The sequence below is a fragment of the Engystomops pustulosus genome, chromosome 2 (assembly GCF_040894005.1).
Source record: "Engystomops pustulosus chromosome 2, aEngPut4.maternal, whole genome shotgun sequence".
Classification (NCBI taxonomy): Eukaryota; Metazoa; Chordata; class Amphibia; order Anura; family Leptodactylidae; genus Engystomops; species Engystomops pustulosus.
Window position 1 is genome coordinate 223,035,947 of NC_092412.1, and position 144,179 is coordinate 223,180,125.

General features: G+C 41.1%; 3 protein-coding genes across 5 annotated transcripts in view; 1 reads left to right on the forward strand and 2 right to left on the reverse strand.

Annotated features, from left to right (window-relative positions):
• Positions 1-6,264: 6,264 nt before the first annotated feature.
• Positions 6,265-69,480, forward strand: FOXN1 (forkhead box N1). Of its 2 annotated transcripts, none has more exons than XM_072138247.1 (10): positions 6,265-6,633; positions 15,313-15,435; positions 36,118-36,266; positions 39,356-39,808; positions 46,253-46,378; positions 54,719-54,846; positions 55,922-56,018; positions 60,805-61,012; positions 64,488-64,979; positions 66,952-69,480. In XM_072138247.1, exons 2-10 carry the CDS (start codon positions 15,375-15,377, stop codon positions 67,215-67,217), a joined length of 1,980 nt encoding a protein of 659 aa, XP_071994348.1. In that variant the 5' UTR covers positions 6,265-6,633; positions 15,313-15,374; the 3' UTR covers positions 67,218-69,480. The 2 variants fall into 2 exon arrangements, with proteins under 2 accessions (XP_071994348.1, XP_071994349.1); XM_072138248.1 differs by having other exon boundaries at positions 15,317-15,435.
• Positions 69,481-97,147: 27,667 nt separating this feature from the next.
• Positions 97,148-139,168, reverse strand: UNC119 (unc-119 lipid binding chaperone). Its single transcript, XM_072138249.1, has 5 exons — positions 138,702-139,168; positions 102,814-102,927; positions 102,519-102,621; positions 99,760-99,932; positions 97,148-98,539 (listed from the first exon to the last, which is right to left on the reverse strand). The coding sequence occupies exons 1-5, from the start codon at positions 138,865-138,867 to the stop codon at positions 98,427-98,429; spliced, it is 669 nt and encodes a 222-aa protein (XP_071994350.1). The 5' UTR covers positions 138,868-139,168; the 3' UTR covers positions 97,148-98,426.
• Positions 139,169-141,142: 1,974 nt separating this feature from the next.
• Positions 141,143-144,179, reverse strand: part of PIGS (phosphatidylinositol glycan anchor biosynthesis class S) — a 20,314-nt gene continuing 17,277 nt past the window's right edge. For both annotated transcript variants that reach the window (XM_072138251.1, XM_072138252.1), the window contains one exon: positions 141,143-143,367. In XM_072138251.1, the coding sequence (XP_071994352.1) occupies positions 143,092-143,367 (276 nt within the window). In that variant the 3' untranslated portion in view covers positions 141,143-143,091. The remainder of the gene's footprint in view (positions 143,368-144,179) is intronic.

The following is a 144,179-nucleotide window of genomic DNA, read 5'->3' on the forward strand; positions in this document are numbered from 1 at the left end:
ACAAGAGGGGGGGCACTGCTGGACCTTATCCTTACCAACAGACCTGATAGGGTATCAAAACTACAGGTTGGGGGGAACCTGGGTAATAGTGATCATAATATCATTGATTTTGTATTACGCTTTACTAAGAGCGTTAGCTAAGGGGCAACGAAGACTCTAAACTTCAGGAGGGCAAATTTTCAGCAACTAAGGGAAGACCTTAAAAGCATAGACTGGGATAATGTTCTCAAAGATGAAAGCCCCCCCCCCCCCCAAAAAAAAATGGGACATTTTCTCATATATTCTGAAAAAGTCCTGTGAGAAACACATACCTTATGGGAAAAAGCATAAGAGGAACAAGAAAAAGCCAATGTGGCTAACTAGTCTTAGCGAGAAAGCAATAAGCGAGAAAGATAAGGCGTTTAAGGTGCTAAAACATGAAGGTAGCGATGAGGCATTACAGGATTATAGAGAGAAAAATAAATCCTATAAAAAGCAGATAAAGGCCGCAAAAATAGAGACAGAGAGAAATATTGCCAGGGAGAGCAAAAATAATCCCAAATTATTTTTCAAGTATATAAATGATAAGAAACTAAAAACAGAGAGTGTGGGTCCCCTTAGAAATAACATGGGGGTCATGGTGGAAGGAGATTAGGAAAGGGCCAATCTACTGAATGTCGCCTTCTCAACTGTCTTTACCCAGGAAAATCCCCTGGTGGAAGACACAATGAGGAATAATGTAAATTATTTTTGGAATGTCAACAGTTTAACTCAGGAAGAGGTACGGTGCCGCCTTGCAACCACTAAGATAGATAAATCACCAGGGCCAGATGGCATACACCCCCGGGTTCTGCATGAACTATGTACCGTAATAGACAGACCGTTATTTTTAATATTTGAAGATTCACTGAGGACTGGTTATGTTCCACAGGACTGGTGCATAGCAAATGTGGTACCAATATACAAAAAAGGATCAAAAAGCGAAACCTGGAAACTACAGACCCATGAGTCTAACTGCTGTGGTGGGGAAAATATTTGAGGGGTTTGTTAGAGATGCTATCCTGCAGTATCTCACTGTGCACAACCTTATAACCCAGCGTCAGCATGGGTTTGTGAGAGAGCGGTCCTGTCAGACTAATCTGATTGGTTTCTACGAGGAGGTAAGTTCAAGACTGGATCTTGGGGACGCTGTGGATGTTGTATATCTGGACTTTTCAAAGGCATTTGACATCGTGCCACATAAAAGGTTGGTATATAAAATGAGACTGCTGGGAATAGGGGAAAATCTGTGTATTTGGGTAAGTAATTGGCTTAGTGATAGAAAACAGAGGGTCAAACAAAGAATAGGACAGGCACTACCAATGTATAAGGATTACAAATAAGTCCACGTATCCTAGGAGAGCATGTAACCAACAAAAGAGAGGATATGATGGACTAAGGTAATATCAAAAAAACTTTATTAATACATATACATAAACACAGTAACAACAAAACCACATAATAAAAGCACTTAAAAAGTGCACCATGCAAGGTGTACTTGACCTCCCAGGACCAGTGTGTCCTGGGCTCCCCAGCCCCAAGCCGACCAAGTCAAAACGACAAATGTGTGATGCAGGACAATGAGGGAAGTACTAAATACAGCTGAATAACATCAAATTGCAACAGGCAATATGTGCATACATAAAGTGACCGGTGCAAAAAATAAATGAACAGTCCTGTATGTAGTAGCCTAAATGCCTGAAGTATACGGTACCTAATGTGGATCCATATGGTAAGGTAAGAGAGGCAGAAAGGCAAGGTCGGAGTGGGGAGGAGGAGAGAGGAGCGAACCCCACGCGTATCGTCACCTGCTCCGGTGACTTCCTCAGGGGTGTGTGGCTCAATACCGTCGTGGTCCTGTTTATATGGGGTCCCCCCGCCCATAGGAACAATCCCCGCCCCCACACAAACATATGCTCAAAACCCTATTACCTGCTAATTTGACAGCTGCAGATGGCATGTGGTGGAATGGATCACGCATATGCGGAAGTGATCTAGATCATGTGACCAGTCAGCTGCAGGAAGTGATCTAGATCATGTGACCAGTCACATGATCAGAGTTTACTCAGATGAAAACAAAGACGGATAAATGCGCCTGTGCTGAGAAATGGTGTCACCTGCATCGCCAATTCAAGATAAGTATATGATACAGTGAAGCAAGGATCATGTTTTTGCCACAAAGGACCAAGATGTGTGTGAGATCACATAGTAAGCGTTTGTTCAAATGAACACAAATACGAATAATACCACCTATATTGCAGATTCTAAATATGTATAAAGAATAATGGTGTAATAAAAGAGAACAGAGAAAGTCAGAGTCCTAAAATACGGAAAGTACACTCTTTTTTACGGAAAGAATCGAAAGCGACATATGATCACCAGACACCGGTCACATCTGAGTAGACCCCGATCATGTGACCGGTGTCTGGTGATCATATGTCGCTTTCGATTCTTTCCGTAAAAAAGAGTGTACTTTCCGTATTTTAGGACTCTGACTTTCTCTGTTCTCTTTTATTACACCATTATTCTTTATACATATTTAGAATCTGCAATATAGGTGGTATTATTCGTATTTGTGTTCATTTGAACAAACGCTTACTATGTGATCTCACACACATCTTGGTCCTTTGTGGCAAAAACATGATCCTTGCTTCACTGTATCATATACTTATCTTGAATTGGCGATGCAGGTGACACCATTTCTCAGCGCAGGCGCATTTATCCGTCTTTGTTTTCATCTGAGTAAACTCCGATCATGTGACTGGTCACATGATCTAGATCACTTCCTGCAGCTGACTGGTCACATGATCTAGATCACTTCCGCATATGCGTGATCCATTCCACCACATGCCATCTGCAGCTGTCAAATTAGCAGGTAATAGGGTTTTGAGCATATGTTTGTGTGGGGGCGGGGATTGTTCCTATGGGCAGGGGGACCCCATATAAACAGGACCACGACGGTATTGAGCCACACACCCCTGAGGGTTCGCTCCTCTCTCCTCCTCCCCACTCCGACCTTGCCTTTCTGCCTCTCTTACCTTACCATATGGATCCACATTAGGTACCGTATACTTCAGGCATTTAGGCTACTACATACAGGACTGTTCATTTATTTTTTGCACCGGTCACTTTATGTATGCACATATGGCCTGTTGCAATTTGATGTTATTCAGCTGTATTTAGTACTTCCCTCATTGTCCTGCATCACACATTTGTCATTTTGACTTGGTCGGCTTGGGGCTGGGGAGCCCAGGACACACTGGTCCTGGGAGGTCAAGTACACCTTGCATGGTGCACTTTTTAAGTGTTTTTATTATGTGGTTTTGTTGTTACTGTATTTATGTATATGTATTAATAAAGTTTTTTTGATATTACCTTAGTCCATCATACGTATCCTCTCTTTTGTTCTTTTGTTAGAAAACAGAGGGTCGTCATTAATTGCACATTCTCAGATTGGGTTAACGTTACCAGTGGAGTGCAAAAGGGGTCAGTATTGGGGCCAAATATTTTTAATATTTTTATTTATGACCTTGTAGTGGGTTTACACAGTCAAGTCTCAATATTTGCAGATGATACTAAGCTGTGTAAAGTAATAAATACTGAGGCCGATAGTTTAGCATTACAGAGGGATTTGTGGAAGCTTGAGGAGTGGGCAGAGAAATGCTTTATGAGGTTTGATGTAGATAAATGTAAAGTTATGCACTTGGGCCATGGAAACAAAAAGTATAATCGTGTTCTAAACAGTCAATTACTTCGTAAAACTGGAGCTGAAAAGGACTTGGGGGTATTGGTAGATGGTAAACTTAATTTTAGTGACCAGAGTCAGGCGGCTGCTGCTAAAGCAAATAAAATTATGGGATGTATCAAGAGAGGAATAGATTCTCATGATAAAGACATAGTTTTGCTCTTATACAAATTCCTGGTCAGACCACACATGGAATATTGTGTACAGTTTTGGGCACCAGTGTATAAAAAGGATATAGTAGAGCTGGAACGGGTGCAGAGGAGAGCAACCAGGATTATTAGGGGAAGGGGGGGATTAGAATACACTGACAGATACAAAAATTTGGGATTATTCAGTTTAGAAAAAAGACGACTGAGGGGAGACCTCATTACAATGTACAAATACCTGAACGGACAGTACAAGGATCTCTCCAAAGATCTTTTTATACTTAGGCCTGTGACCAGGACAAGGGGGCATCCTCTACGCCTAGAGGAGAGGCGATTTTACCATCAGCATAGACAAAGGTTCTTTACTGTAAGAGCAGTGAGACTATGGAACTCTCTGCCGCAGGAGGTTGTTATGGCGGACTCTATGTACATGTTCAAGAGAGGCCTGGATGACTTTCTGGAGAGAAAAAATATTGTGGGTTATGGGGATAAAACATTTATTTAATTCTTAAAGGTTGGACTTGATGGACTTGTGTCTTTTTCCAGCCTTATATACTATGATACTATGATAAGGGTTAAACAAGAAAAACTGAAATATCAAACAGGTTTAGGCCTGGGCTCTGGATGGGCCAGTCAGGAATGGTCACAGAGATGTTCTGAAGCCACTGCTTTGTTATCTTAGCTGTGCGCTTAGGGTCATTGTCTTGTTAGAAGGTGAACTTTCAACCCAGTCTGAGGTCCAGAGCACCCTGGAAGAGGTTTCCATCCAGGATATCTCTGTACTTGGTCACATTCATCTTTCCTTCAATTGCAAACAGTTGTCCTGTCCCTGTCCCCATAGCATGATGCTGCCACCACCATGTGTCCCTGTTGGGATTGTATTTGGTAGGTGATGAGCATTGCCTGTTTTTCTATACACATACTGCTTATAGTTCAATCTTTGTCCCATCAGACCAAAGAATCTTATTTCTTACCGTCTGGAAGTCCTCCATGTGGTTTTTTGCACACTGTATGCAGCTTCCAAATGCCTTGCACGAAGGAGGGGCTTCCATCAGCACACTCTGTCATAAAGCCCAGACTGGTGGAGGCTGTGGAACTTTCTCCCATCTCCCTACTGCATCTCTGGAGCTCCACCACAGTGATCTTGGAGTTCTTCTTTACCTCTCTCACCAAGGCTCTTCTTCCATCATTGTTTAGCTTGTCTGGCCCCCAGGTCAAGAAGGAGTTGTGGACATCTAAAACTTCTTCCATTTAAGGATTATGGAGGCCACTGTGCTCTAAGGAACCTTAAGTGCTGTAGAAATTCTTTTGTAACCTTGGCCAGAACTGTGCCTTGCCACAATTATGTCTCTGAGCTCCTTGGTCAGTTCCTTAGACCTCATGATTCTCATGTGCTCTGACATGCACTGTGAGCTGTGAGGTCCTAAATGGTAGTAGAACCATTTCAAGTAGGATCAGAAGGAAATGGTCCACGTGTAAGTTAAATATCAATGTCACAACAAAGGGTCTAGATACTCATGTGATTTCAGTTTCTCCAGTTTAATAAATTAGCAAAACTACTTTTCTCATTTTTTTCTGTCAAGATGTAGTGCAGAGTGTAAATTAATGAGCAAAAAAAGATTTTGTTTGATCTTACCAATTGGCTGCAATGAAACAAAAAGTGACAAATTTAAAGGGGTCTGAATACTTTCCCTACCCACTGTACTCGTTCCACAGCTTCTCTCATCTTCTCTTCTTTCTCTGCTGCAGCTGTGTGCAGTGATGGCCGGCAGACTTGACGACATCATCAGATCGCGCCTGCCGGCATCTAGACAAAGCTGCAGCAGGGGAACACCATCAACTCAATCTGTGTCCAGAAATTGCAGAGAGAATTGAAGTCCCAGCACAGCCGACGGTGGGGGTGGAGTCATCATAGGCAGGGGCAGAGTAAGTGACTGAAGGGGCAGATTTAAAAAGTGTTGGTGCTCACCTATAATCTCCAGCCCTGACTATGCGGAAAGAGGAAAGGTGAGTATCTAAGACCAGGAGCTGCACAGCTCTTGCATCCTCAACTGGGCAACTAAACATATGAGGTCGTTTTTATTGGAAAATAGGTGAATCTAGTAAGTATAAGCATTGCATAACTGTGTATACAAAAAGTTTGTTTTAAGAAAAATGTTTCTTTTTGATGGTGCACACCATATAATCCATAGTTTCTTCTGTTCCCTTGAAGTGCAGCTTGAAGAACCTGTACCTTAGTCACTTTATTCACATTACATGCAGATTTGCCTGAGGCAAGCAAGAGCTGATATAATAATTGGCTCACACAGTCATCTGCCTGCCTTATTTTAACTGATGTAATCACAGATGGATTTCAACATGCTTTTTTTTCCTACCTGAATCCTCTTCACTTCTGACATGACTTCCCAGATCTAATTCCTAGGCTACAGCAGCAGCACGCTGTTGTGCTTCACTAGGAAGGTAAGAGGAGACAACTTACATCTTCCACTCACTTTCTGCAACTCATGCATAGAAGCCAAAGTCACGGAAGAGAATAAGTATAAGGCCTTTTACTCCAGAACTGCTGAGGAAAGATTAGGTGACATTCCCAACTGGAATACAGTATTTATTCAGCCGCTCTCAAGTCAACGGCAACTCGGCTACAACCCAAGTCAAGTGCAAGATCCATCATTATCACCAAGTCACAAGGAGCAAAGTTCTCCAAATACAGAACCACAAAATAAGGTAAGAATTTACGTTTATTTGTGTTTGTCAATATTTTAATTAATAACATATTTTACATTTTTGTAAAATTTTTGCATCCATTTTTAATGTTTTTTTGCTTTCTTTTGCCAAATTTTCCTTTTAATTATCCAAAATGTAATCAAATATCAAAACTTTTCATATAATGATGAATAAACTGCACACAATGGGGCACATTTACTAAGGGCTTTGTGCCACACTTAAGTTGGACTGTGCACGTTCTTCATGGCTAAAACGGCTTGCACAGGTATTTAAGAAGTGTCTGCGCTGCGATTGTAGCGCACACGACCCTTTTGGGGTGCAGCCAGGCTGACCTCCATGTGACACAAGTTAGGGGGCGTGCTGTCAGACGGTTCAACTGATTCGGACCTTGCGCCATATTTAACTTTCAAATTGTGTCGCACACCTTATGTTAAAGGTGCCCCACAAAAAAGATGGTGAACTCTGTCGGGCCAGCGCAGGGAAGCAACAGATTCATGATTTCTGGCGCACGATCTTAGTGAATCGCCGTACCGCGCATAATACACGGACATTGCACTTTTAGTAAACTCTCTGACTTTGTAAGTAAATGTGCCACAATATCTTGAATATGATTTTTCTTCTTTTCAATATGAATTTGCAATTCTTCTACATTTTCCATGTGTTTTTTTGTGTGTACAGGGATAAGTAGACAAGGTGAAGGTCGAGCTAACAACACACCTTGTGGTGCTAAAGAAAGAGGCAAAGTTTTGGTACTGGGGATAAATAATGACAAGATGTCCAAGGTCATAAGTAACAACTCTTGGAATGTAGAATCTGTGCCTCCAGCGATATTGTAACTGAACTTATGAACTGAGAGTCAGTGCAAAGAGATAGAACCCAATGTAAAGTGCATGTTGATTTGAATTTCAAGTTATAGATGCAGTGAATAGATACAAAATTGATAAAATCGCTAGAAATTGATAGAAATGTGAGGCCTTTTTTTAAATTCACAAATTAAGAAATATATAGGACATGTCCTGTACCACATTCTAGTAGATTATAGTATTAGGATACTATAAAACGTTATGAAAAGCTTTTGTAGATGTGATAAGCTGCATATTGACAAAGGAATATCTGGTGATTACTTGATTAATTATCATTTATATGAAAGATACATTATTTTCAGGTGTTTAGGTAATAATACACGGTATACGGTATCTTTATCCATCTTTTTGCTACATTGTAACACAATGGTTTCCCATATGTGGCTCTCTGGCGGATGTGAAACTGCAGTACAACTTTAGCAACATGCTGAGAGTTGTAGTTTCACCAAAGATTGAGAATCACAGCAGTAACAAGTTGGTACATAGCAGTCGTAAGATCATAGACATGATAGTGTTTTGCACAAACAATCAATGATGCTGCTTGGCAACAATTATTCTTCCATCTATTGTACTAGATCCTTTGATGCCTGAAAAATTGATGGGAAAATGTATCCACCATCTCTTAGAATTTACAAATTCTTTGCATTAAATATTTGGTCACTGGTATTTTGTTATGAGTGTTCTATACAAACCTGTTGGATATATTAGATATTTTGGTTAATATTGTAGCACCTTACTAGTTTGACTACATTGATGCCAACAGTTGGCATTCACCATTAGAAAATTATACTGTACTGGATGCTAATTGGCAAATTTCTAGATGTCTTTCCCCACATCCAGGATGAAATATGATAGAGCAAGATCAGAACATTTGGATATATCCATATAGTGCATACAGGAGATTTGTAATAGAAGTAAATGTATAAGAAATGTGAGACAGCAAAAATCTTTTTCGGATATGAATGCAAAACGTCTCTGAATTTGTGGCAAATTTCACCTGATCAATTGCAAGGTCGGAAAATCTGGAGAATAAATTTACTTTGTAATTGTATAAAATTCATACCATTGGCCAATTACTACACATAATCAGCAGGGAATATTTATTGAGAATATTGATAACTTTGGCTAAAATCTCCTCCACTTTTTGCAATTGTAAACACCGTACATTATTCTATGCCAGATAATCCTCACTACATCCAACCTGTCTAGACCGGCCATTAAGGTGATTTTTGGATATTTTTGGAAATTATTGCCATAATTTTCTTTTGCGGTATCTAAATCTACATACATTAGATTTGGTTGTTGTATAAGAATATGGAACTTTTAGTTCCATCGTAGATACAGAATAAAAGTTTATGGTTATTCAGTTCTGAATATATCGCATGCACATATATTGAACATGCTGATATGTCCCACATCCTAAAATCTAAAAGTTGGCCGACAAGTTTAAATAGGAAAAGTTGGAATGTTTGATCTTAAAAGACAATAATGATCTCTAACATTTACAGGTGTCAGTTCAAGAAGAAAGAGACATTTCACTCCTTTGTTATGTAAAGTAGTATCTAAGAAAGCTGATTACATAAGATTCTATTTATTGTCCCTATGATGTAAACCATTGACGCGTAAATAGCATGATGCTGTCTCTGTATATGCTTATTGCAAATCCACAGTACTGTGCAAAAGTTTTAGGCAGGTTTGGAAGAAGTTGCAAAGTAAGAATACTTTGAAATACAGGAGAGTTGATAATTTGTTTATATCCGTTACAAAGTACATGAAGAGGAGGAGACTTCAGGCAGGATTTTGAGCAGTTGTCTATGGGGCACATTTACTTACCCGTCCTGTTGCGATACCCGCTGTGCATTAACTGACGAGGATTCGGGTCTGCCGCGACTCACTAAGGTCGTGCGCCCGATATCCTACATGTGTCGCTTCCCCGCTCATGTCCACTGGAGTTTACCTTCTTCTTCCCAGTGTATGTGAGTGCTGATCTTGTGACACAATTTTGTTTTTAAATTCCGTGGTTTGTCCGAATCAGTCGGGTTGTCCGACGTCCACGCCCCATGATTTGTGTCACATGCAAGCCGGTGCGATGGCCGATGTGCCACAATCTGATCGCGTGCGCCAAAAACCTGGGGCAATTCAGGGCAAAACAGTAAAAAGTCGGGAAACCCAACGAAAATGCGTCTGACGGACCCTTAGTAAATGTGCCCCTACGTGTTAGACTGACAGGTTTCCAACAGTCAGATTTATTGTCCGGTGTATGTGCAGTGATAAATGCCGTCTGATGTGATCAGCTGTGTGTGCTGTGTGCGAATAGACTGCACCAGTCGCACGTATGTTTAACATCTGCTCAATTTCTGCTTTTTTGCGATGCTTTTGCACAGGAAATTCTCAGATACTAAGAAAATTGAGCAAAAACTTCAAAATTGAGCAGTTTGAGATAAATCTCCCCCCTGTAGTAGCAATGGTTCCACATACACCACCTCCTATGTAGTTTTGCGATTAAATTTGAGTTCTTTTGAAAATTCTCAGTAGATAAATGTGGCGTTGCACACTCTGTGGTGTTTTCCGTCATAGCGTGACTTTAGAGTTGCGTTTTTTTCTCGCTAAAAAAATACAAAAACGATGTTTGCGCAAAAATTTGCGACAATTATACGCCAAGAAGCTACATAGGATTAATGATAAATCTCCCCCTATGTCAAAAATAATCCTTGCTGTGACACCCAGTTTCAATTTTTCTAGATACACAGTTTTTGATGGAACTCAGCAGGGAGGTTGTTCCAAGCATCTTGACAAGTTCTATAGATGTGGGCCTGCTCAAATCTACCCGTCTCTTCATGCAATCCAGACTTATTTTACACATTGAATATGTTTGAATTACATGGGGGGCATTCATTATTGGCTGTACAACACTTTTTTGTCTGTCTTTGTTTTGTGGTTTGCGCCTTGTACGCCATACTTCTCATGTGCATGCCCCTGGTTTTATTTTGTCGCTCAATTTGACCTCACTTTTCCCGTACTTCTAGTTTCCCAACACTTCTAAACCCCTTCATGAATGTGGTTTGACATTGCTGATGCTCATTTATTCTTCTTATGGTACGCCAAATTCATTTAGGCTATGAATCCCAATATAACATCACAGTGATCATCATACCACTAAGATAGGGTTCCGAAAAATAACAACTAGTGCCAAAAATAATGAATTTACCCCACAGTCTCCTTTTTGGGGTCTGGCCCCATCCAAAAGACTTTGGTAGTAAACTTCCACTTCAAAGGTTCGGGAGCAGTTTGCTCAATGTCAACAGAAATATGCCGTCATCAGTCTACGAGATGTATCAGAAATCAGTGGGATTTGTGTAAAAAGGATCCATCAGAGCCATGAAATTCATGTGAATAGGACTCAAACAAACATCTACCAGCAAATCTACCAGCATGTCAATCAATCCATTGAATGCTGAAAAAGTTTTACTGAAACACGTTATCTGGATTCCAATCCGAATGTGCCGTCAGAGCCACCTGAAGCATGACATAGAACTCATTATACACTTAATGGAAGTTTTGCAACCAGTAATACTTCATCCAATACTAAAGTACTTTATTAAGGGAAGGTGGCTAATATTTAACATAAAATTAAGAACATAATAACATAAAGTAAGGGAAAGTTGTGCAGCAATTAAAAGCATAATATGGAAATAAACAACATATAGTATATGTAATATGTACATACAGGCGGTCCCCTACTTAAGGACACCCGACTTACAGACAACCCATAGTTACAGACGGACCCCTCTGCCCCCTGTGACCTCTGGTGAAGCTCTCTGGATGCTTTATTATAGTCCCAGACTGCAATAATCAGCTGTAAGGTGTCTGTAATGAAGCCTTATTGATAATCCTTGGTCCAATTACAGCAAAAAATTTTGAAACTCCAATTGTCACTGGGGCAAGAAAAAAATTTGTCTGGAGCTACAATCATAAAATATACAGTTTCGACTTACATACAAATTCAACTTAAGAACAAACCTCCAGACCCTATCTTGTACGTAACCCGGGGACTGCCTGTATAAAGTAATCGAAAGTTGTGCTGCAATGTAAAGAATGATATGGAAATATACAACATGCGGTAATAACATAAAGTAAGTGAAAATTGTGCTGTAATGTAATGAATGATATGGAAATAAAGAACATAAAGTTAGTGAAAGTTGTGGCACAATTTAAAGAATAATATGGAACTATGCACCGTGAAGTTAAGTTACCTTGAAGAATAATATAAAACTGTAAAAATTGATTTAGAAATAATTTTCCCTTCCAACTTCATAAATTAGATTTACAACAGTCCGTTTCGACATCACTACCTTAGTCATACAAGTCACAAGTCAGGCACTGGCTTCCCTTCAAATGGTGCGTTATCATGATGAGAGATTAAGCAATACATTCATTTATTATAGGAAGTCAATGGGGGTCATTTATTATGGCTTTTCAAACAGAAACTGTCAGTGGAATTTTTTTCTGTTTTCCTTTTGCGCCTTAATTTATGAAGTGTTGGCACCACAATATTGTTCTATTTTTGGGTGCAAAATTGTGGTGCTGATTGCGAATCCATCTCATTCTGGGGCGCAATTTGTGGAACACAAAAAGAGAAGCTAAAAGATGGTCTAGGGAGTTCTAAACCTTTTAGTCCGTGCGCCAAATTCATTCATCTCTTGTGCCTCATACTTACATCCCATTGAAAAATAACTAAAAAAAATTAATAAATGCCCCTCAATTGGTATAAGGGACAACTTTAGGTCTTAGCTCTAAAGCAAAATCTGAAGCAAGTGCCCCCCCCCCCCCTACCATGTGTCATATTAATAATATTGTTTTTTAATGATGTTGGAAGGAGGAAACACAGAGATCAAGAGATCAGCTGTTTCCTCTGCTCACCTATAGCTATGCCATGCACAAGACACTCAGAGACACAACGCAAGACAAAAAAGTCCCTTAGCTATTATTACCTTTCATTTTTATACAGCTGAGCTGCAATACCAGCAGAAACCATGGTCAGACGTGGCACTGTTTTTGGAAGAAAGCAACTGTAATTTTCAATCACTTGATGACCCCTTTGAGGAAGTGACATAGCATGGAAGGAAGGTATATGAGCAAGGGTTCATTCACACAAATGTAATGGGAACCCTGGGTCAGCTCCAGGTTGCAGTAGGCCCCTGGGCGACAGAGCCTCAGTGGGCCCCTTTGCAGTGAACATGGAAGCATTACAAATTCAGAAACTAAAACATACTTCTGTTTCCTAAAATATCCTCTAGTTTGTCATCCCAAACAGCCACCTCGTGGTTATTTTATATAAAGCCCCTCTCACCCCCATGTATTCCTTATGCACAGCCTTATGTGGGCCATCCCAGCAGCTCTGGGCCCTGTGGGGACCGATATGGTGTGGCCGGTTATCGGGCCCCGATGACGCCTATGGCCCCTGGGGTCGGTACAGTGAATCCACATTGTCTCAACGCATTGTGACGTGTCCTGTATTTCGCCGTATTACAGTGCCGGGGTGCACCAGGGGTGCTCCTCTATGGAGAGGGGAGGGGTGAGCAGTGCTAATCCCTCCTCCTGTCCAGCGCAGGTGTCTATGTACCCCACCTAAAATAAATGGACCTGGTAGCCATCAGCAATATAAAGATTATTATTATTATTACTACTACGATACAATTTATATAGGTGTAAGTAAAATTATATTAAATGATACTATATCATTGAGAGCCCAAATAATAATGTTATAAGGTGCCCAAAAACGTTCCTTCACCATGATGTTTATTTTATTACTATCCTCCATGTAGCAGATGTAGGAGATACTGGGGCACATTTACTTACCCGGACCAGCGAGTTCACAGAAAGGGGGATAGGGGTCATGTCAGAAGTCCCAATCCCTATCCTAAAAACAAGCATTTTGTGTCATGGCTCTGTGAGATACAGAACAGGACATAGGCAGGAGCTGGATATTTAGCTGCACCTTGAGTTGTTGATATCTCTGGTTCTGTAGCTGTGGATAGGACCTAACTTGATTGGTGGGAAAACCCCTTTATGGTCGCCTTATAGGCATGTGGAAACTTAACGCCATTGATGCTTCACTAGGGGATTCTGGGAAAACTCTCCATAAGGAGAACTCTTTCTTCCCGACCCTTGTCAATATCCTCTCACTCAGCCAAATCAGTTCCCTACACTGTACTGAAGAAATGCAACCAGGTCGAAACATTTCTGTCTACAGTTGGAAGTCTGTTTCTTCTGGAATAGATACTGGCTTGGCTTTAATCCCAAATCATGTTATTAGATTTCTTGTAGGTCATGCTTGGTGTTAAGGGGGCTGCCTTTCATGGTAGCAAAAGGAGGCATTGTTTTCCATTTAACACCTTGGAAAATGTATTTTCATGTTAAAATAAGTGGAAAAGAGTCCTATCTGCCTGACTTGGAGGAACATTTTGTAAAGGTGAACAGGTGACATCTTACATAAAAGAGGAAATACCAGAAAGGACATTTTATATACAACCTAAAGAACTGAAAACTAAAAAAAAGGGGTGTAAAAACCTAAATAAATGTGGTGAACAATAGGTAGACCGTGTGTTTTTATGTGCATAAAGCTAAGATTTCATTCATAAGGCATTAGCATTTTTTGGATAACAAAAAAGGTCCAATACCATCATCTAATCCATAGGATTACAATGAATACAGTTATGATGAAAAATTTGTCTATCGTCATTCATTCTGCCGCTGGACGCCATGCACAGGAAAGCTCAGTATAGAAAGCTATATCCACCCTCTGACACTGAGTTCACTAGGACAATGGATGTGAATAATAGCATCCGCTTTCTCATTCTCATTCATTACAATGTTAAATTTAACTAATAGAAATGATTATACAATTATGCAATTTATGAAACTGCTGACAACTTTTGTTACTAGCACAATTACAATTATTTGCGTTTTTTTCCCATTTGTCGTTCATTTTAATGGAAAATGCTATGTGAATATCTGTGTAAATATTAATTTTATTTTATGATTTTGTTGTTCTCCTCGCTGATCAAAAAAACTATCAATACTATTAATTTCATTAAATGAAAATATATTTATTTATCAATCTTGCTTTATTGAAAGGTTTAAGTCAATTAACAAATACATAACATTTTATGGTTCATTGTAACACATTATATAAAAATATATTTAAATAAAACTTACAATATCAATAACATAAGAGATATATTATGGTCCAAAAATACCTGGTTAAAGGAATACCAAAGTATTGGACAGGAAAGCCACTTACAGTTCATATAAACAGTACAAGAAAATACAAAAACCTGTGAAATATTGTATTGGAGCAAAGTACCTCCTTCTTCGCTTACTTTGGCAGTTTGTCTTTCTAGTTCCCTTCTAATCAGCTATTAACTGCTGAATTCCATCTTGCTAGCAGAAGCCCATAAACAGAGTGACAGTCAACTCGCAGTCTGGGAGCGTAGCAGCAGCCCACACATCAAACATATAAATGTCTGACTGACAGTGTCAGACATGGTCAGCTGGTGGGAGCCCCCTGGGGGGCAAGATGGTGGGGCCCCGGTGGCGCGCGCCTCGGGAGCCCCGCCTTTAATCCGGCCCTAGTTATACTCCTCATGCACATGCACTTGACTACTGATTTTCGCAAAGTTTGTTGAAAGTTGAGATACCTTCTAATAATAAGCACCACGCATGCTTAGAAAGATGCCAGTAAGGTACATCGTACAACCCCTAAAATAATTCATAACTACAGGACCACATTATCTTATATTTTTCTTCTCCTCAGGTAGAAACCTGGCAGGGACCCTGATGGATGTTGACAGAAGAGATTTTTGTTAATGTGATCACATGGAAACTGAAAAGGACAACTTTTCTGAGTTGGAAGAAGAGATGGTGAATACACAATCTGGTAAATAGAGAATCTGTTTATAATAATAACAATAATACTTTATGATAATATTATATATATTTTTATATAAGTTATTAGATTATAGATAACCATAAAATACAATAACAACACACTACTAAACACAACACTAAAAACCACAATAGGACACAAACACACATAATCACTTAATATACATCAACGCAGGTTGCTCAGTGTCTCGGGCCCTTAGTCATCACTTACAGTATAAATGCTTCTTGATGCCCTTCCATTGTTAACTCTGTTAATAGCAGCCGGGAAGAACGACCTCTTATATCACCTGGTCTTAAAGCGAAATTGGGTAGATCTATCACTAATAACACTCTCCTGACCAGCCACAATATCATTCCATACACATAAATAAGAGAAGATACCGTGTAAAAATGAAGTGGGAGGGCAAAACAAAAGAAACTTTCAGGGGTCACAGGACTTGATTTGGCCAATAAGTGGCTTCCTTGGACAGATGTAATATCCAATGGTCTTTGGAGGCTATTAATTGGCCGTTTCAGGTTTCATAAACCCTGGAATTTTAGGTCAGACGCAAGGACAAAAAACAGAACCAGATTGATGCAGGAGCTTGGAAAACCCATTTAAGCTTCACCATTATGTACCATTGTGCATATGTACAGTGCAGGGCAATAAGAAATAATATTTTTGACCACTACTTTGGAAATATATTGTGTGTGTTTTATACATACCTGGTATTTTGATATTTACATGTCTTAAAGGGAAACTGTCACCAGGGGCCTCATTTTCACTAAAGACAGGTTGCAGAAGCCCATCACACCTGCAGTGCAAATCTGCCTCTCTGCGTTTCATAAGCATTTGCATCACAATATAATTGTGTGTTATAACTTACTCTTGCATCCTGACAACATCCTGGGTTAGCCACAGGGGTTGGGCTTTGGTTTGGATGCATTTCAAAAAACAACATGTGCTTGTCTGTGTTACTCACTCTTCAGAGCTTTGTGCTCCTGTACAGCTCCACCTCCTGCTCCTGTTAGAGGTCACAGCCTGGTCTGCCTGACATCAGTGGGGGAGGGACAAGCTGTACAGGAGCACAAAGATGGAGGAAGCCTGCAGCTCAGACAAGTTAAATGTTGTTTTTTGAAATGCATTCAAACCAAAGTCCAGCCCCTGTGATTACCCCAGGATTTTGTCAGGATGCAACAGTAAGTTATAACACACAATTATATTGTAATGCAAATGATTAAAAAGGCTTTTACAATCTGTCTTTAGTGAAAATGAGGTCCGTGGTGACTGGTTCCCTTTAAGTGTATGTATTGCTTAATTTTACCTGTGATATTGCTGTAAGGTACTGTGTAAGTGGTTTTCCCATTATAAAAGTTGTGGCATATCCCAATACCCATAAAATTTTATAAATGAAATCTGTATTACATTTTCCATTGGTTCCAAAGCTCTATGAGTACAGGCATTCCCCGGATTGAATAAAAGATAGGTTCTGTAGGTTTATTCTTAAGTTGAATTTGTATTTAAGTCGGAACTGTATATTTTATAATTGTAACTCCAGACAAATTTTTTTTGGTCTCCGTGACAATCGGTTTAGAAAATTGTTGGATTTTCATAAGAACCAGGATTAATAATAAAGCTTCATTACAGACACCTTTGATAACTGTTATAGCTGTTTATTGTAGCCTAGGACTAAAGTACAATAAATTACCAACATCCAGAGGTCCATTTGTAACTAGAGGTCGTCTGTAAGTCGGGTGTTCTTAAAGGGGTTGTCCGAGTTTAAAAAAATATATATATATGTGGCCGGGAGCGGGCTGCCTAAAATAATAAAGCTGTACTTACCTTCCGGTGCTCTCCCATATCCAGTGCTGCTGTCGCTCCGGTCCGGGCGCCATGTAAACAAACATGGCCACCGGAGCAGCGCTGCATTCAGCTTCCGGCCGGCCGTGGCCGGGTACGCCTATCCGTCCATATACACAGCATTGTGTATGGGGGCCGGAAGGTTGTCGTGATGCAATAGAATTCTGTCAGAGACAGATGAATAAATCTCCCCCAGTGTTTGTTACATATGGATTTAGTGGCATCTTTTGGGTGCAGATATTAACCCCTCAATGATGCGTGGCGTATTGCTACATGTGGGGTTTTGGAAAGGGCTCACAGGCTGAGCCCTCTCTAAAGCCAGTGACCATTTGCTGAATATTGCAGCAAACACCAACCGTTAACACCCACGATTGGTGCTAGCAGTGGCAATCCGTTGCTATGACAGCCTCGGGTCATATGAAGACCCGATGCTGTCTTGTTTTAACACACTCATTACAATGTGCGATTTGCACATTATAATAGATGATGTGGAAAATCCCCATATACTGCCTTACTGTAGCATGGCAGTATATGATAGGATCAATCAGACAGCCTAGGGTTAAAGTACCCTAGGGGGTCTGAAAAATAATAAAGAAAAAATGTAAAAAGTTACAAAAATTACAAAAAATTACACCACACACAGCTCCGTACACTGAAGTATGAAGAATTTATTAGTGCTAGAACGTGGCAAAATGAAGATTTTTTTTTCTTGTACAGGTGGTTTTAATTTTTGTAAATGTATAATAATAACCTTTATTTATATAGCGCCATCAAAGTCTGTATGAAAACATTATAAAACCTATATAAATTTGGTATCCCCATGATTGTACCGACCCAAAGAATAAAAAGTAGACATGTCATACGGGGCGCACAGTGAAAGCTCTAAAATCCAAACCCATAAGAAAATGGCACAAATGCATTTTTTTTACCAATTTCACAGCATTTGGAATTTTTTTCTTGCTTCCCTTTACACGGCATCGAATATTAAATACCATCACTATGAATTGCAATTTGTTGCGCAGAAAACAAACTGTCACACAGCTATTTACATAGAAAATTTACAGTGAAAATTTATACCGCAAAAATAAAACAGGAACTGGTCATTAAAGGGTTAGTGTGAAAAATGATGTGTATGCAGCCATACATATTAAGCTAAGACTGATTCTACAGATGTATTTCGCCAAAATTGTCTATTTAATGTGTTTTTCATGATCGGCCTGGGTTTGCTCTTTGTCCGGAAAGTCTGAGCATATTGGCAACGGCTTGCACCCTTCTCTTACACCCATGTACTGGGGAGTGTTCTGCCAACAGCGAGCGTGTATAGGCACCATTATTCTACTGAACCCTACTGTCCTATATAAAGCCATATACCACACATTATAATATCATCAAGGATTATTTTGCCCTTAAGGATTGTCTCCTTAGATTTACTGGGTGGAATGTATTACGACTGACACATCTTTCACCAGTTTTAATTATCCCCTCACCAGTCTGCGGCACGCCTCTTAGTGAATCCGGCACAAAACTTGTGCACCAGAATGAACTCTTTGCCGGGTCCTCCCTGCCATACATTTCAGTTTCATGTGTAGAATGTGTCGGTATTCTGGCACATGCTAAAGTAAATTTGTCGGGCTAGGGTGTCTCTGCCCCTGTCTGCCGTATGCCCCAAACGGTACACTTAAAAAACTGGCATACAAGGCATGATAAATGCCCTCCACTGACTGAAATGGATCTTTATCCCAGTCATTATTCAATGAGAAGTCTAAACAGAACAGTTGGAATACATCGTCCGTTTCCTATATATGCTGATATATCATTAAGGCATAACTAAAAATGATATAAATGAATAGTGCAGACGATAATAGTAAACTCTCTATAGAAATCTATTCCTTTCCCCTTCTTTTTCCCCTCCATTCTTTTTTATTTAAGTAGTTTGTGGAAATCAGCTTTCTGTCCTGTTTCCACTGACAGCTGAGAGAGCAGGGGCGTAACTTTAGGGGGTGCAGAGGCTGCGGTCGTACCTGGGCCCAAGAGGCTTAGGGGGCCCATAAGGTCTCACTTTCCCATATGAGAAGACTAGTACTATAAACCATACATTATAGTCGGGGGCCTGGCACAGACTTTGCACTGGGGCCCATCAGCTTCTAGTTACACCACTGTGAGAGATAAAGTAACCTGATGAAGTGTATAATGACTGAACTCTTTACTGATAGCCCATGGATAGTCTAATCTCCTCCAAGAGCTGAATTATCAAGGGAAATATTCTCTAACTATACAAAGAGTTACTCATTAGCCTCATTACCTCTCTGAAGTAGACCTAGCTCAGACGTATTTCAGATACACTGCTCACTGCAGGAGAAAGAAGAAGAACAAATTAACTGTTTTACTTAATGAAGTATATGACAAAATGTATTATTGTTACCTGCTCTATTCATTTCTGAAATATGAAAACATTTGCTTCAAAGGTTAGCCCTTAGGATAAATGGCCCTACATCTTGCTAGGCACTTGTTGAGCATACAGCCCATAAGTCTATACTAACAGTATACTTACAGATTTATAAGAGAGTCTCAGACACACTTTAGGATTTACAGGCCGATCTTCAAGCCAACAAACTGCTGCTACAATATTAAAACAATTACACAGAAGTACAAGGCAATAAATCACATAGATCAAAAGGGTGAAATTTGTGGTATCACAGGGCCCCACCTAAGGCCCCTCCTTTACTCATATTAAGGCTTTGGCCCTTTAGGCTCTGATCATTTTCTTAATAGTCATGTATGAGATTTGAATCTTATGAGTTGCAAAACCTAATGAAGGGCGTTCATCTAAGAGTTTACAGAAAAATTGTTTTTATCTCTGTACATAACATTTTAATATAATTTGTCATGTCTGCGGGTTCTATGCTTCCGAAATTCTCAACTTGAAATGTACAACAAGCAGATAACAAAGCGGCATGGTGGCTTAGTGGTTAGCATTACAGCCTTGTAGCACTGGGGACCTGGGTTTAAGTCCCAGGATCAACATCTGCAAAGAGTTTGTATGTTCTTGTTGTGTTTGCGTGGGGGTCCTCCGGGTCCTCTGGTTTCCTCCCACACTCCAAAGCATACTATTAGATTGTGAGCCCCATTGGAGACAGCGACTTATTTGGCAAGCTCTGTGCAGCACTGTATAAATAAAGAATTATTATCATGGGTACAAATGAGCCACATATCCAGACTCCTAACTCCCACTGATCATCCAGAGAAATTCAGCCTAAAGGTATACAATGGGGTAGATTTATCAAGGTGTCTGAAAGTCAGAATATTTCTAGTTGTCCATGGCAGCCAATCACACGTCAGCTTTCATTTAACCAGTGCTCATGAATATTTTAAAGGGGAGCTGTGATTGGTTTCCATGGGCAACTAGAAATATTCTGACTTTGAGAAAGGTTGATAAATCGGCCCCAATATTTCTCATTTGTAACACTATTTAGGGTTTTTGTGGTCATATACAGTGGGTATAGACATAGGGTAATGTTCATCCCTTCCCCAATGATTTTCTTGTTTGGTTCCCTTATACTATGGATCTGTTATTACTGCTTAGAAGCACATATCCCATAAATTCCCATTAGTAACATGAATATAGGTTATTGGACTGTAATTTCCTACTATAGTGTGCAATACTTTAGTCTGCATGTACATACTGGACCCCTTTAACTAGCCTATTACTTTAAAGCTAAAAATAAAGTCTCCATCGGAATGACACTGTCATTGGGTGCACTTAACCACTGAGCCATGCTGCTTGATGTCATTCAGTATTGCTGTTTATCATATATGGGTTGCTGATAAGTATTCCTGGGTCTCCAATATCTGCAAATATTTGTAAGGAAATATGTGAACGTGGGTTAAAATGAATTTCAATATTAAGGGTCAGGTTTAAGCTTGTCAGGACTGGAATTTGGTTAGAAGACAAACTTTTTTTGTTAACTTTGTGCTCCTGTCCTGTCCTGGGATAGGTCTCTGCCATAAAATATATGCAGAATCTTATCACAAATTTTATTATGTATCATAAGATTGAACCGTGTCATAACAATTCCTTGATAGTAAATAATAAAATTAATAAAGAGACCCAGTGCCACAAGGGATCAGTCCAACTTCTACACACGTGTTATGTCATGATAACCCAGTCACTGGGGCCAATTTAATTTTCAATTTAATCATTTTTAATTTAATGGCTCATAACTGGACTTTCCTACCAACACCAGAAGCAAAAGAGTAATCCAAGAAAGACAATGACACTAATTACTTCCTTTCATTGTACTTTCTATGTTCACGTTTTACAACATAATTAGTTGAATAAATAAATAAATTAGATGAAACTGATAAAAACTTGGTACTTTCCAAAATATTTGACCACCTACATGATTATAATTTAATCTGGATACGATTCATCTGTAAAGGGGAAGGCATTGTGAGTATAGACCTACAATCCAGATTCTAGTTCCCAGGTTTAGTGTCCATATAAATGGACCAAATGTTTAAAAAAAAGTCTAAAAGTAAGATGCTTTGGGGGAAATTTATTAAACCTTTTACCACAAAAATGCCCCGTTTCATTAGGGCCTCGTCCCTTTTGCTGTGCTAGTCGTAAAGACCCAATTAAGGCCTTATTGACAGGGCTGTGTGTTTGCACAGGTATAGAACCTGGCCAGGTTAAGAAGAGGGGGGGACTCCTCATCCCGCCCCAATTAAAAGCCAGGTCTATCCTTTGCAGCACGGCCACCCAGTGCGGTGAGACATGGTGTGCTATAGACTTCTATTGTGGCCGGGATCTGGGCACAACTTGTGCTGCCGTGTAAATGGGGCATAAAACCGAATTTTGTTATTTAATTTAATTAATTACCCCAATTTATCTATTGTTAGACATTAAGCATGGTGGCTTAGTGGTTAGCATTACAGCCTTGCAGCACTACGGACCTGGGTTCAAGGCTTCAAGGCCCAGGGTCAACATCTGCAAAGAGTTTGTATGTTGTCTCCATGTAGGTTTTCACCGGGTCCTCTGGTTTCCTCCCACACTCCAAAACATAATGGTCGGTTGATTAGATTGCAAACCCCATTGGGGACAGGGTCTGATTTGGAAAGCGCTGTGTAATCTGTGTGTGCTATATAAATAAAGGAATTATTTCCATAATACATTCCCTCCAATGAATCCAAAAGCCAGCACTGGCATGAACAAACATAGACCCATGTTCTACCGTGTGGCTGTCAGATCTGATTGTTCCAATGTTCTGTTCTGTTTGCAGAAGTATAAAATGGGACATGTATTATGTGAATGAGTTGTATTAGGTCTATTGATATAGAAGCTAAACACGCAGCATAAACACATGAACATTTATTTTCTATGAGTCTGCTGTTTGTCTTTGGGAAACTCTGCACACATATTGTAATGACTTACCGTATGTTACTTGTACAGTATTTCCTCATATTGTTATATCTTGCAACCATAAAAAGATAGTAAAGTCAACAGTAAGGTCAAGTATAGGGGGACCTTTTCCCCCATATGAATGGAGCACCAGGTTATGAATGCATGTTGTAGCTACATTCACTTCTAAAAGAATTTATAAAGCGATATGGAATAAGATGGCTCTATATATATATAAAAAGTATTATTATTATTATTATTATTATTAAAAGAATTGCTAAAAAATACAGCAGAAATATAGTCTGTGAGTCTGATATAGACTAAGCACTAAGCACTAATGTTTAATCTCTGAGCTGAGTGGTTTTGCTGAAAAAACAATTATAAAATTGTAATAATGAAGCTCTGTCGCTTCTGTGCTGGGGCTCAGTGCTTCTCCTCTCTTATTTATTATACACTGCTCCAGAGGATGATGTAATCACTGTGTTGTCCCTGGCAGGCAGAAGTAATTAATAACTGCACCATCCTCCAGCTGTTGTGTATGAGTGATCCAGCTCAGGCTGATTAGTCATGTCTGGACGGTTCAGGAAGCTCCCTGTGTAATGTGTGTAATATGGATCCGGCTTTCCCAAGGTCCTGAATTTTATAATAATTTTTTCAGCTAAACCACTCAGCTCAGGGATGTTTCTGCATCAGTGTAGCTATAGCATTCTCAAGGTATGTTTGGTTCATAATGCATCAAATCAACTGTGATGCCTTGAATTTTGGAGTGCTGCCTTGTTCCTGAAATAGATAGATAGATACTACTTATTTTCACACTCCTAGTTCTTCTTAGAACAAGCAAGGCTTATAAGACTCCCTATGCTTGCAAAGGTGATCATCTCTGTCATAAGTTTTGACCATACAAAACTGCAAACAGCGTTAGGAAGCAGACCTGGAGATCTGTGTAACCAAACCTTTGTGTGTGTTGTTAGTTTTTGCCAGACTGTGAAAAATACCTTTTTATTGCAGCCAGGATTGTAGCTGGACTATGCTGCACTGCACTGTGAGATGCCTTCACTAAATACAACACAGCTTCTCTCCTCAGTCTTCTGGTTAGATATAACAGTAGAGGGGAGGGGCTTTGTAGCAGTTTGAATTCAGAGATGAAAATACACAGCAGAGTAAGGAGACACCCCAAGTGCTCTAAGTCCAGCTACATTCCTGGACCACATATACACTTTTTTTCACAGTCCTGAAAAAGGTATAGTCATGGGGCTGCTACCTAACACTGTCTGCAGCTTTGTCTAATCAAACCTGCTGAAACCTCCTATTAAATGATCAATTTACTTTTGCTACACATGTGATTTGGACAGGCTGGATGCATGAAGCACCAAATATCTTTACAAATAAATCATTCTGTGCCTCAAAAGACAGATAATTACAGAGCTTAGGTTTTAGGCAATTCCCAGCAGGTCGGTGGGAGTGACAGAGGATTGGTCGATAATTGATGTTCTGAGCAGGTACTGTAGTCCCTGTTAGGAATATTGTACTGCGAAAGCTAAACAGGGGAAGATGGGTCTGCAGCACTTTCATGTGGGTTTACACCACACCCAGCATAAAACAAGCTGCCACAGCCAAGAACAGAAACAATTAGGGTGGAACAAGGAACACACCTTCCTGGTAAAGATGGAACACAATCCCTGAGTGAACTGTGAAGTCCTCGCTAATGAGTTAGATGGAAGGAAGATGGAAACAGGAAACAATAGGGACCACTCATCAAAGCCCAACCTCATGACCTATTCAATAATAGCTCCCCTGCGCAGACAGGTCCCAGCATCTCCTGTCTGTCACCGCTCAGGACTACATCTACATCACTCACATTGGGAGTCACTACCTGGAAAGCCGCACTGGTTTCCAACTTTTATAGTTTCAGTCGTGGAGATAATGAGAATATTTCAGAATTGCTGACTAATTAGTTATATACGAGAAAGGCAATTTTCTTAGAATTGTAATTAGTTATTTCTAAAATGTAGTCATGTATATGCATGAGTTGGCAAGGGTGATACTGGATCTATGGTGATTAATAAGTATGATATACAAAGCTGTGCTGGCTCCTTCTCATGGGCTCCGTCAATGGGAACCTTGCTGGCAGCATGTTATAGAGCAGGAGGACCTCAGAAGAGTGTACATAATGTCCTGTCTGCAGGTAGTATGCTATTAAGCAGGATATGTTGAGCAGAATGTACATAGTTTCCTATCTGCTGGCAGCATGTTATAGAGCAGGAGGACCTCAGAAGAGTGTACATAATATCCTGTCTGCAGTTGTATGCTATTGAGCAGGAGGAGCTGAGCAGAATATAGATCTGCTGGCAGCATGTGAGAGAGCATGTTATAGAGCAGGAGTACATTCAGTATCTGTTCTCCCCAATAAAACTCATGGAAATGGCTTAGGGCATTGCTATGTATGGGAATACTGGAAGGAGCAGCTACACAATCATTGAGGGTGGGGGAGGAGGGGTCCAGACCATTCATAATCAATAAGTAATAGCTTATCCTAGCAATGTACCATTATTTATTGTCATGAGAATGAAGACGTCAAAGAATCAGTCAATCAGTCAAAGTACATCAAAGCTGGTACAGCAGATATATATACTATTGTCTTACTGGCCATACAACAATTTGGTTTAACCGTAGCTTGTAGTAGAATCCAGACTATAATCTCAAGATTCACAGGTTTTATAGTCTTTGATGGATAAGATGGCAGAACTCTACATGTCAGTAGGGTCCATTAGTCATGTCATGGAGCTCATCCAACAATTGTGGTTTTCACTGATGTGAGTCTAAAGTTGGATGAACAGTGAACAGTATGAAATTCTCTCGAACCTGTGAATATTATTGCCTATTATTTGTATTATTGTGCTTCCTATGTTGATTTATGTAAGGGAACTTCAATTTAGGATATAAAATTATATATTTGAGTAAGCAAAATTTCTCAACATTGTAATGTTTGACAATATTTGCCTCTGCAATATACAAATATACACGTGCATTTGGGCAGGAGATGACTATACAATGTCAGTTGTTGCCTCGGGTAGCAGGGATACATTTAGGCTTTAACCAAGGGTAAATATTAAGTTTTGTAATCTAAAACACATATTTGCCAACTCTTCTCTGTATGTGTTTAGATAAACTAATGCCACACACTAGCTCTACCCAAGCTGGGAAGTATACAATACTCATAAGTTTCTAATAGTCACAATGGGTTATTTATCATTCGTTTTCCTGGGCTTTTTTGGTGTACAAAAGTCTCAAAAATGTCACATTGAGGTCTTTGGGGAATGTTCACTGTTAAAAAGTGTTACAGAACTATTTACACGTCTTTCTGAATCTGGCGTAAACCAACAACTGCTAGTGCAACACCATACAAAGTCACATTCATGCATTGAAAAAAGTTCCATAAAAAGTCTTATAGTTACTCCAGTCCCCTACTTTTTATGCATTTTGAGACTTTTTTGGGACTTTTTGAAAAGAAAAACCCAGACAGAAAATAGACCATAAGAACATTTATAAAAGGGCCAAAGCCACTTTAATGAATATGATGGGTAGTGGAGATCCAAAAATAGACATAGAACTGTCCCAAGGAGCCACCTAATGATAAATAACCCCCAATGTGTGCCAACATTAGTGCCAACCATGTTAGTGACCTGTAACAGTGAATTCTTCACTGCTTTGAGATATGGTATAAGACAAATGAGCTTGGCAATATAAGAATTGCCATTATGCGGTTTTAACATTTTGCAGTGTTCTGCACCATGATTCTATGTGAATGTATCCTTAATAAGGAGTTCTGTAGGATTTCCCTATCATGGACCGCCTTATAATAGGTAATCAGAGTATTACGGATACTAGGCAGGGGTGCATCTGTCTTGAGCCTATCGCCTCAGGGTGGCATCACCTGCAGAGAGTAGACTGGCCTAGATGTAGAGCAGGTTTGTAGGACGGACTTATGTGTCCGCATGGCATGAAGGGTCTGGGGTCCCTAGGGTCTCTTCACAGCTGATGTCAGCATGGGTGGGATACTCTACATGGACTACCCATTTATTAAAAAAAAAACATAATATATTGCTATTGGATGGAGTGGAGGGGTGCATCTTTCTATAGTTCTCCACATACAGCACAGAGGCTAGATTTACTCCTGAGGGAAGAGGCAATGGCTCTATTGTCCACCATTGTCAATCTGGCATATTTCTATACAAGAATGACTGTGCCTAATGCTGTGGTCCAGCAATGACCAAGTGCCAACATAATTTCTCTGGGCTAATTGAAGAACAGTGGCGTAACTTGAAGCTGATGGGCCCCAGTGCAAAGTCTGTGGCAGCCCTCCGGCTATAATGTATGGTTTATAGTACTAGTCTTCTCATATGGAAAAGTGACACCTTATGGGCCCCCTAAACCTCTTGGGCCCAGGTGCGACCGCACCCTCTGCTCCCCCTCAAGTTACTCCCCTGTTGAAGAGAGTTCCACCAGTAGGACCTCTACCCATCATTAATTTATAGCCTAGTCTTTTAGGACATACAATATTAAAATATTCTTCCTAGTATTCATATGTAACCATAATAATAATCTACATATATCTTAGTTTCTAAGTATTAGTCATAGCAGAACTAGTAATATTCATACTGTCTTCTTACGTAAGAAAAGCAATGGCATCAGAATATCAAACTGCTGAGCAAGAAGCTGTGACGGAATGTTGTAACCAACGGCAACAAAACAGACCGTGTATTTATACTCAAATTGTCACCAGCATCACACATATTGTAAGTTACACTGACTTCTTAAAGCATAATCAAAGATGGAAAGGTATGGCCACAGCAGTTTAGAATACATTAACTTATAGGGTCAAGATGATCCCTGTAGACTTATAGGGGGAATTCCTTAAGAATTAAATTTTTAATGCCAGTATTAAAATCCCTTCCGCTGGTGGTCCTGCACACGTATTGTTATATGTATTGCAAGAGATTGTCCATTTTGGGCAAATGACTGGACAATAATACTATTTATGTAATGAGAAAAGTTATACAGTTTTCAAATATACTTTCTGTATCAATTTCATACACAGGTGTACAGCTCATTATATCCCTGGTCATGTGATGTCACACAGGTGCACGGCTCATTATATCCCTGGTCATGTGATGTCACACTGGTGCACGGCTCATTATATCCCTGGTCATGTGATGTCGCACATGTGCATGGCTTGTTATATCCCTGGTCGTGTGAGGTCACACAGGTTCACAGCTCATTATATCCCTGGTCATGTGATGTCACGCAGGTGTACTGCTCGTTATATCCCTGGTCCTGTAATATCACACAGGTGTACTGCTCGTTATATCCCTGGTCCTGTAATATCACACAGGTGTACTGCTCGTTAAAACACACAGTTCTGATTACTCTCTGTGATATAACAAGTCGTGCACCTCTGGGACATCACATGATGTATGTCCCATCTGACCAAGAGTATTTCTTAGCACCCCAAGAAGTCAAATATTGCTTCCAGATTATATACAATCCACCATACAGTGTCAAGATTCTGCGTTTTTCGCAATACTAAACGTAACTTTTAATAATTATTGAATAAAATAAAATGTCATAGATTCCGGTAAAAATAAAGAGCACCTATCATCTATATAAAAGGCAAAACCCCTTAAGAATACGCCCGGCGGCTTACAGCGCAGTCCTGCATTTTCTAGTGTGCAGCGCGGCAGTGTCTGCTAGCGTTATCAGAGGTTTCCGATAATGCTAGCAGTGTAACACTGCTGTGTCTGTTGTAGCTCTAGGAGCTGCTTACTTCAGTTGTGCCTTTTCTATAGCTGTCAGGTCCTCTTTAAGTATTTGGGTAAAGTACATAACAACCATACTGTCAGCCATTGTTTGCTACTGTATTAAAAAAAAAAACTAAGAAAAATATGTAAATTTATGCAACAGATACCAAAACTCTGCCCAGACATAGACACGTAGCGATTAGCATTAATTTGTGCACAATTAATTCCGTGTCTGTAAATATTATGAGGTTCAGCTTTGTAATTATTGGTGACGCAGAGGGCAAGGATTCAGGACACAACTGGTTTCATTGAATTATTATTAAAATAAACTATAACATGATAGATACAGAAGGGAATATCTTTACACTCTCTTCTACAAATAGAAGTTATTGGGTCGCCCTATGGTAACTTCTCATTGACTTTATATTTGCCATGTATGGTCCTCAGCACAGAGAATAAAGGTCTTATTGCTGGGGGTGGGGGGGCATTTATAAGATTGGAGACCCACAAGTTGTACCAAGTGGTCATACTTGATCCGTGGGAAAACCCCTTTAAGCGCAATGAAACTTATTTTGCAGTTGCTAATTTTATTGAATTATACTTTTATTGAAATTGTGAGCTGCATCTTCGGCTTACATTCCAAACTATGATGTTACCTGCCTGGGTTGATTACCTGCCTGGAATCGAAGGAAAACCCCTTTAATATAGGATCAAAGTTAGGAGCGGGAAAACCTGTTTAATTCTTTTGAATATGACATAAGCAGCCAGTGGTGGAGCATGGAACTGCTGAGCTCCAATAGAAGATCTTTAACAGGATCCCTCAAATATCTGACATTGTAATAGTACTGGTCTACTCATATAGGGAAATGCAAGGGAACTTATAGGCCTTTGTGAAACTGTGACTGGTCCCCTATAGTCAATGTGCGGGGTTTGGGTCATAATTGGGTCCCCTAGAGTTATACCCTTAGTCCCAGCACAGAAAGAAGCCAGAACTGTAAAAAGGTGGGATCTGGCCCATGTGTCAAGTGATGCTTGAAAATGAACCTTCGGGATACTGTACACCCACAAAACATATAGGAATTCATGTAAATCGCTTACAGATTCTTACACAGTGACCTTTCATGTGATATCTTTCTGAAACTTGCATTTTATGAAAACCGCCTCAGGTTGTATCATATTTTCATTATGAGTATGGATGGACAAGGAGAAGAGCTAACACCAATCCCGACATGTCTGCTTTAGAAAATATGTCAATTTACTATGATATAACAATCAAAGAGATTTTCTTAAACCTCTACATTGTACCATTTCTCTGTAATTACTCCTGAATATGCATATATCCATATGATGACCGCTGGGTGCTACCTTCCCCCTGTCAAAGGGGAGTGTCCTTACATAGTGTGACATCTTAAAGGAAACCTACCACTTGAAGTGGCAGGTTTCCGATGGCAATACCGGGCACCAGCTCAGGGTGAGCTGGTGCCGGAGCTTATTTTAGTTAGTGTTTTAAACCGCGGTATCGCGGTTTAAAACACTTTTTAAACGTTATAGCCGGCGCAGGGAGGTATGCGCTCGGCGCTTACCGTGCGCGCGGCTACATAGGAAGTGAATGAGAGCCGCGCGCATGGTAAGCTCCGGCACCAGCTCACCCTGAGCTGGTGCCCGGTATTGCCATCGGAAACCTGCCACTACAAGTGGTAGGTTTCCTTTAAGCACCCATTGGAAAGTGTCATAGTGAACAGTGACACTCCGCCATTTGGTAACTCCCAGTGTTTAATAAGTTAAATATTTTTAAGAGGAATGACCTGAAATGGCACAACATGGATTTCTAATGGAGATCTTCCAGAATGATGATTTCATGAAAATTCCAAATGTAAAGATGTCAGATGTGGTACATCCTCATTAAGGGTCCACAGATTAAGGCAGTACACAGAGAACAGTGCTGTGTGCTTGCTGCTCTTTTCGCTGTGTGTCATTTAAATGAGACAAGCCAAAAGGTGGGGTCAGAAAAAATTCCACTGAAGGAGTCAAATTGACAAAAAAGGGCATTTTCTTGCAAGATCTGTTTTTACAGCTTTCACTGTACAGTCTAAATGAAACATCCCCTTTATTGTTGGGGTCAGACCGATCATGGAGATACCAAATTTAAAAAGTTTTTCTTAAGTTTTGTTTTAATACATTTACTTCCATTTACCACTTTGGAGAAAAAAAACAAAATCGTCATATTCTTATGCTCATAACTTTCATACTTTAGTGTATGGATATGTATATGGTGTTGTTTTTGTGTGACAAGCAGACATTTTCATTGATACCATTTTTGGGACTGTTCAACCTTTCCATCACTATTTGTTAAAATTTTAATGTGTGAAAAAATGTCAATTCAGACATTTGGACTTTTTTTCACTTAATAGAATAATACATTTTATATTTTGATAGATCAGACAACATTTTTGAAATGCAGCAATAACTGATTATTATTGTATTGCAAAATATTGTGAATATAAAGGTTCGGAGTTAGAACTTTTCTCTGACAGTATCTGATTAAGGTTGTTCTATGACAGCCATGGGAATCTCAGAGAGACAATCGGCTGTCATAGCAGTGGATCCCCTCCCTGTGATGTCGCCATGTGGAGGCCACGTTAGAGGCCAATGTGGTTTGTCATTTGTGATGCTCATATGCTCCTCTTAGGCTGGATTCACACTAATGTATGCCTGCTGGGCTGTAAGCAGGCGGGCATTCGCCCAGCGCCATGGAGAGGAGGAGGGTTGACCCTTCCCCTCTCCATAGTGATCCATTGCGCACTGCGCCGTAACAAAGGGGAAAGATAGGACATGTCCTATCATTTCCCCATTTACAGAGCGGTTCAGTGCCGCATCTGTGGGGCACCGTATATCTCTGTGCACCCATTGCCAGCCTATGGGGGACGTATGTACGTCCACAAGCTTGCAGCCATACATACGTCCCCCTACAGTCGTGTGAATGTAGCCTTAGGGCAGTGGTGGCGAACCTATGGCACTGGTGCCAGAGGTGGCACTCTGAGCCATTTCTGTGGTCACTCAGGTCATCAGCCCAGGACAGATTTCACCAAATCCACCAAGTCTGAGGCAACTTAAGAGATGCTGCAATCAGCGCTATTTTAAAGCAACACTTCATTGGCTGTTAGGAACTGCGGGAAAAGTGAGAAGGTGTTGACAGAACTGCAATATCTTTGGAGCTCATCCTGCTGGACCAATCATTTTTCCTCTACAGAGAGACCCTGGAGAGAAGCTACAAGGAGAGTCTGAATTTGCTCTCCTTCTCTCAACTGTATTGGTGGACTCAGGGGGGGGGGCGATACAATTGAAAGATGTGGATGAACAGGTAGCAATAAGTTACTGCTTAAAATGCCATGTTGGCACTTCCCGGTAAATAAGTGGATTTTTGTTGTAGTTTGGGCACTCTGTCTCCAAAAGGTTCGCCATCACTGCCTTAGTGATTAAGGCCGTGCACCACAATATAACATCACAGTGCAAATCAGCACTAAAATCAGGAGGCAGAAAAGACCTTGTGCCACACTATGTAATAAGTATTGTTATCTCACCTATAAGCCAAGTCTACGATTCAGTGCATCTTACGACTGTCCTATACTTTTGAATACTTTTGATAAATTTGCCCCACTATCCATGATGGGACATGTAATGAATGTGCAATGAATGTAAGAGCACATATACAATAGTGCACAGTATGAGAGATTAGAGACAGCCTGGTGCCAGGATGTGGCCATGTGTTACATGCTTAGGACTGCTTCCTATGTGATCCTTAGGGGAAACACAACAAGATATTGTCTACCTATGGCTTCCAGCCAAGGGTTCCCTATCCATGCAAAACTAATAAATCAGCTCCGCTATTATCCAGCATCCCCAAGCTCACGTCTTATCTTTCCTTGTCTCACCTCTTCTTCCTCATTGCTATACTCCAGGAGTAGTGATCTGGTAATCAGAGTAATGGGCTGTCATGCAACATTTACAAAATGCGGTAACCATATAGGCCATTTGTCAAAGACATTTCCAGCTGCTGACATTTAATACTAAAACAGCAGCTTCCTGCCATACAGGGCAGATCCGTCAGTGCCTTGTGAAAAGATCTGGCCACTTCCACTTCCACTATGAGAAATTCATGCAAAAATATGTTACTGTATATGCATATGACACCTTGTCAATGGGATCAGAAAGTTGCCAAATTAGAATTTAGGTTTGTTGTAGCAAAATTATTAAAACTCACTTATTGGGGGAGAACAATAATTAATAATAATAATTCCTTTATTTATATAACACAGCGCTACGTAGAGCTTGCCAAATCAGTCCCTGTCCCCATGGGGCTCACAATCTAATTAACGTACCATTATGTTTTGGAGTGTAGGAGGAAACTGGAGGATCCCCATGCAAACACGGAGAGAACATACAAGCTCTTTACAGATGTTGACCCTGGGACTTAAACCCAGGATCCCAACGCTGCAAGGCTGTAATGCTGCCCACTAAGCCACCGTGCTGCCCTTAACAATGGTGACCTAATTGGTTGCCACTACTAAAGGTGCGAATAGGATGTGGGACCTTAGCCCTTTCCCTCAATGTCAGGAATAGCAGCTTGCCTGGAGTCTTACATCTATCTATGTCGGCACCATTAGGTTAAATGCACAAGGACAAACTAATTCTCGGGCAAGAAAAGCAGATGTTGATGTCTGATTTGTATCCGTTTGGCATCTGGTTTTCATTGATCCTCATGAACTGTAGTTTATCAGTGATCCTTGAAAACAGGTTTTATATTTTGCGCCTGTTATGATGGGGGGATTTATCATTGGGGTTTTTGTCAAGGTTTGCTGTTTTTTTTATGCAGTTGTGCTCCAAATGCTGTTTTGTGACTTTTTATTGCGCCAACTGAACATAGGACAGTGCAACATCATTTTAAAATAGAGCATGTTTGTGCTTAATTTGTTATTCACTTAGACTAGTTTTCGCATAAAGAGAGGACCAATTGCTCCTTAGAGGGACATGTGACAAAAAGAAACTACAAACCTCCTCCTATGTCACACAGTGGTCCAGGATTTTTTAATTTGGAAAAATGTAATGTATAGGTAAATGTGACTGGTAAAAGGGAGACTGTCACCAGATTTTACCCCACTAAACTCCCAGGACCATATAATATCATTTCAAGCATTGCCTCTTTTACGTGAAATCTCATCCATTTACCTATAGACACTCCTCTCGAAAGCCATATGCAAATTTGCAGAGAAGAGTCACTTTTAAAGTGACTGTCACTTTAGACATCCCTATCTTCAGTGTTATAGTACCTGGAAATATACTGTTGGTGTGGTAGATAAAAATATCATCTTTAAGCTTTGTGGATCTTTGAACTACAGAACCGGGACACAGACAGTTAAAGCCATAGGGAGAGATTTATCAGGACTTTGATAAACGCTGGCCTATGAAAAATTTCAGTGAGCTACAGATATAGATCCAGTTCCCGCCTGTTGCTTTAATTGCTTGTAAATCCAGTTCTGTAGCTCAAAGAACCACAATCCTGATGTGACCTAATTCTTATTATTAATATGTTCCCAAAAGCAGGGTAGCCGTAGTGGAGTGGCTGGTTGGCTAGCGTGACTTGTCTCCCTGTCCAAGCATAGGCCTTATCCTCACCCGTCAGGGCCAGCAAGGTGAAGCAAGATGAAGGGAAGGCAGTGTGAAGGTAAAGGTTCCTCCTAGGACACTCCCAGTGTAGGTGACAGATACCCAGAGGTTGGTAGGAGGGAGGCCCATGATGTTAGCAGCAGGCCAGGAATGAACACAGAGAAGGAAAGAAACTCACAGGTCCTTTTAATAGGAGAACTACAGCAGCAGGTAACCGGCTAGTAACAAACTCCTTCCTCTGAAGGCTAGGGCTATCCCTTGGAAGGATAATAGTCCTCTTTGAAGCAGGAATGAAGTAGTATCTCAGGCTGGACTAGTGGTTAGCTATGCTGGAAACGATGAGAGCCGGATTGGCTCTGCTTCAATAGCTTCAATAGCAGTCAGTGTGTTCTGTAGCACAATTTTAAGACAGAGACCAAAAACCCCAGAACGAGCTTCTATTTATAGGTTTGCTCCTTCAAAGCCTTCTAAGCCTCAGAAAATAATACAAATGTTACTTAGATAAATGAATAAAACATTTAACTCTTAGGTTAACAGACATACAGACACAAAATAATGCACCTCGTAAAGGCCGATTCTCACCGCTTTGTGGTGGTGTGGTACCATGCAGCCTAATCAAGGGAAGAAATGCAGTAAAATTGATCCTGATAATAAAACAGGGCCCTATTACCTGGATATCTGAGTTGGAGAAAGCCCAGTGGGGTGATCAGTCACACTGTGCCCATTGGACAAGAACTCCGGGCTAGATTGTGTACTAGCATAACTCCAGGACATTACACATGCCCTAGGTATTATAGAACCAAAGATAAGGGCATCTGAGGTGACAGTCCATATTCAGCCTCCAAAAATGACTCATCTCAGGCAATAAATTATTCTTCACATCTCACTTTTACATGAGTTTCTAATTTCACATAAAAGAGGTAATTCTAGAAAGGTTCTACCTTATGGGGCTGGTAGTTTAATGGGATCAAATCTGGTGACAGAGTCCCCAGATTTCCTGATCATTGTTGCACCCTTTGGTCCCTTTAAATGTGCCCGTACCCTTCTCCTTTTGATTTTTCCTGTTTATCTTTTGACTTCTAGGTACTATTTCTGGCACATATCCCTACAGAGTATCTAACAGCTAGAAGTAGCATCCATTGAGTTACACTCGGTATCTCAATCCTATTGGGATAGACGGGAGAAATTTAGAGTTGAACTCTAGATGACACCTTTTTGTACATACCAAGTCTACATGTAGTAGTCCATGTTTCACCCTCAGGCCCTAAAGTAAAGTCAGTTATGAAGATTTTTTTAATATTTTTTTTTTTTAACCTGAACTTGAACTTTTATTCACCATGTTAGATGTAGATCAGAAGCCTGTGGAAATATTTAACTTATTATAAATGATTCTTAAACATTTTTAATCATCTTAATGTGTTTTCTTAGCCAAAAAAATGGTGTAACGAGCTCTAATTTTGCAATACAAAACAAACTTACAGTACATACATTTTCGTGTCAAGATTAAAATGAGTTTGTTTGGAAGTGATTACTATGGCTAAACCAAGTCAAGATGGTCAAAGACCCAATCAATAAGGCCCAAGACTTGGAACTTCAGGATAAGTTCTCCATTCTGCCACTTTTTACAAGCCCACCAAAGGACCGGGTGGACCTATATGTTCATCAATAATAACTGACCCTATAGGTCCATCATAAGTAAAAAATCTCATGACACTCGGGTCTTATTTTATATTCCTTATTAGATCTTAACTAATGAGCACTGGTCAATCATAGAGACACAGTCGACCTTCAGGATTATCACCCCTGGTGGGCCAAAGGTACCCCAATCCACCACTACATCGGATATTATCTTTTATTCGTTGTGCATTATGTAAATTCCTAGTTATACAATAGGCTATTTATGTATAGTATTAGGACGGCTAATGGATAGAGATATTATATTATATCATTATTAACCCTTTGTTCTCTCAACAGGTTTCATATCCAACCAGAGCTTAATAATGCAAGATCAGCCAAGTATAACTTTTACATCCGGATCACTAGACGGTGAAACGTCTCCCATAAACCATACAGATGATGTCATACAGGATCAAGGGGGTTCAATTACTTCTTGCATTCCCTTGGTAAGTAGAATTTTTTTTTTCGGAACTGAGCCATAGGTGCGGGTTTGGTTTTCTATATGATGATGTGATGTGATGTGATGTGATATAATTGAAAGACGGAATCGGATGTAGATAGAAGAAATTAACTCATTTGCGGGTTTAAAAATGATAAGTTTGCCTTAATACAGATGACAAGGCAGTCATGTTTAACCCCGTTCACTTACATAGATTTTAGATTCAATACTAGACACAACCCATAGTGCTCCTAGAGGAACAATCAGCCATATAACATATCTGCTGCTAACTTTTTAAAAGTTAGCAAAGGACTCTGTGAGTACTTGCAGATAACCACCTTGACGGTCAAACTTTATAATATTCTTTTTATAGATTTTTTATAGATTTTAAAGTGGAGGATCATAATAATTCCCATTAACATACACTAATTTGGACAGTATAAGGTAACCATGTTTGGAGGTTTGTCTGGAAAGCACCAATCTTCACATGGTGAAAGAATTTTTCACAGTTAAAAAGTATTGAGGGAAATCCCAAAAGAGTTATCAGCGAACCTATAGGAGTAAGGAGAGAATATGCACACAAGTTATAGCTTTCAGTCGTACGCACAAGCCACATGTGGCGTATGAGTATTTTTTATAAGCCTCATCTTTTGCTGTGCTACCCTAAGTGGTTATTTGGGTTTAGATTTTTAAATTGACTTCTTATACAGCAAAATAAAAATTTAAAAAATACAATTTTTTTTTAACAAACTGTACTGTATTACTGCATAATAATTAGAGGTGAATGGACCCAAAGTTTAAGTTCAGTGTTTCGGTTGCTTCCCCCCAACCAGGACATAACCCAGACATGATGAGTGGCCAATCCCGCAGATTTACGCCCCTAGCAATTATGCATGGCTGTCCACCTGGCCAATCACAGCCATGCCTAGTTGTTAGGGGCGTACCTTTGCCAATTGGCTGCTCTGCAGCATATCACACAACATGTCTGGGTTAGGTGGAGCAATGTGAATGCCGACTCTGAACTTAAAGTTTGGTTCCGCTCATCTCTTATAATTGGACTACAAGGAATCCTTCATCTTTGCAGTTGGTGCTGCGTAATGTGGACACAACCAGTCTTAAGTTGACAGTATAGAATTAGGAATCTGTATCCTGAACAAATTCATCCATTTCTATATTTGTAACCCAAGTCAACCATAATTATGCCAGAACCATTTCCATCCCAATTGAGCCAATCCTCAAACTTCTTGTTTCCTAACAATGCAGTGAGTGCTGGACTTCTGGAGCCTACACAAATAGTATTTGACCTACTATGATTGGTCCCCTTTTACCAAGGGCCCTATTGTCGCAACAATGTCATCTTCTAGGGTACATCCACTGCTTCTTCTAGGGTACTACATCATGTTGCATGAAAATCAAGCAGTGTAAACTAAATAAATAGACATTGTCCAGAGAGCCCAATGTATAAAAGATAAAGAAAGGAGGCAAGCTACAACAGCATTGGACTGGCCCACCAGAGTACCAGAGTACCAACCTATTTCCCTAATATAGAAGAAGATATTCAGGCTGGTATGATCTTTTAAGCATAGAAGTATTGAAGGTGGGTCCACTAAATATTTTATCTGGTGGGCCCAAGGAATCTCAGTCTGATACTGGGACACAACCAAATAGCCTTTGGCCAGACAAACATTGGATACAATTGGTGCAATCTCCCCCATACCACCTTTTTTCCCCAGTGAGGAATATGTATGGCCAGATTAAGTGAATTGATTTCATGGTTAATGTATGCAGTCTATACCTGCCAAATATAGAACTGTGCTCTATGGTATGCATATATTAAGTCATTTCAAGGTTATAGTACATACACTGCCTTAGGCATCCATTGGCTGGAAGGTGACCCACACATCTAGGAATATTTTTTGGTTTCATTTTGCAGGTGATGTTGGATTAATCAACTATATATTTCCAGTATGATCTGATAATGACCCCAGAGATAGCTGGAATTTAATATTTTGATCTTGATAAAAGATAAGAGGGTTCAGGTTACAATTTAAAGGAATGCAGCATCGCTCTGGGGTATAAACCAAAAGCACTTATTTAACAATTTACAAATATACGTGCAATAAGTTCAAAGACAGTAATATACACCGTATGAACTATAAATAATTCGGAGGTAACCTTCTAGCAAGTGTCAACCATCAGTAATTGCTTGAAGAAAATAAGTTTTTCATTAGTTTATAACTTACATTTGATTTACACAATTTTGGCTGTGCTAGTTTTCAGGCATAGTTTTCTCATAAATACATGTGTAAACTGTTTGCAAAGGTAATAATAAAGTGTTCACGCCAGTTTTGTGACACGCTGTGTCCGCCGCCTCACAGAACTCTGGACCTTTCTGTGTCGATTCGCCAACATTTTTGTCGAAAGTCCGACATAATTGTGGTGCATGCTGAGTGCACCAAAAAAAAATAGGCGCACTCAGTTTAAGCGCGATTGGTGAGTCCCGGGTGCACCAGATTATTCTAGACTGTGCGGCGGTCTTCAATACGTGCAGTTTGCCTCACTATTGATAAATGTGCCCTGTCTGTTTACCATACACTTGCCAAATATGTGTTTTTAGATCTCTTTGATACAAATAAATCTTTAATCTTGAAGAGATTAGGAGAGGGAGAACCTAATTACACTTGCCATATCCAAGAGATCTCATACACTTGCTAGCATCATGCCAGCGATTCTGGGCAGGGGAAAGGATATGCTTCATGGGTTATAGAAGAACCCAGTGCTGATACATGAGAGTTAGTGAAGACAGCAGCACCTCTAGCATTCATAGTCCATAGAATGTCATGTACAAATAAACTACTGTTTCAAAGAGATAAACAGAATAGACAGAGGACACAACAACAGGAACAGGCTAGACTGAGGATGATAGCAAACTCATTGCTGAACATGACTAATGAATGTAATTGGCAAATGAATTGGGAAAAAAATGTTTTATCGTACTGACTCTTCAAACTAAATTTTAATTATTACACCTGAGCAACTGAAATCATGAATCAGGAAATTTTGGTAAAAAAAAACCTTGTTTCTTTGCCATTTTAGGACAGTTATGGTGGTAACACACATGATTCTGACAGCCAAACGGAACGAAAAAGTTCAGATTCATCCATGAGCCCTGACCTTTCCTTGTCACCTCAAGATCACATTCCTATGAGATTCTCAGGAAAATCTTCTCCGCGAGATGAATACAGAAGGTATAGCTGCGATGACCCCACAGAAACCAGTTTTGGTAAATTCATTAAAGAGAAACCCCAGTTTCATCCTTACAAGAGGCAGTACAGTGACGTTTTTCCAGATGCTCTCCATTCTATGACTCTTGGAGAGAAACCCTTTAAAAGCATGGATGGGATAGACAACTTTGACGCTGTCTGCGGTCCCACCTGTCCTGAAGATAATGAGTCATTTACCACACACATCCCTGATATAGCAGTGGAAACAGCTTGGTGTAACTCTATACAGTACAGCGCCAGCCATGATGAAGGCTCGCAGATGATGGTAAGCTTCTCAATGTGTCACTAAAATGGCATTTTTTACATTCATTTTTCTATTCTGTATATGTGTTCAAAATGGCACCAGTGTTCATACAGTAGATTGGCAGTTCCACTTTCTAACGGTCACTAATCAGCTTTTCTGTATAGACTGGAACCGCATAAGCAGAGTCGTCTCATTTTTTATTCACTGATGAAGACCTAGATGTTGTAGGATATTGCATATGAATCTACAATGTACATTTATGCTCGATGCAAGCTGCTTCCACACTTTTCTGAAATTAAAATGAGACACATGATACAATTCCTATTTCAGGGGTAAATATGTTAAAGGAGTTTTTCAGGACTCAACCAAAAAAAAGAAAGAAATGTAAGTAATGGGGGCCCCTTCGACCAATGAGCGGCCTCCACTTGTGATATAAGAGGAAGTGACATATTGTGGTCCAAGGAAAAACCCTTTAATGTGAATCATTATGAGTTGCTAAATAAATTCTTCAATCCGATGTCCATATTGTTCAGGGTTTTCACATATTATTTAGAGGATATAAAATTTACAGGTGTCATCCTCTTTCTGCTATCCAAAAGAGCCAATAGTTCCGGGTACGGACCCACATTAAGTAGACAACCACTGGGGAGCATTTATACACAGTGGCTTTTAGTTTTTTGTTCTTTATGTTTTGCTGTTTCTTGGGCTCCGGTGGTTGGCAACTGCTATAAAAAGGAGCATGTTTAGTGACAAAATTGTTCTAATTTTTCATCTTACTTAAGTTAACCTGTCACCAGGAATGTCATTTTGAGATGATGACAGGTTCCTATAGCCTATGCCAGTGATGGCGAACCTTTTGGAGACAGATTGCCCAAACTACAACCAAAATCCACTTATTTATTGTGAAGTGCCGACATGGAAATTTAAGCAGTAACTTATTGCTACCTGTTCCTCCACATCTTTCAATCATATGGGCCGTCAATACAGTTGAAAGAAGAAGGGAAATTTCAGACTATCATTGTAGCTTCTCTCCAGGTTGTCTCTGTACAGGAAGAATGGTGTGTCCAGTAGGATTACCCTACATATAATGCAGTTCTGTCAAAACCTTCTCACAGTTCATGCAGTTCAAAACAGCCAATGAAGTGTCGCTTTAAAATAGCGCTGCGGACAGAATCTCTTAAGTTGACTGGTACTGCAGGAAGATTCAGTGTTTGGTGATCTCTGAGCGCCCGCAGAAAGGGCTCCGAGTGCCACCTCTGGCACCCATGCCATAGGTTCGCCACCACTGGCCTATGCTATCCTGATTTAAAAAATGCATTTGTCAGTATTCTGAATCATTTCAGTATTTTATAAAACTTTATTTCACATTACCTGGCTCTCTGCTAGCAGCATGTTGTGAATCTTGGAGGGAAGGAAAGCTGCACCAGCCTGTGGGCCTGTATCTCAGTCTCCCTGCATTCTTCCTGTCCTCCACACTAATCCAGCTCCCTTCCCCGCCTGCCTGATACACATGACAAGAAAATGGATCTTGAGTGGTTAGATAAGGAGGGGGTGGAAAAAGTTGGACAAGAGAATGTGGAGGAGAGAAGAGTGCAAGAAAACTGAGACAAAGGCACACACAGGCTGGTGAAGCTGCCCACTCCCTCCCAGGACTCACCACACACTGCTGGCAGGGAGGCAGGTAATGTGAAATAAGGTTTTATAAAGTACTAGTTCACTAGATGGTGGTAAAAAGAGCAAACACATTAAAGGAAACATAAATGTAATCACACATCTTACATATCCTGAATGCATTTGCTGTTGGAGGTGGTCATGGTGGAATGGTGGGGCACTTACGCTCACTTTCCTGTCTTACACTGTCACATAATGTATTTCTTCTCTATGTTTTACTCGTTTTTAAGGTTGCTTTCACTTAAATACGGCTTCATATAATCTATTTGGTGCCCTATTACCACTGGCTTGGGACTCTTCTGGTTGGCAGATGATGATTATCCTCATTGTCTCAGCATCTTTGGGGCAAGTATGAATGGATTGTGCCCTTCCGGGTATTGCACTGCCTTACTTTGTGGCATTTCAATTTCTGTCCCATCTGCATTTCATTATGATTGGTAGCTTGTGTGATTGGTCTGCATGCTTGCTGTGCTGTACAATGAATTCATTGATGTATATATTACCTGAAGTTTTCCAAATGTGTCCTCAGATTATGTCACATCTTAATGCAGAGCACTGAACTGTACTGCATTTTATTGTATATTGGATCAGATACTGTAGTACAGAAGAGGTTATATCCATCATAAAGTCACAATTTGAAGGCTCAGTAAACCTTATTACTTCTAAGTATCGAAAAAGAAAGTCATATTACAGCTAATTTCCGAATATTTGCTTAAAGGGAACCTGTCACCAGGAGACACATTTTTAGCATTCCCCAAGTCCCCACAGAGCATAGTACATACACTGCCAAAGTGTTTTTGTATAAAAAATAGATTTTACAGAAAAAAAGATATGTTATATTGTACCTTTCATTAGCATCTGCTGTGTGACTAGGCAGTTGCCCAATGGGAGGGGCTGGAAAGGAGCAGTTCCCCCCACACCCTTGGGAAACATGTGACCTTTTCAAATATATGAATAACTACCCTCACTCAGGATTGGCTGTAGAGGAGCAGGGGGCGTCGTGAAGCCAAGTGATGGGTGTTTTCATATATTTGAAAAGGTCACATGGAGTAGCTGTTCCCCAAAGGTGGGGGGAACTGCTCCTTTCCAGACCCTCCCATTTGGCAACTGCCAAGTCACATAGAAGATGCTAATGAAAGGTACAATATAACATATCTTTTTTTCTGTAAAACCAATTTTTAATACAAAAACACTTTGGCAGCATATGTACTATGCTCTGTGGGGACTGGGGGAGTGCTAAAAATGGGTCTCCTGGTGACAGGTTCCCTTTAAAGGGTTTTTTTAGAATTAGACAAACACAGTTGTTCTCTATCAAAACTACCATTAATGGATTATTTATGTTAATGTAGCCAAGTTTTTATAACCTTCTGGGGACTTGCCCATAGTACATATATGTCCTCAAGAGATTAAGGCTGTATGGAGAAGGTTCACAGGTTCTCATGTATCTGCTGTATTAGGCCTCATTTACACAAACCTGTGTCGCCATAGCTGGGTGAAAATACAGGAGTGGGTAGGACTTCTCCCAAGGTGCACCAATTCTCTGGCATTTCCTTCCCTGGATTAGACCTAACCTACAAAGTTTCAAATGTGCTCTTAAAACCCATCTCTTTAGGCAGGTCTATCAGACTAGCTAACCCGTCCTATGTCCTCCTCCCAACTCTTATCCGACAAACACCAGATACCAAGCTCCAGGCTTCTCTGTAGTCCCATTGACAGTGTTTTTTTATTTATTAAATTATTTTTATTCTGTTCCATTATAAAGAATGGGAGGACCATTATACAAGCTCTTATACCTCTTGTGTCACCCCCCCCCCTCCCCCATCTTCATAGAATTTGAGCTCTTGTGTCATCCCCTCATCCTCATAGACTGTAAGCTCTTGTGTCACTCCCTCATCCTCTTAGGCTACATTCACACGATGTATGCCCGCCGTACCGTAGTATGGCGGGCATACATCGGCGCTGCGGAGAGGAGCAGGGGATGAGCGCTGCTCACCCCCGCCCCTCTCCATGGGAAGATACAGCGCATGGTGCCGTATCACGGGAAAAGATAGGACATGTCTCCCATATAGAGCCGTGAGCCCATAGAAGTGTATGGGGGACGTATATCAGCCATACATATGTCGGCCGTATATACGTCCCCCATACATGTGTGTGAATGTAGCCTTAGACTGTAAGCTCTGGTGAGCAGGGCCCTCACTCCTAATTTTCCATAGCACTGTTTGTACTGTATTATAGTTGTATATGTCCCCTATAATTTTTAAAGCGCTACGGAATATAATGGCGCTATATAAAGATTATTATTATTAGGGAGAAAGGGTGAGAGCTCTTCACCTATAGCTTAAAATCTGAAGGGCTCGGTCATGGTGCAGTAAAACACTGTATGCTCACCACACGGGTGCCATAGAGGCTGTGATACAGCTGCATATTGTGCGGCCATTTCACTGGCCCCCAATCGGTCATGTGCATGGGAACTAACTGCAACAATATTGACAGTTAACCTGTTAAGGGCCATGGTCACAGACGACCATTTCACCTAAACTACATGTTAAAAAGCACCAGAGACCAAAGTATTAAAACAGGGCTCATTTACTAAGAGCCCCCCGGACCTCACTTTCGTTGGACATCCTGACGATTTCCATTTTGTGCCATTGGGACAGGTATTTAAAAGGGGTTTTTTGTGCACGCGATCGGATTTTGGCGCAATCAAGCCGGCTTTCATGCAACACAAATCATGGGGCGGGCCGTCGGATGATCCAACGGATTCGGACAAACCGTGGGATTTAACTTAAAAATTGTCGCAAGCCAAGCACTTACATACACCGGGAAGAAGAAGGTGAACTACAAAGTTATATAAATTTAGTATCCCTATGATCTTAATGACCTATAAAATAAAGGGGATGTGTTATCTGGACTGCGTAGTTAAAACCGCAAATACAAAGCATGCTGCAAAAAACTGTGGGTTTTTTTTTGTCCTTTCCACTGCCTTTGGAATTATTATCCAGCTTCCCAATAGATTGCAAAGAATAAAGAATAATGCCACTAGTTCAATTGGTCCCACAGATATTAAGTCCTCATACAGCTGCTAAATGGGAAAATAGAACAGTTATGGCTTTTGGAATACAGGAAGTGAAAAATGGAAATGCAAAATCTGAAAATGTCCTGATCCTTAGGGGCTTAACCTATGGAGCTGAGTTGAAATTCCACACAGTTGCAGTTTCCTTCACCAGTACATCCTTATGAAGCAACATCACAAACATTATGACATCCCTCATTGTAATATATCATTGAGAATTTTCTCCCTAAATTAATGTTTACAGCTGCAATGTGGTGTGTATGGGGCCATAAAGGGACAACCTGAAGATTGCATAGCCATTGTACTGTTTAAAGGGGTATTCTGAAATTCTGCATGTCTGATACAAAACCCATGATTCTATAAATAAATGAATACAACAGAACTCAATGTCATTAGTCACAAAAGGGATCTTAAATAGTTTGATTTTACAATTCACAAAATTTTACGTTTTTTTTAGAGTAAGCAGAGTTATCTCCAAGATGGCCGTCAATTACAACTACAAATCCCATGATCCCACAGTTCTCAGTAACAGCTCTGCCCTCTTATGCTTTGCTCCCAATGATGATCTAATAGACTATCCTGCTCTGTTACCATAGTAATGATGCATGTAACTGCCAACACTGCACATTACCTCATTGAGATGTGTCTCACCACAGCACTGGCCATAGTGGATGCACTGCAACCAACCGACTGCAGCCAAACATAGTGCTGATCACATGACCTGCCCTGGCATTGATCATTGTCTCCTCAGGGACAAAATCAATGGACTGATTAACGGGCCAGTAACATTTTATTTCTCCATTACAGGCAGTCCCCGGGTTACATACTGTAGATTTGTTCTTAAGTTGAGTTTGTATGTATCAAAACTGTATACTTTATTATTGAAACCGTTGCCAAATTTTTTTTGGTCTCTGTGACAATTGAATATTAAAAATGTTGGATTCTCATAAGAACCAGGATTAACAATAAAGTTTCATTGTAGATACCAACTGTTTATTGTAGCTGGAAGATAAAGTAGGGGGACCACATATATTGTGTATGACCACAGAATTTTTCTGCTAAGTGGAGCAAAATTTTAAATAACAACTAATTACGTATTATAGAGAAAAAACGATATTGGTAGAGGTTTCACGTACCCAGATGGTGGAAGTTGAATTTTCGGAGTGCACACGACGTTCTGGCTTGAACTTGCAACTGCTTTAGAAAAGAAGGAAATCGCAGCACATCCAACGAGATAAAAGCACTTTATTCTTCATTCTTTAAAAGGCATACATCGGTGTGTCTAGACAAGCTGAAACGCGTAGGTCTCCATTGCCTACTTACACACTGATGTATGCCTTTTAAAGAATGAAGAATAAAGTGTTTTTATCCCGTTGGATGTGCTGCGATTTCCTTCTTTTCTAAAGTAATTACGTATTAGCTTATATTTGAATGACCTATTTGAATATGAATTATGCTTATTCCTTTAATATACCCCTTTAAGGAATGTTTAGAGCGGTTTATAATGTAGATAATGTAGATACTTCTTTTTATAATGTAGATACTAAAATTATACAAGAAGTAGTATCAAAGAACTGGCAAAACACACAACACATGCTGCCATATTGCTGATGTAACCATTAATATTACCGCCTTTGTAGTCAGTGCTTAAAAATAGAGCGCAGTGACATAAACAATCTACACATGAAACTAAAGCTATAAATGTGTCGTCCTCTTTGTAGTTGGGATCAGAAGTGAAGCTGAAGCCACAATCATTGCTTATGAGACAGCAAGAAAAAGAGCAAAGGATGTACTGGTCCCAATCTCCAACACAGCAGATCTACTGTGCCCCGCAGACATTTCCTCAGGTAAATCCCTTATGTATCCCCATTGATTTCTTATGTATACTAAGCGCATGTGCAATGTGAGAGTACATTTAACGGGATGTTTAATAAAGCAATTACAGTAGGAAACTAAGGTCGCAATGATATTGGGACTTATTTACTAAGGGTCGCCCTGTTCACGGCTGTCACACGTGATCAGACTGTGGTGCGGCTGCGCTGGCTTCCATGCGTCAGAAATTGGGGCGCGTGCCGTCGGACGATCTGACTGATTAGGACTGAGCGTGGGAGTTAAGATTCAAATTGTGTCGCCAGACAATGCACTTACATGCACCAGGAAGAAGAAGGTGAACTCTGGTGGACCTGAGCGGGGAAGCTACACATGCAGGATATCGGGCGCACGATCTTAGTGAATCGCGGCACAGTGCATTATCGTCAGACAATACCCCTCCCTGTAAAGGCAGGGGAAAGAGTAGACATCGGCAGCAGTGAGTGATCCTTATATGGACAGTGACATCACTGGAGACCTCCCTGAGTATATGCTCAGCGGAGGCTGGCGGGGGGATGGAGTACTACTGCCCCTATCCCCCATAGGCTTCAATGGCCTCGGCTAAGCGTTCACATCTCTCAGAGGGAAGGAGCAGTATGGAATAGCGCAATTTGTTGCGTATCAAAAAAAACAAAACAAGGTGTACACCTAGCCATAAACACTTGTATAAACATACATTCATGAGATCCTAACCTGTAGTTCTTTGTAAGTGGGGAAGGTTTAGTTTCTCTGCAGGTCTTATCCTGTTAACAGGTAAATATTTATGTCTTCATGTGTGAACTTTTTGTTGTTGCTGGCAGGGGCAGATTAAGGCTATTTTCACCCGACCGTAGGGGGACATATATATAGGGCGCACAGAGCGATACGGTGCCACACGGGAAAGGGCAAAAGGGCAAATATTGCCCATTTGGTGTTTGCCAAGGTGACTTACTATGTGGCACATTGGAATAATCATGTAGTAGGCGATTATATTTTGGCCAGTGAATAAAATAAGTCTACTTTTTTTTTTCTTTATCATTCTTGCTTTATTGAAGTAGAGTAAAACATATAACATCCAATTTACAGTTTATATGACACAGTTCACTGTTACAGGTTATACATTGTTTATATTTCGAATATTGTGAGAAGATGGTGATGAGATAGTGAGAACTTTCTCTTGGATGCTTTAACATGTATATCAAAATACTATTAACCTTGATAACATTTGGTAAAGGTTATGAAAGTTGTTAAAATAAGTGAAAGGTAACAGGGGAGTTGGGAGGTTGGGAAAGTTGGGTAAGGTTGGGGGTGGGGGAAGAGTGGGAGACCTGGTCCGAGCTATTTGGTCATCTTGATAGTTACCCTTTACTATCTAGGCAAATAGTTTTGCTCTATGAGCAGTTAGTAAAATCTTTTGGCTGTAGCATTTGTAATCCCAGCACATGCTTGTAGGGCGAGGTTCTATTATAATATATTCTTTTTCTATGATGGGTACATTCTAATAACTGCTTGTTTATATGGGTTTTCTACCCACCTACCGACTGTCATCTTGTTCCAAGTACCATGTTCAGCATTGTAGGTGTCCTGAAGTCAGTATTGCTACAATCATATTTCATGTTTGGGAAAAAGAAGAGCCTCCTCCCTTCCTTCAGTCAGGTGCCAGTTTTACTACAACACGTTGGCATAAGTCATTGTAGAAACTGTAGAAAACAGGAAAGTGCCTCAGGCTGGAGCATAACATGGATAAGTTACAACATGCTCATCTCTTATATTACCAATATCAATCCACCTGTAGACTGGCAGCCTGACAAGCTGTCACTCGCGCATCCCTTAGTCTTCCAACCCTAGGGGACATTTCTTAAATATTGTTCTAGGTTACCACGTTGCAAGGTGTACGGCGTACAAGTTCAGTTACTAGAAACTGTCTGCAGATAATGTGTATTCATGCGAAAAGGATACAAAATGTCAAGATTATTGTTTTTAAGTTACAACATGTTTTTAATTGAAGCTGTTTCTGCCCCTAAAAAACTCATTAGTGTTGGGTCATTTGGTATCCAACTCTAGTATGGTAGAACCTGCCACCTGGAAAATTTAGTTCAAGCTGTACACAAGATGTTGAATATTGAAATGTATTTTTGTTGGAAGATATTTAAGGGGTTGTGTCAAGATTAGCATTTATCTCCACAGGAGATTGACAGAAGATCCCAGTCCCCCTGGAATCCACAGAAAAGAGGACTGCAAGTGCCCCTGACCTACTCCAAACCAGTAGGACCTCCAGCTTTCATAAGACCCATAGAAGTGAATAGAGCGAAACCCACATCTCCATCTTGTGCTTCGTTGACTTCTATGGGACTTCCTGATCGGCCTAGCCCTATAGGATGTCTGCGGCCTGGAGGTCCCACTGCTTGTTGGGGTACTTGCAGTTCTGTGGTACACCGTGGGTCTTGGCTATGTTGAAAATAACATTTATCTGCTATCTACATGAGAATCACAGGATTCTCAGCAGCCAAACCCCCCTGCAATCTATAGAAAAGGGGACTTCAAGTATCTCTGACCTGCTTCATATCAGTAAGAGTTCAAAGTTTTTTTAGACCCTTTGCAGTCAATGTAGTGCAGGGCACAGATCCATTTTGTGTTACTTTTGTGTAGCAGCTCAGGGCACTTGCAGTCCCATTTCTGTTGGACACATAGGTCTTGGCAGAACAGGGGAAAACAAGCCCCCCTGATCTTCTCCATAGCAAATAGGAACCTCCTGGTCTATCCTGCTAAGCGACCTTCATATACTACATTGACTTCTATGGGACTTCCGAACTGGCAAACAGCACTGCCAAACTCCAAAAATCCTGGTGTTAGAGGGCAAATAAGAACTTGGATTTCTCAGTTCTGCCATTTCCAGGGGGTCCAACAGCCAAGACCTCCCCAGATCATATATTTATACCCTATTTATAACCATGTTAACATTTATCCCTTATCCACAGGAGGATAATGGGAGGTCAAACAACCAAGACACCTTACAATATGCAGAATGATGGACCATAACTCTTACTGACCTGTGCCGTCCTATAGGTTTATTAAGCTCATAGAGGTCAATAGAGCACAGGATACAGTTCCATCTTTTGCTTCTTCTACTTCTATTGGACTTCCAGAGTGGCCTAGTTGAGGCCTGGAGGTTTCTCTGTTATAAAGCAAGGCATGGTACGTGCAATCTCGGGTCTAAGGGACACATGGGTCTCGGCTGTGTCAAGATTAACATTTATTCCTGATCCACAGGAGGATCACCGGAGGTCCAAGGCACCTTAGTCACAAGTCCCTATGACCTGCTTTATACCAGTTGGTCTTTCAAATTTCTTAAGAGGAATAGTAGTCAATGGGGTACAAGACACAGATCCGTCCTGTGCTCCTTTGACTTCTATGGGACTTCCAGATCAGCCTGGTAGGTGGCTTAATCCTGGAGTTCCTGCTGCTACAAAGCAAGTCATAGTACTTTCAGTCCCACTTCTGTGGGACACAGTGGGTCTTAGCTGTTATTCCCTATCCACAGAAGGATCATAGGGTGTCCAACAGCCCAGATGCCCTGTGATCCACAGATTGGGCGACCGGAAGTCCTCCTTATCTGCTCCATACCAACTGGACTGCCAAGTTTTCTGGGTCTCATAACCAATGCAGTGAAGGACACAGCCCTGTTTTTTGCTTGACTTCTATGGAAACTTCATATAGAACAGCTGAGGCCCAGAAATCCTGATGATATGAAGCAGGGGCTTCTTGCAATCCCAGTTCTGTGGGACATGGTAGATATCATACCTCCACAGGCAGTACTGTAGGGGAGTATATATAAAATACAATTTGCACAAATGTGTCCCAATCAAATATAAAAAATTACCTACTACATATGTTTGGCAGGACTACATACAGAATCATAAAATGTTCCCTCACATTTCTATTTTAAGGCCTGCAAGTGCTATCAAGTCCGTACATTGCTGTCTTTCAGTTGAGGATCGAAGTAGGGCAATTGCAATGCAGTGAGACACGTCTTCTGACTAATAACCTAAATGATTCATCATTACATGTTTTAGATTTGTTTGGTATGTCCCTATAAAATAGAGAAGGAGATTATAGAGACGTTTATGATTGAAACATTTTGAGAGATTTAGGTAATTCACTTGTACGTCGCCGTAGCCCTTTACAGACCATCGTTCACCATGGATTGATGCGGCTTAGTGTTTGCTTGCTGAACCTGTTAATGTAACATTTCTACCAAATACTGTATATACTCAAGTATAAGCCGACCCAAGTATAAGCCGAGGTCCCTAATTTTACCACAAAAACCTGGGAAAACCTATTGACTCGAGTATAAGCCGAGGGTGAGAAATGCATTGGTCACAGCCTCCCCAGTATATAGCCTGCCGGACCCTGCCCCATAGTATATAGCCAGCACCTGCCCCCCAGTATATATCCTGCCACCCCATTTCCCCCAGTATATAGCCAGCCCCCTGCCCCAGTATATAGCCAGGAGGTGAGTTTTGATATTTTTTTTACTCGAGTATAAGCCGAGTTTGGGTTTTCAGCACATTTTTTGTGCTGAAAAACTAGGCTTATACTCGGGTATATATGATGTGTATGGCCAAACATCCTGGAAAATCATTAGAAATTATTTGTTAGACAACTTAATTCAATAGGAAAGATTTAGCAGAAGTGTGTAAGGTAAAACTGGTCTGAGCCTCTCCACTGGTGCTGGAGACCCTTGTGGCCACCCGAGGACAACCAATGCTAAAAGTAAATTCTTAACTAGGAATCATTTTCTTTGACTTGTGTTACTATTCGACTTCAAGACATTTATCCTTATGTTTTAACACTATCCTTTTAGTAAGGAAATAACTATCATTTTACACGTGGAAATGGACCCAGGTGCTCGCATCTGCAGGTGGCCGCGGCCTCACGTGATTAATGACCGTGTCACCCCCAAGGTGCAGACATACAAATGATTGCTCTTCACCTAATAGCAATAACACTGTGTATAATGCACATGGAAAGACGGTCCGGGTGGCTGTGACAAAATAATTGATTATTATACTGGGATTGCACGTGGTAGAAGAGAAATGTACAACTATATCTGTAGAACTATATGTAGGTTCTAGAGAGGGGAGAAGACTGCTGACTGAAAGTTATGAATTCTAAATTCTAAAATGGTAACAATATAATTTCTTAAAAATTATGATTTCTTTATTATATCTTAGTTCTGAATTTGACTATAAGGAGGTGAAAACTCCTCATTATTAGGACTACCTGCTGTAACTTTATGGACAATAGTCAAAAGGGAGTCTACCAGCGGTTTTAACCACACAAGGCTCCAGACCGTGTTTTATATTGCCCCTGGAGATCTGCGTAACCCCATCTCCTTGTATGTTGTTAGTATCAATATGAAAAATGCATTTAAATTCAAAGATTGTAGCTGGACTTAAAGGTAACCTGCCATTTAAACCAACCAAAATAAAAACTTCAAAAAAACTATTATTAAAATGCATTGCAATGTTAAAAAAATCAGTTTGTAAACTTATATGCAACTCACCTGTGGTGAGTCCAATGATATGAATGTAGATATATTAAATTATACATGTATTGCCCTGCCTCCTTGTTCCTGATTGACAGGTCTCACTACTAAGACATGCTGCTGTATGGAACTAGTACTTAGGGACTGTCTGCCAATATTCAACTACAGACATATACAGCTTCTTTTTCTTATTATCAGAGGTAGAAAATGCTGTGCCAAATGTTTTACACAGCGCCTTGCTGAAACGTTGAGAGAGACTTCTATTACATGTGATCAGATACATACATGAGGTAGACGTTACTGTTACTGGGTGACATCACACTGGTCACGTGACATGTAGTGTTGAATGGTGAGGAAGTTCATGGGGGAGAGTAGATGAGTGGGACTGGCCGAGCTGGACATGCACCAAGTAAAACAAGTTAATTTTATAGGTATGTGAGGGAAACAATTTTTAGCTAAAAGAAGGGTGTCATTTACTTAAAAGGGCTTTATGGGAACCTGTTACTAGCTGTTTTTGTGAAAAATGTGGTAGTAGGTTCCCTTCAATGTACAATGGTGAGTGAGATCACACCACAGCTACTCCCCTTTGTTCTGAGTAACAGCTGTATCATGCTTCTGGTTAGATATCACATCAAAGGAGAACCAGGAGAGCAGTGTGAATGCATTTACATTCCAGGATAGAAGCTGGACTTGGAGCACTGAAGGAGTCTCCCAGTAACTACTGTTCTTGGATCTCTGCATTCTCCCCACCCCCTCCCCTCTGCTTTAATATCTAACCAGAAGCTTGATATAGCTATAGAGGGGAGGGGCTATGCAGCCATACAATGAATAGACTTCACAAACCATTGCACCAGAGTGCTCCAAGAGCAGCCACAATCCTGGAATATAAATGAATTTTATACCACACAGAGGTATGGTTACACAGATCTATAAGGCTAACACTATAACCTAACACTCTCTACAGCTTTGTATGGTCAAAACAGTTGACAGACTCTTTTAAACCCACATGACACATCCCTAGGTAGCTGTACACCCCTGCCCATTTTCTGGTTTGCCCTATATGTAGATCTTACACAGCTGAGCTTTATACTAGCACAGTGTATGAGCCGGTATAACTTTTTATATTAGATATGTACATAGTATAACGTAATTGACTTCAAAATGTCTTAATCAAATCCAATAAACCCAGTTTTAATACCAAATAAAAGAACCTGAGCGCAGGCACCTTCCTGAAATTCATAACACAGGCCTTTAATCGTTCTCAGATTCCCACCCTCAATAAAACTGTAGAGTATTCCTGCACTTTGAAGTCTGATTTCCTGACTGCAATAATCATTGGTTATATAAAACGATAATCTCTGGCCATAATTTGCCTTCATCTCCCATGTCCACACCTTCTGTATCCTTTCAAGGTGCTTTCAACCATTTAGCAGTTAAGGCTTTTAAAGGGATATCATAAAAGTATGTAGAAGAATGGTCCCCCCCCCATGTTCTGTCCGTACATTATATTTCCAGCGTATGAGAGAACCAGCTTTCATTTCCTGATGATCTCTTCTGTTTTCAGATGTTGATTGGTTGAAGGGGGAGGCGCAATCAGGGGGCGGGGCATAATGATCGCTATAACTTACACAGATAGGGTATAACTGCTGCAGCCGCTTGTCTTACATCCAGACACAAGAGCGTGAGGACAAGGAGTGTGCATGATCTCCTAGAATACGTGGGATCATAGGAAAGGAACAGATTAATGGAGAAAGGGCTTATTATTATATGTTGTAATTGTTACATATTAGATCTCTTCTCCACATAAGCCTTTAGTCGATGTAGTGGCTTATGTGGCTCAAATACACAGTGATTTCACATTATAATCACAGGACAGGGAAAGTTCACATAGTGACATGTCAGGTGATGTCACAGTGTAGAGAAAATGCAGTGCGTGGCTAAAACACACACTGAAGTCACTGTAGAGATATAATACACACAGTACAGAGATAATACACATGGTGATGTCAGAGAACAGGTATAATACATATATTGGTGTCACACTAGAGGGATAATACACACAGTGATGTCACACTAGAGGGATAATACACACTGTGATGTCACAGTACAGGGATCATACACACAGTGATGTCACAGTACAGGGATAATACACACAGGGATAATACACACAGTGATGTCACAGCACAGGGATAATACACACAGTGATGTCACAGTACAGGGATAATATACACAGTGATGTCACAGTACAGGGATAATACACACAGTGATGTCACAGTACAGGGATAATACACACAGTGATGTCACAGTACAGGGATAATACACACAGTGATGTCACAGTACAGGGATCATACACACAGTGATGTCACAGTACAGGGATAATACACACAGTGATGTCACAGTACAGGGATAATACACACAGTGATGTCACAGCACAGGGATAATACACACAGTGATGTCACAGTACAGGGATAATATACACAGTGATGTCACAGTACAGGGATATAAGGTGCTGTTACAAGAGAGATATATAATGATGGTATATGACAGGGATGGTATAGTTTATGTATGGACGCTCAGAGCAGCTTTATTCAGTCTTGAAGTAGTTTCCAGTCATACTTGAGCTAAGCTTTTGAGGGCAGAAGCCGTAGAACCAATAATCTAGAGACACAATTTCAGATGCCCTGAAGCCAGTATTAATTGATAGTATGATATACAGTCTGAGAATATTACATTTCAGGTTCTTTTCATTGTTGTGACCACCTGCTCTAACCATACCTTGTCTTCCCTTTAGTATTCCACAGGAGGAAGCTATCCTGTTACATACATTTCTACATCACATTACCCATACCAAAGGATTGCACCACAAGCTGGAATGGAAGCCCAGCAACCCCTGTACCCAAAACCCATCTATTCCTACAGGTAACATTCTTGTACATGTATATTCGTATAATAGTTGCGTTTGCACAATGTATCTGCAAACAATGAATGCCAAATTAAGTCAGTCTTAAAGTAAACCTGTCACCTTTTAGCTGGTGACAGGTTCCAACAGTCTATTCTAGGCTGATTTTAAAACTGCTTTGTCAGCATTCTGAATCATTTCAGTACTTTATACAACTTTATTTCACCTGGCTCCCTGCCAGCAGTGTGTGGTGAGTCCTGGAGAAGGAGGGGGTTATCTGCAGCAGCCTGTGTGTCTGTGTCTCACTCTCCTCTCCTTCACATTCATCCAGCTCCCTCCCCCTTCCTGTCATGTGCATTGAGCAGGTAGGGGAGGGAGGGGGATGGTGTAGAGTAGAGGAAGAATGCATTTAGGAGATCGGATACACAGGCTGCTGCAGCTTCCAAACCAATTTATGTGCCCCATTTTCCCTTAATGATGACCTCTCAGTTTTCCTGACATATCTGTTTTAGTGAATATCGTATTACCTGTGAAATAAGTATCAGGAGCAGCTTTTTTCAGATACTATTTCTATTGATTGAATCGATTGATTCCTACAGATCTTATTTATTATATTTACTACCTACATAAGGTACCTGGGAAAGAACGGGGGATTCTTTCCGTTGACTTTAAATTCCGCAATTTAAGGACCTTTGGAGGATTATCAATATATGAGGATTTCTAGGTTCTCTTTATTATCTTTACAGTACAGTATCAACCATGGTGGATGGTCTGGGTGGTCATGGTCTCCCTACAAGCCTTGGGACCTGGGCTGCTGCCTAAACAACCCATATTGTAAACCACTACTTTTTGCTATGTAAAAAGATCATACAGAGTTGGTCCAATCATTATTGACAGTCCCAGACTTAGTATAAATACATCCAACTCACAATATGAATGGTAAAACCCATTGTCAATCTACATTTCCAGGGTGAATAAGTGTTTGCTTAAACAGATATGTCAGGAGAGGTGATAAGTTTTTAGCTGCGGTGACGACCAACTTTGTGTATATAACTTAATTGCTATTAACATATTTATTTTGGTTTTTTTCCAAAGCATTTTGATATTTATGGCTCTTAAGAACAGTAAAACCGGCAGTCTTCCCGTAAGCGAGATCTACAATTTTATGACTGAGCACTTTCCTTATTTCAAGGTAAGTTCATCACTACAATTACATCCCATCCAAACCTTACCCTATAATTCAGTGGTGGCTAACCTATGGCACGGGTGCCAAAGGCGGCACTCAGAGCCCTTTCTGTGGGCACCCGGGCCATCGCCCCAGCGCACCAGATAGGACTCAAAGAATTTTCCTCCAGTTCTAAGCAACTTAAAAGATGCTGCTTCAGTCATATTTTGATACCGACTTCGCTACTTAGAACTGTAGGAAGAGGGAGAATTGTAGACAAGGCCGAATTATCTTTAGAGGACCCACAATTCTCTGTGTACAGGGGGACACTGGAAAGAAGCTAAAATGATGAACATTTTCCATCTTTCTACTGTGTTGCTGTCCTCAGGAGGAAAATATGAAGTTGTTGAACAGGGAGCAATAAGTTACTGCTTTAATATTTGGTTGGCATCTCGCTACAAATAAGGGGAATTTGGGGTTCAGTTTGGGCACTCGGCCGCTAAAAGGTTCGCCATCACTGCTATAATTTATTCTTAAGAGTAAAGTTAGGCTGAGATAACAACTCCAACACTTACTGTAACCTTCAGCTGTCCAGATTAACCTGACAACCTATATGACACATATACAAATATTAACCTGACAACCTATATGACACATATACAAATATTAACCTGACAACCTATATGACACATGTACAATCAGTTTAGGATCTGTGCCCTTATAGAGAAGACTTTTATGGCAGTGATTAGGACCTGACAGTCACACTCCTAGCACAGCCTCTTCATATTTCTCTTTATTAACCATTACAAGTCAGGAATGTCTAGCAATTACAATTGTTGCCCCAAAGGGAATTAATAACCCAAAGCAAGTTAAAAAAATGCAACTCAGACTGACACATCTGACTTTCTGGACAAAATGCCAAAAATCAGATTTCCCTCCTTTACCATTGCTGTTGGCGAAACATAAACAATGACTTCCCTCTGGTCTCTGCTTTCTTTAGTACTACAAGTTCCAGCATGCAAAGACTGAAATAGGACATTCATACAGTAGGAATACAATAATTGCAAAGGGTATTACAGTTGTATCATTAGTCGAATGATCAGGTTACTGCCTGGAATTCATTCTGGGAAAATCCACAGTATTAATGCCATATGTGGACCAATCCTTAAAGGGGCACTCCCACAAAGGAAATTGCCGAGCGCCGCGCTCACCGATCTCAGTCAGCTCCATAGAGATTAATGGAGCAGAATGGTCATGCGCTGCCTTCTGCTTCATTAGTCTGACGGAACAAAGAGGGGTCAGACGCTTTTGCGATCTTCGGGGGTCTCAGCAGAGAGACCCCCACTGATCAGCAAGTTAGGCCCTATCCCTAACCAGAAGGGGCTTTTGTAATGTAGCCAGGAGTCCTGAGACTCATTTCCATAATTCTAAAAAATTATTTTCTCCAAAACAAAGCCAATAGAAGATAAAGGAAGAATGGATCATGTAATAATGGATCATGTAAGTGTGCTTTTTAGAAAAATAATGTATCTATGTGGTAGATTCCCTTTAAAAGGGTATTCCCATTGTAGCTCGTCTTATCACAGAGAGTAATCAGAGCCATGTGTTATAACGAGCCGTGCACCTGTGTGATTTCTGTCCACTGGAAGTAAAAAATAAAGCTTCCTATATAATGACAGCAAGCAGAGATCTAGAAAACAGTGAGATACTAATACACAAATATATTGGAAAATTGTGTAACTTGTCAGTACGTAAACAATCACATCTATTTGCTGAAATGGGGACATCCCTTTAACTCGGTCACGATGTCCAACTATAACATAAATGCTTTAAATCTCCTACCAATGAATTGTGTACAGAAAAACCTGCAGCGTTTCACAGTTCTAGAAATCTAGATTTATGTTTCTTCAAAGTGGAAGAAAACATAAGAAATACTGTTTAGTAGATAAAATATCTTTATGACTTTCCATTCTTGTTATGTAGGTTCTCTATTGAAGTCTAGGGGTGTCCTTCTATTAGACCCCCCCCTGTAATCTGTTCTATCTGTGGGGGTACCTTGTATAGAGCAGGGCGAGTGCTCTCTCCTAGCAGGAGAAGGCTTGCTCTGGGGGCATACATAAATTAAAAGCTGGGGAGGCGTTCAGGAACTTTTACAAGGTTAATATTTGGGTAAAAAAGATGCAATAAAACCTGTTAAAACCAGTCCCCCCCATCCCCTAGATGGACCAAGTAACCTATATAGGACACTCTATCACCAGTAATCTGGTAATATCTCATGGAGATAATAAGAATCAGTGAGCACAGACCTGTTGGGGGCGTCCTACAGAGGGAAAGACACGCTAATTCCTTTTATTAATACACAATTCCTTAAATATAAGTGACATGATGGGGCTATAGGGTTCCTAAGTCCATGATAATCATTGTTGGAATGTAGATGGCATTCCTATACTCCTTGCCAGTATTCAGATGGAATGGGTGGTCTTTATATTTTATGGCTGCAATTAATTGCTTAAAATCCAAGCCCCTCCCAGTATTTAAAATCCATTAATGGGAATGAAAATTCCATGCAATTATCTGGGGTGGAAACCACTTGATAGAAGGCTGAATATGTCTGTTATTATGAGCGGAGACACAGACACAACTATAAAAGTGATGCATGGCATTTGACATTTGTATGACTGACACATCTCTATTTATGGGCTGGGAGAGTAGAAAGTGGATCCTGTCTGGGCTCTGTGTATATTATCTGGGGTATAAATGAGAGCTTAAGCTGTTTTCCATACTTTAGTCACGGTTATTGCAGAATCCTTTAAGACAGTGACGGAAATATATTTTACTTACATCCTAAAATCTAAATTATTTTTATTTATTTTTCAAACGTTTTTTTTTACATAATTCACTGAATTTTAAAATGAACACAAAAACATAAAATGTAAAAGTTATATGAAAAAATATATCCTACTGCCCTTAAAGGACATCTACCACCAAGATCAAGGATTGTAAACCAAGCACACTGACATAATGGAGAGTGCCCACTCTGGCAGGATCTTCTCTTTTTTAGCTTATTTTTCCCTGGGTTTTTCAAAAAAAAGGATATTAAAATTATGCAAATAAACCCAAGGAGCTCTGGGATCCATAGGTTTTAATGGAGCCTGGAGCCCCTTGGGTTTATTTGCATAATTTTAAAACCTTTTATTCTTCAAAACAAGGGCATAAGGAGCTTAAAGAAAAGTGGGTCATCCAAGAAGGGGCACACACCAGTATGTCAGTGTGCTTGTTTTAAAATCCTTGATCCTAGTAGATTTCCTTTAAATCAGGGGTGGGCAATTAATTAACAGAGAAAAAAAAATGTTCCTGTGTCTCCCCCCCACCCCCTTCCTTTCTTCCTGCATATAAGTCAGCTGATAAAGCTGGTAAGCAAAGAGTTGGGGGGCTAAGCCTCTTGATGTGTCCGGCTGCCCTGTATGATAACTAACCCTGTTAATCTTTAGCCTCCATATATATTTGCTTTTTACAGACCTGAGAAGGCTTCGAGATAAACTGCTCATTGCTGGAGAAAGGAGTAAAACATGAGGCCTTTTCTTTCAGGGCGGGCGCACGCACTGGGCATACCTGGGCAAGTGTCGGGGTCCAGAGCTTCTGGGGGGGGCCCACATAAGGCTGTATTTAATGAATCCATAGTGTGTGAGGGGGGCTTTTTTAAAATAACCATGTGGGGGGCTCTTTGGTATAATAAAATAAGGAATATTTTAGGGAATAGGAGACTGTTTTAGTTTCTGAATTGTTAATACTGTCACATGAGTTCACTGCAAAGACCTGTCGCCCAGGAGCCTACTGAAACCTGGAGCCGACTCATTCTGAGAAAAAATATGTGCTTCAAAGGATTAGTTAACTTTCAGAAATTTTTAGAATGGTGAATGCCAAAAAAACATGATTTTCTACTGGAACTGAGTTTCAGTAATAAAATGTTTCTTCAAAACATCTGCTACATATGTTTCCATCCTAAACGCTACATTAAATATTGCACTAGTTTAGGACACACAGTCCATTTAATGATTGCATTTCCCAGACTGAAAACAATTCTGCAAAACTGAACCCCCTGCATGCATTCAAGAGGTAGAAATTGTATAGATAGATACATGAATGGATATATGTTTTCATGTCCCAGTATTTTTAGCGTCACTAAAGGAAGCTGTGTGAATTCCTATGCAGGGAGCGCCCTCTAGTGGCAGTCAAAGTTAGATTTGGGAATGTATTATATTATAGCTAGAACTCTGATCCTACAGTAATTATAAACTTATCCATATTAAAGGGGATGTAGATAAGCTATTAATCCCCTGCTACCATCTCCCGGGCACTTGTAAGTTAGAAATAATAGCTGCTGAGGGCAAAATTACCAAAATATGTCAAATATAAGTAATTTAATGCCCATTGATACTAAATTGTCCTTCCTAGACACATACTGGGCCATTAATTTATTTGAAGTTTGTTGAAAGGTTTGATACCATTTGAAGACTTAAATTCTTCATGAAACTTTAAATAGAACATGGTAACATTAACAAAACCATCGAAAGGCGGCACTTCACACCACGGCCACTAGGTGCCTGCACAGAAAGGATAGATAATGACACAGTTATACAAAATTGTGTTGTTTTACAAAGCTGTGTCATAAATATGTGGACCTATGGTAATATGCTGGATATGGAGATTTAATTTAGGAATATTGTAATGGTAATATTTTAGTGGTAGCCCCAGTTTTGTTGTAGTTGAGTAAAATCAACCTAGATGTTACAGGAATATCTTGTATTTTCAGACCGCTCCAGATGGGTGGAAGAATTCAGTGCGTCACAACTTGTCTCTTAATAAGTGCTTTGAGAAAGTAGAGAATAAATCTGGAAGTTCATCCCGGAAAGGATGTCTATGGGCTCTGAATCCTGCCAAGATCGATAAGATGCAAGAGGAGCTGCAGAAATGGAAACGGAAAGATCCGGTAACCGTGAGGAAAAGCATGGCAAAGCCAGGTAAGGGTAGCACCATTTTTTTAATTAAGCAGCGGAGGTCCGGTGACTATGGTATTCGGCGAGGAGGAGCATCTACGGACCACAGATGTGTTTAGACCTAAGCCATTGCACTAGGGCAGTGGTTGCGAACCTTTGGCACGGGTGCCAGAGGTGGCACTCAGAGCCCTTTCTGTGGGCACTCAACCCATCGCCCCAGTTCACCAAACGCTGAATCTTCCTGCAGTCCCAGGCAACATAAAAGATGCTGCTCTGAGCGCTATTTTAAAGGGACACTTCATTGTCTCTTTGGAACTGCGGGAAAAGTAAGAAGGTGCTGACAGAACTTCATTATCTTTGGAGGTCCTCCTGTGGTCTAGAATTCTTCCTGTACAGAGAGACCCGGGAGAGAAGCTAAAATGAGAGTCTGAATGTGCCCTCCTTCTTTTAACTGTATTGGTGGCCTCAGGCGGCCAATACAATTGAAAGATGTGGAAGAACAGGTAGCAATAGGTTACTGCTTAAAACGCCATGTTGGCACTTCACGGTAAATAAGTAGATTTTGGTTGTTGTTTGGGCACTCGGTCTCTAAAAGGTTCGCCATCACTGCACTAGGGCAGTGGTGGCGAACCTATGGCACGGGTGCCAGCTCTCAACCCAACACAGAGTTCAGCAGACAGTTTAGCAGACAAGGACTTCTTCTGCAGTCTGAGGAAGCCCAGGACGTCCTGTGTTCAGCACTATTTTACAGTGTCACATCCTTGGTTGCTTGGGACTAACGGAGAAGGTGTGGACAGACCTGGATTCATCATTGACCTCCTGCTCTGGTCCTCCCTATTGTTCCTATTCAGAACATCCTGGGTGGAAGCTACAACAATAATCTTATTTTCTCCTCCTTCTTTTTACTGTATTGGTGTCCTCAAGATGCTGATACAATTGAAAGCTGTGACAGGGAAGTGAATAGTAAGCTAGTGCTTATATTACCATGTTGGCACTTTGCGATAAATTAGTGGGGTTTGGTTGTCATTTAGGCACTCTCTAAAAGATTCACCATGACTGCTTTAGGGAATAAGAAAAGCAGGGTGATAAACAATAGAAAACATGTGATGCTTGTTTCCAAACCCAAGCTTTTAGGTCTAAATACATAAGCGATCAGGAGAAACTCCTCCCAGATACATGTGAATTGTGTTTCTAAATATCAAGCAGCCTAAGGGGGATGTCACACGTTCAGTTTTTAAGATGCAGTTTTTGATGCCCAAACCAGGAATGGAGTAAAAGTAGGAGGAGCAGCACCTTTCAATTATTTATCTCACCCATTATGATCCACACCTGCTTTTGGCTTCAAAAACTGCATCTGAAAAAACTGAACGTGTGCCATCACTCTAAGGGGTCTTTGGCCCGTTTTTAAGCAGTCCGTTTTTGAAAACGCATCAGTTTTTGACAGGTTTGACCAATTATCTTAATTCAAACTGATCAAAACGCATGCGTTTTTTAACAGACTGCTTAAAAACGGGACCTTAGGGTGATGCTACGCGCAGTGTTTTTGGTCCATTTTTAAACATGCGTTTTCAAAATGCATCCGTTTTTTCCGGGTTTTTTTTCAATTATCTTAATAGATAAACAGGTTGTGAGCAGCCAAACGCATGGTAAACTGTCAAAGCACATGCATTTTTAGACGTACTGAAAACGCATGCTTAAAAACAGATCAAAAACGCTATTTGTGGCTTCACCCGAAGGCTGGTTGCTCATGAGTGAGATCGGTCTGTGAATAAAGTTGCTTGTGCTGGTAGGATTTCCTAGACCAATCCTTTTATCACTGGACTGAACTGACACAGTGATACGACGATCAGTCCGAGAAATCCCACCAGCTGACAGAACATTTTTTCAAACTTGCTCATGGGCAACCCGGCCTTAGGAGAAAAAAATTTAGTTTAAAATATTTTTACTCAATGTGTCATATTAAGAAAAGGATTGGGGGCAAAGGGTTTGAATGTATATGGCCCCATATCTCTAGTTGATCAAGAGTTTGAGAAGTCCAAAAAGTGATCATTCTCATGCCATAAATGTAGCAATAATACCATATTACTTGCTGTCAAAGGTGTCATGAATGGATAGGTTCTCCCTAGTGGGTGTTTGTATCGTCTAATTTATGTGGCGAATTGTATTAGTTCGCTATTAGCATCTGAATGTTCAACAACAGGTGTGTGCATGTTTTTTTGCCCTGATCTACAATCTACATATATTACTCATAAACTGCCTGTGGGCCAGATCACAAGTGATTAGATATCTGCAGTTTCGGATGATAAAGAGTAACAAAAAGATTAACCAATAAAAATTGTTCAATAATTCCTTGTTCATGAAAGATACATTTGTTTGTCGGATTCATAGAGGTTTGTCTATAAGAAGCCCAGATGGTTGTAATTAGGCGGCTCTGGGGACACTTATGTCCCATTGATAGGGAGAGCAGAATATTACGGTATGAAGCAATGAACTTTCCCTATTAATGTCGATATAAAAATAGCAATAAAGGTGGGGGGGGCAAATAGGAAGCAGAGGGCAGAATTGGGGCTCACTACATGCACATTATAAATATCTCCTCTGACTCTAAATCACCGCATTCTAGAACTGAACTTCCTTCAATAAAGCACAGAAAATCCGACGGACTCGGAAAAACCGCGGTATTTAAAAAACAAATGTGCCTGCACCCAGGATATGATGGTGAACTCTGGCGGACTTCAGCACAGCAGTGACACCTGGTGGACATCGGGCGCACTACTTTAGTGAATCGCCGAAAGACCCGAATCCTCGACGCAGAACGCGCCACTGGATCGCGACAGGACCGGGTAAGTAAATGTGCCCCAATGGGGCAGATTTACTTACCCGGTCCAGTGGCGATCCAGCGGCGCATTCTCCGACGCTGATTCAGGTTCTGCCAGGATTCACTAAGGTCGTCCACTAGGTGTCGCTGCTGCGCTGAAGTCCGCCGGAATTCACCTAGTCTGTCTCGGTGTATGTGAGTGGTATTTGTGCGACACAAATTTTTTTTTAATTCCACGGTTTTTCGGAATCCGTTGGGTTTTCTGAAAGCCACTCCCCCCCCCCCCATTTCTGTCGTGTGAAAACCACAATCTGATCGCGTGCGCCAAAATCCCGGGGCAATTTGGCGCAAAAATGCGATTGGGACCCTAAGTAAATGTGCCACAATATCCTCTACATCAGATTGCTATCAGTCTTCAAGACCAGATTCCCTTCTCAATTTTGGAATTGGTAGAGTAGGCAGATGGTCATCCCATCAAAGTTTACTTAAAAGGAATCTGTCAGTATTTTCCATACAAAGACAGCTTTAGATATTGGCCCAGGAGATAAATATAAGCAGCAGGACTGTGAACAATGCATTTATATTCCAGGATTGTAGCAGGACTTTGTGCACTGGTGTGTGAGATCACTTCACTGTACACTATATACTATATACTGTATTTGTTTCTATTTTCTTTTCCAGAGGATCTTGACAAGCTTATAGGAGAAAGAACAGAGAAGCTGAGGTCCTCGCTCCTGGCTTGTAATCCCGGTATCATGAACACATCATCCACAATGCACATGTCCATCCAGAGTGAGCAGAACATTTCCCCTACCATGTCCTCATCGCTACAACCGATGCATAATGTTTCTGAAGCTTTGCACACCAAGAAGCCACCACCAAGTTATTCTTCACTTCCTCACGGATATCCACAGATCTCACCAGCAATGATACAACAGCCTCATCCATTACCGCAGAATCATTATTCTCCACCAGAAAACCAAGGTGAACTGAATACCCAACCCATCAATCCCCAGGACTCTCCAATACCTGCCCACACCCCTCCTCTCCACAATATTAAGATGTTAACGGAGCACTCCCCTACCAGGACCATGCAAGACCAACTGATAGAGGGCGAGCTGAGTAACGACATTGATGCCCTCAATCCTTCTCTTACAGACTTTGAACTGCAAGGTAAGATGATCTAATAAGGTCCATTATATAATACAATAAATATATTGCAGAATTATTTCCAAGGGTTTTTTCTTAATTTTCAGTACATGATTATGGGGCAGGATTATAACTTAAACAGCATTAAGAGAAATGAGAAATTGCTATTAATATATATATATATACAGCCTCAGTAATAAATTTATATACATAGCGCCCAGTAATACACATAGACACAGCCATGCAACCACCCAATTTTCTCACACTTAATAGGGACCCCTTTAAGCACAAAGTTATAGGGACCCCTGGGTGTACGCTTCAGGAACCATCACCAAAATCCAGCCCCGGCTGTGACCATAGCACATCTATATATTATCTATGATTGCAGTCAAAATTATTGAACCCTAAGTTACAAACATTAAGCTGCCTACTACAAACTATGGCAACCAGAAGAATGTAAATAGCTCAACACAACTTACTTAGCCATTTGGTTTCTCCAATCTCTACATTAAATGCCACAAATAATGACTCATGCAATCTCAAAATCATTCAATTCCTTCATTCACTATGAAGGATTTTTTTTATTTCAGAAATGAATGAATTGAATTTGATGAAATTAAGTAATATTTGTATGATACTTCATTATAGGGATGTTCCCACATAGACCAGATTTTTTAAATACACTCAGGATGACAAAATAACACACTATCTAATTCACTGTTATGAACAAAAATACAGAATTTCACAGATATTAGTCCAACCTGTCTCTATCAGTGTAGAGATAGAGTTGTATCATGCTGTATACAATTTTAATTATCCATGGATCAAACTGTAAATCTTCTGGCTATGGTTGGATTTTTCTCTTGAATAGCTTCTCATGTCTGCACACTGAAGTACTCTCTCCCCCCCCCCCCCTCCACTGCCCGTTGCATTACAAGACGAGCTCAGACACAGGCACTTCCTGCTGGCAAGCAGCAGTGTGTAAAGATTTACTCTACTAACTACAGGACATAGCAGGGTTGACTTTGTGTGTTATTGGTGAGATAGCAGAGCGGAGAGTATCATTGTGCCTAAAATCCATCTCATGGATTTCATCATCTCTCATCTCTTATCTGTCTCACCTCTCTTTTTCTATGTGTCAGATACTACTAGAATGTTCAGAAGCTAAATAAAAGTGTATATTAACCCTGTACCCTTATAATCTAAGCACAATGTCAGTGCACAGCATCTCATAAGACAGAGGAATGATGAAGCATCTGCTTAGAGAGTCCCCGCCCACACTCTGAAATTATACTCTGGTCTTTAAGTTATAGAAGCTAAAACAGGGGTCGAAAATTATCTTTATTGTGTAAATATCGCTAAGGGATTACAATTTTAGAACTTTCTTTCATGGACAAACCCCAGTAAGTAAAAGAGCATCTTTGTTTCTTCTCTTTCTCCTGTAGTGAGCAGTTTATCTTAAAGCCTTCTGAGGTCCATCCACTTCAGACAGATCAGAACGCTATTATTTAACTCTTAAATAATTAGCTTTTAACTCTTTTCATACCTATAAAATTTTTCCCTTGATGATTCAGCTCTCTGGGGAGATTACACTATCCAGGAGCTGACTGAAAAGTCATTAGACACTTTATTAGGCTATTTTATCTGTCAGCTGTCAGTGGATACAGGACAGAAAGCCGATTTACACACACTGCTTAAAAAGGAAGAAAGGCAGAAGAAGAAGAAGAAGACACAGGAACATATTTCTATAACAAAGTATATTACAGTTTATTATTATTACCTAAACTATTGTTTCATGCAGTTTTTGGAAGTTTTGTTACAGTTTAAAAACTTAGTAGAGAACCTTTTATAAACTTCTGAATAGTTCTGCAACAGTTCACCTAAACTTACTGTTATATAAAGAGATAACATCTGATGTATGCTCCCTAAAAACTTGAAAATTGAAAACTATCCAGTTCTATACATACTAAACATTCTTCTGCGTTTCAATTCACAGGAAACCTATGGGAGGAGCTTAAGGATGACAGTCTGGCACTGGATCCCATAAATCTCATATCTTCCTCCCCAACTCCACCCCCACCCCATTACTTCATGCACAATGGGAACTGCAGCAGCAATGGAATTGGATCCCCCAGCAGTAACTCACATATGGGGTTGGGTGACATCCATCTGACCACTGTTTATTCGTCGTACATGGAGATGGACACTGTGGTGCCACCCTACATCAACGGTTCCGGATCCAAGCATGTCGCCATTGTTTAGAGTCTATGCCGAATCTAGAAGAACCTACCACGACTATTTATGAAAGATTGATGATAAAAGCAACATTAAATTTTTCTCCTATTATGGAGAAGATGGACAGTATGCTATATAGGGGATTCTTGCCTAGCAATGTCCTACTCGAAGCATAGACTATAATATATGTTAAATTGCACAAGTAACACACATGTAAGGGCTTAGTAAATAGGTCAAGAAACAAGTCAGCTAAAGCTAAGTTCACACAGATAATAGACGCAACCATATCTGTTATCCTGAAGAACTTAATTTAACTTATGTGTATATGTTAATTCTGACGTTTTTAGTATTTAATATATGATACTGTTTTATCCTGACACATGTTTTTCTTATAAAACATATGTGGTTGGCTAAAGCTTTATAGCGATATCGGAATGCATTGATGGCAGTGTTACGTTGTGTGGCACAGAGCCTAACATGCCCTGCAGAGCCTTTAAAATGGCAGGGTCCATTTATCTCTGGCTACAGAACCCCCCATATAGTCAGGGCCGGATTAAGGGTGGTGGGGGCCCCTGGGCACAAACTGGTGGGGGCCCTTCTAACAATGTTTTTGGAGGTATATAGCCTGCCAGCCCCCTGTAGTATGTAGCCTGCCAGACCCCTGTAGTATATAGCCTGCCAGACCCTGTAAACTTTAGCCGACAGTCCCCTGTAGAAAATGGCGATCTCGGCGATCTCCACCTGCGGAGACAGCTTTGTCTCACTGACACAGCTGTCATCCTAGACCCCTATGTGTGTTGCGGGTGGCCACGGGCCTCTGCACATTGCACAGAGAGACAGTCAGCGACTCAGCTGAGCTGAGTTGCTGACTGTCGGAAACTGGTGGGGGCCCCTTAAAAAGTGAAAGTGGTGGGGGCCCCGGGGCTCGAGCCCCATGAGCCCCTCCTTTAATCCGGCCCTGCATATAGTGCATTGTATTGTGCAGATACCTGCTCCTAGGGATAGGTTTATAAAGGAAAGAGCCTCCATATCACAGCATCTGATCTAAGGAGGTACAATAAGACCCCCATATGCCTTAATGGATGCTGGATTCTGATTTTGCACAAATATAGTCAGAACCTAGACTAAAAATAAGCATTTTGTACTATACATTTGGTTAAATGGAGCAGCACAACAAGTAGCATTGTAGTAAAAGATGATGCTGGATTTTCCATTCCTCATCATGTATGTGTTATACTGTAATGAAATATACATTGTGCTCACTACATATAACACCCCTAGAATGGGCAACATTTTTTCCCATACAATCAGATATGGAGGCGCTTTAAGCTATAGGTGCAGGTTTATGGAAAACTACATCCCAAGAAAATAAAAATGATGCAAATCTGAGACCAAATTATGGATAAAGTGCATCTAATCTTCAACAAGCCAAGATATGTCCCAGCTTCTCCCATAAACATTGTTGTTGCCTTGTATTGGAAAGTTGCACTAGGGTGCCTAGAGACTGATATTGTGCACCCTCCAACCTTCTTAACTCAAACCCGATTTTATCGACTTTTAAAAAGCTCCTCCGTGGATTAAACTTTCAACACCAGAATGTTTTTTTCAGATTTAGAGGTTTTATTATAAACTGGATACAGGGTAACCTTCATGTGACTAACACCCTAATATTTCAGCAAGATATGGAAAACCCAAGCAGAAACTTTATTACAAAGACTCATTTCATGCTACGGCGCTAAAGCAGACGTCACACAAAAGGCGGAAATGGAGATTTCAGAGAAAGAACTTTCCAGGAACATTTCAGTTCTGTGCAGAAGTCCATGTTTCTTCCAGCTTGTGTAGGGATGTATGTGAATATATACGCAGTTCATTAAGCAGGTGGCGCTTCCCTTTTAGCTGTGCACTCCTTGCTTATTGGTGGAATTCCTTGTTGCACTTTTATTTCATGAATATTATGTCGTTATTTCACTTGGCCTTGTCCATCCTGTATTCACAGAGAAGGACAATGTCCCATTATTTGTATCGTTCTCTTTGTTTATGTGCAGTATTAAAGAACACAGATAGATTTCACACGATGAGTAAGTAGACAGATTATTAATGACAGGTTTGATATCAATGGGAATTGTCAAAACATTGGCGTATGTCCAACCATAACTTCCTTTAAGTTTTACATAATCTTATCTATATGCACATCTAGCCAGCATTAACATGTCCTGGTTCTGTCTCTTTTACCAATTGCATTTGCATTACATTCTATGTTGGTGAAATAAACTCATCTATCTGCAGAGGATATCAGTGTTGTGGTGGAGTTTTTTGTGTTTCACTTTACTATATTGTACAATGCATACATGGGGCACATTTACTTACCTGGTCCCGCGGAGTTCGCCGAACGTTCATTGTCCGTGTATAATGCACTGTTCGGCGATTCACTAAGATCGTACGCCCGATATCCTACATGTGTCGCTCCCCCGCTCAGGTCTGACAAAGTTCAACTTCTTCCTGGTACATGTATTGCGACACAATTTGAATTTTAAATCCCACGCTCAGTCCGAATCAGTCGCAACCCAATTTCTGTCGCATGGAAGCCCAGTGCAAAACCCTGTTAATTTCCTGTCAAAGCTGCGCAAGTGCGACCCTTAGTAAATAAGCCCGATTGACTCTCCATATGGGCCAGAGGGTTCATTATTTCATTGGGCCAGTAGGAACCAACTTAGTACCTGTAAACTATGGGTAGTTATACTCTGCAACTCTTTGTCCTGTTCCTGGTACCCAGCTCCAAGCTCAAATGCACATCCTTGTCCCAGTGCAGAGCCCATTATACCAATAAGTAGGGGCTTCTATGCATATATATGTGTGTGTGTTTGTGTGTGCGTGTACTATACATAATCGGACTTGGATATCTTTTAATCCCCTTTTGTGACCTGACTGAGCACAGAAATGGAAAAGTGCACTGCACCTTATAGTTCAATGTGCTGTAGATATACACTCACCGGCCACTTTATTAGGTACACCTGTCCAACTGCTCGTTAACACTTAATTTCTAATCAGCCAATCACATGGCGGCAACTCAGTGCATTTAGGCATGTAGACATGGTCAAGACAATCTCCTGCAGTTCAAACCGAGCATCAGTATGGGGAAGAAAGGTGATTTGAGGCCTTTGAACGTGGCATGGTTGTTGGTGCCAGAAGGGCTGGTCTGAGTATTTCAGAAACTGCTGATCTACTGGGATTTTCACACACAACCATCTCTAGGGTTTACAGAGAATGGTCCAAAAAAGAAAAAACATCCAGTGAGTGGCAGTTCTGTGGGCGGAAATGCCTTGTTGATGCCAGAGGTCAGAGGAGAATGGGCAGACTGGTTCGAGCTGATAGAAAGGCAACAGTGACTCAAATCGCCACCCGTTACAACCAAGGTAGGCAGAAGAGCATCTCTGAGCGCACAGTACGTCGAACTTTGAGGCAGATGGGCTACAGCAGCAGAAGACCACACCGGGTGCCACTCCTTTCAGCTAAGAACAGGAAACTGAGGCTACAATTTGCACAAGCTCATCGAAATTGGAAAAACATTGCCTGGTCTGATGAGTCTCGATTTCTGCTGCGACATTTGGATGGTAGGGTCAGAATTTGGCGTCAACAACATGAAAGCATGGATCCATCCTGCCTTGTATCAACGGTTCAGGCTGGTGGTGGTGGTGTCATGGTGTGGGGAATATTTTCTTGCCACTCTTTGGGCCCCTTGGTACCAATTGAGCATCGTTGCAACGCCACAGCCTACCTGAGTATTGTTGCTGACCATGTCCATCCCTTTATGACCACAATGTACCCAACATCTGATGGCTACTTTCAGCAGGATAATGCGCCATGTCATAAAGCTGGAATCATCTCAGACTGGTTTCTTGAACATGACAATGAGGTCACTGTACTCAAATGGCCTCCACAGTCACCAGATCTCAATCCAATAGAGCATCTTTGGGATGTGGTGGAACGGGAGATTCGCATCATGGATGTGCAGACGACAAATCTGCGGCAACTGTGTGATGCCATCATGTCAATATGGACCAAAATCTCTGAGGAGCTTCCAGCACCTTGTTGTATCTATGCCACGAAGAATTGAGGCAGTTCTGAAGGCAAAAGGGGGTCCAACCCGTTACTAGCATGGTGTACCTAATAAAGTGGCCGGTGAGTGTATGTCACCTCTAACTTCTGAATCATGGACTCACTGTAAAGGGGTTGTCAACTTCCAGAAATTTTTTTTTATCATTTCCTCATGGTTTTCTAAATCTCTGCGCACTGTCCTTCTATAGGAAGCTTCTAGGTTTACTTCCTCTGGATAGAAATTTGGCCCTGGTCATGTGATGTCACACTGCTGCAGAGCTCCTTATATCACAGAGAGTAATCAGAGCTGTGTGATATGACAAGCCGTGCAGCTGTGTGACATCACTTGACTGCGGCCCGGTTTCTACCGGTGAAAGTAAACAGACGCTTCTTATAGAGTTTAGATCTAGTTTCTAGATCTAGCAAGCAGAGATTTAGAAAATTAAGAGGAATGGATATAAAAATATTGGAAAATTGTATAACTTTAATTACACAGACAATATCAATCATTTGATGAAAGTGGGCAACTCCTTTAAAATTTGGTAACTTTGCATCTGTTTAAAGTAAGAAAGGGTAAGACAATGATCCTTTATGCTTATGGAATGAAAATACTAGACACTAGCAACTAGGAGCAATCATTTTTAATTTGCAGAAAATATGGCTACTAATACACAGTAGCAGTACAACAATGTATAAAAATCTAATATATGGTAATTTGCCTCAATTATCCTCTACTTTCTCAGTTTTTTCTTCATGGCACAGGTGCCTCCTTCATTTACTCCTGATGGGATAATACCTGTAACGCTTTCTACATCAGAGCAGATGTCCGCTCATCATAAAGTTACAGGCTACCCTTTCCAGTGTTGATGGTGTCCCTTCCTCTTCCATATGTTTAGTGGGCTCACTTTGCAGATTTAAATGTTTCTTCTTGTTCCTAGCACCTTTGCTAGATGTTATGGGCACCTCCAACGATGTCAGATGTCATCTTCTGCATCGATTGTTGTGAGTACCTTCTGAGGGGTTGTCCAGGATTTTTATTTTTTAATATGGATCCCATGGGATACAGTAATAAGAAACTAGCTGTACTTTCCTCTCTCTGGCACTACGGTCCAGCGCAAGACCAGCTGTCACGGTGATCTCTGTTTCCATACAGAGACTGAGCGGTCACTTTACATAGACAGCGCTCTCATCCTACGGCCTATTCAGTCAGGCTGGAGAGGGCCACTGAGCGTCTGTATATAGAGACCAATGGTGACATAGAGAGGTAGGTAGTGCTTGTTTATTAATTTTATATCCCAGGCTCCCATAAAAAAAAATCCGGGACAACACCTTCCACGTCTTCCATATATTTTCAGGCACATGTTACATCCAGATGTTGTTGGCACTTCCTTCAGATGTTCCGGGTTTCTCCTCCTCCATATATAATAAGTGCCTCTGTTCTTACATCAACATCCTATGGATAATAAATATACAGATAACATAAGTATAACTTATTAATAATCTACTTTTCTCCCAAAATACTGTAATTACAGAAAAGTCATTAAAATATCCTCATACTACAAAAAAAAGTCTATAGAAGCAGAACTCCAATGCAAATGTGATTCTTTTTGTTCCAAAATGTATAACAAGCAACGTTTCACCTTCGCTATCTATAAATACATTGTAATCTTACACTAATGCTTGACAATGCCTTCATGGAGAAGGGAAATGTTGCCTATTATACATTTTGGTATATAAAGAATCATTTCTTCATTGGAGTGATGCTTCTTTTTTTTTATTATGTCTTGATCTGTTGTTTAGAAGGCTTGATCCGACAGCTTCACTTGTGCTTCACCTAATTTCGACTCTATGTTGTATCCTCATACTATTTGCATAAAATTAATATTAGATGGCAAGAAAAATATATCCAGAGAGTCCAGAGATTTATTAGGCTCACCACAAAAAAATACAGGACCCTTCACAAAGAATATTTAACCAGTACTTAAAGGTATGAGTACTGCCCCATGACTACTGCCACTAAAATTCGGTGGGTGCACATGGAGATAGGAAGAATATAAAATGGGAAATTGTTTAGAAACAATCGGCTACATTGTTAACTTGAAAGAGTTAGGTTAAACAGCTCTGAGATGGGAGGATTAACCCCTTCACTTTCAGCTTGATCTTTGAAAATACTGCTGATAACATACTACTGCAAGGGAGAGAGCAGGAAGGGTTAACCCTCACAGCAGTATACAAAAACAGGAGAGGTGAGAGGGACCTGTCTTGAATCTGGTAGACAGATTTGCCATAGCATTGTATCATAGTAAATAAGGTTAGAAAAAGACGTCAGTCTATCAAGTCCAACCTATTAAATTAAACAGTGTTGATCCAGAAGAAGGAAAAAACCCTATAAGGCTGATGCCTATTGGCACAAAGAAGGAAAAAATTCCTTCTTGACCCCTAATATGGCTGTCAGAATTACTCCCTGGAGAAGTAATGTTGTAACTAAGAGACACAAGTTGTTTCTTTACAAATTAAGCAGAATTTCTGCTCCCGTACACAATGACAAAAATCATATAAAATGATAGTTACTCTTTAAGATAACCTGTTAATATTAGAGGGGTGTTGGTCTCACCGCTGACCCACACATCAGTTAAAAGCAAAGTGGTTGTACCAGAAATAGCATTCCTCCTCCTAAGGTAAATGTAAAAAAAAGAGCTGCAGTACCAGACTTGGCCACTGTGTAGTGTAGGGGGCTGTGCTATTTCTGGTACTGCCACAATCGCTATAAATTGCTAGATCACAAAGAATCTAACCCCCATCAAACTAATATTGATGACATCTCAAAGTATGTGTAGAGATATTCCTCCGACATAGCTATGAACAGTCTTACTATGGGCTCATGCACACAAGCGTGTAGGGTTTGTAGGCCAAACAATTGGTCTGTGGTCCCTTGTTTGCGGCCCATGTTTTCCTATTGTCATCAGCATGTGAGCAGTGTTCACATGCCCAAGAGGAACTGCCCAAGGCACAAAGACGGATAGGAGAGGGACCTGCTCTATCATTTACGGCCTGGGCAGTCGCCTCGTACACAGGGATTGTGGAAACCATGGCCATGGGCATAAACCCATAGAAGTAAATGGGAACGTATGCTAGCAGTAGAAACAATAGCCAGCACCCGTCTCCATTATACAGTCATGTGGACAAGGCCCAAGGGGAATCAGTATCAGCCTCTCGCGTACAATCAGGATTATAGATACTCACTTGTTACCATCCAAAGATGTAACTGAGAAACTGTTTGAATCTAAAAGAAAAGAGACAGACAGACATGACTTACATGAGAAAGGACAAGTTTACTTGTTACACAGGGGAAGTAAGTGACCATGAGACTTGGAACTACAGCCGGTCAGAACTTCCTGGGAGTTACAAGAAACAATTTAGTGTGGGGTGCGTCTGTAACCCTGGACCACAGGGCGCCACTTCTTTTCACCATGGGAGGTACCCCCAATGTGTTGTCCCCAAGTCTGAGGAGGCCAATCCTTGGCGGAATCAGGTCATGTGACACCCCCTCCCAGACCAGGCCCAAAAACTGGATATACTAGAGTAACTCCTGTCCTGAGTGTTTAAGGCTATTCCCTTAAACACTCAGTTCTCACTCAGCACATCGCTGGCACTAAATGTGTGATGAGACAGAACAAGGAGGGAGTCCATTAGGGATCTAGTAATTATTAGATTGGCTGTGAAAGGGAACTGGTGAGGTAGTTGATACTTTTTTTCAGCCTCTTCTGTCCTCATGATATAAAATTTTATTTTACCAAAAAACTGTCTGTGGCTTATTACTGTAAAGCTGGAAAGGTTACACCTGAAGCGATAAGGAATTCATCACACTGATATTTACCTGGATGGGGGCTCAGGGGCGTTGGAATGCAGTCTGTTGGAGAGAAATAAAATCAGAAAATGAGCTTTATAGTAATTTTATTCACCTCTTTAGAAATAGACTTCATATACAAAGACATGTTGTCAGCCAGAAGTCCTCACATGTAACTATAATATGCAACAGTTATGCCTGAAATCTATTATTCATCAAAAATCCTTTTTTAATTCCATCAATGAAAAGTTAATTCCCATAACATGTGATATTCTTGCCCTCCAGAAAGACATCCAGGTCTCTCATGAACATGCCCCTGTCTATTGCAATGGTAGAACCATCTCTCCTCTAGGTGTAGAGGATGCCCCCTGTCTATGGTGATGGTAGAACCTCCTCTCCTCTAGGTGTAGAGGATGCCCCCTGTCTATGGCGATGGTATAACCTCCTTTCCTCTAGGTGTAGAGGATGCCCCTGTCTATAGTGATGGTATAACCTCCTCTCCTCTAGGTGTAGAGGATGCCCCCTGTCTATGGTGATGGTAGAACCACCTCTCCTCTAGGTGTAGAGGATGCCCCCTGTCTATGGCGATGGTAGAACTACCTCTCCTCTAGGTGTAGAGGATGCACCCGGTCTGTGGTAATGGTAGAACCACCTCTCCTCTAGGTGTATAGGATGCCCCCTGTCTATGGTGATGGTAGAACCTCCTCTCCTCTAGGCGTAGAGGATGCCCCTTGTCTATGGTGATGGTAGAACCGTCTCTCCTCTAGGTGTAGAGGATGCACCCTGTCTATGGTGATGGTAGAACCGTCTCTCCTCTAGTTGTAGAGGATGCCCCCAGTCTATGGTGATGGTAGAACTGCCTCTCCTCTAGGTGTAGAGGATGCCCCCTGTCTATGGTGATGGTAGAACTGCCTCTCCTCTTGGTGTAGAGGATGCCCCTGTCTATGCCGATGGTAGAACTATCTCTCCTCTAGGTGTAGAGGATGCCCCCTGTCTATGGTGATGGTAGAACCCCCTCTCCTCTAGGTGTAGAGGATGCCCCTGTCTATGCCGATGGTAGAACTGCCTCTCCTCTAGGTGTAGTGGATGCCCTCTGTCTATGGTGATGGTAGAATCTCCTCTCCTCTAGGTGTAGAGGATGCCCCCTGTCTGTGGTGATGGTAGAACCTCCTCTCCTCTAGGTGTAGAGGATGCCCCCATCTATGGTGATGGTAGAATCTCCTCTCCTCTAGGTGTAGAGGATGCCCCCTGTCTGTGGTGATGGTAGAACCTCCTCTCCTCTAGGTGTAGAGGATGCCCCCTGTCTATGGTGATGGTAGAACTACCTCTCCTCTAGGTGTAGAGGATGCCCCCTGTCTGTGGTGATGGTAGAACCACGTCTCCTCTAGATGCCCACTTGTCTAGGCCACAGGGCTAGGTAAGAAATCAATAAAAAGATATTTTCAAACATTTGAAGATCTTACCTAAATATCTCAATCTCTTTAAAGTAAAGTTCTGGTTTTGGCCTATTATGTAACAGAAAAGGTACAGAGTTAACAACTGAAGACATCATACATGAATGATAGATAGATAGATAGGTTTCCAAAAACAGGCAGCACTCCGAGGTAGTGAAAAAAACGATGGGGTGTCTTTATTCCATGTGCAACGTTTCAGCTCACACAGAGCCTTTCTCATGCTTGAGAAAGGCTCTGTGTGAGCTGAAACGTTGCACATGGAATAAAGACACCCCATCGTTTTTTTCACTACCTCGGAGTGCTGCCTGTTTTTGGAAGCCTATATTCAAGACGCTCTAGCCAGAGGGTCAAGGACTTTTGCACCCAACTTAGTTGCTGTGCTGCTCTGAATTTTCCAATATTTAGATAGATGATGATTACATATTTCCCCTAAAGAGTAGATTTCATGACTATACTAAATATTGCTTATTTATAAACTATCCCAAGACTATCCTGAGACCCAACTGGAAGAAAGACCCTGCATCAATCTATATATATTGTAAGATAAATACCTGACATAACGGGGACCAGGAAACACCACCCTTCGCCTGGTGAGAAAGAGGAGAAATATTACCTATTACAAGGGTTATCAGACAATGTTCCCAATATCACCCAATAGCTTCATTCACTCCTTACACCCTAGACTCATTGGGAGACATTTATCATACGCTGGCGTTCGTGATTGCCCCGCCACTGCTTATTCGCAGCAGGATACATCAAGACGTGACGGAGGCTGCACAGCGTTTATTCTACACCCAGTGGGGCCTGGCATAGAAATAAACGCAGCTGGCGACTTTTCACATGTGTATACACTATACTTGACATACTTTAATCGCTATGTACACTATACTCACATGCTATGTACACACTGTAGACATTATACTCTACATTATATACTCATAATGTACACTCTGTACAAACTACACTCATACTGAATATTCTGTATAGATTATACTCTACATTATATACTCAGAATGTATACTCTGTACAAACTATACTCATACAGCATATTCTATATACATTATACTCTACATAATATACTTATACTTTATACACTGTACTCAATATACTCTTATATGCTTTATACACTATACTCATACTCTGTATACATTGTACTCTACATAATATACTTATACTTTATACTCTGTACAAACTATACTCATACAGCATATTCTATATACATTATACTCTACCAAATATACTTATACTTTTTACACTGAACATACTATTCTCATAGAGCATATTCTATATATACATTATACTCTACATAATATACTTATACTTTATACACTGTACCTACTATACTCATATGACATATTCTGTATTCATTATACTCTACATAAAATGCTCATACATCACACACTGTATACAATATACGTACAACTCTGGGCCTTCCTCTTTGTCCTCATCTTTTTTCTTCCTGAGACTTACAGAATAAAAAAGAATTTAAGATTTCGCAGTAAATAGCAACAAAACAAATCACAGTTTGCAATGTCCTGCCCCCTACCACCGAAATCTTGCTGAGTACCGTTAAACAGCAAGAATAGTAAATAAAAGTCAAACATTTTTGGCTGGAATATTTACAGTACCGAAATTGTCATTCATTTTTTGATGTACTGTGGATAATAATTTCTCCTTCTAAGCAGATGGTGAGATCTCCTGGCAATCGGGTATAATGTGGGCCATCGTGCTGTAACCACTTGTTGTTGATACTGGCCCACATTTATTATAAACAGTGCAAGCAGACTAGGTGCAGTTGCCAGTGTAGTGTGCAGAGGGCGCCAGATTCATGAATTGTGGAGCATGTTCTTCATGGATCTGGCGCCCCCTGCACTGCCCCAACAGAGTGCACCACTTTTTTTGTGTGGTGGACTCTTCTTAAATACATGTACAAGCAGTCTGCACGTTCTTTTCAGTGCAAAGTCCAACAAAATACTGGCGCAAAGGCTTTAATAAATGTGGGTCACCGTTTCTGTTTTTTTTGCATTTCCATTTTTTTCTTCCTTCATTTCAAAAGCCATAACTATTTTTCTGAGTACAGAGCCATGAGGGCTCGCTTTTTGCATTTTGAAATGGATTTTGAAGTGGCACCATTTAATATTCCATGCAGTGTGAAGGAAATTTTCAAATAGAAAGAAAAAAATCACATTTAAGCCATATTCATTCTGTTTTTACACCTTCCACAGGGTCTCATCGCTTATAGAATATAAATATTTAAATTAAAACAATAACCAGTGAAGTTCTTCCTATGTATTTTCCTCCAGTAGGGTCTTGAACTTATCAAAAAGAATGATGACATATTGCGGAGTAAATTTGATGACTGTACTAAATATCACATATGTTTAAACTATCTCAAGACTTAGACTCTCCTGGAAGAAAGACACCTACATAGTCTATATAGTAAGATAAATACCTGGCAAGGAGCGGGTCAATAGTCAACTTCCTCAGGAAACTGTGGAGAAATATTACATATTACAAGGGGTTATTAGTAGCAGATATGACACAATCATTTATTAGGGCACTAATTATCGACTTTAAAACGGAAAACTGTAGGAATTATTTTTTTCCCTTGCTGTGCATCTTGCGTCCTATTTATGAAGAGACAACGCCACAATATTGATGGTTGTTGATGGTACCACTTGTGAATCCAACTCTTTTCTGGGCTTTTATTTTTCTGACTCATTATTTGGCGCTATTTTTGGCGCACAATTACGGCAGCTAAAAATTGGTCTAGGGAGTTCTATTTTACCTGCATGAATTTGGAGAAATTTCTTAACCTTTTTATTTGTGTGCCAAATCCAACATCCCACTAAAAATAATAGAACACTTCCAGTGCCACCCTGCGCCCAAATTGAGAAATGCCTGCCTATATCCTCATACATCATACACTGTATACATTATTCTCATACTTACTACTCTGTACACACTGAACTCATCCTTCATACTCTGTACATAGTCTACACATAATTAAGATTCTGTAACAACTACTCTACATACTATGCTGATAATTCATACTCTGTACACACGTTACACATATTCCATACTCTGTGTAAATTATACTAATACTTCATACTCTGTACACACTATACTCATATTACTTGTATGTGTACAACATACATCATATACTGTACTCGCTGTACTCATACTCCATACTCTGTGAACAACATGCTCATACTTCATATATTGTACTCGCTATACTCATACTTCATATATTGTACTCGCTATACTCATACTTCATATACTATACTCACTATACTCATACTTCATATACTGTACTCATACTCCATACTCTGTGAACAACATGCTCATACTTCATATATTGTACTCGCTATACTCATACTTCATATACTGTACTCACTATACTCATATTTCATATACTGTACTCACTATACTCATACTTCACATACTGTACTCACTATACTCATACTTCATATACTGTACTCACTATACTCATACTTCATATACTGTACTCACTATACTCATACTTCACATACTGTACTCACTATACCATACTTCATATACTGTACTCACTATACTCATATTTCATATACTGTACTCACTATACTCATACTTCACATACTGTACTCACTATACTCATACTTCACATACTGTACTCACTATACCATACTTCATATACTGTACTCACTATACTCATATTTCATATACTGTACTCACTATACTCATATTTCATATACTGTACTCACTATACTCATACTTCACATACTGTACTCACTATACCATACTTCATATACTGTACTCACTATACTCATATTTCATATACTGTACTCACTATACTCATATTTCATATACTGTACTCACTATACCATACGTCATATACTGTACTCGCTATACTCATACTTCACATACTGTACTCACTATACTCATACTTCACATACTGTACTCACTATACTCATACTTCACATACTGTACTCACTATACTCATACTTCATATACTGTACTCACTATACTCATATTTCATATACTGTACTCACTCTACTCATACTTCACATACTGTACTCACTCTACCATACTTCATATACTGTACTCACTATACTCATACTTCATATACTGTACTCACTATACTCATACTTCACATACTGTACTCACTATACCATACTTCATACTTTCCACTTACATAGTTTCTTTGTCTTCCCGACACCCGGGTTCAAGAGTTCTGTAAATTACAGAATTAAGAAGATTGTGTGATTTCATAATACATTACAATGCATTAAAAAGATCATCATAGCAACCCTCCACTGCTGCTTTCTTTTAGATTGTAAGCTCTTACAAGTAGGACCATTATTTTATGGTTTCATCTGACCATGTTATTACCCTGTAAGGTCTTATTTTGTCTGTATATGTTCCCCATGATCCATAAAGCGCTGTGAAATGTGCTGGCGCTACATAAGTAAACATTTAGTTTTCCTATTCTTAGACTCCACTTAGATTCACATACAAAATATTGCAATTCAACTATATTGCTGCATATTGTGATTTTACTGACTCATAGCAACCGATCTCCTCCCCCTATCCCTACATACAGACAATCCAAGCCAATATGGCAGTGTCCATGCGCTCCTCTCTTAAACAGTTAACACCTGCAATGGGTGCCAGCACCCCTAACTCTGGAAACACACATGGGTTGACATAGATTTTGGGGTATAGATATAAATATTACACAAGTGCAACACAGTTAAAGCAAAGATTTGAAGATCTGAAGATAAAATTATCTACCTGAATTTCATGTCATCATCTGAAAAGAAAAAAGCAAAGAGAAACATATTTTAAAACATAAAGAATTTGACTAGTATTAGTCTCTGTAGTATCTAATGTAGCAGTCTCTACAGTATCTAATGTAGCAGTCTCTATAATATCTAATGCATCGGTCTCTATAATATCTAATGCATCAGTCTCCATAATATAATAGTTAATGCATTAGTCTCTATAGCAACTAATGTCTCCATAGTATCTAATCCTGCAATTTCTACAGTATCTAATACAGCAGTCTCCATAGTATCTAATGCAGCAGTCTCTATATTATCTAATGCAGCAGTCTCTATATTATCTAATGCAGCATTCTCCAAAGTATCTAATGTAGTGGTCTCCATAGTATCTAATGCAGCAGTCTCTAGTATTTAATGTAGTGGTCTCCATAGTGTCTAATGTAGTGGTCTCCATAGTATCTAATGTAACATTCTCTATAGTATCTAATGCAGCAGTCTCTATAGTATCTAATGCAGCAGTCTCTAGTATCTAATTCAGCAGTCTCTATAGTATCTAATGTAGCGGTCTCTATAGTATCTAATATAGCAGCCTCTATAGCTCTCTGGCTTTTGTGTCACCAGGGGTTATAAATGTATGTTGGGAGTTGTAGTTCACAATAGCCTGAGATCAGACCATCAATCCTTTATGTAGCATTCACTTTGGAATATTATAGTCTCATATGGAGAGTGACAAAGTAATTCTGAGGCAATTCCTCCAGGAAGCGGTAGTAATAGTAATAGATGTAGTATGGTAGAACTCACCAGCTTCATCTGTCTCTGGAGCCTGGAATGTAAAATACACTGAGTGTAAGAAGGAGACATATGTACAATGTCATTAGTTATCGTTATCGATTATCTTACACCTACCTTCACTATGTAGGGCGCCTTCAATCCCTCTGGGGTCCATGCTGGAACCTGAAAAAAATATAATACAATTTATTATCCTGGTCGATCAGGTGTTAAATGCCCCCCCCCCTCCTTATACTACCTGCACCTCTGGAAATTGTCAGAGCTGAGTTAGACTAGCCAGTCTTGGGCCAGATTTTAAAGTGTCCGACACTGGATGATAAATCCGGTGTAGCATAAGTCTAGTGGTACTTTGGTTGCTTATTAGTTGGCTTATTTGACAACAGAAAGCTTCACCAAAAGTTCTCTCCCATTCACGTTTTGTTTTGGCACACTCAATCCCCCTCCAAGCTATCGACATAGCACTTATCACACAATTCGTAAAAGTGTCTGAAAGCTGACTTAAGTTTGATAAATAACACCTTTTTAGTGGGGCAAAGACAAAAAATTACAACAGAATTCTGCCATATTTTTATTATGTTCCTATGTGAAGATAATTTCCCATGAATGTCTCTATTTTGTCCCTTAGAAACTAGATAGCTGACCTTGGATACGACCATCCCTGCACCCTGGCAGGTGTGGCCACACAGTATTTTTGGGCCTGTCTGGATTCAGAGTTCATTACCACAGGACGGCTGAAGGACATGCAGTAACTCCTAGACATTTCATATGTAACAACTATTTGTTTCTTTGTGCAATCACTCCTGCAGCAGTGGTCGTATCCAGAAACAATCTAATGGCTACATCTCATGGCTACATACATGGGAAATTATCTTCGCACAGGTCATTGTTGTTTAGGAACATCCAATTGAAGAAATGTTTGACTATGGCTGGTGAATTAAATTAAATCTCAATGCCCAGATAGGAATACCCCTTAAAGTCTATAGCATAGATTTTAATTGCAAATGCATATTCTGTTTATACAAAAACATCAAAAGTAAGAAAAAACAGGAGGGTGGAGGACCCCTTTGCATCTCAACACTGCACCCATGAAGCTTTCATCTCTGCAGCGACTGCTGGGTTTTGTGTCAGGGACCCTACTTTTTCGCAGACCTGACTGTGGTTTAGTGTAATGCTAATCACCAAAGGAATTTTGTGTTTTTATTAATTTCCCACTTCTTTTGAGTTTGTTTTCCTCCTTCTTATGTGTCTTTTTTTGTTCCTACATAAAAATATTATAAAAAGTGCCCCCATTGGCTACTTGTTATAGAGGAGTGTATTATCATATACATAAAATCTAATTCATATATATATATATATATATATATATATATATTTATTTTTTTTTTCTATTATTTATTTATTTTTTTTAATTTATTTAGGGAGTTTGTTCGAAATTGCAGTTTATTGTATGTGTTCCCGCTACACCTCCGTATTCATATAGTATCTAAATGGTAGCCGCATATTCTGACATGATACGGAAATTCCTATGCCCATGCTCCACAAATACATTTATTAGAAATTAGAATTACTGTTCCCTTTTTCATTGACTCCCTATTGGGAGGAGCTTCTTTGATATGCAATAATGTAGGAATGAGATAGGTTACAGTGTTGGTCTAAGGTTTGGAACAGTTTTAGGTTTTGTAATTTTAATGTAAATTTTATATAGAAAAAAGCCAAATCTATTAAGAATTATAACTGAAAACACAAGAAACTCAGCGCATAAGGTCAGACCAACACTGCATAAGGGTCAGATCTCAGGTTCACACACTAAGCTGCTCCCACTACAAGGAAGATGGCAGAAAAATATAAGGTAAGCAAATCCCAAAGGAGAAGGAATCTGGCATCTAACAAGTTGCAATAAAATGAATAAGTTTATTTCAAATCAATGAAAATATTCAAAAAAGCTCATGGACATGGAGACAAAGCTCAACCAACGCATTTCACCAAGAAGGAATATATATATATATATATATTACTTGAATATATTTATATACTTGAATATATAATTAAATACTTTAATATATTTATAGACTGTATAATTATTCAGTGTACAGAAAAATGTATACATTGCACTAAACAAACACAATGTACATATATAAAATATTAAAAAGTAACATTTTACTTACATAACCGGGATAGAATAATGGGTGGTCCATTGTTCAGTCTCCGAAAAAATAAAACTCCTTATTCAGAATAAATGCTATAAAATAAGAAGAGACCAGGCAGAGTGTTTAGGAGAAATGAGAATAAAGGAGCACAAGTCACCTGCTATTACAGGTAAGATAAAAAGAGTATACTTACTGTCCTCCTACCAACTTATACCTTCAAATGAGAAGCAGGTAGGGGGCTTAAATGCCCCTTAGTGATGTCATCAGTGGGTGGTCCCTATTTTAAGTGGTACAGCCAATCATATCCATTTCAGTAGAAGTCATCTAAGATCTTGTGTAAGGTTATAATGTTATATGTATTATCATTCTTTTGGAACAAACATATAATATCTATATAATATCCCAAAACTAAAAACAAAAAATTAATATTTATAATTATTATTTTTTTAAGCTCTAACAGTTTAATAGATTCAGACTTATAAGAATAAATATTTAGTAAAAAGGTTCAAACTTGAACTAAAAGTGAAAGACTGATACAATAAATTCCTCTTATAAATAATCGTTTTGACTATACATAACACTGCACAATAAATACAATTGGAAAAGAGATAATTTTCAGTTTTTCAAGATTAAGGTGTTTTATAAAACTGATTTCCATTTAATGGATTGAATTATTTGTTATGTAAGTTTCATACAAACTTTAGTAGAGAAGTCTAAGGCCTCATCACTATAACATCATTACAAAAAGACAAGAAAAAGACATCAAATGTATAACGTATACTTTAATTTTTACTTAAAATTTTTACTTTTAGGTCTCCTGGACTTTATTGAGGTCAATTGAAAGGTGTTCAGACATGATCTGTGCAGGAGAGGGAGAGGGTCACTAGTGACATCATCTATTGTTAGTAGTGGGGCAATAAAAGTGTTTTCTATAGAGGTGTTATCTTCCATTGTAATCCTGTCTGTGATGTAAATGAAGTGACTGCTGCACTCAAAACACCTACAGATAATAAGGTTTCTGTATCTTATTGATGAGGTTACTTAGGTTCATACACTGGTTAGTAAGGTTGAAAAAAAAAAAGACACCTAAAAGTCCAACCTATGGATTTTTCACAATGTTGTGAATGTTGAGGAAGGCAAAACCTGTATGGGGGAGAAGGGGGGGGGGGTTCAGAAAAATTACTTCCTGAACCAGAATAATAATAATAATCTTTATTTATACAGCGCCATCAATTTCCGTAGCTCTTTACAAATAATAGGGGACATATATAAATATAATATTACATTACAAAGTCATATGGAACAATAGGAGTGAGGAATAATCCCTGGATCAACATTTTCCTCCATAAATTGTTGAATTGTTCAACAAACTTGTTATGAAAACATTCATAACTGGATTAATTATAACTAGTGTTGCGTGGACCCCAAAAGTTTAGGTTGGTACTGAAAGTTTAGGGTTCTGGTCCCCCGAACGTCATCAGGGCTGAGTTTGGCTCAACTTCCCCATGCAGATAAGGTCGGCAATTGTTGGGACTTGGACAGCGGCCAATTTTATCGGGTCTGCTCATCACTAATTATAGCCAGCATTGCCCCATTTTTCATTACAAAAACATTTAGTCTTTTCTTAAATCCATGTTTTTTCTATTACTAACTCTTCTGCTAGGTTGTTCCATAAGGTAACTATTGTAATGCCAGATTCACACCTGTTTTTTATGTACCCAGCGTATATACCGGAAAGAAGGAGGACTCTGATATATTCCCATATAGTAGTACAATAGGGATCTTACATGTCTTCTTTTACATACAACTTCCATGTCCATATTTTCCATTAAAGCCTCTTTTATGAGCCAAAACGATTTTTTTCTTAATTATTGTCTGTTATAAGTTATGGGGTTATCATGCCCCAACCCTCCCAACCAAATGTTTACACTAGGGACAGGATGTTCCCCTCCCAAGGATCCAGGTAACTTCATTTACACCTTTTTTTTAACTAGACCAAATGGCTCCTTGGAATTAAGTCATCTACATTCTGATGAATGGGAATGGGAATGCAAATTGATGCAGACAAGAAGACTCTGCCTGGCAGGTGACTGCTGTATCATGAAGATAACATTATAGGACAATGGAAACCACCCATGTCATAACTCTAAGAACTTATGATCAGGACCCTCCAATAGGTCTGTGGCATCAAGCACCAGAAATGTTCACCAACAAAATAAACATTAGGCAATCCTGGTTAATATTTTTATGGTGCCAGGTGCCTAGATGGGTACAATCATATGGAAGACCTTGCTGGATGTATCATCACAATTGGAAACTCCTATTTAGGAATTATATCCGCTAAGATTGCACCTGTGCACAGGTTTAGTCCCCCCTCTCATATGATCAGGAGGTGGAATGAAGAACAACCAGCAGGACACGTTAAAATATTCACATTTTTGCTGGAATAATTGTTTAAATGCATATAAGTTCGCTGGCATGGGGTGGGATCATTACTACTGCTACAGAATTGCATGGTATAATATTGGAACTATTCAAAGGGTCTTCCAGTAAAAGATATAAGGGTCAACACATCAGTGACACCAATCCCTTACTAGCAACGACCCGATGGTGTCAGTGACTGGACGCAGAGATGACAAGTCCCCCTGTGCAAAGGTTGAAATCCATAGTAAAACAAAGTGCAGCTTCCAGAATATATGACATGCTGTAGAAACGATGTCCATACTGTAGTGTAGGTCAATTACTACACAAATTCTGTAATAATTGTTTGGGTTTTTTTTTCTTTTTCAAATCTCATCTAAGTTCCACACAAATTCTTCAGGCTGTTGTAGTACTTTGAAATTAGGATTTTGTTTAATACATTATTGGGTAACTTCATATATACCAAAAGACTCAAGATCCAATTTATAAAGTGTATAGGACACTAACTCTACAGTATAAGAAACTATTTTAATACTGTTCAGCACAGGGAACTATGCATAGAAATTGCATGTTTCTGCAGAGATCCTAGAGGTTTCCTCCGGGTCCTCCGGTTTCCTCCCACACTCCAAAACATACTGGTAGGTTGATTAGATTGTGAGCCCCATGGGGACGGGGACTGATCTTGCAAGCTCTGCGTAATCTGTGTGTGCTATATAAATAAAGATCCTAGAGGTTTCTACCCCTTATGGTTAAGCCTGCCATCTTCCTTCTGCGGTTTTAGGACCTTTGGAGGACCTTTAAAGGTCCTAAAATGGCTCTTGTATACATGTGTATTGAGAGCCGGAACAGATTGTAGGTCGTTTCGGTGGCCATGGCCACCCTAGAAAGTTTGGGAAATCACCCATATTATAATCCACTACTTCCTCTCACACATGGTAGTCAACATTGGACATGTACCTTTGTTTTGGCTTGGCCTTTTTTTTCTTTTATTATGATTTTTTGTGATGCATGTGCACTTTTGTGACCTTTTTGTCCATTGTCTTGTTTTCTGCAGTCACACACATACACACATAAGAAGGACTGGACAAAAATTATCAAAAAATATCATTTTATTGTATGAAAAAAAAATCTTCAAACATCAATGATATTAGCCAGGACATGGAAACAAAAGGAATAACAGCTTAAAAAGTCAGATGGAAAACATTGGGAAATAGGAACACGCCTTAGGTCTATTGCCACTCAGCCGCACAATGTAAATACTTTGACTGTACACCATATATGTACAGCATAGAGAGTGAATAATACCAGGTATAACTTATTCAGAACAAATTTTTTGTTATTGTCTATAAAATAGACAGCCGCAGTTAAATGAGATAAAGGAACACAAAGTATTACAGGAATAAATGCAAAATAATGCAGGAGCCATCATAGTCAAAAAGACATTAGCAGTGCCCAAAAATCCCATGTGCTGTATCCCATGTATGAAGATGAACCGTGCACCATACACAATGTGGTGACCCCTCACACACCGCTAAACACATAGAAATAAGTCACAAACTTTACATGCAGACAGACAAAAGTGATACAATGCCTAAAATGTAGATGGTATTACAATACCTTGAGTCATGACTTGGCAGAATTGGGCAAAAGCAGTAGCCTCAACATACGTTTCCCCTCATCAGTTTCGTCAGGAGGTTCTCTAAGTTACCGCCTGATTCCAGATGTAAGGGTGAAGATGTAAGGTTTCTTTTTGCTGTCTGGTATTCCTAGGTGGGTAAAATCACTTAGATCACATAGGTGAAAAGCATGCGATCGGTAACCACCACCCAATGTTTTGTGTTTTTGGTCAAAAAGTCGCAAAATTAACAAAATTTTAACTGAGACACAACTGACCAGCAAAAAAAGAAAAAAAAAGTCAGGAGCACAGGTACCAAAAAAAGCCAAAACAAAGGTACATTTGCCCCCTTAAAAGTATGTCATCATTTATCTTTTTTATTTTATTGACAGATTTGTAAGGGTTGTCCACAAAGAAATGTTATTGTTTCAATATACTTTGTGTTTCAATTCCTCTCTGTTTTCTAGATCTCTGCTTGCTGTCATTCTATAGGAAGCTTAATTGTTTACTTCCAGTGGATCAAAATCTGCCCAGGTTCGTTATATCACAGAGAGTAATCAAGCCGTGCACCTGTGTGACATCACATGACCAGGGACTGATTTCCATCCAAAGGAAGTAAACAATGAAGCTTCCTATAGAAGGACAGCAAGCAGAGATCTAGAAAACAGTGAGAAACTGATACAGTAAGTATATTGGTAATTTGAAGAACTTTTAATTATACTTTTTATTTTGACTTTCCCATTGATGTCAAAGGGGAAACTACATGAACAATTACACAACAGAAATGTAAACACAGGACGGGGATCTGTAAGCACTACAGGCACAGCTCCTATTCAGATGGATAGTTGATCAATGTGGGGGGTCAGGTGTCAACACCTCAATGATTTGATATGCGTGGCCTCTCTCTTCAGACTGTGTTTACATGATGCATTTTGTAATGTATTGCAAATGCACAGGGAAAACACAGCCAAATGTTAATGGATTTTGTAATTAGCAACATATTTTTTGAATTTTACCAATAATAGTAAAATAATAAGTACCCATGTATGACGACAGAGGGCGTTGCTGAGGGAAGTTGGTGTTATCATCGTGTGCTGCCATCTATCAAACGACGGCAAAACAAATTGTTTAGATAGCTTGGACTTGGCAGCCATTTGAGCAAGACATGTTTTGTGTTTTTTGCTAAGATGGAAAAAGAGCAGTATTGTTCGGTAATTCGCTTTTTGTTTTTGTTTGGGGAAAAAACAAAACATGATAATGCGCCAGCACATTCATCCGGGGTTGTCGCCGCCAAACTGCATGAATTGCGTTATGAATTGCTGCCGCACCCTGCAACTTTTTCTTGTTCACTAACGTGAAGAAATGGCTCACGGGAAAATTTTTTAGCTCAAACGAAGTCATCGGCGAGACAGAGCCGTATTTTGGAGAATTCGACAAATCCTATTTTTTGGAGGGTTAAAAAAAAGGCAGGAACATTGGAAGAAGTGTTTCTTTCTAAAATGTTGAAAAAAAAATAATTTTGAAAAAAAAATGGTGTCTTCATTTCTAACACGGGTACTTATTGAACCGCCCTCGTAATCATTATCACTGCACAGAACATGTGGAGGATGTGTCTTTCTCTATGCATTCACAAAGTTTAAATAACATTTCAATTGTGTCCTAAAGGGCAGTATTCTGTTTTTGGAGCAGTTTTTTATTTTGTAGATGAAACCAATTTAATAAATGTCTTTCACCTTCTGAATTAAAAATTTGAACCTAAAACCACATCTAAACTGATTATGATGTAATCTATTTAATTTCCTGGACAACCCCTTTAAAGCAGTGAGACTGGAAACCAGATAGACTTTTGTGAACTGTATAGATTTCTCCGTATGGCGTATGTGGTGTAGTTATGTTAGATGGACACTGGAGGGTGACATATATATATATATTTCCTGGACAACCCCTTTAAAGCAGTGACATTGGATACCAGATCTCTAAGCACAGACTTTTGTGAACTGTAAAAATTTCCAACAGCACACATGTTAAAGATGCTCGTATGTGATGTAGTTATTTAAGATGGACACTAGAGGGTGACATTTCTTTCTTTAAAAACTATATTTGTAGTTTTATTTATTTATTTTTTTAATCAAAGCAAGTGCCCATAGGTTGACGAGACTCTGTCATCAGATGTGAGTTGTACTTTCCGTCATGTATATGTATGTTGACCTATTTATCACTTTAAATGTGATGTGAAAATAAGCAGAGAAGAGTCATGTATTACCTGAGGCAAGTCACTTTTATTGTCTGAAAGGGGAGCGTCATCTCACCTTTTACCTCGCATCAGGCCTCTGGTTCTGTGAGCTACAGAACCAGAGATAAAGACACTTATAGACTTATTTGTAATTGTGAGCTACAACTAAAGATCCAGTTCCTGCCTATTCCTTGAACTGTTTGTATGTTTAATTCTGTGGAACACAGAACCGCAATCCTAGTGCGATCTGAAAGATGATATTTTTTTTTATTTTTATTACAATTTGACCTCCACCCCCCTCCATTTAGCCTCTAAAAGTGACTCTTCTCTGCTCATTTTTTTTTATAAATGTAATTTGGTGAATTTTTTCATTAAAGAGGTAATTCTGAAAAGAGCACCTCAAACACTGAGGGTGAAGCTATACTGAGGGTGAACCCGTTTTTGTTCAGTTCTTAAGTAGTACATTAAAAACGCATGCGTTTTTGACAGGTTTTACCAATTATCTTAATTAAAACTGGTCAAAAGCGCATTTTTCAAAAACACAAGCGTTTTTTAACTGACTGCTTAAAAACTGACCAAAAACGGGTTCAAAACGTCATGTGTGGCATCACCCTGAGGGTGATGGTAGTTTAATAATGCAAAAGAACTCAAGGTAGCAAACTATGGCTTCTCCAGCAGGCAGAGAATGGCATGTGTGGCGGCACCATGCTGGACCAGAGCCGGGAAGATATTTCTGTTTTATTACAATTTGTTATTAGGGTTTTTCTCAGTGAAGGCCCCCAATGATAAGCACCGTCCCCGCACATGGCCAAATGTGCCCCCTGCCACCCCACGCCTGTCTCTGATGTAATGGAGGATTCAAAAGGCATCACGATGACTGAACTGCTCACGATGCCCCCAAATCAAACTTAGTATAGAGGCGGCTATACTAAACCCAATAGAGGGGTGACAGCACAAGTTTCGGTGGTACTGATAAAAACCTGAATTGTGATGCACTAGAACAGTAAACTGATCTGACGTATTCCATTAAATTTGCCGAGCCCTAACTTAAATGGAGCAATTGAAAGAGAAGTCATCTAAAATCTCAAAAAAATATTGCTCCATATGATTTAACTCCTTCAAGACAATGGGGAAGATTTATCAGAAGTGCCTGAGGTAAAACTGTTCTAGTTGCCTATAGAAACCAATCAGGGCTGAGCTATCATTTTCCCACAGCTGTTATAAAAGTGAAAGCTGAGCTCTGATTGGTTTCCATAAGCACCTCAGACACTTCTGATAAATCTCCCCCAAGGTTTTTTAGGCCGCGGTCACACGTACCGCTAGGCGTCCGTCATAACGCGACGCTAGCGCACAGGGGGAGGTCCTCGGCCCGAATGCACATGCGTTTCCAGGGAAACGCATGCGATTGTTAAGCTGATCGCATGCGTTTCTCTGGAAACGCATGTGCATTCGAGCCGAGGACCTCCCCCTGTGCGCTAGCGTCGCGTTATGAACGGACGCCTAGCGGTACGTGTGACAGCGGCCTTAAGGTGAAGACACACATGGCGTTTTTAGGCTGTTTTTAGTTAGTGCGTTTTCACATCGTTAAAAACGCATGCGTTAAAAAACCCATAGTGCGTTTTCACATCGTTAAAAACCTAACTAAAAACGGCCCAAAAACGGCCTAAAAACGTCACGTGTGTCTTCACCCTTAGGGTTTCTATTATTCACTCTACATTTTTTTTTCCATTTACAAAGCTATATGAGGGATTGAATTGTATTTTCTAGTAGCCCATTTAATATTCTGTGTCATGAACAAGCAGTCCTCTCTTCAGCTGTTGCAATGCGTTAAACGCAATGCGTGACCGCACCCTCAATGAGTGTTTTGTATTGTTTAATCAATTTGACTTAATTTAACACTTAGGCCGCAGTCACATGTACCGCTAGGCGTCCGTTCATAAGGTGATGCTAGCACACACGGGGGGCGGTGCTCGGCCCGAACGCACATGCGTTTCCAGAGAAACGCATGTGGTAAACGCGACGTGTGACCGCACCCTTAAGTCTTTTCATTTGAACATTTCTGCAGAAAAAACATGTTGAAAAAAAGACACAAAAGCAAGAATTTTTCATTTCACTTTTACTCCAAATGAAGTTTTCACACTCCATCTAATAAAAATATACATACGAAAAAGAAATCATATGCTAATATGAAAGTACACAATGGAAACACAGGACTTGTAGAGTTGATCATTTTGCAGAATAGTGGGAAACCAGTTTGTATACAATATAGGATGTGATACAAATCTATGACACACAAAAAAAAATTAAATTATGGAAAAAAAGGAAACTATGCTGAAAACACAGTGACCTGAATGACAGGTTGGCCTCAAATCTCTGCATAGGTAAGCCTAGACTCACTAAAATTAGCATGCCGGTCCAAACCATGACCTCTCATTGTCAGCGTTAGGGGATAAATTGGGGGTCATTTACTTACCCGGTCCAGTCGCGATCCAGCGGCGCGTTCTCCGACACTGATTCGGGTTCTGCCGGGATTCACTAAGGTCGTGCGCCCGATGCCCACTAGGTGTCGCTGCTGTATGTGAGTGCTATTTTTGCCACACCATTTTTTTTTTTAAATTCCGCAGTTTTTCCGAATCTGCCGGATTTTCCGACGGGCACGCCCCTCAACCCCCCCATTTCTGTCACGTTAAAGCCGGTGCTGATGCTCCACAATCGGATCGTGTGCGCCAAAATCCCAGGGCATATCGGCGCAAATCGGAAACCCGGCGATTCGGACCCTTTGTAAATGTGCCCCATTGTGTCTGGCACATGCACACTCAGCCAAGGATGCATGTTCATAGATGATAATGATCATCCTTCAAATAGGTTATAAATATGTGATCCCTGGCTGAACCTTCAACATCTCCTAGAAAATTCCATTTAATAACGAAAGACAACTAATCGCAGTAGTAGACTCCACAGGACGGGATGAGCTTTCAGCCAATAAAGAAAGAATACTCCCAAACAATTACTGATTTCTAGCCCCCCCCCCCCAAAAAAAAAAACAAAAAAAAAACCAAAAAAAAAAACCAAAAAAAAAAACCCTAGCAATCTGTAAGAGAAACTGAATTCCAAGATCTCATTGATATGTAAAAGTTTTTCTAAAACAAACACAAATCACTAGCTCATAAAATAACTAGAACGATATTTTTATTACAAAAGCAATGACCATTTTCAGCCCTGAAATTCATTCAAAATATCATTACGTGAAAAAAAAATATGACTGGGCTACGACTAGACGCTGAGGCAATCGCCCAGCCAAGGAGCGCAATGGTTCTGCAGAAGTCACACAGTTGTTGGGTGCCATGGGCTGTGCATGGCTCCGTCTGTCAGACTGTATGTAGGCAGTAGAATGAGGCTTATGCAACATCTTGGTACTTCGATTAAGAACCTTCAGAACCGAACCGCCCAACAAGCCAAGATCGCAAATAGAGAGCAAGTATAACAATAGTGGACAAAGGATATATGAAAACTCAGGAAAGGTAAAAAGTCCACACATTATATAGGGCATATACTGGTAGAAGGGTTAGTCAACATCACAAACCTCTGACCCTATTAAAGGGGTTAATAACATGAAGGGATCTCTATCTGTATACAGGTCTTCCTAAATTTGTGTATAATACAACGTATATGGGATGCAGAGTGCAAATCTTCTTAAAATTCCTATAGCCAATATATCCAGATACATCAATAATATACTACCAAAGACAATGAGAAGCTAGGAGGATATTTTTGTATGGCTTGGGCACATTAGGTTTTGTGATCTTTAAAGGAAATCTACCATCAAAATTGATCATGATAAACCAGGGACACTTACTCAGCGATCCAGGCACCGTGACTGTGTAGTCTTCTTATAATTGTTATCCATGGTCCCCCTCATACTAAAATCAGCTTGTAAAATTATGCTAATGAGTCAGGATCCCCTCTTCCGTGCTGCACATTCCCCCCTCCCATTGTGAGAGGTTACATCAGGCTTAGGGAGCGAGAGACAGTGTAACAGTCTTTGTAACTTCCTGCATAGAGGGGCTCTAGTGATGCCTCCCAGAGCCTTTATGATGCATTAGCATAATTTAAAAAGTAGATTTTGAAAGAAAGGAGGCAATGGATAACAAATATAAGAAGATCCCACAGTCACAGCGACTGGATCTATGTCCTTGGTTTATTATGATGGATTTTGATTTGCCATGTTCTTTATCTTAATCATAAAGTCTGTAAGACCAGGTCTGTCTTATATTTTCCTGTATAATGTACCCTAGTATCCCTAAAGATTCTGGTATAATGATGTACTCCCTATAATTTATTTATAGCCAAGGCCAAGCTTCAATGTAAGTTGCATCTTACTGCTTAGTCATATCTGGCCCGGTTGCCAGGAACACACCATACTTGCAAAGTTTCCCAGAATGTCCGGGAGGTTTTAGACATTTTAAAAAAAATTCCATCCTTGTATGTGCCATGGGGGTCTCCCCCTCACCCGCAATTAGGCATGTGGCCACCCACATTACAAAAAGGTAGTGTCATGGTTGACCAGGTAAGAGTTCAATAAAAATGGTACGTGGTTGGTTCTGGATATTCAGTACTGTACCGGTTCACAAGCAACAAATTCCAGGCAACCAGTCTTTTTCTAGTCTTTCGGGTCACCTCCAAGTAGTATAACCACTAAATTGTATATATAACTAGAACTGGACTCTTTTTTACTAAACACTGTGTCACCCTTGGGCAGTGGGACTCTTTTTGGTGATCTGCTGGCTTCTGGATGGGGCAGATGTCTTTGGCAACTCCAACCACTAATATGGGAGTAGTTATGATTGAGGGGGGAATACAGACAGCTGCGCTGTTGGGGGGGACATGCGGCCTGCGGCTCCCAATGGCCAAGTTTAACAGGTTTATAAATTGCTTAAAATTAGCTATAAGTGACTAACCCCTTTAACATTAACAGAGATTTCATAGACATCATCTTGGATTGCTGCCGAGGTTCTGGTGTGTTAGCAAACACTGTGCCGTCTCGATTTTGTAGTGTCAGAAAACATCTCATTCTAGACACCTCAGCTAATGAGAAAAAAAGTAAAAAAAAATATTCTTGCAACACTTATATTCTGCCCAAATAAGGAGAAGAGTAAACTGATCCAACTGGTCCCTTGTTGCATAATGTGAGGATTAACGAGTGATTAATACGTCAATAGATTCTCCACAGTTATCAAAAAAAGCCTTTATGACTATGTACTGTGCGAAAATCTTAGGCAGGTATGAAGGGGGACGGGGAATCCTGCAAAGTAAAAGAACACTTTCATAAATAAAAAAAAAATAAAAAGTCTTAAAAATGTCTTGTGTAGCAAGACGGTTACACAAACCATACCATATCAGTATCTATCCTAATTGTGCAGAAGAACAAGGAGTCCTGGGAGGGATGTTGGCCAATAAAACTTTGACCATCATTGGGGGTCATTTATGTGTCACATGATCCAACAGTGTACAGCTAGACCACACTAGTCTTCCACTGCAAGAGATTGATCATGGTAATGATAAATTCTGGCCAAGTATAGGACTGTCGAGTTCTATTTTAGACCTACTTTTATAATAAGCTATATTTATATAAAGATTATTAAAATAATAATAATAATAATTATAATAAAGTAGGTTGGTCTAAACTGTGCATCACAATGTGGCGCACCAACTTATTTTTTTTGGGCACACAGCAAATTTCTGCCCACGAAAGTATCAAAAAAAAAAGGTCTACAAGTCTTGATAAATGTGGCGCCAGTTTTTTGGCGCATCTGAGGTTAGTTCTCCCAGATGTGTGGAACAACCTTTCTGCCCAGGGTGCAGTCTGTGGAAATTTGCCTGTATGTTGCTGCAATCCCACGGTCTGCAGACCATGTAGAGGACGGGAGTCCTTGAATTGAACATAAATATGATGCAAGAACGTCCCATTTGAAGGTCATCTGTGGTTCCAGAACTCACCGGCTTCAGTACCGGTGCTGCAGTTTGGGCAGCGGACATGAAGTCCTCATATTTTTGTATTTTGCAAGGACTCTTGTCCTGTGGAAGGTGTGCAGCCTGTGGAATTGAGTGTGCATACAGCGTAACACTTCAATTTTTGAAACCATTCTTATGGTGCAGCTCTCTTTTCAAACCTGCCTAAAACTTTTGCACAGTACAAGTTACAAAGCAAGATGAAGAACATCCGTGTTTTATAAGTCATTACTTTGACAATAGTAACCAAGTTTTACCTTACACTTTCAAAACTAACCAAAATAAAATGAGAATGAATTATTTAGGAATAAGGAGCGCTTAAAAGACAAAACAAAAATGGTTACTGGTCATCACATAAACTAAGTATTGTGTTTAATAGCAGCCGAACAGTCAGGTTCCAAGTCCACCATGGTACTCAATTTCTGATAGAAGGTAACAAAACCAAAAAAAAAAAAAACAGGCTGCTGAAGAGTTCAAAAAGCGTAAAAGGAATGACCACCACGATCGACAGGTTTGGAATGTTTCCCAAAATTTCTAAAACAGACAAGGTCAAAGAACATGGTCAGTTGGAATCACACCTGAGATACGAGTGAAATTATTTAATTAAAGTCTAATTATACTTATTAGTCACATCAGATCATGTGACATTTTCCACCCTTTACTCAGCGACGCCGTACCACACAGTGATACATAACATTCCATCGAGAAAACGGGCTCCTGCCATCCCGCAGTCATCCTTGGGGCCCCACCAAATTTACAAGCGGTGTAACACATACAATAGATAGACAGTCAAGTATTAGACAGGTCGATGTACTTCAGGTTCAGCATTGAGCTGGAAATCTCAAACAATTCAATATTCTGTGTTATGTACATTGTATCATACAGACATATTAGTTACACATACAATGTATGTAGAGCTAAAAAAAAATGGGGAAAAATAAGAATCACACATGTATTCTCCAGCTTATAGTATATGCATGGTGTGGGTGACATCTCTGAGCAATGGGGCATGATATGCCCAAATTTCCGATTCCTAGCGAACACAGTAGAGAGCAGGTCTCCTTCCAGCTATGTATACTACATGTTGTCTAGTTGTGTTCCCACTTATGAGTCTACATTTATTCAACCCCCTTCCAATGATATCCCTCACCCTACTAGCTGGTATATCAGGTTCTAGATCCTTAGTATTTTGTGTGAACGCTTGTAGAGCGCTGCCTAAAACCAGGAAAATTTTATGTTGAAGGAACACTAACAAGTGCAAGCCTACGAGGAAGAACAGATTCAATCTTTGGCTTGGATTTCCTTAACAACGGTCTGGTCCAAGCTCCATCAACATCATTATTCTTGTGGGTTAAGTTTTTAATAAATACAGTGTGGAAAACCGTGTCCCATCGGGACAGTCCCCTGACAACATGGCCAAAGTGACATGACACAGATCAGTCCTACGACAAACTTGGAATGGTTTTTAATAATAGTCCTTGTTCCCAGAGAAGACCTCGTTCCATTGACACCGATCCTCTCAGCACAGAGTCCATCTGGTAAAAAAAACCAGTCATAAACATTCTCGGTGACAGCAGTCATATCAATATGAAGGCGTCCAGACCAAAGTGGAAGTTATGAAAAGTTCTTGCACTATTGTAATGAGCTAGAAGGCTCGGGAGTGAAGGGACAGGTATAGGCTCAGTCGTATAACTTCTACTGGCAAACAATCTTGTAGCTTGGATTGGCTTCCTACATGAAATTGTGTACGATCCCTTACATAACTGCTAAAAAGGGGAAGGGGATTGTTTTCAATGCTTCGATTTTTGGAGCTTTTTAAAAATTTTTGTTTTATTTTTTTTTTCCCCTCCTTCCATTGCAAGATCAAGGACCGCCGCTATATGAATAATCTGCCTTGTTATGCATCACTAGCTTGTTGTCCACAAAGTAGAAACTGTCTGATTGAGTCTCATAGGGATGGATGATCATTTCACGAACTGCAAAATAAGAGATACAAAAATAAGTGAGAAAAAAAAAAAAAAGCAAATAGCATTATTTATCTTTTTAAATGCATGACTATGAGAACTGTCAATCTGTGGAATAGCCTGCCTCAGGCGCTGGTCACAGCAGGGACAGCAGAGAGCTTCAAGAAGGGTCTAGAAGCCTTTTTATACCTAAATAACATCAATAGTTATTTTATATAGAATTGTTCATCCAATGCCTTCCCTTGTTGAACTTGATGGACAGGTGTCTTTTTTCGACCATATAAACTAGGATATTAAGTGCAGAGTACAGTATGAATTCAGGGACATTCAATAAAGAATTATATATTTTAATTATTTTAGTATTTTGCAAGAAAAGTATTAAGATAGTGGGACTCCTCCTCATCCTACCTCTCCACCCATAAGAGAGAAAAGGACACTAGTTCCCCAGACTGAGTGGTCCTGGAAGTCACCCACTGATCCTCTTATTATCCTTTGAATAGGGATAACTTCTCAAGTTGAGACAACCCCTTTAACCTCCTAATGTGGACATGAAGTGGAAAACTAAGACAGTTTTACCCAATAGTATTTTATATTGAGAGCATACAGCAGGGCTGGAAGCAGAGTGGAGGACAGGACCAGCAGGGCTAGGAGAGGGCTAGAAAATGGGGGTGGATCATTTTGGGTGGTGGATGACATAGTGTAGGTTGATATGGGGTTTTGAATCTAATAGGTAGAGGTTTATATTCAGAGTTGGCTCCTGGTTTTAATGGGCCCCTTTGCAGTGATCGCACATGTCCGCATTAAAGATTCAGAAACTAAAACAGTATCCTAAAATATTTCCTAGTTTGTCATACCAAACAGCTATTTTAAAGAGAGCCCGCTCATGGTTATATTATATACAGGTCCCTTCACCCCCTTGGATTTCTTATGTACAGCCTTATGTGCCCCCCCCCTTCCCAGCAGCCCTGGGCCCCGGCAATTGCCCGAGGATGCCTAGTGCCGACGCTGGCCCTGTTTATATAGTCTGCTAAGGAGGGTCAACCATCTTTGGCGGATTAAAAATTGGTCCCCCCACCCTCCCTGAATAGTGTGTTTATTAGTTTGGTGGTGGCAAACAGAGTTTTTTCTTCTCTTAGCCCATTGTCCCTAGAGTCAGCCCTTTTGGTCATGGTATTTGAAAGTCAGGATCAGGAATATGCCTAGATTTCACATGTAAAGAAAGAAATACTCACTAAGATCTTCTGAAAGTTGTGGGAATTCGTAGATATGTTCACATGTGTTTTTACTGCTGGGAATGCAGAACCCAAACTCAAAGTCAAAACTTTTCAAAAGTTGGTCACGAAAATAATGCCTCTCGATCATTCGAAAATTATTTATGGGCTTATCACCGACTGTGAATTCAACCCTGCGGGTAAAAAAAAAATGCAAGTTAAAAAAATTAAAACAAACAAAACACTCTTAAAAAGAATTGTATCATCAAAATCCATCATGACAAACCCGGGACACTTGCTCATAGATCCAGGCACTGTGACTGTGGTTATCTTCTTATATTTGATATCCATGGCCTCCTCCCTTCTAAATTAAACTTTTAAAATTATGATAATGAACCAGAAGTGCTCTGGTGGGTGTCTGCAGAGCTCCTCAGTGTTGTAGTTTCACAGGCTATTATAATGAGCAGAGCAGGTCTCCCCCAGCACTTCCTGCTGCTGCTAGATTAGACAGAGGGAGAAGGGAGAGAACAGGGGATTGAACGAGACATGTTATCCTGCCCCACACACTTACAGGAACATGAGGTAAAGTGGCCAACTCCCTTAAGGCTGATTGCTCATGAGCGAGCTTGTGCCAACAAACTATCTACATGCACATGCAGGATTTTCCCGACTACGGAACTAAAAAATTAACATGTCCATTGAGTCCAGTCTAGTTAATCCCGCACACTGACAGAGCAATTTTTTGGAAGAAATTTGCAACTCTTTAATGCAATACTTCAAGCAAAAGCCAGAAGTGAAATCAGTAGCAATGTAAAGGAAAAAGGAGGGACTACTTTAGTTTACTGCCGGATCCTCTCCTAATTTTAGCACCAAAAATGACCATCAAATACTTCAGGTAACCGCCTGTGAATAAAGGCAGAAGGGTTTTTTTTAAAGAACATCATTGGTACTTCTACAAACCAAAGACAATAACCCAGGTGCAGCTCCACGTGCTGCCAGCGTGCACTCCATGGAAATGTCAGACTTCACATTAATGTGCTTTTCTCATTCTGAAACACTTCCATAATAGGGCACAGAGAAGTTCATCATGCCATGGGACCATGAGATATAGGAATTACTAGCAATGGATATGGGAGCCCTTCCAGAACACAAAGCCCTACATCTACATCCGATTTTCCCCTTTAGGTTATAAGGAATTGGCTCCCTGCCGTGAAGGGAAAATACTGAATTTGTCTATTGTGCAATAACAGTTTTGGAAAAGAAAATATATATACACTGCAAAATGACTGCTTTGCTTCAACTGGTCTAACCCTGTAAGAAAGCAAAATCTTATTTTAGCGACTAAACCCAACATTTTTAGTGACACGAGGTCCATGTACTTGACTGACATTGTCCTCGGAGCGATACCTTATATAGCACCGATCTGGATGTCTCCGTAGCCATTTATGGAAAAGCTCAGTCTGACATCGAGACCAAACCTCTAACTGCAGCTTGTGAAATCAGGATTTATCCAGGAAAATGTCTGTTCATACCCAAAACACTTTAATGGTTAATATTTTATTTTTAATCTTTAAACATCATCCTAATCTTTTGGATATTATTTTGAATGTATTTTTTGCAGGTGTCAATTTTTATTGTACAGCATATTTCATTGATGTTTTATTTAGTTTTAGCTTAGGGGAAAAAAATTTGTAGCCATGTATAACCTGAAGTTTGTTAGCTGATCACACAGGGCAGTGAAAACACAAGCATGTATTGGGTGGTGTCACTTAGAACTACAAATATCACAAAATTATGAATTTTTCTATAACAAGAAGTTCTTTATACCCATTATTGCTTAGTGGTAATCGTTGTGGGTTCACTGGGAGAAGGGTGAGATTTTGGTAGCTACTTTTAGTGGCGGTAGTGTCAGGACCACACATGCCAGAGAGGACTCTCCTATCCTGTAGTCAGAGGAATGGTCCTTGGTCCAGCCGTCTGCCGCTGACAGGACACAGTTCTAGTGTTCCCAGTTGTCCGGGTGCAGGTCTGCAATAAACTTAGTGCTGTCGGGGAGCTCTGGCTTCATGGCCTACACTAACAGAGGTAAGACGGCTGTCATTTGCACCAAACCCTCAGCAAGGGAGTTACCCCAACTCCAGATGCTGACGCTGTCAGAGAGTGAAGCCAGAGAAGGGAGAAGATAGAGTCAGCATCCAAAGGGGGGGCAACTCTCCTGAGAGCGGGGTGCAAATGGCAGACCTCTTACCTCTATTAGTGCAGGGCACTGCGTTGCGCTCTCAGCAGGAGAGCTTTCCTGCCTCCGGATTCTTTCAGCTTGCTGCGTGCCAGCTAAAACATCTCAGCCTATAACCTCTGACATGCACCTTACAGGTGAGCCATCGCTGATGTACAGCGAGACATGGGGCAAAGTTGGTGCAACCCTTTCAGACACACAAGACCTAAGTTCGGACAATCTCGAACACAGCCAAGAATTGGGGAGTTCCCTCTAAGGCCACATTTAGTGGAGCGCAAGCTTCCCAGGAGTAGCACACAGCTAGGAGGAGTGAGGAGCAACCTTTCCATAAAAAGACTCGCTGCTACCTCGCGCAGTCCCGGTGAGCCGTGTGCTGAACCGCCCCATGACTGGGTGCTATAGCCCTCACTGGGGGCAGTGATCTGGCAACAAATTGTGCAGACAGATCACAGCCCCTGATTACGGTCTTCTGAATAAGCTCTAATGTGTGCGGTAAACTTTCTGTAGTACTTGCTAAATCAGCGCAATATAAAGTTGTACTTACGTGGCGCCAACCTGACGCAGTCGCAGGAAAGCCGGTGTGAACTGATATCTAACAAATCTCCCGGCATTTGGATCCACATCCTTTTTATCGCCATGTTCCCGCTCTAAAAATATAAAGCAACAAATCTACATTTAGCAATTGGTCAGAATACCGACAATAACGCATTTAATATGTATAATATGTAATGTGTGTAAAATAAAACATTTTTGAACTCTCATATTGCTATCAATTTGATTCACTTTTTTTCTATCAAGCAGAACAAAACCAGACAGCGCTTTCTATTTATATCACTCACCAGATGCTGGTGGCTTTGTGATCTCAAACAGGACTGTTCCAGACTCCATATCCCGGATTTTAAATCTGGTGAAGTCTATCTTGTAAATGTTCTCTTCTGGGGTGCATAAGTAATCTGAAAATAGAAGGAAATGTTATTCATGTTTTCTGCAGACTCTAAAAAAGGTTTTTTCACAATTGTCTGGAAAAGGCAAAGAATTGCAGGCAATAAACATGCAATTATTTATCCGCTTACAGAAGGAAAAAAAAAAGTATTGTTAAGAGTCCTAATCCTACGCAACAGAGATTTTGGACATTTGCAGGGATTCTGTAAACAGCTTTTAAACCAATAAACCACCAGCCACTTGGTAGGGTATAAAATATCTTTCTAAACTTCCCTCTTATGTGAAATCTCACCCCTTTACCTATATTTTTTTTTTAAAATCTTGTTCAAGGTCATATGAAAAAGGATCTGAGAAGAGTCACTTTTTACCTGTGATGAGTCATTTTAGAATGCAGAAAGAGGAGCCTCACTTCACACTCCCCTACCTTGGGCTGAATAGCAGCTAGAACCATGCTCTTGGTACTATAATAAAGATAAGAAGCTTGTCTCTCAAATCTCATCAGGATTGTGGATCTGTGAGATACAGAACCCGAGATACAGGCTGTTAAATAGATAGGGGGACATTTATCAGGGCTTAAAATCACCATGCGAACCGCCAGTAATTGCTATTATTTCCCACTTCATGCCAAGTCCACACCAATAGGTCATGGAGGGGTGTGGCAGGCTGTGGAGTGAAAGTTCACAGGCTGCAGAATATTTCAACCTCATGTATCCATCAGTGCTGGAGGGGCAGGGATTCTAGAGACCATTTTCTCCTCTTTAAGGTTACCAGAAATCCCCTAGGTATAAAGGCATACTGGCATCTGAAGAGATGCTACCCCCTTCAGCTTCAAAAAGTGACTCACTTCTGGCAAAATAGAACATCTGTCAGCTCATTTTCATATGACGTTTATAGGTGTTTTTTGAATAGATGGAGGAGATTGAACACATAAGGCAGAATACTAGAAAGGATATTTCATACCCTACCTAAGGGTGCTGTTTAGTGGTGGGATAAAAACAGTAAATCGAGTACAAATAGAAAAGTCATAGCCATATACCAATATTACTCATGCTAGATTCTTGATAAAGATTTTTTTTTTTTTTTTTTTTTAAAGCCGGACACAGCAAGCAAACCCAGCAGAGCCGATTATAATTCACTTCACTGTGTATCTGATCTGGTAATAGAGTATTGTAGGATCCATTGTAAATAGAAGCCACATTTGTTCACAGGACCATGGAATTGACTTTTTAGATGAATTTTACATTTTCTCCATTTAAAAGTAGCACTTTTCAAATTAGGGAAATCAGTAATCTCCCTAGAGTCGGGGGCACTTTAGTAATAAGGGTGGTTAGCCACTGTCCACGCGCTCACCGTGTTCTTCGTAATGCTGATTGACTAAAACCACACTGCGGTTAAGCAGCTTTGCGGCCTCATTAAAATGGCATTCCTGAAATAGAAATGGATTAGGCGTTGCCAGGATTCCACAATAGTCTGTCAGCTCTTTCACCCAAAAACGCAGGTAACCAAACCCCCACCCCTTTATACCGGTGCATTGCCTTCCACAGATGGACAACATTATTCAGTTTAGACGGAAATAATGAAGGAAGAAATAACAGAAGTGAATTCTTGAATATTAATGTGATGAAAGGAGAGAGAGGAGAAACATTATCTATGCACTAACATGTCTGATGAAGAGAACTAGTATTCCTGAAAGCTCACCATCAAATATACTCAGTTAGCATCAAAAAGATATCGCCCGATTTCTTCACTCTTCTGCTCTCCATGGCTAACACTGTACAAATCTACACTACACGCACCACATGCATTTCTACTAGGAGAAAGCAACATCTAACCCGGGACGTCTGTTACCACTGGAAAAAGTGAATTAGTCTCACCGGTAATTCTGTTTCCATAAGTCCACCATGACGGCACCTGGAGGTTGCACCTTGACCTTTGGTAGGGACAGGATGTTGCGAAGGTTATAAGGCCCCTCCTCTGCCACTGTTCCCCAGTGTCTTCCAAATAACCACCGGAGGTTCCGGTAGAGTGCTAGAAGATATTAGCCAGACATCATTAATAACACAGGGCAGGGTATATATAGCCGTCATGGTGGACTTATGGAAACAGAATTACCGGTGAGACTAATTCACTTTTTCCATAGCGTCCCCCATGACGGCACCTGGAGACTTACCAGATAAATAGACTAGGGAGGGACCACGGCCTGGAGAACTTTCCGTCCAAAGCTCAAGTCATGGCTAGAGGGTAGATCCAGGCGGTAGTGTTTTGGAAATGTCGATGTACTTGACCACGTAGCTGCTTTGCAGATCTGGGAGATGGATGCTCCCCGTTTCTCTGCCCAGGAAGTAGACATAGCTCTAGTGGAATGGGCTGTTATGTTTTCTGAAAGACTCTCATCTTGCAGCTGGTAGGATTTAGAGATAGTCTGTTTTATCCACCTAGCAATGGTGGAACTTGATGATTTCTCTCCCTTATTTTTTCCTCCAAACTGAATAAACAAGTTTCTGCACTTTCTGAAAGATTTGGTTCTGTCTAGATAAATTATGACAGCTCTTCTGACATCAAGAGTATGCCAGAGTGCTTCCTTCTCATTCCTTGGGTTGTTACAGAAAGATGGTAAAACGATTTCCTGACTTCTATGGAAGTCTGAGACTACCTTTGGAAGAAAAGACGTATCTAATTTCAGTACTATTTTGTCTTCCGAGATGATCAGGAAAGGTTCTTTGGAGGATAGGGCCTGAAGTTCTCCAATTCTCCTGGCAGATGTTATGGCCACAAGGAAGGAAGTTTTGAGAGATAGGTCCTTCAGGCTGCATTCCGAGAGTGGTTCGAACGGAGGCTTCATAAGGGAGTTTAGGACTAGTGATAAGTTCCACTTAGGGATATCTGATCTGATTGTAGGTCGCAGTCTTAGGACTGCTTTCATGAACTTCTTCACCCACCTGTGCTCTGCTAAGGGGAAGTCGAAACAGGCGCTTAGGGCCGATATTTGGACCTTAAGGGTATTAGGTCTTAACCCTTTAGAGAACCCATCCTGTAAAAAATCAAGAATTCTAGCGATATTCGGTTTGTCTGGAATCGGGGGGGAAGTCCCCGCACCAAGATATATACTTTTCCCAGATTTTGTAGTATATTTTGTTGGTGATTGGTTTTCTGCTTGCTATTAGGGTCTGTATGACCTGGTGAGAAATACCCTTAGCTAGGAGCAATTCCCTTTCAGGAGCCAGGCCGCTAGGTTCAGAAACTTCGGGTCTGGGTGAAGAAGAGGGCCCTGGTGTAGCAGATCCCTTCTGCAGGGAAGGAAGATGGGTCCTGAGATTGCTAATTTTAAGAGAAGTGGAAACCATAGTTTTTTTGGCCAGAATGGTGCTACTAGGATCACTGTCGTCTGACTCGATTGAATTTTTTGTAGGGTTCTGGAGATTAGGGGAAATGGCGGAAAGGCATATGCTAGATTTGTCCTCCATGACTGGCTTAAGGCATCTAGTCCTAGAGGGTTGTCCTTGGGTGAGATGGAAAAAAATACCTCTATTTGAGTATTCTTTTTTGAAGCGAACAGGTCTATTGACGGGGAGCCCCATTTCTGGGTTAGAGAAAGGAAGACTTCCCTGTTCAGGGACCACTCGTGTGGGTCCATCTTTTCTCTGCTCAAGAAGTCCGCCGACTGATTCTCTGACCCTTTTAGGAACACCGCTGTTAGGGAATTTAGGTGATTCTCCGCCCAGGAAAAGATCTTCTTGGTGACCTCCATCAGGTCCGAGGATCTTGTGCCCCCTTGACGGCGTAGATAAGCCACTGTAGTCACGTTGTCTGACAGGATCCTGATATTTTTTACCTGGGTTTTGGGTAGCCTTTTTAGTGTTTCCCACACTGCCGATAATTCCCTTAGATTTGAAGATTGTCTTCTCATCCAAGGGGACCATGACCCCTGAAGGTAACGGTCTGGTAGTACGGCTCCCCATCCTGAGGAACTGGCGTCCGTTTGGATGGTCAGGACTGGAATTGGGTTCCATAGTATTCCCTTTTCTAGATGTTGCTGGTGTTTCCACCAGTTTAGAGAATTTTTGACTTCCAGAGGAATGACCTTCTTGAAGTCTAAATGTTCCAAGTTCTTGTCCCAGATTTTTAATGTCCACGCCTGTAGTGTTCTTATATGGAATTGGCTCCATGATACACAGTTTAGGCAAGCTGTTAAGTGACCCAGCAGTCTCATGGTTGAACGGACACTGCATGATTTTTTCTTTTGGAATTTGTCTATGAAAGAGATGAGGGATTCTCTCTTGTCTTGTGGGAGAAAAGAAGCTTGGCTCCTGGAATCTAACATCACCCCTAAGAATCTTGTCTCCCTCTGAGGGTCTAGATGAGACTTTTGGAGATTTATAATCCAGCCCAGATTTTCCAGGGTTCGGATTGTCCGATCTCTGTGGTTGAGAAGAGTCGGGGTCGAGTCTGCCACTATGAGGAGGTCGTCCAGATATGGAATAATGGAGATTCCTTCTTTCCTCAAGAATGCCGTCACTTCCGCCATGACCTTTGTGAAGGTTCTTGGGGCTGATGAAATTCCGAATGGCAAGGCTCTGAATTGAAAGTGGCAGACCTTCCCTTGTGGCGATTCTACCGCGAATCTTAGGAATTTCTGATGATTTTTGTGTATGGGGACGTGATAGTAGGCGTCCTTTAGGTCGATAGTGCACATTTGTGCGCCTGGAGGAATTAGTGGGGTGGCTGTCTTCACCGATTCCATCTTTAAATATTTGTATTTTATGTTCTTGTTTAGCCGCCTGAGGTTTATAGTAAGTCGAAGGGTCCCATTTGGCTTTTTCACAAGAAATAAGGGGGAGTAGAAGCCCTTCTTTTCTTCTTCTTTGGGAACTGTAACAATTACCTTCATTGTTAACAGTTCTTGAAGATTTTTCCATAACTGTGTTGTCCTTCTCCGAGATGTTAGGTTGGAGATAAGAAAATTTTTGTTGTGGAGGGGAGCTGAATTCTATCTGGTAACCTGATTTGATGATACTCAGGATCCACTTGTTTGATGTGATCGTCTTCCATCTGTGGAGGAAGAAAAGAAGACGCCCCCCTACCTGGTAGTCACTGTTTTTTTGATTGATGTGGAAGGTTGGAGAATAGGTATCCTCGGCCTCTTCCACCTTTGTTGAAGGACCAGCGGCCCTGTTTTCCTCTGCCTCTGGAGTCTTTAGGATCCTTGGGATTCCGAAAGGAAAAGTTTTTCTGAGGTTTTTTAATTTCAGGAAACCCTTTCTTTTTATCAGAGGCTTTTTCCAGAAGAGTATCTAGCTCAGCGCCGAACATGAAGCCTCCTGTGAATGGGATGTTGCAGAGCTTCGTCTTGGACTTTACATCCCCTCCCCACTGTCTAAGCCAAATAGCCCTGCGGACTGAATTAGATAGTGCCCCTTCTTTTGCTGACAGTCTGATGTTTTCCGCTGAAGCATCAGCAAGAAATCCTGTCGCTGAACGCAGCAGCGGTATCATTTGCAGAAGGAGATTCCTATCCGCATCTGTTTTCAGATGGTCTACTAATTCCCCCAGCCAGAAAAACAGAGTCCTTGCTACCGAAGTAGCGGCTATGTTAGACTTGAGGCTAAGCATGGAAGATTCCCAGACTCTACAGAGTAGGCCATCGGCCTTCCTGTCCATGGGGTCTCTTAATTGGGAAGAGTCCTCAAATGGCAGGTCCGTTTTTTTCACAACCTTAGACACTTGGATGTCTACCTTGGGGGGGCTGTCCCAGGTTTCTGTCTCTTTGGGGTCAAAGAGTAACCTGTTTCTGAACTCTTTAGTGATGTTCGCCCGCCCCTCGGGATTCTTCCATTCTTCTTGGATGATATCCTTTAGGGTTTGGTTTATGGGAAAAACCCTTTTCCTTTTGGATTTTAACCCTCCAAAAAGTTCGTCCTGAATGGACTTAGGCTCTACCACCTCTTCCACATTAAGACGAGGGAGAGGGAGAGACGAGGTCTCGCAACCCTGACCCTTGGTAGGGACAGGAATACACTGGGGAACAGTGGCAGAGGAGGGGCCTTATAACCTTCGCAACATCCTGTCCCTACCAAAGGTCAAGGTGCAACCTCCAGGTGCCGTCATGGGGGACGCTATGGAAAGAAGGATTATGTAGCTTGCTGCCATACCAGATGGTCTATAAAAAATAAAATGGCTACCGGTAAAAGGTCTACTCTATACTTCCATGTGCAATTCTGGTACTCTTTCACACTGCCGGAATGTAAGATGTCACATTTATGGGCTCATCAGCAACCCTAAGACATATCTCACAATGTAGAGCTGATTTCCTAGGCTAGAGGAAGTGACTTCCATCTCTGAGGCGCGCTCACATTCTTCCATATTGCTGTGTAAGGGATGGGATCACTTCCTCATGGCCGATTTTTGATAAAGTGGGGCCCTGGGCAAAACTAAAAGTGGGACCCCAAAATAAAACTATTTTATGAACAGTCACAGTCAGTAAGAGGCTCCTTTAGTCCTGCAAAATAATAACACTTTGTAGTTACACACAGTAGTATGGTAATTATCTGTAATATGGGGCTGTAGGAGAATTTTATAGGAGATAGAAGATAAATGTGAAAGATGATATAGATTTGTATCATCTGCCCACAAAAGTCCACATGCAGGGGGCCCTTTAGGACAGGGGGCCCTGCACTTCCTCTAAAGTCACAGGGAAAGTCTCCTTCCCCATGACATCTCTTGTTGTGTCAATTTATGGCTTTGAGGCATTCTCACACGTTCTTCCAGAAAAGGAAGCAAGAGCAAGGCAAGCCCTTTTATATTTTGGTAACGCCTGCCCCCAGGTTTTTTTCTAGGAGTTCTGCAATATGTACAGTATAGGCATGTGCGTGTAGGATGGATCAACAATAACAGAATACATATTTGTCTATCCTGCAGACCCCTCCACTTGACATAGTCTTCTGCTGGATATATTATGTGTCAGATCTAGGGACAACATAAACGTCCCCTACATAACATAGTTCAGGTTTCTGAATTCTGTGTTACTATGTGCAAATATCTGGAACATTGTGGCGCATAAGGTCTTATCTTAGACATGTACGAAATTAAAATGCTAAAAAGTAATATACACATCTGTGTAAAAAAGTAGTTGTGAGGGGGCGTGGCCAGCTAAAAGCAGTGTAAGACGCACACAAGCCAAGCTCCTGCACGACTTGCAGGAATACTGCTGCTTATCTTACCTCTCCGTGCCTATGAGTCCAGGAAGCATGGACAAAGGGCACCAGGCTCCGCCAGCATTAAAAGTTTTTTTTGTGCAGGTCCCGAGTGGATCTCATAGCAGCCCCTCGGACCAAGATGGTGTCGCCACGTGCGCTGGCCTCCCCTTCCATCAGTCAGAGCCCAATCCAGCAGCCTGCCTCCCCAGCACCATCAGCTGCCTCTGATGGGACTTCATTAGCTAACCAGCTTTTTCCCAGCACTCCATTTACGGAAGAAAATTGGGACTGGAAAGAACACTTACAGTCCATTCCAACCCGCCATGACCTAGAGGGCCTTATTAGGTGCATAGAGGACTCGCACAAAAAAGTATTGAGGAGGTAAAGCGGGATGTGGCCCATATTGGGGGGAGAGTGGCTGCTATGGTCCGTATGGATGATCATCAGCTAGTCTTACAAGAGCATACAGCACAGCTTCTCATGATAAATGCACACCTGGAGGACCTGCCGGAAATTTCTGGGGACTTTCGAGTTCTCTGCATGTCCTGCCACCTCTCACAGTCCTCCTAGAGGCACACCACCTGTAGCCTCTCCAACCACTGGCTGACTGTTACTGTACCAGGTCCTCACGGGTTTGCAGGCCGCGTGCTGGGTCACCCAGGGACCCTAGTCTTGGAGGATTTTTTTTTCGGTGGCATGGAGCCATGAGCTCGATTGATAGACTGCGGTGTAATCATGGTCTGGTGCTGGGGGGCCCTACATTGTGGTACACTACCGCACAGGATTCAGTCAAGGCATCTCAACGACAATTTGTGGGACGCAGTATGTGTGGAGGAGATAATCCAGGTCATTGCGTCTTTTTCCCCGATGTTTTCCTGCACACTCAATCTTATACACATGGCGCGGTGCAAGCTATGGGTGACAATAGAGGAGCACTGTAGCCCCTGTCCCTTAGTGGCGGCCCTCTGGATACCTGCAGGCCCTCGGTCAGGAAGGTCACCCTTGTCTCCTCTATACAGGACTATTCTTAAAGGTGTGGGATGGAGCCTTACAAAGTGGGCTGGTGTCCACTTGTCCCGGTCCACTCTCCACTCTGTTCTACCCGGGCCTGGCTGATCAAATAAGAAATTTAGGATTGACATCAGATCTTAAACCTGTCTGGGCTATGATCCCACAGGGACACAGGTGTCTCATTATACAGCAAGTCAATAGTTTCTGCAGGTCCCTGGCTCCGGTGGCAGATGTATCCAGAGATTTGACCACATGTGAATCATGGTGTGTGAAAAGCACACCTCTGCTCATTTGAAGTTAGTGGTGTATGGGTTGCTGCTTAGGAAGAGTTATGGTGGTGGTCAGATAGGTTTCCAGGGCTCCTGGGAGGTGGCCTGTCAGAAGGAATTCTTGGAGTGGTCAAGAGCTATGGCCTTTACCCATAAGGCATCTATCTCATGTCAACTCCAGGAAACAAATTATAAAATCTCATCACAGTGGTATCGGACCCCTGTAGTCTTCCACCATTATTTTACCTCTGTATGTGATAGTTGCTGAAGGTGAAAAAACTGTATACTTACCTCCAACACTCTTCTCCCTGCGGCTCCAGGTTCTTTGCCCTGCAGCTTCCCAGCACACTTCTGCGTTCACTGCCAGTACACACACTATGACGTTATCGGCCAGGTCACTGTGTGTGCCCAAGGTCAGCGCACATAGAAGTGCCTCTTGCCGTCTGCCGGGAAGCCGCGGGGCGAAGAAGAACCTGGAGCCGGAGGAAGAAGAGGAGTGTCGGAGACAAGTACACCATTTTCTCTTTTTAAGATTCTTTTGGCTGTGGCCTGGGCCCGGGTATTCCACGGCCCGGTGGTTGGGGACCAGTGATCTAGAGAGATAAGCTAGGTGTCTGACAGGGACATAACCCCTATAACATTGTGGTTTCCCAGGCTCTGTGTTAAACAATCTGAGGTCTCGTATTGTAAGCGATCAGCCATTTCTGTCGGGAGAGGGACATGCACAGTGACTTATATGGTACAGGCAATCCCCGACTTACAGAGGACCCCTAGTTACAGACAGACATCTCTGCCCACTGGTAAAGCTCTCTAGATGTTACTTGTTCCCATGATAGCACAAAATTTCAAAAATAAAATTATTGTATGGAGTTACAATTATAATATATTCAGTTCTGACTTGCATACAAATTCAACTTAAGTACAAGCCTAAACAACCTATCTTGTACATAACCTAGGGACTGCCTGTACATGAGCATTTTGTTGAACAAGTGAAGGTCCCAAACAGTGGGACCATATTAAGACATCTACTGCCACTTCCCGCGAACACATGTGGAGAGTGTATGGAGAGTCCTTATCTATGTATGGATGGTAATCCACGGTGACGACTTATGCATTGTAGTGAAATTGTGACATTAGTCTTTCCCTCTCCCCCATGATATATTATTGTATTATATTATTTTGAAACTTAGGAACAAACCTACAGAACCCATCTTATACGTAACCCGCGGACTGCTTGTATATAAATTGGGGGCTTGAACAAAATGCAATGATCACTAATATATTGCACATACTTCCAATACACCGTGTCATATCCCAGAGGACCCAGTCGTGTTTTTAGAAACTGTACACATGGCATCTGTGCACTATTTTTGTAAGAATTCCCAAGTCTCTAGGTAGAAAACGTCATGGGATTCTTACTGCACGACACAGAATCAGATGTACGTAACAGTCTTCCATAGATGTGCATCAGTCGCTGCTATTTATACAAGATTTACAAAGTTTCTGTGGAAAATTTGTTGTGTATTAACCATTTTCAGAACAGAGCTTTTCCAACTCTTGCATGCCTGGGCTTGGTGGCAATTTATTTTGACATCACAGCCCATTAACTAACAGCTATGTTTTCCTACAACATACACAAATGACCCTAATAATCACCCGAGAGAATCACACACCGCTCCCTTTGGATTGTGTAGACCAAGATTGGAGGATAAAAATAAAAAGGTCTACGTGAGTACAAGAGGGAAATTGGTATTTTTATAAAAAGCTTTGGACTATAGTTACACAGACGCCCCTATACTCACCCGTGCTTTCCACAAGAGAAGAATTACCGATCCATTTACCACAAGTAATTGTGTAAGCACCATTTTTGGTTATTGACAAGACACCAACATAACAAGTTAATTGTGAACCCATAAAGGGACCTGGTCACCAGATTTTATTCCATGATAGTCCCCTCAGGTAGGATATGAAATCTCCTTTCTCGAATTGCCTTTTATAGGTAAACTGGTAAAATTTCATATAACAGAAACATCTCTGATAGTGGCTAAAGGGTAAACATGTCCCCGTTTTTGGCTCAATAGTAGCTAGAAACATGATACGGATGTCATATTAAAGGGGTATTCCCACTTTGGAAAATGTTACTGTTTGTATGATGAAAAATTAGATGCCTTCTGTATCAATTCCTCACGGTTTTCTTGATCACTGCTTGTGAGGAATTGATACAGGAAGCATGTTGGAAAATTGTATCACTTTTCATTATACAAACAACATCAATTACTTGCTGAAATGGGAATATCCCTTTAAATATAAGAATCTCATGTATTAGATCAAGGTTAGGGTTCTGTTAGCTACAAAGTGCGGCATCCAGACAGTTAAAGGAGTTGGCCTCTTTCAGTAAATAATTGATATTATTTGTGTAATGAAAAGTTATACAATTTTTCAATATACTTTCTGTATGAATTCATCACGGTTTTCAAATCTCTGCTTGCTGTCCTGCTATAGAAAGCAGGTTTATTTGCACCAGGAAGCGCACATTTTTCTTCTCTTCTGTAGAAAGCTTCTCTGTTTACTTCCAGTGGATAGAATACATCCATGGTGATGTGATGGACACGCAGGTGCATGAGCCATTACTATCACTGAGAGTAATAGGAGTTGTGTGATAATAATGGCTCATGCACCTGAGTGTCCATCACATCACCATGGACGTATTCTATCCACTAGTAGTAAATAGAGAAGCTTTCTGTAGAAGCAAAGCAAGCAGAGAACTACACTCACCGGCCACTTTATTAGGTACACCTGTCCAACTGCTCGTTAACACTTAATTTCTAATCAGCCAATCACATGGCGGCAACTCCGTGCATTTAGGCATGTAGACATGGTCAAGACAATCTCCTGCAGTTCAAACCGAGCACCAGTATGGGGAAGAAAGGTGATTTGAGGCCTTTGAACGTGGCATGGTTGTTGGTGCCAGAAGGGCTGGTCTGAGTATTTCGGAAACTGCTGATCTACTGGGATTTTCACACACAACCATCTCTAGGGTTTACAGAGAATGGTCCGAAAAAGAAAAAACATCCAGTGAGCGGCAGTTCTGTGGGCGGAAATGCCTTGTTGATGCCAGAGGTCAGAGGAGAATGGGCAGACTGGTTCGAGCTGATAGAAAGGCAACAGTGACTCAAATCACCACCCGTTACAACCAAGGTAGGCAGAAGAGCATCTCTGAACGCACAGTACGTTGAACTTTGAGGCAGACGGGCTACAGCAGCAGAAGACCACACCGGGTGCCACTCCTTTCAGCTAAGAACAGGAAACTGAGGCTACAATTTGCACAAGCTCATCGAAATTGGACAGTAGAAGATTGGAAAAACGTTGCCTGGTCTGATGAGTCTCGATTTCTGCTGCAACATTCGGATGGTAGGGTCAGAATTTGGCATCAACAACATGAAAGCATGGATCCATCCTGCCTTGTATCAACGGTTCAGGCTGGTGGTGGTGGTGTCATGGTGTGGGGAATATTTTCTTGGCACTCTTTGGGCCCCTTGGTACCAATTGAGCATCGTTGCAGTGCCACAGCCTACCATAGTATTGTTGCTGACCGTGTCCATCCCTTTATGACTACAATGTACCCAACATCTGATGGCTACTTTCAGCAGGATAATGCGCCATGTCATAAAGCTGGAATCATCTCAGACTGGTTTCTTGAACATGACAATGAGGTCACTGTACTCAAATGGCATCCACAGTCACCAGATCTCAATCCAATAGAGCATCTTTGGGATGTGGTGGAACGGGAGATTCGCATCATGGATGTGCAGCCAACAAATCTGCGGCAACTGTGTGATGCCATCATGTCAATATGGACCAAAATCTCTGAGGAATGCTTCCAGCACCTTGTTGAATCTATGCCACGAAGAATTGAGGCAGTTCTGTAGGCAAAAGGGGGTCCAACCCGTTACTAGCATGGTGTACCTAATAAAGTGGCCGGTGAGTGTATGTCACACAGCAAGCAGAGAAACTATCAGCAAAAGAAAGTCTATTGGAAAATTGCATAACTTTTCCTTTCAGCAAATAATTGATATTGTTTGTGTAACTGGACAACCCCTTTAAATATGTATCACCGCTTCTGTAGCTCACAGACTTACAAGCCCGACACCAGCAGGTACTAAAGAACCGAAGATTGGGGCGTCTGAGGAGACATTCCTCCTGCAACTTCTACAATTATTTCAGTAAAGGGAGATATTACTCTTTGCTCATTTGGATGTGAATTTTGTGACATTTATGCCCTACCCGAGGGGGTGGTAGTTTAATAGGGTAAAATCTGGCGGCAGCGTCTCTAACATGGAATATAGAACAGTTTGTGTATGGCTGCAATCTCACTACTGATCTCCACTCAGGTGTAAAGACATGCAGTTTTACGCTAGGTTGTACAGCTTACAGGTCAAGTGGGGTCTTCAGCACAAGTCCCGAAGGGTCCGAATTTACAAAAAAGTATAAGAGAATACAGTTGCCTTACCAACATATCCATGTACAATGAATGGCAGGGGGTAGTTCAAACATTTTTTTTTAACTCTATAAATAAGGGGATTGTCTATTCTTGAGAAAATAAGGGGAAGGACTACATCGGTAAGGGAAGTACAATAATAGCATAGAAAGAAGAAGCCGGTTATAGGAGGAATGGGTGTAAGATAGTTAATATTTCTGTAGCCAGACTTCTGGGTTAGGGATCACGTTTGCTTCTTTACGAGAACGAAGGAGTAAGATAAGGAGATTTCTGCTCAGCTGCCAAGCTTTCAAGAAGTGTCATAATCCGATTTGAAGCCACAAAAGATTGGGTGGGGGGTGAGGCCTAATAAGACCACTTCTTTTTAAAGCTTCAGTCTCATTGTATGATAGACCACGCTGGGCTCAGGTCATCAGAAATAAAACAGCCTTTATATGTCCCCAGATGGAAGATTCACTACCTATAGGCTCAATGTGGACACAAGCAGCCATGACAACACTAGGCCTCAACCTCTATTCACAGAAAACAATTACATGTATGAGGTTGTATACATGGACACTGGTGAGACCTTAAACACCTTAAAATACGCAATCATGTTTACTTGAGGCCAGGTTAATTATTAAATCTTTTCCAGCAGAATTTCTGCTCTCATGACACCATAGCAACAGCTCAGTCGCCTACCCCGGTGGTATTTGTTGCCATAGTAACAGTGTTGGTAGATGACAGAACGGGGAAGGATATGCTGCTCCTCCTTAGTACACAGCCCGGGCACGCTGCCTTCCCCCTCCGGGAGACATCTCTGAGGAAAAGCGTTCTACCAGATCAGATGGAAAAACAAAAAGGATGCTCACATATGCTAATGGGAAAGACTCCGGACCCAATCAAGCAATTACATTATATATTATTATATGCACAGATTTGCATCATTTATCGGCCCCATCACATCCTGCGTGACCTCCGCCACTGCCAAATGACCCATCATGTCAAGTCACTGGCCCAAAACATGACCACAATGCAAAACTAACCTCAGTATCAAAAAAAAAAAAAAAAAAAAATCTGCCGGATACATAAAATGAAAACTATTCAGTTCCCACATTTATTCTGTACAACCTGTAAACTCAGTGGTACTAGACTTCAGATATGGAAGACCAAAGTCTGGGTGTGGTCCAATCTGTACCAGAGGTTTAGCCAAAGTGTATTCCAGGAAACAGGAAATATTTTATAAGGTGTAATATGAGCAATGAAAAGATGCATTTGTACCGTATTTGTCGGACTACATTCACACTACAGTATGGGGGACGTATATACGGCCGACGTATATGCGGCCGATATACGTCCCCCATACACTTCTATGGGCTCACGGCCCTGTACGGGAGCGGTACGGTGCAGCACCGTGCGGCACCGTACCGCTCTGTAGCCCGGAAAAGATAGGACATGTCCTATCTTTTCCCGTATTACGGCGCCGCGGCCATATATCGCTATGGAGAGGGGCGGGGGTGAGCTCTGTGCTCACCTCTGCCTCCTCTCCCCGCGCTGCCGTGTGCCCGCCGTGCTACGGTGCCGGGGGCTCACGGCAGTGTGCAAGTAGCCTTTATAGTCCAGTGCGCCTTATATATGAACCGTACTTACAGATGACAGCTGCCTTGAACTGTGCACAGGTCTGCCACCTGCTGGTCATTCATCCTTATAATCAGGTGCGCCTTATATTTGAACCTAGACATTTTGGCAGGCATTTATTGATGGTGCGCCTTATAATCCGATGCGCCTTATAGTCCGAAAAATACGGTACATTATACAAATTTGAGAACTTCACAGCTTTTCAGCTATTGCGCCTTCGTTTAATGGGACGCTGCCAGCAGCTTTTACAACAGAAAAGTATCCCAGTAGGTCATAAAATATCCTCTCTAGAATTTCCTCTTTTATATTAAAAATAATTTGCCTCCAAAGTTAAAGGACCACTCATTCTTAGCTCCTCGGCAGGAGCAGGCTTGACTAGCAGTGCGGGGCGTGAATAAATTAAAAGCCGTCAGCCTGTGCACCGCCGGCTAATTTACATATTTAGAACTCTCACAAATTGTGCCGTTACTTAATCACTATGAACAGCTTCACTTTGTGCATAAAGAAATGCACACACAAGTGCTACACATCTACCATGAGTGAAGCGGATGGTAGATATCCTTTAAATGCAATTGAGCTGAGAAGAGTCACTTTTGCTTGAAAGAAGTCAATTTAAGAAGCTGAAGGCGAAGCATCACTTCAAATGCCATCATCTTAGGCTCTATACTACTTAGATATCTTGTCATGAAGGGAGTGGTTCCCATATGGCAACTATCTTTATATACAGTCACATAAAATCAACCATGGACAGAATAGCCCACCAATGACTAGATGATGGTTTACAAGAACGAAACAGAGAAATTAAAATATATTATATATATTGCTTCACCTGCTCTATAACATGCCATCTATACATTTACACGCCATGCCACCAGAAATACAATAGTCTCTGTGTGCAGCGGCTATACCAATCACAGGCCTCGGCATTGGCACCATGTTTGAAGAAGCCGTCATGTTGCCATGGTGCTTAAACATTAGCTTTGATGATTATAGCATCTCACGGAGTTCCAAAAGTCACCAGAGTCTAGTAATGGAAGATCCACCTCATTTCTATCAAGATCACTGCAAGACGCAGCGTGAGCTATCATTAGTGTAAGACGTCAGCAGAAGGAAAAGAGGGCACAAATCAGAAGACAATGGCGCTCATTTACTAAGGGTCCGCAGACCGCATTTTCGTCTGGTCTCCCGACAATTTCCGATTAGCGCCACATTTAACAGGGGCTTTTGACGCATGCAATCAGATTTTGGTGCCTCGGCGTCGGCTTTAACGCGACACAAATCATGGGGTGGGCCGTCGGACGATCCGACGTATTCAGACTATGTGCGGGATTTAACATTGTAAATTGTGTCGCAAGACACGCACTTACAAGCACCGGGAAGAAGAAGTTGAACTCCGGCGGACCTCAGCGGGGAAGCAACACATGCAGGATCTCGGGCGCACGATGTTGGTGAATCGCGCCAGACTTAATCTTCGTCGGACCGTGGATCGCGAGAGGAACGGGTAAGTAAATGTGCCCCCAGTATCGGTTAAAATGATATGGTCCCACTGATCCTGAATGATTGAAGGCCAACATATACAATACGTCTATTGGACATAGTCACCAATAGATCTAACTTCTTATATAGATGTTCCCCAAGTTTCAAAATTTGTAACATTAGTTTTCAGAATGACCACTATGAGCTGAAAATATTGAGACATTGGGGGACATTGATTAAACTGTTTATGACATAGTTCTTTTGTAATTTGCACTAGGACCCTTCTCCAACAGTAAACTGTTTAGGCATGAGAAATAGTTTTTCATGGATGGATTTTTCTTCCTGGTTTTTTTCTGCACCCAAAATTCTGAGTACTTCCTTCCCCTGACCACTTCACCTCATGTTTTTTGTAATGTGTGTGTGGCAGGATATTAGGCAATTTACCAATACAGTATTCTTATCTCATCCGTCAGATATTCCTGACAATAAAATGGCTGTAGATGGAATCTCTATTTGTCCATAAGAAATTGCCCTGCCAGGAACTCAACCTTATATTCACAAATACCATCATAAGGTCCAGGCAGGGTGATTGCTCAAGGACAGATAGAGAGCACATGACACTTCATCTTCTGCCATGTTATGGTCAGGAATCTCTTGCTGATGATTTAAAAGGACAGGAGGCTTTACTTTACATATCAAGAAAATGGTGCAGAACTTTTGGTGCAGAATCTTTTGGTAAATTATCCAAAATCCTGTACATAATACACACATTACAAAAAAAAAAACATGGAGGTAAAGTGTCCAAAACCCTTAAGAAAAGCAAACTTTTCTGTTATATGGGAATTAACCTTTAAATTAAAGGGGTTGTGTCACTAAGGAAGATTAAGGTGGATTAATTTATGATCTTGTAAACCCCTCATAGCAACATGGGAACTTCTTGATTTTGGCTGTGCCGTAAGCCAATCTGGAAGTCCAATAGAATTCAATGAACAGGACACAGCTCTTTTTCCATCCTTGTATGAGACTTCTAGATCAGCCAATAGGATGGCTAAATCCCACAAATTCAAAGCAGATCAGGGGGAGAAGCTTGGGATCCTCTGTTCTGCTGCTTGTGGGGCGGTGGGTCTCCGCTGTTAGACCTCAGTAATTATATATTTATTCCTTATCCTGTATAAATATTAATGGCAACGCGTTTTAAGTCAAATTGTTGAAGTCATTCCTTTAACAAGGAGCCAGCATGAAACAGCAGACATTTATCAGAATAATTTGTAAATCAGGACTCAAGTTAACTGCAATGACCGAGATCAAATAATGTGCATAAATGTATTACACCATATAGTATCACAATCCATTAAAAAGGTAAAATATTCTAACAATTCAGGTGGCAAACAAGTGCAAAGAGCTAAAAAAGTGTGGAGTGCGAGGTCCGTGCTGGTTATGTTAACCCACCCAGAAGCAGGTTCCAGTAATAGTGATATCTGGCCCTGGTGTTAAGACTCCTTCTTACCATTACATTTCTGGCATCATTCATGCACAGTAATATTTGCAGCAGCCAAAATCTATGGAGTCACTTGCAAGCGTACCCAGGCCACCGCTCTGTAATCATTGTATATTATATTTTTTAATTGGTTTTAAATGTATGTCTCTGTGTTTTGCTTGGTCTCTCTAAAATGAATTGTATTTTTCACATGCAATAGATCATTGTCTAGCCATTTTTGTGCTATCCTTTCTCTTTTTGCTAGTGTTGCAAGCGTATCATGGAACACATTTGGCGCCAAATCTGAAACGCTGAAGATAACAGAGGCACAAGGCCTTAAAAATCAAGTCTCTGTTTAACTTACAAACCAACAAGGCTTCACATACTGCATACAGCTGTGCTAAAAAAGAAAGAAAAACCTACTTGCTATATATACAAAAATACTATAAAATATTTAAAGTTAAAACAAATCACACTCCATGAAACATTAGCTTTTAGAACTACCTTAAAGGGATTGTCCGGAGGTTTCTTCCACAAACCACTCAAAACCTGACCATGGTTAGTGTGTGGTGTTATTATCATTAATCTCTATAAGGGCTGTTTCACTTTACTCCATGATCAGTCCATGAGTGCCGTGCCATGGACTGATCACTATGGTGGGGATTCAACTCCGTCCATTATATTCATATAGATCTGCAGATAAAGATCTGGATCCTACCCAGTGTCGGACTGGCCCACCAGAGTACCAGAGGATCTTCCGGTGGGCCCCTTCTCAACCCAATACTGAACCCCAGAGGTCCATCAGAAAACAAAACAATTTGGAGTCTGCTAGAGTATATTTGCTGGGGTGATAATGAAGAAGAATATTTGTAGGTGCTATAGAACAGAAGATAGTGGCTTCTGAAGTGACACTACCTCTGCAACCACTAAACCTGACTCATCTCATGTGCCCATGAGAGGAGAAGAATCATATCTGCCCTTAGCGGAGATTTTGTATAGGTAGATGGGTGAGGTGAGGGAATTCTAGAAAGGACATTTCGTACTCTTACTGAGGACACTAGTGGTTTAGTAAAACCTGGTGACATGTTCTCTTTAAGTATGGTTTGTACTATCATTATCAATGCAAATCCATTTATATTGAAGTGGATTGTCTCCATAAAGCCAAGGATGTTACATAACCCTTCTTCTTTATTCAGACAAAAGAATGTACTTATTTCTGTAGATCAGCCCTAGGGGGGGAAGTTGAAAATGTTTCAAGTGTAAGGAAAAATAAATAAATAAATCAATTTAGCCAACAATATTCTATTGTATTCCAGTGACATCATCATTATCCAAGGAGAGCCTCCCATTACTTAAGAACTGTGAAATTAACATCAAGACGCTACTATATATAGAAAGGTCACAAAAAGGTCCATTCTATAAACCTTATACTAATGTGCTCACTTCCTGCTGGGGGATTAGTATGTAACCCAGGGACATAATCCTATAGACTACAGAAGCCATTACTGAGGTTTTTTTTTTTTAAGTTGCTTAGTAGTAAGAAATTAGATTGGTTCCAAGAACATATTTGCATCCCAGCAACTTAAATGAGGGCTGTTCACAAAAGGGGTTTCGGAAACCACAGCCGTGTGTTTGGGCCCATAGAACAGCTACTCAACAAGTCAACAGATATACGGACAAACTCTACATTCATGGATACAACCGACACAACAGACCACTCTGGCGAAGTGGCATAAAGGAGGTTGTGGAACCCTCACCAATAGTGCCAGGTTGTGCAAAAATTTGTCTACGTGCCATGTACCATCTCCATCACATCCATTTCTTTGGCCTAGTTCATCTTGGAGCGTTACATAAATAAGTGGATGGTCAGGTTTCTTCCTCATGAGAGGAATGCATGTAATAGTTAATTTAAACAATGTGGATAGTTATATTTAGGCCTCATTCACACTACCGTATGGGGGATGTACGTATGTACAGCTGCAAGCTTGTGGCCGTACATAAGTCCTCCATAAATGGCAATGGCTGCATGGAGCGATATGGTGCCGCACGTACCGCTCCGTACACGGGAAAAAGATAGGACATGCCCCATCTTTCTGCATGTGCACAGCCTATACACCGTGCACCTCTACAAAAAGGGGAGGGATAATCCCTCCTCCCTTCCATCATGCCGGACATATGCCCGCCCTACGTTCATGTGAATCCAGCCTAAAGGGAATGTCTGCTTAAAAAAATAAATACATATTCTAGTCACACAAGTTCTTCATGTTCAACATGGTTTGCCAAGCTACAAATTCACTAATGTCCTCTGTATAGTAACCATTTGCTATAGGAATGCGCACAAACTTCTCGAGCTGAGGTCCCCACCATAACAGATCCCACATCAATGCTTGGCATAGCCTGATACTGCTCTGTCTAGTCCCACCATGCATGTACCTACATGTACCAACAACCACAGTACAGCACAAAATGCCATGACAGAAATTATAAATACCATCCCCGCAACCAAATACTGCATTCAGAGCAGACGATAGTGCAGACCACACAGCAGAAAATAGTACTGGAAACCCCCATAGCATAAAACTGCTAATTCTGGAGACCCCCATAGCAGACAATAATACTCTAGACCAGTGATGGCAAACCTTTTTTTTTTTTTTTAAAGTACCCAAACTACAACCAACACCCACTAATTTATCACAAAGTGCCAGCATGGTTAATTGATCAGTAATTTATTGTGTCCTGTTCTGTCATAGCTTTCAATTTTATCAGCATCCTGAGGACACCAATACAGTAGCAAGAACACAGACAAATTCTGGGTCCCCTGAACAGTAAATTGTTAGGCCTGGATTTGTCTACACCTTCCCACTCCTCCTGTAGTCCCAGACAGCGCTATTGCTTTAAAATAGCACTGAGCATGGCAAGTCCTTGCTGTCTGGGACTGCATGAAGATAGATATGTTCCTCTCTGATATGAGTCCTCTCTGGTGATTGCCTGGGTGACCACAGAGAGGGCTCTAAGTGCCACCTCTGGCACCCGTGCTATAGGTTCGCCACCACTGCTCTAGACCCCATAGAAGCCAATACTGGAGACCTCTAGAGCATAAAACTAATAATACCTTACACCCCAGAGCAGAAAAATTAAATACTCTCCTTTTCTGGCTACTTTTCTCCTCCTTGCTCTACACTGCAGCTTCTTCTCTCCTCCATGTAACGCTCTGTTCTGTGTCCAGTACTGGTTGTATGCAACCATACCAGGATACGGAGCAGAACTGCACCAGGAGCACTCCTGAGTCCTCTCCTGCGGGCGCTTTGCTCTGGGTCCTGATGCCTGTGCTTATACAGGCAGTCCCCGGGTTACATACAATATAGGGTCTGTAGGTTTGTTCTTAAGTTGAGTTTGTATGTAAGTCAGAACTGTATATTTTATAATTGTAATCCCAGACAGAACTTTTTTGGTCTCTGTGACAATTGGATTTTAAAAATATTGGGTTGTCATAAGAATCAATATTAACACTAAAGCTTCATTACAGACACCTGTGATAACTGTTACAGCTGATTATTGTAGCCTAGGACTAAAGTACAATAAATTACCAATATCCAGAGGTCCGTTTGTAACTACGGGTCTTATGTAAGTCGAGTGTTCTTAAGTAGGGGACCGCCTGTAAACAGTGTCAGTACACAGAGAGCAGCAGTAGGAGAAGGTCCCAGGAGCAGTGAGAATTTTTCTGCTGCACTCTACCACTACCCGGGGAAAAAGAGTTTTTAGCTATAGAATGATTTTTATTTTTAGCCAAAATGACTACAAATGGAAAAATTCATGCAAATGCAGAAATCTCATAACTTGCAGGTAACCTTTAGAGTAACAGTGTGACCTTCTTGTAGGACTTGCTCACTAAGAACCTGATTTTCATGATAAAAGCACCATAATGTATTGCTTATCTCTCGGATACAGCACCAGAGCGAGACTGTTGTTCCACCCTCAAAATGTAATTTGATTTAAAGTACAAGACGGAGAAGCTCAGAGAACATCCCCCGGGAGGACGAGAGATATCAGCAAACGGTACCTCCATGCAGAATACAGAAACACATGGCAGGAGACACTAAATGCCATCCTTACAGGCCTATTATCAATGGTCTCCTACCAGAATCTTCTTCTAGGATGCACCACAAGTCTACTGAATTGTATTTATAGATTCTGTCATTATGTATTTCAGAAGTGTTTATGTGGCCTTCAGAACCTTTAAATCCAGGCTCCGAGAAGAATACACAGTCATGTTTATCAGAATTTCAATGAATCGTAGCCAACCTCCCCCACCATGAGGTCTGATGCCACGGTCTGCCAATGCCAAAGCAATTAATTAAGCTAAAATGAGTGACAATTTGCTCCAAGTAATCCCCATTTTAATCCAGTTGTATAACTCTCAAGAAGGTGTTTGCGGGAAGATTTAGGAGGGGGGTAAAGATACAAAATCCTGCTAATCACGTACAAGGCTCCGGTTCCAATGTCTGCGCTACATGTTCCAGTCTGGCGGCACAATAATAGCTAGATAATAATCCCGGCTAGCCGGCCATTCTTATTATACATGAAGAACGGCTTATGCGAATGATTTTCGTATACAATGACAATTATGGCAAATAACTTACAGCTGCAGTAACGATCCAAACGCACATCATTTCCATAATATCAAATTCCAAAGTGCAGAAGAGAAGAAGTGGTGAAGGTGAAGTGGTCCCACCAGAATACTACCTTATTTTTAATGAAAAGTCATGTTATCCTTGCACATAATGCACAGGTTCTGTACAGATATAAGGCCCCCAAAATGATATCAGAGGGGATTTACATGTTTATAGAGTAGCCTAAATCAATAGATGTAAAACGCCGGTGATAATAGTAAACTTTATAATATACCTCATTAAGTGAAGCAGCTTTCCTTTGCCTTGTTTCTGCACTTTCTCCTGTAGTGAGCAGTGTATCTGAAAACTTCTGATAAGCCTTGAGCACTGTGCCTGGCAATATTCAGCCGATCATACAATCAAAATGAAACGGCAAGACACATGCTCGCCTGCTGATCCACACATAGAATGGGATCCCACCCCATATCCTAACTGCATTATAAGTGGGGAACCCAGCAGTTGGACCCTCATCCATTAGGCAGTTAACTCCTATACTGTGAAATGGTGATATTTTCCAAAGTTAAGACAAACTTAACACATTTACATTTAAATGTATGTGAGGTAAACAAATAATTACACAGGGCAATGTGACCGGGCAATTTTTCTGTTCTTGGCCCACAAACAACTGATCTGTGGGCACATAAAAAACAAACAAAAAAACCGTAAGGCTGTCAAATGATGTCACTTTCTTTCCTCAATCTCTTGAAGGGTCCAGCCATCTATAAATTGATCTGCAAGTAAGGACAGTACACTAAGACACCTGTGAGGCTTCTGTATTTCTCATGTTCCCATAGACTCCAATCGGGAGGAAGGCCTGAGCTGCCAACACGGGCAGGAATAGTTTTCTACACCAACAAAGATCAGTGGAAAACAGGTCAATGTACATGGGTCTATTTAAGTCAGTGTGTCATCATCTAAAAAAACTATAGCACTGGGGCAAAACCAATGTTCATTTGTATGTAGCCAAAAAAAAAAAAAGCAGATTATGGAGGTGGGGCTATGGGGGGTCTTAAAATGTTTGCTATTTAACAATTCCAATTTGGTGAGGGAATAGAATATCTGCTACATGATAAAGTATAATTTATTCAGGATAATGGACAATTAAAAAAATATATATATATATATCCTTCCCATCGGAATATACATTGCAGGAGATTTAGGATGAGGCATTGAAGGGTATTCGGAATATTCTCCCATATGGGAGAGAAGGAGGCACAATTAGTCCATTAGAAAGAAAAAAAAACAAACAAACAATGTATATGAATCAATTATTTAAGGACCCAAATATGACGTCTTCTGAGTAGCTAATGAAGAGTTCAGCTGAGGCAGCCAGCATTTCTTTTCAGTATACAGGAGCCACAAGGTGAATGGGAGCCATGGATGTATCTGGCCGGATACGGGGGGAGGGGCGTGGCCGATATCATATCCCCCACAGTATGCATTCTATACTAGCATGTTATAGAGCAGTTCTCCATGCACAACCCCACGTACAGAGATCGCTATGAATCTTCTTACAGTCTGGAGGATGAAAAACATGGCTGCATTCTTCCAAAAACTCACCTATCCATAGCTTGTACCGGTATTGTAACTCAGCTGCTTAGAGATAAATGGAGCACTCACATAGTGAATAAATAGTGTGGCTGCACATGTGACTGGCTGCTCCATTTTTTAAGGGACACAAGGGACTCTTATTTTTGTTACCTGAAAGCCATCAGGTGATATAAAATTACTACAGACATACACTAAGGCCTCTTGCCCACTAGCAAGTGCAATCAGGGAAAATCACTCTGTGCGCTTAAAGGAAACCTACCACTTTAAAATTACACTTATAACCCACAAATACCTTGCAACAGCTCAGGGTGAGCTGATGCCGGACCATATCCTGACTAGTTGCAGAAACCGCTGTATTCCGTGAAGAAGTGTTTTTTCCCTTATATTCAAATCCCCTTTCGGCGCACCACGATATCGCTGTGAGCACCATGCGCACGACTGTCCGAAGCCGGCCATGATAAAAAAGTTGTTAGTGCGCATGCGTGATTGTGCCCGAGAGCTCTGTGACGTTACCGGCTCTCCGGCACCTCATAATAATGCGCACAAACTGTGCATGGTGCGCACAGCAATATCGTGGTGCTTCAAAAGAGGATTTGAATATAACGAATGAAACACTTCTTCAAGGAATACAGCGGTTTCTGCAACTAGTCAAGATATGGTCCGGCATCAGCTCACCCTGAGCTGTTGCAAGGCATTTGTGGGTTATAAGTGTAATAAAGTGGTAGGTTTCCTTTAAGGCAACTCCTAACCTGAACCTCTGATCGGGTCAGGAGATCCCTTCAGAGCATAGAGCAATTTTCACTGACTGCAAGAGGTCTAAAACTTATTTCCAGCTAGCCATTAACCCCTTCACGACCACCCATTGTAAATATATGCCATTACCATTTCTATATACAGGAATACTGTAATATACTGTAGATATACTGTACTGTAATATACAGTATTTTTCGGACTATAAGGCGCACCGGAGTATAAGGCGCACCATCAATAAATGCCGGCTAAAACGTCTAAGATCATATATAAGGCGCACGGGATTATAAGGCGCACCTGATTATAAGGCTGAATGACCAGCAGGTGGCAGACCTGTGCACAGTTCAAGGCAGCTGTTGTCTGTAAGTATGGTTCATATATAAGGCGCACTGGACTATAAGGCGCACCTTTGATTTCTGAGAGAATCAAAGGATTTTTCTTGCGCTTTATAGTTCGAAAAATAGGGTAAGTAAAATCATATCCACATCCCAAAAAGTGCGATTAAAATATAAAAACAATTATTCCTGCTGATGAACCCTGTAACGGAAAATAGTGCCTAAATGTTTGAATCACCACTTTTTCACCATTTTTCCCCCCAAGAAAAGTTGGAATAAAAAGTGATCAAAAGGTTGTACAATTTTGAAAATGATATCAATGAAAATGTGATCCTATCCTGCAAACAATGACACGTTACCCAGCTCCATACACCAAAGTATGAAAAAGTTATGGGTGTCAGAATATGGCGATTAATGCAAAAGTTTTTTGTTTTTATTTAAAGGTATTGAGACATAACTAAACTACAGTATATAAATTTGGTATTACAGGCAGTTCCTGGGTTACGTACAAGATACAGTCCTTGGGTTTGTACTTAAGTTGAATTTGTATGCAAATCAGAACTGTATATTTTTTCATTGTAGATCCAGGCAAAAACATTTTTTTTTGTCCCATTGACAATTGGATTTGGGGCTAAAAGAAAGCATCAAGAGAGCTTCACCAGAGAGGTCCATCTGTTACTAGGAGTAGTCTGTAAGTTAGGTGTCCTTAAAGGGCACCTACCACCACAAATCTACCTATAAAGGTAGATCGGGTGGTAGGTGAATCAATGGGACGTGAGGATAGCCCTTTTAAGGGCTAATCCTCACGTCCCCGCACTGTTTTATAAACTTTTATTACATTAATATGTTAATTTACTTATGCGGCTACTGGGGCGCGGAGTAGCCGCATCTGAGGTTACACGAGGCGGCTACTCCACGCCCCGGTAGCCACATTACCCCTCCTACTCACCATGTTCGGCGCGCAGCTGCTCGTAGCTGCGCGCCCTCGTCCGCCGATCCTGACGTCTGCGCATGCGCAGAACAGCAGGCCCGCGCCTGCGCGGTCACTGCTCTGAAGCCGGGGCTGCGCAGGCGCGGGCCTGCTGTTCTGCGCATGCGCAGACGTCAGGATCGGCGGACGAGGGCGCGCAGCTACGAGCAGCTGCGCGCCGAACATGGTGAGTAGGAGGGGTAATGTGGCTACCGGGGCGTGGAGTAGCCGCCTCGTGTAACCTCAGATGCGGCTACTCCACGCCCCAGTAGCCGCATAAGTAAATTAACATATTAATGTAATAAAAGTTTATAAAACAGTGCGGGGACGTGAGGATTAGCCCTTAAAAGGGCTATCCTCACGTCCCATTGATTCACCTACCACCCGATCTACCTTTATAGGTAGATTTGTGGTGGTAGGTTTCCTTTAAGTAGGGGATCACCTGTACTGCAATTGCAGTGATTCAAATGATAATGGAGAGCAGTCACCTCGACCGCACACTGAAAGGGAATAAATAAAGTCCATCAGAATATGGCGCAACTGTTTTTTTTTGCCAACTCCTCCACTTTTAGAATCCCCACGCTTTCCGGTACATGGCACAATATATTAAAATGTTAAAGTTAAAGTTTTGGTTTGTGGAAGGAGAGGAGTGAAAAACGGAAACACAAAACAAAACTTGGTCTTCAAGGGGTTAACATGAGAAGGCAATTTTTTTTTCTTTTACATATAAATGGAATAATAGAAAAATCTACACTGCAAGTAGTACCCATGACCTAGTCTATAAAACCTACATCTTTACATTTCCGGTCTTAAAACTGTGACCAAAGTACAAATGAAAGGAAGGCGCAACTATCTGAGGAGAGGAACACAAGAGACCGGAAACAAATTGGTCACAAGAAAAGAGAAGAAAAAAAATAAATCATACAACCAAAAATAAAGTAACACGCTCAGTGAAATATGCAGTGACTGTGCAAATGTAAGGGAGAAGGTCAGTCCTAATAAATTCAACTTAAGACAGTTTGTACAAATATTTTAAATACAATGTTAAAATTCCTCTCTGGCATTCTGAACAAAATGAAATTTTTCTTCATTTAAAAACACATACACAAAAATCCTCCATAGTCTATCCTGATCATTTAGAAGTAAACAAAAAAAGTTGTAAACAAGAAAACACCAGTAAAAAAAAATATATATATAAATAAATAAATGGTTAAAGTAGAAGTTTAAAGAGGACCTGTCCCCCCAAAAAAGTACAGGCTTGTTACGTACAAAATTTGTAGGATTGTACTTAAGTTGAATTTGTATGTAGGTTGGAACGGTATGTATTATAATTTTAACCGCAGTCAAAAAAATGTTGGCCTCTGTGACAATTGTATTTTAAAAATGTTGGGTTGTCATAAGAACCAGGATTAACACTAAAGCTTCATTACAGACACCTGTGATAACTGTTACAGCTGATTATTGTGGCCTAGGGCTAAAGTACAGTAAATAACCAACATCCAGTGGTCCGTTTGTAACTAGGGGTCGTCTGCAAGGCGGGTGTTCTTAAGTAGGGGACCACCTGTACTAGGAGCTGCTTACTTTAGTGCTACCCCATTTTTAGAAGTGATAGCAGTTTATCGGAACCCTCTGTTAAAGCTAGCAGACAATGCCACGCGTTCAAAAGCTGGACCGAACTCACAGCGCTCCGGCGTATTTATGAGCAGGTGGTCCTAGGAGCTGCCTCTTCCCTGGACAGCCCCGCCCACTCCATAGGCTGGTGGTGGCTTCATTTAGCAAGCAGCTCCTAGTACATTTTTTTTGGGGGGGGCGACAGGTCCTCTTTAACCCCTTAACGACTTGGCCTTTTTTAGTTTTTTCACTTCCATTTTTCACTCAACAACTTCAAAAATCTATAATTTTTTTATTTTTCCACATAAAGAGCTGTGTGATGGCTTATTCTCTGCGTAACAAATTGCACTTCCATTTAATATTCCATGGCGTGTACTGGGAAGCGGGAAAAAAATTCCAAATGCAGTGAAAATGGTGAAAAACCAAATTTGCTAAGTTTTCTTGTGGGCTTGGATTTTACAGCTTTTACTCTGCGTCCCAAATGACATGTCTACTTTATTCTTTGGGTTGGTACGATCACGTGGATACCAAATTTGTACAGGTTTTATAATGTTTTCATACATTTAAAAAAATTAAAACCATTTTTTGCGAATTTTGATGGCGTTTTCATTGCTATAATTTTTGGGACTGTGCAACCTTTTGATCACTTTTTATTAATTTTTTTATATTTTTCAAAATGGCAAAAAATATGCCATTTTCGACTTTGGACACTATTTTCCGTTACGGGGTTAAACGCAGTGAAAAACAGTTATTATATTTTGATAGATCGGGCATTTTCGGACGCGGCGATACCGAATGTGTTTATGATTTTTACTGTTTATTTATATCAGTTCTTGGGAAAGGGGGGTGATTAGAATTTTTAAGTTTTTTTATTATAATTATTTTTTTAACTTTTTTTTATTTTTACTTTTACTATTTTTCAGACTCCCTAGGGTACTCTAACCCTAGGTAGTCTGATTCATCCTATCATATACTGCCATACTACAGTATGGCAGTATATGTGGATTTTACTCCCCATTCATTACAATGTGCAATTAGCACATTGTAATGCATGGGTTAAAACGAAGTAGCCTCGGGTATTCGGAACACCCGAGGCTACCATGGCGAGCGATCGCCGCTCCCCGTGACGTCATCGGGGAGCGACGATCCGCGACAAGATGGCGGCGCCATCTCTTTGAAGCCGCCGGCAGCATTGCTGGTGGCGATCGAGGTGAAAACACCCGCGATCGGTACTAGCACCGATCGCGGGTGTTACCGGTAAGCCTTTGCTGCAATATGCAGCAAAGACTTACCGGTTATGGAGAGGGCTCGGCCCGGGAAGGGGTTAAAGCATCTTTCAGCTTTTTGTAGATTTAACCCAAATTAGAATAAGACAAGATTACCAGTACAGGTGGCCCCCTACTTAAGAACACCCGACTTACAGACGACCCCTAGTTACAAACGGACCTTTGTATGTTGGTAATTTACTACACTTTAGCCTTAGGCCTCAATAAACAGCTGTAACAGGCGTCTGCAATTAACCATTATTAATCCTGGTTCTTATGACAATCCAACATTTTTAAAGTCCAATTGTCACAGAGACCGAAAAAATTCTGGCTGGGGTTACAAAGATAAAATATACAGTTCCAACTTACATACAAATTCAACTTAAGAACCTATCTTGTACGCAGTTGCCTTTACATGCTGTAAATTGACTATTGCTCAATAATAAAATAATAAATAAAAATTTCACAAGAAATTTTTTGAATACAACAAATACAAAGGGCACTGAGCTTCTGTGTAGGTGAAAGTTGTAAAAATACATATACTTTCATTTATAGCTGTAAAAGAAGATTTTTAGTAGTTTCCCATATACAAAGGATAAATAGGGACTCTCTGGCATAGAAATGTCTGCTGCAGATATTCCACTGAAAAAAAACACCTGAAATTGTAATTGCAAAAGCCATTCACTGCAAATTTTCACACACTGACCTATGACTATGACAATTATGTTGGTGGCTGAGTGGGTAGCACTTCTGCCTTGCAGCGCTGGGGTCCTGGGTTCAAATCCCACCCAGGTCAACATTTGCAAAAAGTTTGTATTTTCTCTCCGTGTTTGTGTGGGTTTCCTCCAGGTCCTCCAGTTTCCTCCCACACTCTAAAACATACTAGTAGGATGATTAGATTGTGAGCCCCATGGGGACAGGGACCAATTTGGCAAGCTCTGTGCAGCACTGCGTAATCTGTGTGCGCTATATAAATAAAAAATTATTATTATTATTATGTCATACAACCAATCACAGCACCACAGTCAGGCAAAGGTGCCTTAAAGAGGTTGTACCAACTATTTAAGTTATCCCCAATCGTCCAGAGTTGATCGGTTAAGGTCCCGCTGCTGGAGAAGGAGAATAGGATCCCCAGCAATCTGAATAAAGGACGTCCGGTTCTCACTAATGGGTGGGGCAGCCAGATGAGCATGTATCCATTCATCCTGCACCATCCATTAGTATGACAGTGGGTATAATTGCAGAGTACTTTGTTCTACAATTTCCAGCCATACCATACAATCTAATGAGGGAGAACATGACCCTTCTGGGGGATTATAAACCCTCACTGATCAGCCTGCTGTCCTCTATCCTTAAAGGGGTTGTCCACTTTCTGCAATAAATTTTGTATGGTTTGTGTAAGGAAAAGTTCTACAATTTTCCAATATACTTTCCGTATCAATTCCTCGTGGTTTCCTAGATCTCCACTTGCTGTCCTTATATAGAAAGATTCTATGTTTACAGCGAGTGGATTGAATGGAATCTGTCCATGGTCATGTGATAGACATGATAATAATTCCTTTATTTATATAGTGCCAAATCAGTCCCTGTCCCCATGGGGCTCACAATCTAATCAACCCACCGGTATGTTTTGGAGTGTGGCTGGAAACCGGAGAACCCAGAGGCAACCCACGCAAGCACGGAGAGAACATGTTAACTCTTTACAGATGTTGACCCTGGGACTTGAACGCCATGTGATGGACATGCAGGTGCACAAGCAGTTAAGGGGGTTGTCCGAGTTTTCAAAAAAAAATATATGTGGCCGGGAGCGGGCTAACTAAAACAATAAAGCTGTACTTACCTCCCGGTGCCCTCCCGTATCCAGCGCTGCTGTCGCTCCGGTCCGGGCGCCATGTAAACAAACATGGCCGCCGGAGCAGCGCTGGACTCAGCTTCCAGCCGGCCGTGGCCGGGTACGCCTATCCGTCCCTATACACAGCATTGTGTATGGGGGCCGGAAGGTTGTCGGGTCCGGCCGGAACTGAGTCCAGCGCTGCTCCGGCGGCCATGTTTGTTTACATGGCGCCCGGACCGGAGCGACAGCAGCGCTGGATACCGGAGGTAAGTACATCTTTATTATTTTAGGCAGCCTGCTCCCGGCCACATATATATATATATTTTTTTTTTAAACTCGGACAACCCCTTTAATATCATGCAGCTCCTATTACTCTCTGATACTAACAGCTCATGCACCTGTGTGTCCACCACACGACCAAGGACGGATTATATCCACTGGCGGTAAACATTCTATAGCAGGACAGCAAGCAGAGATCTAGAAAATTGAGAAATTGATACAAAAATTGTATAACTTGTCCATACACAAACCATATAACATTTTTGGCTGAAAGTGGACAACCCCTTTAGCTAAAATAGTCAGTAGCACCCCATTAACATACATCTACTTTAAATATATATCAGAAGGGGAAGACTTCTGAATTTAGAGGAATAAGGAAAGAAACCCAGAAGGTACATTATTATGAAACAGGCATTGGCCAAGTGATGTATAAACTAAATCTAGAAAAGGGGAAACAGATTGTGTGTTTTTCCCCCAACACACTAGTGAGGAAAGGAAATTGACTCAGCATCGCATAGAACATCTCATTACACCAAGGACTAGTGGACAGCTCCCTAGACTCCGGTGATGACTGGAACGTCTCCTCCTTTGGGTGACACGTGTATCCTGAATTACCCATACCGGGGCTGGTGTATAAATGGAAAATCCTCTGTTATCTGACATAGTATGGGAACCCTCAACCAGATTAGCAGGGGTAATCCCTTAATCCCCCCCTGGCACTAGCTACGGAGGCCCACATGGAAGATGACACTACTTGTGGATTTATCCGATGGGTTTTATGCTGTTTTGCACAGACATCACAGAAACGCCTTGTTATCTGTTCTCCAGAACATTGTGTGACAAACACGCCATTATATCAGTGCCAGGTATAGAGAAATCATGGGTACAGACAAACAGAAAGCCAGGAGGGGGCAGGGACACATTAAACCACAAAACAATTACATCCCAGCAACAGGGAAGATGTAGCAGATTAAACGCTACAAAATACTGACTACATGTATCCGTTCAGCACTTCCCCGGGGTGGGAGCACAATAATCGGCTTCTCTTTTATCTCTCTTTAATGTTCATATCATCATCGCAAAAGCATCTGGAGAAGCGGTGGGATAGAAGTGGCTAAATATATTCCTGCTAAAACACATTGCCAATGGGGAACCCATCTAAGCAGATGCATGTCATGCTGAAAGCAACAAATGGGCCATGTGTGACTAGATCCTAAATGGATCTTGGGCCCAGTTCACACCTCATAACGGAAACTAAAAATGAAAGATCGATTGTGCACCCTTTATTCACCTTAGATTTTATATAGTAGACTGGACCTTTAGCGGAACCTACCGATGTGTGAATGATGCAAGGAGCCCCATCCTGTGATAAGTCTGTGGGATTGGACCAGTGTTCGTGTGTAGTGGGCCTTACTTTGAGATGTGAGCTTATTATTAACCCCCAAAGAGGCTAGAGAAGATTACAGAGTGCTTAAATCCATATGGCACCACTCTCAGCTATGTCACCAAGAATCTCCGATATTCCAAGAAAGATCATACTTCTTATATTATAGATATTAGTACTCAATTATATCTATGGTTACAAGCAGTTATATCTAGCAGGCCCCCAAAGCACATTTCTGCTGCAGTAGAGACCCGTATTCATCCACCGTAGCTTTAAATTGTACTGGCATCCTCTGGACACAGATACAGTGCAAGACCTGATGTATACAACAGTATGCTAGCCGCACAAACTACATGCTGTCCCCTACTTAAGAACACCTGACTCCTAGTTAAATAAGGCCCTCTCTGCCCACTGTGACCTCTGGTGAAGCTCTTTGGATGTTACTATAGTCCCAGACTGCAATGATCAGCTGTAAGGTGTCTGTAATGAAGCTTTAATGATAATACTTGGTCCAGTTACAGCAAAAAAATTTTGAAACTACAATTGTCACTGGGGCAAGAAGAAACTTTGTCTTGATCTACAATTATAAAATATACAGTTTTGACTTACATACAAATTCAACTTAAGAACAAATTGGAACCAATCTTGTACTTAACCCGGAGACTGCCAGTATAGCTAACTTACGGCCCTATATCCCTCTATTGGGCACGCTCCCGATGCATTTGCATTATCGCACCAGGAATGTGGCGACTGCCTACACCACAAAGGATAGGGCAGGTCATTTTAATGCCCATCTTTGCAGTACTGGCAGTAACTTCCTATTAAAAAAAAAATCATTGGGGTGAGCAGTGTTCACCTGTCTATGTCGGATGGGCCGCAAGCCACGGCAGACAGCCCAAAAAATACACACGTTCGGAGGCCTATGGAACAGAAGTAGGTCACAACATTGGGGCTTATTCACTAAGGGTCACGCCGGCTTTCATGCGACAAATCGAGGGGGGCGGGCTTGGACGATCCGAATTATTCAGACACACCGCAGGATTTAACTTAAAATTTGTGTCGCAAGACCAAGCACTTACATACACCGGGAAGAAGAAGGTGAACTCCAGCAGACCTGAGCGGGGAGCAACACATGCAGGATATCGGGCGCACGATCTACGTGAATCACGGCAGTTAATTTGTGTCGGGCACTCCGGATCGGGGAATGCGCAGGATCAGGTAAGTAAATGTAATCCATTCTTTCTAAAAGGACCTATGCTTCCTTTAATTTAGGCTTGAGACACACAAACCTGCTCAGTCCAAGAACAGGGGCTCCATGTATAGGCTACAAGGAGTCCACGCTTCCCCGCAACAGTGCCAAATCTTAATCATGTTCTCAGTTCAGTGCTCCTATTCTGTGGGGAAACAGGGACTCCTTGCATCACATGTAACTATGATGCACATTCTGGAAGCTGTTTGGTCCATGTAATCATGTAATGACCAGCATCTGAGCACATTGATGACATGACCCATGTAACAATTACATATGTTACATTATATCCCTATACCAACACAGTGACAGGTGGACCCATACTGACAGAAGATACCAATTAGAACACATTTCCATTGTAAAAGGTCAAAACAATCTGTGACCCCCTGCTGGGTACAATCAAAATTTTTTGGTATAGATTACTGCAAAAAACGTAGCTACATTTTTTTATGATCACATTGCCCCAATGTTAAATCCGGATCACTTGTGACATGTAGTATCTCATAGACTGTAAGCACTTGTGTCACCCCCTCATCCTCATAGACTGTAAGCTCTTGTGTCATCCCCTCATCCTCATAGACTGTAAGCACTTGTGTCACCCCTTCATCCTCATAGGCTGTAAGCTCTTGTGTCGCCCCCTCATCCTCATAGACTGTAAGCTCTTGTGTTACCCCCTCATCCTCATAGACTGTAAGCTCTTGTGTCACCCCCTCATCCCATAGACTGTAAGCTCTTGCGTTGCCCCTTCATCCTCATAGACTGTAAGCTCTTGTGTCACCCCCTCATCCTCATAGACTGTAAGCTCTTGTGTCGCCCCCTCATCCTCATAGACTGTAAGCTCTTGTGTCACCCCCTCATCCTCATAGACTGTAAGCTCTTGTGTCACCCCCTCATCCTCATAGACTGTAAGCTCTTGTGTCACCCCCTCATCCTCATAGACTGTAAGCTCTTGTGTCACCCCCTCATCCTCATAGACTGTAAGCTCTTGTGTCACCCCCTCATCCTTATAGACTGTAAGCTCTTGTGTCACCCCCTCATCCTTATAGACTGTAAGCTCTTGTGTCACCCCCTCATCCTCATAGACTGTAAGCTCTTGTGTCACCCCCTCATCTTCATAGACTGTAAGCTCTTGTGTCACCCCCTCATCCTCATAGACTGTAAGCTCTTGTGTCACCCCCTCATCTTCATAGACTGTAAGCACTTGTGTCACCCCCTCATCTTCATAGACTGTAAGCACTTGTGTCACCCCCTCATCCTTATATACTGTAAGCTCTTGTGTCACCCCCTCACCCTCATATACTGTAAGCTCTTGTGTCACCCCCTCACCCTCATATACTGTAAGCTCTTGTGTCACCCCCTCATCCTCATAGACTGTAAGCTCTTGTGTCACCCCCTCATCCTCATAGACTGTAAGCTCTTGTGTCACCCTCTCATCCTCATAGACTGTAAGCTCTTGTGTCGCCCCCTCATCCTCATAGACTGTAAGCTCTTGTGTCATCCCCTCATCCTCATAGACTGTAAGCTCTTGTGTCACCCCCTCATCCTCATAGACTGTAAGCTCTTGTGTCACCCCCTCATCCTCATAGACTGTAAGCTCTTGTGTCACCCTCTCATCCTCATAGACTGTAAGCTCTTGTGTCACCCTCTCATCCTCATAGACTGTAAGCTCTTGTGTCGCCCCCTCATCTCATAGACTGTAAGCTTTTGTGTCACCCCCTCATCCTCATAGACTGTAAGCTCTTGTGTCACCCTCTCATCCTTATAGACTGTAAGCTCTTGAAAGCAGGGCCCTCACTCTTATTGTAGTATTTTATCTGTATATGTTCCCTTATGGTTTGTAAAGTGCTATATAAAGATTGCTATTATTTATAGTCCTTTTTTAGTACATTTCATCTACTATTGGTCATATTTTAGGCAAACATACTAGTGCCATCAGATACTCATCAACACAACAATTCATAGCAGACGTACATTCACATGCCACAGGTTTTCTAGTTGGATGAGATAGTGGGATACATGGATTTCAATGGGATTTTTAGTTACTACAATCTATTTAGTGTGAATACAGCCCAATGGATGGGCTAATCCTTATTTACTATGTACATGGCACCCGGTCAGGGTCAGATCAAGGTCTGGGAGGCCACATATGGCATACTATAATGAGATAATACCGCCATATAGTGCGGATCTGGGTGTATACATGTCTATAGTGTGATTATAGGGGTAGGGAAGTTATCCCAGGATATTATAGTCCTGGACCTGATGGATTTAGATCCGGTCCAGGTATAGATGTAGTGGGGACGTGACTGGGGTCCATAATCCCTGGCTGGAGGAGGATGCACTGACCGGCTGTGATGTTCTGCAGCAGCAGCACATCCTCCGGCGAGATGTCAGGCTTCCTGAGCAGCTGCTCCTCCGTGCTGCCCGCTGCCACCACCTGCTTCACCTTCATGCTGCCCTCCTGCGTCCTGCTGCCGGGGAGAGTGTCAGTGCCCAGGGAAGAAGAGCTCATTCTCCGGGGAAGGAACCGACAGAGAGCCTGGAGGAAGTAAGCGAGACACGGAGACAGCCAGAGATTGACAAGCGCGCAGGACTGAGGAGGTGGATCCCAGTGACCTGCCCGCCCGATTCACTTCTAATCCGGAGGCTCGACATCAAACGCAAAAAAAAAAGGACCTAGAACTTGGCGGGCGCCACCTGTGCGTTCTGTGTACCGGGGACTGTCCCTGCCTGCGCCCGCCCGCCTCGGAAGTGGGCAGCACCGATAATAACATAGTAACCGATGCCTCTCATTTATACGGCCGTAATAACATGCCGGCCTCTGATTGGCTGACGGCGGAGAACAATGGAGCTGTTATGACAGGGTAATCATGATGCAAAGCCCTGGGGGATAAAGCCGCAGAGTCTGAATTTACCTGAGGAGCTGTCATGGTGGAGAAGGAATCCAAAGAGGATTTCTTTTTTATATAATATATACAGGGAGGCTCCACCTTTGGTGAAATGGGTAGGGAATGGGTGACTGCTGTGTAAGCCCATATTGGTGGGGGTCACATAACATAAGAAGGCACCCCACAGCAAAACCGAAATGGGGGACCCTTGTGGCGCTACCATCTGGAGCAGGTGTTTATGTAAAGGATAATAGTTTTCAGTTAAAACATTACTGTAAAAAAAAAAATAGGTGTTTTGGGGGATACGTGATTATAGACCACTTACACAAGGAGCCAAAATAAGGGCAAAAGAGAATTTTTTTTGTTTTTTTTTTTTTAACATAAACCTGACCAACTAATAAGAGTACAGCCGCGTAGAGGAGAGAGGAGGGGTAAGTACTCTCCCCTCTCCATAGGGAGAAGTGCGGCAGGGTCATACTTTCAGGGGGAGATAGAGCCTGCTATATCTTTTATCCCCGCTTCAGTACAGTGGGCAATGTGGATCATAATGGATGGACGTATTGCCTATTGAAATGCAGTAGCATACACACATTTTCACAAGTTAGTGTGAAAGCAGCCTAAGGCGGCATCATGAACGTAATATCAATACAGTCTTGGTATTGTAGGGTTATAACCAGGTCATCATCAAAGCTGACCCCGGGGGAAAGTCCCCTGACAACCACCTCATTGACTTCCCTTATAACACATGCGTGTGTCCAGTAAGAAAGTAGAGCATGGCCTTGTCAGAAACGTTTTTATGGACGAATTTCAGCCAATAGAAATCAATAGGTCCGTGAAAAACAGCTGGTTGTGAGATCTGAAAAAAGCGGATGCGACTCGTCCATGAAAAAAAACACACAGACAAAAACTGGCACATACTTTGCACTGGGGCCCCATCAGCTTCTAGTTACGCTGTGAAGTATTGTTATATGATTAATGAAAATGTTTTTATTTTTCATATGATTCCTGGATGCCGAAAACATTGTACTAAAGGGGTTAAAACGAGACAGCCTTGGATCTTCAGAAGACCTGAGGCTGTCATGGCGATGGATCGCTGCTCCCTGATGACGTCAGGGAGAGCAACTATGGTGCCTATGCGCCCATTTTTTTTAAGCCCCTGGCAGCAATCGGCGGGAGAACACCTGCGATCGGTGCTAACAATATGCAGCAAAGACTTACCGGCTATGTAGAGGGCTCAGCCCGTAAGCCCTATCCATGCACCCGCAGCTGGCGTGTGACGTAGTATTACGTCATATGTTGTTAAGGGGTTAAAAAAAAAAAGTGCCGTCCCCATTCGTGCTCCTCCAAATTACTGAGATCATTTGCCCACATTTATCAAAAACGGTGCAGTTTGCCTGTGTACTGTAGTGTGTGCCAAATTCATGAATTGTGGTGCACGTTCTTTATGAATCTGGCGCTTTCCTTTTGGTGGACCTTTTACATGGGGCGTGCAACACAATTCTTGATACATATGTTGCACGGTCTGACTGTGCACCGCAACACCCCTTGGAGTGCAGAATTTTGTGATGCGTCGGGTGTAGTGCAGCCACGGACACTTTATAAATACATGCGCAATAGTTTGCACTGAAAAGAACATGCAAAGTCAGAGTGAAAACTGGTGCAGGAGCTGGGCGAATGGGGCTGCTGAACAATTTGGAGACAGCATCATAATGGATCAGCGCCCTAATAATAGCGTAGCATAGTTCAAATAACAGAAGTACCAGAGTAATGCAGGGGTAGGTAATATACTTACTTTCTTTTTGCCACCGCAGGGAGGCTTTCTCTGAAAAGGCTTTATGGAAATCATCTATTAAATTTGATTTAATGCAGCAGAACCACATCCTTAATACAGAATACGAATGTTTTTAACATCTTTTATTTTCTCATTGTAAACAAAGAGCTGCTATTTTCAGAGACTCCTCAGGGAAACCGCTCTTAATATCAATTTTCTGTTGAAAAAACCCTTTAAATCTATTTAATTAGAATATTTACATGTACAGCTTTAGGGCACATACAGATCATGGCTCCCATCTCTTAGAAGACAAGCGGACAAGGCATTAGAGAAGCGTTTTAGACATTGTGGGAAGATTATCACACACCGGCGCAGCCTGATGTATCTGTTGGTTGGGTGGTGCTGGCGTACAATTGCGCTATTTACCGGTAAATGTTTGGCTTGGGCGGTCGCTGGCTGTAGCAAGGGCACAGGCGGGTGGGGGGGATCAGAATGTCCCAAGTGGCCCTACCCCACTTGGCATGTCGGAGATGTGGACACAGTCGGGGACAAGAAAATGAAAATCATTTGTCAGAAGTCAGTAACATGAATGTATATACCCTTATACTGTATACCCTGAGACGATTCCTTATATTATATCACTATGGCTGTGTTCACATCTGATTTTTGGCCACATAGAAGGGAGTATTCCCCAATGTACGAGTGTATAACCTACAATGGCATAATTACACCAGGGACTATCAGTGTATGGAGGAAAAACTAAGAGGTTTCCAGCTTAATGTTATTATTGTGTAATGAGTTTTGGAATATACTATCTAGATCTCTGCTTGCTTTCATATAGGGTTCACTTGAAGTGTGACGTCACATGGATGGTTACAGGCAGTCATCAGAGTTGTCTTGTCAACTGTGTGCGGCATCACATGACCATTGACAGCAAGCAGTGATCTAGAAATCTGTGAGCAAGGGACCAAATTGGAAAACCATAACATTTGCCATAACTGAATCGGAAACCCCTTTAAGAGCAGTAGCCTGTGCTCTCCTTTGAAATATAAGATATAAAGGGCAAAGGCTAGTCCAGTCTATAGCAAAAGAACATGCCAGGTAGAAGCTGGGAACACAGGCACCTATAAACCTCTCACACATCCAAAGACAAGATGTGAACACAGACCAACTTATAAATCATTATAGATCAAAAGGTAAAAGGCATGCAATACTTGGTAGTCATATGCAGCAGCAATACACACATGCCTGCCTATCTAGGGGTATTTACACATAGTAATACAGTATATGAGATGCAGGCTCCCTGCATTATGTAGAACTACCCCCAGGTCTCATTTACATATATTAGGGACACATATTCCAGGCCGATTTAACCCAAATTTACAACATCATACTGTTCTAAATTTACTCCGCTAATCTTTTATGACGTTGCTTGAAAATCAAGAGCTCTTTCAACCATGGTCCGTCCTTGAATCATGGACCTGCTGCAGACCAACCAAAGTCCCAGGGATAGTACCCTCAGAGTCATAGTGGTATCTGAAACAAGGAGTCCCTGCTTCCCTGTTATGATTACAAGAAGTCCCTGCTTCCCTGCTGTATCATACACCACTATGATGCAGAGTCCCATCTTCTGAAATGCAGGGAGTCCATGAAAACTGACTGCAGGTCCATGATTCACAGACAGAACATAGTTGTCTGCATTAGCCCTGAAGATAAAGGGTAAAAGTCAGTTGCTGGTTCATAGAGCAAAATTCCTTCTTCATCCATGAACTACTTGGATCTGCACAACAGTTCTTGTGACCTTCCCCCGTCATCTTTTAAGCCCTTGACACCAAACTCCCACGTTTAAAAAGAAAAATCAGGTAAAAAAGAATTTAAAAAAACAACCAAGTACCCCTCCTTAGATTTCATATCAAAAAGGTGACACTGCCTATTGCCCCATTCTAGGTTCTTAGCAGTTCACAGGCTTCCATCAGCCTACATAATGTACAATATCCATCATACATCCAGGAAATAAATACAGCTCAGTGCTCTCCTCCCTAGAGGAATAGAATGGAAGACAAAGGAAATGTTACATTCAGTCCGTTTTGTTGGGCTCCTTCTTGCTCAGCCTGTATTCCTTGGCAATCTTTACCAGGGAGAGTAATATAGGAACAGCCATGGGTAGGAAAAGGGGGATATAAACTGCAAATTTCTGATCATCTGGAAAGTAGAGAAGATGAAGCAGCGAGGGGTCAAAGAAAGCTTTCTCTGAAGACGTGATGGCTTCTTTGCTTGCTTTGAAGGCGTTCTCCAACCTGCCGGCTTCCAATTCAGACAGTGCAATCTGTACAGAGGACACAGAGTTGTAGACCTGCAGAGAAGGACACTAGTTATAGTCACATCGCACCTCTATGTATATTATCATAGGCACATATAGGTTACAATGTGATAGGATAAAAGAAAACACTGGAGGTAACCATCCAAGTGCATTGTCAACCATTAGTCTATACATCTGCTGTCCATCAGAGATTTCTGATTTATAAAATATCAACAAACACTTTATGTTCTCTCCGTGTTTACGTGGGTTTCCTCCAAGTCCTCCGGTTTCCTCCCACACTCCAAAATATACTGGTAGGTTGATTAGATTGTGAGCCCCATGGGGAAAGGGGCCGATTTTGCAAGCTCTATGTAGCGCTATAGAATCTGTAGGCGCTATATAAAGAATTATTTTTTACAAGCATGTGACATGCATGCTAGCAGCTCTCCCGTCACTGGATTTATTTAGTAAAAATGGGGCTCCTGTTCTCGTGAACAGGGGAGGGGGGGGGGGGTGTCCACAAGTGGATTCCCACTGCTTTCATTCTTATTCCCTATCATGTGGAAACGTGGGACAGCCCCTTTAAGTAGAATCCATAAGGCATAGTAGTAGGTTATTGCAGCATCCGTGAGTAAAGGGAAAATTGGAAGTATAAAACATGAACCTTTCCGTTAGTTGATGTTAAAGTTTGGCAAAACTGAAGTCAAACCTAATGTGGCCTAGTAGCCCATCCAACTTAGATGGAGAGAATTCCTTTTGCCTATAATTAGTTTCCACATATCAGACACCCATTTCATATAAATGACCCCTGGGACATGTACCCATCTATAGATCATGGGGATCCACAGACTTCACCCAGGCTTCCA

Bases quoted from the DNA above. Each gene is read 5' to 3' on its own strand.
- FOXN1 (XM_072138247.1), top strand. From the start codon at position 15,375: ATGGAAACTGAAAAGGACAACTTTTCTGAGTTGGAAGAAGAGATGGTG. The intron at 46,379-54,718 runs GTAAATCCCTTA...TCTTCCCTTTAG, and splicing joins CCCCGCAGACATTTCCTCAG to TATTCCACAGGAGGAAGCTA. The intron at 61,013-64,487 runs GTAAGGGTAGCA...TTTCTTTTCCAG, and splicing joins GAAAAGCATGGCAAAGCCAG to AGGATCTTGACAAGCTTATA.
- UNC119 (XM_072138249.1), bottom strand. From the start codon at position 138,867: ATGAGCTCTTCTTCCCTGGGCACTGACACTCTCCCCGGCAGCAGGACG. The intron at 102,928-138,701 runs GTCAGTGCATCC...TTCTATTTTCAG, and splicing joins GCTGCAGAACATCACAGCCG to ATTACTTATGCACCCCAGAA. The intron at 99,933-102,518 runs GTAAGTACAACT...TTTTACCCGCAG, and splicing joins CTGCGTCAGGTTGGCGCCAC to GGTTGAATTCACAGTCGGTG.